The 134615-nt window shown below is 40.0% G+C and overlaps 1 long non-coding RNA gene across 2 annotated transcripts; it reads right to left on the minus strand.

The window, feature by feature from the left end:
- Window positions 1-55734: 55734 nt before the first annotated feature.
- Window positions 55735-116870, minus strand: LOC128589007 (uncharacterized). Of its 2 annotated transcripts, XR_008380830.1 has the most exons (5): window positions 116689-116870; window positions 114757-114889; window positions 63447-63610; window positions 61938-62104; window positions 55735-56176 (listed from the first exon to the last, which is right to left on the minus strand). It is a non-coding gene; the product is annotated as an uncharacterized LOC128589007 (long non-coding RNA). The 2 variants fall into 2 exon arrangements; XR_008380831.1 differs by lacking the exon at window positions 61938-62104 and having other exon boundaries at window positions 63455-63610.
- Between the last annotated feature and the right edge of the window lie 17745 nt (window positions 116871-134615).

The following is a 134615-nucleotide window of genomic DNA, read 5'->3' on the forward strand; positions in this document are numbered from 1 at the left end:
CCCTTGGTAGAGTGAGGTGGCATCATAGCTCACAGCAACCTCCAGCTCTTGGGCTTAAGCAATTCTCTTGCCTCAGCCTCCCGAGTAGCTGGGACTACAGGCGCCCGCCACAACATCCGGCTATTTTTTGTTGCAGTTTGGCTGGGGCTGGGTTTGAACCTGCCACCCTTGGTATATGGGGCCGGCTCCCTATTCACTGAGTCACAGGCACTGCCCTGTATGGACACTATTTACATTGAATTGGCACAGATAAATAACCTAATAGACCTAGATGTATGTGTAACCACCACCATCTATCCAAGGAGAGGTTTCTTGTAGCCTAAGTAGACTTCAAATGCATCGAGTGTCATTGTGTTCATTTTCTAAGCCTGATTTATATTTTTTCTTAATTTTGCTTGAGTTCAAAGTAATAATAAAAGGGGGGAAATGAGCAGTATATGATATGATTACGATGTCCAAAATAGTTAAAAATACAGCAAAAAAATAATTGGCATTAAACAATCCCAGGATCCTGTCTCAACCCTGAGAGCCATTAGAAAGTTTATTCAAATACTCCAAGTCTTGATTTCTTCATGAAACTAATTTTAGTTATTTATTATTCATTAGCAAATAATAAGCTCAAAGTAGGTCATTGGAGATACAGATTCCTTACTATAGATCATTCTGTTGAGCCATCTTATATACCAGAGGTTCTCAATCTGTGGGTAATGACCCCTTTATAACAATGAAAACATATCCTGCATATCAGATATTTACATTAAGATTCATGACAGTAGCAAAATTACAGTTATGAAGTAGCAATGAAAATAATTTTATGGTTGGGGGTCAGCACAACATAAGGAACTGTATTAAAGGGTCATGGCATTAGGAGGCATTAGGAAGGTTGAGAACCACTGCTCTGTACCTTTCCCACCAGATCCTCTTATGTGCTTGTTTATAGCTATTTGAAGGTCCCTGTTGGCTAATTTCCAACACCTCCGCCATCCGTGGGTTAGTTTCTATGGATTGTTTGTTCCCTTTGATTAGGAGTCATTTTCCTGCTTCTTCAGGTGTCTTGTAATGTGTTCTCAGATGCCAGAAATTCTGTACTAAACAACAACAAAAAAAAGGGAGACTGAAGTTGATATATATGTCCTATTCCTTGACAGGCCCCTGCTGGAGGGTGGTGGGGGTGAAAGGTGAGGAGTGACAGTCAACCCAATCTATTGCTAAGATGGTTCTGAACTTTGCTGCAGCTTTTGTTAGACCCACTGACTTCATCTCTCTAGCAGGACTCAGCCCCTGAGCATCCATGAGATGCTGGGACAGCCCAACCTTCAGTTTCTGAATGTCATGAGATTGATCTCCATCCTGCTGCTGTGCCCCTAGCTTTCAGTGGGTAGCGACCATGTACTCAGAAACAGCACTTCAAAATGCTGGCCTCAGAAGCAGATGTTTCTCTCAGACATTCTCCTTCTGCTCTCCGGCCTCTCAGCTCTACCTTCCTATCTCTCAGTTCCATCCTTCCTTGAGGCCAGCCACAGAAACTGGAATCTTTCCTCCCCAAGATAGACCACAGATACCAGAACCCCTTTTCTTTCTTTCTTTCTTTTTTTTTTTTTTGAGAAAGAGTCTTACTATGTCACCCTCGGTAGAGTGCCGTGGTGTCACACCTCACAACAACCTCAAACTCTTGGGCTTAAGTGATTCTCTTGCCCCAGCCTCCCAAATAGCTGGGACTACAGGCACCCACCACAACACTCGGAGAGTGTTGTTGTTGTTGCAGTTGTCATTGTTGTTTAGTAGGCCCGCAGAACCCCTTTTCTTGAAAGCCAAATGTAAAAGCTCAAACTATTCTGTGTAAAAACTTGGCCATAAAAAAATTACTACCTGTATGATCCCATTCTAGAGTGGCCCTGCCCCACACCCAGAAGGAAGGACGCTGCTCAGAAGGCCTACAAGGGTCTAGACAGACCTTGCTGGGCTTCCCCACTTACTTTTTTAGCATTAGACCGTATCCTTATTGTACTTGTACAGGGTTGTTCATCCTCTGCTGACCTGAAGCATAAAAATGGACAATTTCCCCTGGATCTGTTGGTCTTCATTCTGAACAGTCCTGTGTATACAGCCTTTGGCTCAGTAGCTATGGGAGAGAGAGGGCAAGTGGGTGTGTAGACTCTTCTTGGGAGGAGCTTCCCTGGAGTTCTAATCCATCACCCCAGCCCACAGGGGGCTATTAAAAGTTGGTTACAAGTCAGATGAGTTCTGTGTATCTGCTCCTTATTCCTAATTCCCCCAGGGAAGCAGGAGGGAACACTTGGGTTTCTTCTCTTAGGGACTTCTTGGGAGTCTCTAAAATTTGATTCCTTTCAGTTTCTTTGTATCTTAAGCTATCTGGTGGGTTTTGAAATAGTACGATTTTGTAATACATCTGGATTGTTGTTTTTTTCCTTTCCTTTTCTTTTCTTTCCTTTTTTTGAAACAGAGTCTGACTCTGTCTCCTTGGCTAGAGTGCCTCGGCATCATCATAGCTCACAGCAGCTTCCAAACTTTTGGACTCAAGAGATCCTCCTGTTTCAGCCTCCCAAGTAGCTGGGACTACAGGCACCTGCCAGCATGGAGACTAGTTTTTTCTATTTTTAGTAGAGAAAGGGTCTTGCTCTTGTTCAGGCTGGTCAACAAGTCTTGAGCTCCAGGGATCCACCGGCCTTGGCCTCCCATAATGCTGGGATTACAGGTGTAAACCACCACACCCAAATATTTTATTTTTTTATTTTTTAGTAGAAACAGGGTCTTCCTTTTGCTTAGGTTGCTCTCAAACTCCTGAGCTCAAGCAATCCACCTAGATTGTTCTTAATGTCAGCTAGTGACGATTAAAAAGATTGAATGTAACGACTAAAAACTGACTTCCACGGACTTCTCCAGCCATTTCTTTCATTCGTCCCACCCTGAAATCTCTCTGCCCTCACCCACGCCATTTCCTGCCACGGGCCTCATCCTCTGAGAACCCTAGCTGCAAACAGGCACCTCTCAACGCTGATCCCCACTGCCAGGCACCAGGGGATCCCCTTCTGGAGAGGGCAGCACTTCCCAGCATTAAAATAAAAAATATGTGTATCTGAGCTTCCCAACATATGGACCCAAAAAGAAGAGGCTGAGGGACAAAATGTAATTTAAAGAGCTTACTTGAGCCAAAGTGAGGACAGCTGCCTGGGAGACCCAGACACAAGTAACCATTTTAGAGGTAAAAGAGGGGCGGATACAAACTTGTCCATCAAGAATTCTCATTGGTTTACAGAAATAACACTGGTCAGCGATTGGCTAAACACTGGGAGGCTGTGATCTGTGGGTTATGACGTCCAGTGTGGCTTGATCAGGCTAATTTATAACTATTAACTCTGCGGCCAAAGCAAGCGGTTTCAAGAAATCAGTATGCAGCTAACCGAGAGTTGGAGAGTAAGACCTCATCTCTCTCTCTCTCTTTTTAAGACAGAGTCTCACTATGTCGCTCTCAGTAGAGTACCGTAGCATCACAGCTCACAGCAACCTCCAACTCTTGGGCTTAAGCGATTCTCTTGCCTCAGCCTCCCGAGAAGCTGGGACTGCTGTCTCATTTTAATGTGTGTCTGGTCTGGATCATCTAAAAGGACTCGGATGAAAGTGCTTTTCTCAAACAGGATAGAAGTACCTCCCTTATAACATCCAGCAAAATGCCTCCCACAAGTAGATGCCGATTCAGTCCTCAGGGAATCAAAGTCCCCAAATGTCCCTTCCAATGTGACCAAATCCTCTACACCAGTGATTTTCAATTGGTGTGCTGTGAGAGGATTTTCCTGCTGTGGAAGGATCTTAGTTGTGCCTTGGAAATTTTAAAGATCCATTAATTAAATTATTTTCCAAAGAACTTCAAACCACAGTAAGTATGTTCTTGGTTTTTACTTTTTTTTTTTTTTTTGATCAATTTAAGTGGGCCACAGAAGTTTCATTATAGTTTCAAGTGTGCCATGAGATTTCAAAAGGTTGAAAAACACTGCTTTAGATTCTCAGTTTTAAGGCTTATCTATTGTCGTGGAAGATGGCCTACATCCCATGAACCACGGTTTCTACTGCAACTAGTTTATTAGGAAAAGCACACTGTTTTTCTTTACTCACTCTGCTCCCACACAGCCCTTCTGGTTTCCAGATGTGCGAGGGGTCGGGGTGGAGGTTCACAATAATTCAACTCAATTCCATTCTGATTCTATCTATCTAGAACAGTGTTTCTCAGCCTTTTTTTTTTATCTCGTCACACACTTGAACCTATAGTAAAACTTCTGTGGCACACTTAAATTATGTTGATTAAAAAAAAAAAAGAATATACTTACTGTGCTTTGAACTTCGTTTGAAAATAATTTCATTAATGATCTTTAAACATTTTCGCAGAACACCTAAGATCCTCTCGCTGCACGCCAGTGTGCTATGGCACAGCGGTTGAAAATCACTGCTCTAGGGTCAACATCAGAGCCCCCAGATTTAGAGCTCAGTTCCCCAAGACTGCTCCTACTTCAGATGCCACCTGCAAATCCAGGCCGTCACCTGTGCCATGATAAGCAGAAGGTTCCCACCACTCCTTCCTCAGCTTTAATGATCTGCTGGAATAGTTTACTTTCTAAATTACTAGTTTGTTATTTAAACACACACACACACTCACAACTCAAGAGTAGGCAGAAACAGACACACAGAACACTGTGTGTGGGAGGGTAGTGCAGCTCCCAGGCTCTCAGCAGGTGAGCCATCCCCCCACAGTTTGTGTCCAACACCCAGGAAGCTCTCTGAACCCAGCCTTTCGGGTTTTATGCAGGCTGCACTACATAGTCAGGAGTGCTAAAAGCATTGGCCAGTACTGACTAGCCCAGCCTCTGCCCTTACCCGGAGTTCTAATCCCAGTGCTGGTTTCACAGGCAACCAGCCCCATCCCTGGTTATCCAGGGGCTTCCCCCAAATCACCTCATCAACTCGCACTCAGCTTTAGTTGAAAGGGGCTTGTCATGAGCAACAAGAGACACCCCATTCTCTGTTATTGCTCTGAAGCTTTTCCAGGAATCAAGGACAAAATCAATTGTTCAAAGCTCCCTGAACGCCTCTTACAGTTCCTTAAGCTCTGCTCTATCTTTCCTAATTATGCCCAGATACTTGGTGACATTCAAGGACAAAAGCAGTATCTTAACAAAGAGTGCTCCCTTCATGTCTATCACTTAGGAAATTACAAAAGTTTTAGAAGCTCTGCACTAACAATGGGGGTAAAGACCAGATATATATTCCTGATTACAAATCGTGACATCGCACTGGCCTTCAAGCTAACACAGCAAGTGATGATGCCCAACAAGTTGGAACCACCTGCTCTGGAGTGTGGGCCCCAGGGTTCCCCTGCATTCTCTGGCACCATCCATCCACGCCAGTTGAATGGCACTTAATAGCATGCATGTTGATGCACACATCAGAAAAACAGAAGAAAATTCACAACTCATTTCTAAGGCACACATTTACAACTCTTGTAGCTACATAATTATAAGTCTGCTGAGAATCATACCATATCTACTTCTTTGCAGGTAGAATACAGACTACATTAGTAAGTGGACACTTCACCTCTCTTAGAAATAATTTAAAGAGCACAAAGATAGGTCTTCTAAAAATCAAGATAACAAATAAACCAGGTGGTACATAGAAAGCATCCCATAGCTATTACCTTCAGAGGAAAAAAGGGACTGAGAAATGGAGGTGCAAGTAAAATCCTTTATGCATCCTAGGAAAAGATTCCAGCATATTTTAAAAAATCATGTAATCCGGGTGAGGCATGGTGACTTACACCTGTAAACTCAGGGCTTTGGGAGGCAGAGGTGGGAAAATCATTCAAGTTTCCAGAAGTTCAAAAACAGCCTGGGCAGCATAGCAAGTCCCTGTTTAAAAAAAAAAAAAAAGTTTGAAATAAGTTTTAAAAATTAAAAAAAGTCAAACGATCCATAAAAACTAAATTCAAAAATATATAGTTACTATTTGAGGGTGATACCTAAGAAAGGGTTGGGAAAGCAAGTGGCTTTCATTATTTCCAAGAAACTCTGTGCTTTAGGATTAAAGAGTCTGATTCCAATTTATTTAGGTGCCTCTACAAGCATAAATGGGAAGTCATCCTGTTTGTGTTATTACATTTTCTAAATCTGTATTTAACAGTGGGAACTCGTACATCGTGCCTTATCGATTTGTACCAATTCTTTTTTTCTGAAAGAATTTTAGGTATGTTGAAGAATTCTTGATATTTCACAACCAAAAAAAAAAAAAAAAGGCCAGCCACATGGTCATTAAAATTTTCTGTGGCATTTAAACTTAATATGACTAAGACTTGTTATAAAATAAAATAACACTCCATATTGGGAAACCTTTTAAAAAGCTGAATGAACCTTTTTATTCTACATACATCAGACTCTTAATGGCTTTTCAACAGTTTAGGACATTTTGTGAAATTGGCCCAGCTGCTTCGCATTAGCAGAGTGGTTTTGCCATAAAGGACGGGGTACAAGCCGCTAAGTCAAACTCCATCGCCCCAAAGTCAATTTTGTTATTTATTCCTCATGGATCTCTTGGTTTGTTTTGTTTTCTACTTAATGAAGACTTTCCAGGAATTTTCTAAAGTAAAAACAAAAAGAAATCTATATTATGTTCCCCTTGATGAAAGCACCCAAACAATTCAATTCAATTATTTATTGAGTGTCTCATCATAACTGGCAATAGCCCTATTAAAATATCAAAATGCATCCTTAGGACTTCTGAAGCCCCAGCTCGCCATTTGCCTGAAGTTGCAGAAACTAGAAAAATACTCCAGCATCAGTACAATGTTTTGTAGAAAGGAAAAGAATGAATATTGAATATATCTCTTTTTTCATAACCTCAGAATTAAAAAAAAAGCACTGAACAAAACTAGTTTTATTATTTAGTCTTCAGAATATTGCTCTGAAGTGGGCCCAGAGTACCCGTGAGCAGGACCACTTAACAAGTAGAAAAGGCAAAGAACCCCTTGCTACTTTCGTGTAGACCACATAGCTCTGAACATTGAAAGCCAAAGAAAACCTTTACAATGGCTTAATACGGGTTTAATAAGGCCTACAAGGTCTTGTTATTTCTTCATGCAGAAAAAGCTGCCAACTTTTAACCTAGATTACTTTGATTTGCATTAAAATTACTTCAGTAATTGAAAAAAAATGAGTAAGTCTTTCTAAGTAATGTTACTAATCCTGACTGAGAGCTGTCCTTAAATAAGTAAATAAACCTGTGGTTTTCAAATGTTGTAACTCCTGCAAAAGTCAGAAATCTGTTAAAAGTCACACACCCTCAAAATGGGAACAGCACAGGAAATGGCAATCCTGGTACAGTGGCCAAAATGGACTCTTTTTCTTTTAGTCCTGAAGATCCTGCATTGATAATATTATCTAAACTTAATTACTTGACTTTTTTGTTTTTTTAATTGAGACGAAGTCTCACTCTATCACCCTGGGTAGAGTGCCATGGCCTCAGCCTAGCTCAGAGCAATCGCAAATAACTGGGCTCAAGTGATCCTCCTGCCTCAGCCTCCCAAGTAGCTGAGACTACAGCGCCTGCTACCATGCCCTTCTAGGTTTTCTGTATTTAATAGAGATGGGATCTCGCTCTTGCTCAGGCTGGTCTCTAACTCCTGAGCTCAAGGGATCCTCCTGCCTTGGCCTCCCAGAGTGCTGGGATTACAGGCATGAGGTATCGTGCCCAGAATAGATCTCCATTCTCAAAAGGAGCAGATTGAGGTACACAGAGATTATGAGATGTGTTTATGAGCAGGAACGAGAATCAGAACTGATAATTTCATTCCTTTTGAACTTGAAGAGAGAGATTTAATTTCTTTCAGTTATTTTTTCTTTTTTATTTAGAAATGGGGTCTTGCTATATTACCCAGCTGGTCTCAAACTCCTGAGCTCAAGTGTTCTTCCTGCCTCACCCTCCCAAGTAGCTGGAATTACAGGTGCCTGCCACCATGCCTAGCTAGTTTGTCTATTTTTAGGAGTGATGGGGTCTCACTCTTGATCAGGCTGGTCTCTAACTCCTGAGCTCAAGGGATCCTCCAACCTCAGAAATATTTCGAGATTAAATATTTCACACATGGATCTTAAAGACTTTCACTGCCGGGTGGCGCCTATGGCTCAGTGAGTAGGACGCCGGCCCCATATACTGAGGGTGGCAGGTTCAAACCAGCCACCCAGCCAAACTGCAACAACAACAAAAAAATAGCCAGGTATTGTGGTGGGCACCTGTAATCCCAGCTACTCGGGAGGCTGAGGCAAGAGAATTGCCTAAGCCCAAGAGCTGGAGGTTGCTGTGAGCTGTGATGTCACAGTACTCTACTGAGGGCAACAAAGTGAGATGCTGTCTCAAACAAAAAAATAAAAGACTTTCACTGCCACTAACTGATTTTTTTAATGACCCCTGGAGAAAGAAAATGTAGTTGGTATAGAGGCATGGGTAGATCTAATTCCTGCTTTATTCATAGGAAAATGTCTTTGTTTCCATCCAGAGAAGAAAACCAAATTGGAAATAATTAAATGAGTGTTTGGCATGATCTAAACCTATATATTAATCTAGTATATGACCAGACATATCAACAATTACATAAGACAGTGGAGTTGGAGTGCTAGAAGAGAGAAAGAAAAAAGTAAAGGAAATATGAAAGACAGGATAGAAGAAAGAGGGGGAGAAAGGGAAGGAAGGAAGGAGGTTGAGAGAGAGGAAGGAAAGAAAGAGGTTTATTCTCAAATGCTCCCTTTATAAGCTCTCTGTAGACATTGCCCGAGAGAAGCAAAGAAACTTAGAGTTGTTTATCTATGATTAGTTACAATTCCATATATTTGACTGTTCTTTTATTAAATATTAACTATACTGCACTCTATACATGCCATAATGACATCACTACATACACACACACACACACACACACACACACACACACACCTGCATTCAGGACCCCCTTTGCCCCCTTTCATTTATACATGCGGGCAAAGAAAGGTAATATCCAAAATTTCCCAAAATGAAACTCTGGGAGTTTGAAAAGATTGGTGGTGAAATTATAGAGACTGAGAAGTCCCATGAGTTACCCCCTTGCAAAGTGGAGACCCAGTCCAAGCATCACACAGGCCCAAGGCCTGGAGTGACACTGGCCCAGCGCGAGCACAGGCAGCAAATTGACCTCTCCTCTGCCTTTGCATTCAATCACCACGTTAGGTGACACCCACCCACCTTGGGGAGAGCCATCTGCTTCACTCCATCCATGAATTCAAATTCTGACCTCTTCTGGAAACACCTTCACTGCCAGGTTGAAAATGGTGTTTGCCAGCTATCTGGGCATTCTCTAGCCCACGAAAGTTGACACAGGAATGTTAACCGAGTATGGATCAAATCAGCACAGTATGGATCAGCATGTGTAGGATCATAGCGTCACTTAATTTTTTTCTAAGTAGGATAATTACGTTTGTTGTCTACAAGCAAATTATCACAGTTTACCATATCTAGAATCTTACACTTTTAAAAATCATTAAGACTAAAGAGAAATTTTATATATTCTGGGGTTTGGATTTTTATTTTTCCTTTTTGACATGTGTTGGAATTATCCTTGAACAAAATACAGAGCTATAATGGTATTTTGAGTAATGCCAAAAAATTAAAAATAAAAAAATAAAGAAACAAAATAATTCTCTATTATCATGGCTGTTAAAAAGAACATGAGGTTTCTTGGCACATTTCAATCAAAATTAACAAATATTAATAGTCTTGGAGTTGAATCATTGGGAAACTGAAGCCAAAGTTAATTTAAAAGAATGCTTAATGATAAGTAAAATCAAATCAATTACAGAAATTTTGTCTGTATAAACAATTAAGGGCTATTTTAATCCTATAAAGATTACTTATATTTATAGTAATTGGCAAGCCCATTGCTCTTTTATAAATATAATGTTTAATAAGTAACTCTTGTGATAAGCAGAAATAGTTTGTGCTTTCCAGATGTTGTCAAATAGACAGAGACTAACAAATTTCATTATTGATAAAGTGTTTTCTTTGTGCTGATACAAATACGTCTATCTTTCCATTCCTTTAAAAATTAGGCAGTGATATTACCAGTTAGATAATCGTTTTTTGTCAATCATCAAGAGAATTCAGATGTGGAAAGAGAAATTATTTATTTGTATTGTGAACATATAATTATGTGACCCCAATCTGGTAACTTTTACTAGAAATGAAATTAAACATAATGCACACTATTTTCCAGTTGTTAATTACCATAACATCTCTTTGAAATAGACATTTAAACTTTCTTTCCTGGATGGGAAAGTAAGGATATGAGAAGCTAAGTTCCTTGTCCCAACATAATATGGCTCCTGAATATCAATTTCAAGTTTTGAATTTATTGTATGACTCACACACTTCTGTTCTGCCTTTGAACCAGCCTGCTTCCCTAAACATGAAATTGGCTAGATTAAAAAAAAAAAAAAGGGCAGCGCCTGTGGCTCAAAGGAGTAGGGCACTGGCCCCACACGCCGGAGATAGCGGGTTCAAACCCAGCCCTGGCCAAAAACAGCAAAAAAAAACAGATCTCTGGTCAATGAATAAAAGGATTCACATAGAGTTTGAATGACATGATGTCTAGGGATAGATTGTGTATGTATATACGGAAGTCAAACCACACAATTCCAAAATGTTATAATTCTCACTCTTTAGCCCTATGTTAATTATAGGCTACAAATCTAATTTCAAGTGATTAACAAGTCAATATTACTGTACATTATTTTCTGATTTTCTATTCCCAAATAAGTAGAGAATAGAAAGGTTGATAAGCTCAAGCAAGAAACTCTGATAATTATAACAGAAAGGGGACTATGGTCCTTCTATGATATATATATATTTTTTTTTTGCAGTTTTTGGCTGGGGCTGGGTTTGAACCCGCCACCTCTGGTACATGGGGCCCGTCCCCTACTCCTTTGAGCCACAGGCCTTTTTTCTTTTCTTTTTTTTTTTTTAAAGAAAACAGACGCTACCTGGATGAAGCTCCACTGTTTCCAAGGCTACTGCAATGTACGCAGTTAGCAGCAGGGGCCAGTGAGATGATTTTAACGACTCTGGTAAAGGCCTGGCGTGGAGATGTAGACAGTCTCAGAGGCTAGAATGGAACACAGAGAGAAAAGCCCACTTTCTGCCAGGGAATGAGGATGTTGAAGATCTGCCAGGCTTAATTAATGGCACAGTGGTGGCCGGTGGACACTGGGACATAAGCCAGGGCCTGCCTGCCATGCTGCCTGTGCCTTAGACCACACTTACTGGGGCAGACAGTCGACAAACATACTTTGTCTCAGGCTATTTGTTCTAAAAGCCTTCCCTTCCTTCTTCTAAATTCATGACTCAGAGAAGACAAAGTCCCCAAATGTCTCGCCTTTGGACCTCCAGTTGGCCTTCAGTTCTGTCTACATTCGTCCTATTCTGCCTTTATCATACTTAATCCGGTGCCCTAATGCCCTCCAAAGGTTAATTATAATATTTTCACGAGAATTCTCCCTTGAAATCCAAAAGAATATATGTAAATATTTATGATTTTTAAGTGTCAGGAACAATGAACTATCCCCAAAAAACTATTCACAACTGCTCCTCTCAGAAGCCTCTCTCTGCACTTAATCACCCCATGTCTGTAGACATCCAAAAAAATCCCCTATAATAATTTCTCAAGAACTATTATTTCCACATTTACATAAAATAGGAGAACATTTTTCGGGGAAATAATAATTTCTGAAAACATAAAAATGTCTAAACGTTTTGGGTTTTGTTATTTGGAGATTTACAAATAGATGCTGTACTAAATTATTTAGATTATTTTTTTTTCAGAGCTACATGGTCTTTCCAGATTCCAGAAACTTTCTCAAATATGCAGCAGCAGATGAAGATTTTAAAAAACAAGCAGAAATTCATTTTGTTGGTCAATAAGTGCTGTTAGTTTTCCTAAAAAATGGCCAAATAAATCAAGAAATGAATGGCTCTCTAGTTGTTATCCAGCTAAGATGACTCAACAATGTTCTGAAGGAAACAAAACACTAATAAGCATTTTAGCTCCAAGAGGGAAAATGGGTGGTGGGGGTGAGACTTAAATCATACCTGTTAGAAAAGACTTGCTAAACCCTGTGTTATAATTTTGCTGTCTTTTGAGGTTGCTCAATAACTAGTTCTATTAAATGAGCCTATTAGAACTAGAGTTAGGTGAGTGAGGTACTTGATTTGGCCACAAAATTAAAGGGAGTGCTAAAGGACTCGGGAAATAAGACAAGTAATATTTTAATACAATATTTTTGATGCGATAATTCTAAAAAACAAACATGAACACAGAAATCCATGAGGAACACAATACCAGAATTTAACAAAAAAGCAAAACAGGCTCAAATTCTCTGACAATTTATGATCATCCATCAAAACCCAAGTATAGAGCAAAACTGGAACAGCTGGGAGAAAGAGCCACAAATGACAGACTTTCGTCCTCACGATCCAAAGTCGCCTGAAAGAATGTCAGCCTCATCGTGATACTGGGGAAGGGCTGACCTTGACCAATTCCATTTGCAAGAGTGGCATGGTCCAAACACTGATTAACACCAAGGAACCTCAAAGAACACAGTGCCACGAGTTCTTATAATAGAGAGCAATCGCGCTCTCGTCAGAGAGGAGGGGACATTAATTTGCTATTTGACGAATTACACACTGCCTTATCCTTTCAAATCTTGCAATGCCTCCATCCTCGGGCTCATACATCTCTTAAGAAATGATATAATGTCAAGGACAATGGGTAGAAATCAGAGCAAGAGGTGTGGGACATGCCTTTATTACTTGAAGAAAATTATCAGTGAGATGAGACAGGCTTAGTTCTTGGGGATTTTCCAGAACTATTGTTTATCAATCCATTCATCTTAGAAATTGAGCTGGGGAACATCAGGGCCAAGGATTGTCTTGATACCAAGTGTGTTTCCTCACCAGGGAGCATTAGAACTTCCAAAACTTTACAGGCTTCCCCCAAATGACTCAACGGATGGGAATTTCACCACCTCTCAAGGGAGATTATTTTATGGCCTCTTAAATTTCACCCGTTATGAAAGTCTTGCTGGTGAAATCATTTTTTTTTTCTTTTCCTCGGTTCATTCATCACCCTTAGACAATCCCCTGAAGACCACCTTCACAATCCCTCTCCCGCCATGGGGCTTATTCCTTCAATTATCTGCAAATGGCTATCAGGCACCCACCCCACACACAGACACCCACACTCCTTAGCTCTGCAGCCCACCTACACACATGCAATTCTTCTAATCTTTCCTCATACATCAAAAGCTCCAGCTGCTTAATCATTTTAGCTCCTCTAATAAGCAGTGAACTTGAAGGGGGATTATGGCTTCCTTCTCAAGCTTTTCTCATGTCAGCTGTATCCCTTCTCCTCAACCACATGCCAGATTTCTGTACACAAATAGCCATTCATCAATGGGAATGAGGTTTCTCTGGAATGTTCTAATAGTAAAAAAAAAAAAAACCCTTCTACCCATATCTCATTTCTGGGGTGAATCAATAGTTACACAAACCATAGTAAGAAGGGAAAATCTGAAAGCATTCTGAGGCTAAATTTCCAACCCCCTGAGAAACCTTGTCACTATAAGTAAAAACTGAAAAATAATATGTTTCCCTTACCCATGGATTATGAACTAATGAAAGTAATTCAATCATTTTTGGGGGTAAGGGAACCATGGAAGTGTTGAGCACTTGTTTTACTTTTTTAACTGATGAAAAATTACTTTAGATGAGTGCTCCATCTGCAAAGAAACCCTCCTTGTGCTCTTTAACCCATTTCTGAATGGCTGGCAGCTCCATGGTCCCTCAAGCGGACACAGTCCTTCCACTGTGATAGGAATGAGGTGAGCCTTATCCTCCCTCTTTATCCATGGTTGTGCTTCCCTCTGTCTCACTACTCTTAGTCAACCATGGTCCAAAAATACCAAATGGAAAATTACAGAAACCCAGATTTGCATGGAGGACATTCAAAAATAAATCAACACATTTACAGTCAATTTGTTTTTGATAAAAGTACCAAGAATATATATTAGGAAAAGGACAGTGTCTCTGATAATGGGTGCTGGGAAAACTGGATATCCATTCACAGAAGAATGAAACTGGACCCTTCGCTCTCACCATATACAAAACTCAAATCAAACAGATTAAAGACTTGCATGTAAGACCTGAAGATATGAAACTCCTAGAAGAAAACATTGGGGGAACACTCATGGACATTGATCGGGCAATTCTTTTTTTATTAAGACCCCAAAAGTACAGGCAACCAAAGCAAAAATAGACAAATGAGATCACATGTTCTGCACAGCAAAGGAAACAATTAACAAAGTGAAGACACAACTTACGGAGTGGGAGGAAATATTTCCAAACTATTCAACTGGAGAAGGGTTAAAAAGTTAGAATACATAACAAGCCCAAACAGCTCAATAGCAAAAATCCAAATACCTGATATAAAAATGGGTAAAAGATCTAAACAGGCATTTCTCAGAAGAAGACACACACATGGCCAGTAAGTATACGAAGATATGCTCAATATCACTAATCATCAGAGAAATGAAAATCAGAACCACAATGAGATACCACCTCACCTCAGTTAAAATGGTCATTATCAAAAAGACAAAGAGTAACAGATGCCGGTGGGAGGTACATTAGTACACTGTTGGTGGGAGTGTAAATTAGCACAGCCACTGTGGAAAACGGCAACAGTCTCCAGAGCTAAGGCCTGGATGAGTGCACAGCCCCACTGAGCAGTGGGTGCCATCTGGTCTTCAGCATCCTCATGCTCTGATGAGTGTTCCATGAGGTCCCCTGTTGGAAGTGGTCCTCATCCATCAGTTCACTTGCATATGTCCACATGGCCTCCTCAGCCACCAGCCTGGCCTGCCTGGCCCTAGGAATTTCTGCAGCCTGCTCCCTCCAGGGGCTTCGTCAGGCCCCACTGCCCTCCATGCCCACAAATCTGAGGCTTTCCCAAATCCCTACAAGTCTAACCAGATCTAAGGTCCAGGGTTCCTCTCCTCTGGGCCCCACAAGCTCTTCTCTCAAAATTTCATCCCTTTTCCTTCTCCCACTCTCCAGACCAAAGAAATACCTTCTGGCTTGGGAGCAAAATCCCTCATTCCTCAAACCTTTCAACTTTTTGATAGATTGGCCTTTGGGAAACTAAAGTCAAAACAGATTCATGCTCTGTCATGTCCCTGTGACTATGAGCACTGAAGAGCCTAACTACTAGAACTTGGGTTTGAGGTAGTTTTGATGGGAACAGGTAGAGACAGGAAGAATCTTCTAAGCTCCCAGGAGACAGAGTAACACCAACTGGTTTACCTAATAATTTCTAACAATTCTTCCACAGATGTTTCCAACTGCAGGGAAGGGGAAAGAATGACAAGATAATGTAGTTAGACATCTACAACTGATGAGGCCAAGTTCATACGGTGGCAGGGCAGATGGTTTCATTGACAGACTTCCCTCTCAGCTCCAGAGCACCTTCCCAGGTTCCAATCCAGCACATTCCCTGGATTGTGAGATAATAAAACAAGCCCTTACCTCTCTGAACTTTCTTCTATAATAACAAAGCATTTTCTCATGAGATCTGTGGTGGGGGTGCTGCAGAAGAAATTCTTACACAGGCTGGGGAGTGACCTAAATTGAAAATATGTCACTTCAAGACATAAGGAACAGTCCTGCTTTCTCTACTACGAAGGGATATCAGTTTTGATGTTTTCAAAAGTCACCTATTCTAAACTTTTGGCCTTTGAAATACGTGGGTTTTGTCTGCCTTCTCTTGGGGTAAGGCCTGGGAGGACACATGGCATTCAGATCGCACCTGCCATCATGTACCCCAGCCCTGCTTAGCTCTTTCTACGGCCTTTGTCTTTCAGAGGCCTGAGGTGGTGGCCCACCTTCTTGTTCTATTAGTGTCTTCTCAAAACCTATTGTCAACCCCTTCTCCAGGAATTCTTTTACTCATTCATTCAATAATTATCAATCTCCTCCTTATATACCAAGCACTAAGGATATTAGGAAATGAAAGTGACCATCTTCCTCAGGAAGAATTTATAATCTCATGTTGGAAACTTTGTCTATTTATCACCTTTCTTTTTCCTTTACTCCTTCGTATACTATATTTGTATATTTCTTGTAAATATTTTATAAAATTCTTTGTAATTGGATACCCTGAGTACCTGTAAGGTGGAGTGTACTTTTTCACCTGTCTCAGTCAGTGTCCGTCTCAATGAATGTCACCAACTGCATTGTTCACACTTTGGATGACGGATGCTTTAAAATCCAACACAGAATAATAAATGGTTAGTATTCCTATCCAAAAAATGAACTAAAAAAAGCCATCAAGCGGGTGCCGCCTGTGGCTCAAAGGAGTAGGGCACCAGTCCCATATGCTGGAGGTGGTGGGTTCAAACCCAGCCCCGGCCAAAAACTGCAACAACAACAACAAAAAGCCATCAAACAAGAAAAAAATAGCAGCATTATGACTACATTTATGAATGTTGTCCTCTGTGACAGCTTAATAAATGTCTAAACTTTCCAATATCATTCACGATGGTCCTAATGCATATTTTCATTATTTCTTGCTTGTCTATGAAGCATAATATTTATCACTTTAAAATTTGATTCCAGATTTTTTTTTCATAAATTTAATGCAGGTCATTTTAATAAGAACATTCAATGGTGCACATTAGCATCAATTGGGTAATGACATATCTACCAGATGTTTATATTATTAATTCAAATGTTGAAACGATTACATTATCTTCACACATGTACAAAAACATTGCTATTTGTTTTTATTTCATTTCTTAACTAAGAATAAGCCATCCAGATTATTTTTCCACATGTTTCACAGCAAAAATATGGCTCCAAATGTGTCATGCTCCATCTAGAAGCTCTTCTTTAACTACTTCTGATTTCTATACCATGAGAGATGAGATTAGATGATAAAGATTAAACATATACACAAGCAAGAAGTTTTGCTGATCATTTCTACTCTGGGAACGTACCCATGTTCCTTAAATATTTCTAGCAGACTACTGGCACTTGGCTGCATGATAATTTAATTTCTGCTTTGGTTTGAAGACTTTACTCAGCTGATCTTTGGGGAAATGCACATGTCATGGTTTATTCTCTTTGGAAATTATTCCAGAGTAAAGAGTGGCCTCCAAAATGAGCCTTGTTTTAGCTGCACATAATATTTTCCCCAGAAGTGCCTATAAAATCTACTAAAATAAGAAAGTGCTCATTATTTTTGATAAACAGTAAAGACTGGAAATTCATATTTCAAGTTAGTCTTGTAAGTGTGGAGTTGAGATACAGTAGCCTTCTTTCTCTGCACAGCATAACGGCCCTATTATTTTAGGAATTACTATTTACTTTGTGTCTGTAGGTTAACTCTGAGTAAATTCTACCTTTCTGCTCTTGCTAGCTAAGTGGGGGAAAAGAATTACCTCAAACCCTACCAAGTGTCAAAGCTGCCTTAAAATATTGGCATTTAAAGGAGGTATAATACCAATAAGTCTGAAGCGATTAAGAGTTCCAGTGAGGATCTACAGAGTTGAGTTATGTGGTTTCTGACAGAAATCTTAAATTAGGACGGCAACATTGGATGGTGTAACCTCTGCTTTTTCCCGCAGACCAGGGGAAAAAGTGTGTTGTCAAACCCTTAACTCATGGTGATGGCACTCAGTGAATATTGGTCTAATAAAAAAGAGTATAGGAGTGTCTCAGATTCTGAGTTCTTTCCCCCGCCCCTGTCAGAACTTTGAAGTTTTTAAAGCTTTGTTCTCTTCCTCTCTTCCAGGCCAATAAAAAGAATTATTATTACTACCACATTTGCGTCTCTTGCATTTTATTTTTGGTTAATGCAAAAGGCTTTTACAACACAATCTTGGGCAGGAGCAATTAGAATTAAGGAGCCTTCTCTAACAATTACAGCACTTAACTGCAATTATAACAGTGGTGGAGTCAGTTGACCATTTACTAACTTACCCCCAATGCTACATTTTTATTTTGCTTTTAAAGTTATCAAAAGCCCAATGCTGAAGGTTCCTGTAATGACTCTGTGGTAGCCAGATTTGAGGTCTGAAGCCTTGCCTGCCACGCTGTTAACCATCAAAGGGGCCTGTGCCACCACCACGCTCTCTCTTTCACAACAGGATATCTGGTTTCTTTTATGAGGGCACAGCTATGTTAATTTGGTGTAGTGGTTTGTTGGAGGTAAGCAGCCTCTTCACAGCACAAACACCCAAATCCCCTTAAAGCAGTTCCTCGTTAATAGCTGGGGTCTGATTGGCAGATTTGCATTGTAAAGTGTGATTTGGTTGGATAAATATGTTTAGTCTAGTAAGCACTTTAGTGATTGAGTGTCTGTTAATGGATAAAGGTGGATTATGGCAAAACCTCTACAGGCTGTCACCGGGCACTTAGCATCTTGAGACGTCGTGGTCCTGGAGGGAATGGAAAACAAACTGGCACCCGGGACAGCTGAGGGGCTATAAAATGTTTAAAATATTTGGTGCTAATGTTGGGCTTTCAGATTTCAGATATTAATTTCAGTAGAGGAGAGAGACCAGCAAATTAGATGGCGGTCTTTTGTGCCTGGCAGAGACAAGGTAGGGATGTCCTATACCCTGTCTTAAAACCTGCCATCTTTCATAAGGTTTAAAAGTCAGAGAGAATTGACATATAGGAAGATGGGGTAGCTAATTCACACCCCAGAATGACTCCAACTCCTGCTGACGTCTTAGCATTCAATTTCCTGCAAGCAACACCGTGGTATCAGAACATCTGGAAAGGACATCGAAACTTCATATATCACCATAGGAACCTCAAGAGAGAGAATGGAGCTAATTAAGAGGTCAGTAGGAGCTTGATTCTTATTTTCGAGTACATGAACTTTTCCATTAGAGGAAATAATAATTTGGTCTCATGAAGGAACTTTTCGAAGAATTGGTATAGAATCTGTCCCAGGAGTCCTCCTTTCTCTTTATATGTTTTCACTGTGCATATGAAGAGATTGTGTGCCTGCTTGATCTGTATGGCCACAGCAGATTAAGTAAGGAGGGATCTCTATGGCCCATCTGCTATTAGGGTCACTAATATGCCAGGACCTCAGTCAGCTCACAGCCACCTCAGATTCCTGGACTCAAGTAATCCTCCTGCCTCGGCCTCCTGCGGAGCTGGAACTACAGGCACACACCCTCATACCCAGCTAATTTTCCTATTTTTGACAGAAATAGGGTCTTTCTCTTCCTGAGGCTGGTCTGGAACTCCTGAGCTCAGGCGATCCCCCCACCCTCGGCCTTGCAAAGTGCTAGGATTGCAGGCAGAAGCCACCATACCCAGCCAAGCATTTTTTATTATTAAGAAATGAGATATTATTATATTGTCCGAAAGGGTTGGAATTTCATTAAATTGTCTTGTGAGTCAAAATAAATAAATAAAAAGCAAATAGTCTACAGACAGGACAGGAATCTAGGAGATGTGGGAAAGACTCAGAGCTATTATTGCTAACGAATGTTGATTCATCTGTTCAGATGTGCACACGCAAACACACAGGATTTTACACTTACCTGAAAACAATGCACTTTTAGGAGAACCACGGATGCTCATTACCTCCCTCCCTCCCATCTTCAAGCATCTGGAAATCAAGAGCTTTCCACTTCTTTCCCCCTGAAAATAGGTACTGGGACAGGGCCTGAAAGCCACCACAAAATGATGCTTTTTTCTGTTTCTCAGGTGAACATGCAGAGGTATTTTTTACAAGGTGAAAATATCAGCTTACTTTAAGGATCTAAATGGTCTTTTAACCTCCCCAGCCCTGGAAGAGAGGTGCTGGAGCAGATGGTCATGAAATGCCCAATATTTCGAGAACTATTACGTTTTTGCAGATTGGCTTTTTGACTGGAGTTAAACATATTTCCACCATCCTTCCTCAAGATACTTCTGGATATTATGTTCATCGGTTTTTATAAGCGTCAGGGTCTTAGGCACTCATGACAGCACCACCACTCAAGGCTTTGCAATTCCAACTGCTTATCTCTTACTCTTGAGCCACAGTTCTAGACGATCAGGAAAAGCATAGGGAAATACACACACACACACACACACACAAAAAAAAAATTTGCAATAAAATGGATCACATGAACATTTGGGTTTCCCAGTGCAGGGAGTATGGGCGTGGGGCCCAGTCAAGGCTGGTTCCCACCTCACCCCCAAGCTCCCAGAATGAGTTCTGGCAACCTGTGCCCCCCCCCCCACCTAGAATAAGCAGGTAAATATTTACCTCACTTGTTTTGATTAATCTTTCTTAACAGTATGTAGAGCTCACATTTATTTCAATGTTTACAGTTAGGAGAGTTTTGATCTTTATTTAGAGCTCTGATGATGTTTCTGTGACCAAAAATATGACTTTGGAACTTAACACTTATTTCCATCAAGTAGGCTAAGGGAGACTTGGTTTGGGGGTTTTGTCTGGTTTTTGTTTGGGTTTGTTTGTTTGTTTTGTTTTGTACTTGAGACAGAGTCTCACTCTGTTGCCCTAGGTAAAGTGTCATGGCATCATAACTTATAGCAACTTAAAACTCTTGGGCTAGAGCAACTCTTTTGCCTCAGCCTCCTGGGTAGCTGGGACTACAGGTGTCCTCCACAGCACCCAGCTAGCATTTCTATTTTTAGTAGACAGAGTCTCACTCTTGGTCAGGCTGGTCTTGAACTCCTGAGCTCAGGTGATCCTCTCTCCTCAGCCTACTGCAGAGAATTGATTTTATGATACACAGTTTCTCTTAAAACCACAGTTTCCAAGCACCTCTGCTGGATGTTAAATGAGGACTCTGAGTACAGAGTATATAGCTCTCTGAGTACAAACTTTGCACTTTGTCATATGTCAACATTTAGTACTGCACTCCTCGAAAGAAATAACAATCAACCATCCTGTGATTGCACAAAAATACGGTATTTCACTCTTTAAAATTTAAAAGCCATATAAAATTACACAAAACTTGATTGTTAATCAAACATGACCCCCTCAGGTACTACAAGGCCCTAGAAATTAAAAATAAATTCAATTGAAACAATTTGGAAAGAATTTTGCAATCCTTTCTGAGCAGATATATAGAGAAAAAAGAATTTTGACATGTACAGACTGATACGTAAATGAGTAAGTATGAGAACAAATTACTTTAAAATAATGGTGGAACATAAGTCCCACAACTTTCACTCAATAAGCTTCTAACTTTCCTGAAGCAAGTAGTTGCATATTTTAAATTCAGTCAGTATTTCTCCATTGCCCAGATAAAGATTTGCACTAGTAACAGTGAAAAAGAGACCTGCAAACACAGAGAATTATGTTTGTTTCCCCTGTTTCCAATCATATTTTTGCCACTGAAATCACACAAGGTACATGAAACTTGGAAAACAATTTCTTTCTCTTGATTACTCCTCTAAAAAGGAAAAAAAAATGAATTCTTTCATTGCTATAAACATTTTATGAAAGAATTGGCCAAATGGAAAAAGATATGGTTGTAGTCACATCCCTGGGAAGAAAAAAACACATCGGAATTAAATTTTTGTGAAAGAAGAAAATAGGTTGGAGTCAGATAGGTAAAAAGCTTTGTTCATCGCCCAAGCCCCACCTAAAGGAAGCAAAAAACACAAAGCCTTGTCTGCGTATCTGGAGGAAGCAGCTGGGAGGGTGATACAGAGCCTATTCCTATAAACAAAGAGCACCGACAAGTCTGTGAGCACGCATATTAGATTTGCCGGGTTCTGCTGACATCACCGCTGGAGATATAAACACATTACGAGGTGGGGGCAGACTGCTGCTGGAGAGACTGCCAGAAGAGGGGCATGAGCAGCAGGAGGCAGGCCCTGCCCATCTCCATGGACTTGTACGGGACCCAGCCAAGTGTCATCTTCAACACCATGAGCCCAGGACAAGTGGATCAACATGAACTCTGAACCTTGGCTCCCTTAATAGCAAAGGATGAACAGCTGCCTGCATCTGGAAACTGTGTGAAAGCCCCACACAGCTGTTATCATAAACAAACTAAAAATAATAATAATAAATCCCCACCATCTACTGTTCCACTTGCATTCTTGCCCTTTCTCTGGCCTCATTACATTGTAACTTCACATCTAATTATATTTTATCAATGTATTATTTCTGCAACCTGAGAAATAAATTGAAACAACAAATAAATCTCTACATTGTTGTTTTTTTTCTTGCATTAGCAAGTTCTGGATGCTGACCAGGACCCGAGCTTGTCAGGGTAGTGGGCTGATTGGGCAGTGAAGGAGCTGGGGCTGGAGGGAGGTGTGGGGACCAAACACACTGAGCCGTGGAACGTGATTTACCAGCTCTGGAGCTCTGGGGTCTACATTTTCATAAATATAAGTGACAAATTATCAATAAATCACTCCTTGGTTCGCCATAATGCATACTGTTTATTGAAACCCAGTTCCAATAAATACGAGTCGCTCTTTTTAGCCAAAACATAAGAAACAAAGATGACAGGAATTACAAACAGAAATGAAAAATGGGGCATAAGCCCCTGGCCAGCAATGAAGCTTTTTTTTTCCTTTCCAATCTGAGACCACTGGATTCTGGAAGAAATTTTAGACGTGGACACTTGTTTCAAGACACCATTTAGTTTTCATTTTGACCTGAAGGGTTTATGGAGTAAGGGAGTGTAGGCGAGGCTTGACTATTGTACTATTTTTGTCTCACTCCAGATACCCAAAATTCCATGAGGTTCCTCTGAAATGGCAATTGTGTGAATTAAAACTGTCACAGCATTTCTTGGTTTGGAAAGTTGACAATATTATCATGATTTTTCCAAGGAAATAACCTATAGTAAAGCAAATACAAGCATCAACATCATACATAACTGCACAATTTTCTACTGAAAAATGGAAAAGTAATTGGTGAGTTTCCTTTAAAAGTTTACATGCACATTTCAGCCTTTGTTCTACAAATATTTCTGCAACATTCACGTCTCATTTATTAGTTTGTCTTATTATTATTATAACATTGCTATAATGCCCTATAACTTTACAAACTCATTCAGCAGCTGACAGAGAAGTTTGACTTGATCAACAATTTACAAAGTCAACTTGAATCTTAATTGAAATACCCTGTATTTTACATGGGATATTGTCTCAATTCTAATATTTTGTTTCCTCATAGAAAATGAAGGCAGTGAAATATTATGCTGTTTATGAGGTTGCTCATTATATTAAGTGGGAATATTTACTCAAACAAAGGATTTTTTTTTTATTAAATCATAACTGTATACATTGATATGATCGTGGGGCATCATACACTCGCTTCATAGACCATTTGACACATTTTTATCACAGTGGTTAACATAGCCTTTCTGGCGTTATCTCAGTTACTGTGCCAAAACCTTTACATTCTACATCTACCAAGTTTCGCAAATACCCCTGTAAGATGCACCACAGGTGTGATCCCACCGATCCCCCTCCCTCTACCCACCCCCCCTTTCCCACTTCCCCCTATTGTTAAGTTGTAACTGGGTTATAGCTTTCATGTGAGAGCCCCAAATTAGTTTCATAGTAGGGCTGAGTACACTGGGTACTTTTTCTTCCATTCTTGAGATACTTTACTAAGAAGAATATCTAACAAAGGATTTTTAAAAATCTTTTTGTTTCAGAGGTATGTTTCAGAGAGTTGCATTTTTAAAAAGCCTAAATAATGATAATAGTGATGTTTTAATACCCGGATATTGATTTTCCCTGAGAGAAAACAATAAAATGAATTAATTTTTAATGAGCAAAATTTAACCATAACCTGAACAGCATATCAAAATAATGTTTCATTTGTGCCTATGGTGACTCTTTAGTCTTTCTCTTGTATAAGATGGTCATAAATTTTACATTGCACACTATTATTTTATTTTCTTTTTTTTATTGTTAAATCATAGCTGTGTACATTAGTGCAATCGCCTGTACCCATTCTAAGATGCACCATAGATGTGGCCCCACCCATTACCCTCCCTCCACCAAAACGTCCCCCCTCCCTTCCCGTTCCTTGGCCCTTTCCACATAGTCTTGTGCTATAGTTGGGTTATAGTCTTCATATGAAAGCTATAATTTAGCTTCATAGTAGGGCTGAGTACATTGGATATTTTTTCTTCTATTCCTGAGATACTTTGCTAAGAAGAGTATGTTCCAGCTCCATCATTGTAAACATGAAAGAGGTAAAGTCTCCATCTTTCTTTAAGGCTGCATAGTATTCCATGGTATACATGTACCACAATTTTCTAGTCCATTCATGGGTTGATGGGCACTTGGGCTTCTTCCATGACTTAGCAATTATGAATTGGGATGCAATAAACATTCTGGTACAGATGTTTTTGTTATATTGTGATTTTTGGTCTTCTGGGTATAAACCTAGTAAAGGAATTATAGGATCGAATGGCAGGTCTATTTTTAGGTCTCTAAGTATTCTCCAAACATCCTTCCAGAAGGAACGTATTGGTGGTCATTCCCACCAGCAGTGTAGAAGTGTGCCCTTTCCTCCACATCCACACCAACATTTCTGGTTTGGGGATTTTGTTATGTGGGCTACTCTTACTGGGGTTAGGTGATATCTCAGAGTAGTTTTGATTTGCATTTCTCTGATGATTAAGGATGATGAGCTTTTTTTCATGTGTTTGTAGATTTTGCATCAGTCTTCTTTAGAGAAGTTTCTCTTTAAGTCCCTTGCCCACCCTGAAATGGGGTCAGGTGTTCTTTTCTTGCTAATAAATTTGAGTTCTCTGTGGATTCTGGTTATTAGACCTTTATCGGAGGTATAACCTGCAAATATTTTCTCCCATTCTGAGGGCTGTCTGCTTGCTTTACTTACTATGTTCTTGGCTGTGCAGAAGCTTTTTAGTTTAATCAGGTCCCAGTAGTGTATTTTTGATACTGCTTCAATTGCCTGGGGAGTCCTCCTCATAAAATATTCACCAAGGCCAATTCCTTCAAGAGTTTTCCCTGCACTTTCTTCAAGTATTTTTATAGTTTCATGTCTTAAGTTTAAATCTTTTATCCAGTGAGAGTCTATCTTAGTTAATGGTGAAAGGTGTGGGTCCAGTTTCAATCTTCTACAGGTTGCCAGCCAGTTTACCCAGCACCATTTGTTAAATAGGGAATCTTTTCCCCACTGAATGTTTTTAATTGGCTTGTCAAAGATCAAATAACGGTAAGTAGCTGGATCCATCTCTTGGTTCTCTATTCTGTTCCAGACATCTACTTCTCTGCTTTTGCCAGTACCATGATGTTTTGATCACTATGGATTTATAGAACAGTCTCAGGTCTAGTAGCGTGATTCCTCCTGCTTTGTTTTTATTGCTCAGTAATGTTTTGGCTATTCGAGGTTTTTTCTGATTCCATATAAAACGAAGTATTATTTTCTCAAGATCTTTAAAGTATGACAATGGAGCTTTAATAGGAATTGCATTAAAATTATATATTGCTTTGGGCAGTATGGACATTTTAACAATGTTGATTCTTCCCAGCCATGAGCATGGTATGTTTTTCCATCTGTTAACATCTTCGGCTATTTCTTTTCTTAGAGTTTCATAGTTCTCTTTGTAGAGATCTTTCACGTCCTTTGTTAGGTATACTCCCAAATATTTCATCTTCTTTGGCACTACTGTGAAAGGAATAGAGTCCTTGACTGTTTGTTCGGCTTGGTTATTGTTGGTATATATACAGATTTATGGGTGTTGATTTTGTAGACTGAGACATTGCTATATTCCTTGATCACTTCTAAAAGTTTTGTAGTAGAATCCCTAGTGTTTTCCAGATATAAGATCATATCATTTGCAAAGAGTGAAAGTTTGATCTCTTCTGACCCTATGTGGATACCCTTGATCGCCTTTTCTTCCCTAATTGCAATGGCTAAAACTTCCATTACAATGTTAAAGAGCAATGGAGACAATGGGCAACCTTGCCTGGTTCCTGATCTAAGTGGAAATGATTTCAATTTAACTCCATTCAATACGATATTGGCTGTGGGTTTGCTGTAGATGGCCTCTATCAGTTTAAGAAATGTCCCTTCTATACCAGTTTTCTTATGTGCTCTGATCATGAAGGGATGCTGGATATTATCAAAAGCTTTTTCTGCATCAATTGAAAGAATCATATGGTCTTTATTTTTATGTTTGTTTATGTGTTGAATTACATTTATAGATTTACATATATTGAACCAGCCTTGAGACCCTGGGATAAATCCGACTTGGTCATGGTGTATAATTTTTTTGATTTGTTGTTGGATTCTGTTTGTTAGGATCTTATTGAGTATTTTAGCATCTATATTCATTAGTGATATTGGTCTACAATTTTCTTTTCTTGTTGGGTCTTTCCCTGGTTTGGGGATCAAGGTGATGTTTGCTTCGTAGAATGTGCTAGGTAATATTCCTTCTTTTTCTATATTTTAGAAGAGGTTTAGTAGTATAGGTACTAGTTCTTCTTTAAATGTTTGGTAGAATTCTGACGTAAAGCCATCTGGTCCTGGGCTTTTCTTTTTAGGGAGATTTTGTACAGTTGATGCTATTTCAGAACTTGATATAGGCCTGTTCAACATTTCCACTTCGTTCTGGCTAAGTCTTGGTAGGTGGCATGCTTCCAGGTATTGGTCGATTTCTTTCAGATTTTCATATTTGTGAGAGTAGAGTTTCTTGTAGTATTCGTTAAGGATTTTTTGAATTTCTGAGGGGTCTGTTGTTATTTCATCATTACCATTTCTGATTGATGAAATTAGAGATTTTACTCTTTTTTTCCTGGTTAGGTTGGCCAAATGTTTACCTATTTTATTGATCTTTTCAAAAAACCAGCTTTTGGATTTATTGATCTGTTGTATAATTCTTTTGTTTTCAATTTCATTTAATTCTGCTCTGATTTTGGTTATCTCTTTTCTTCTGCTGTGTTTGGGGTTGAAGTGTTCTTCTTTCTCCAGTTGCTTGAGATATTCCATTAAGTTATTGATTTCCTCTCTTTCCGTTTTCTTGAGGAAGGCTTGCAGTGCTATAAATTTCCCTCTTAGGACTGCCTTTGCAGTATCCCAGTGGTTCTGGTAATTCGTGTCTTGATTGTTGTTTTGTTCCAAAAATATGGTGATTTTCTTCTTAATCTCGTCTATAACCGATGTATCCTTCAGCATAAGGTTGTTTAGCTTCCATGTTTTTTTATGGGTATGCAAGTTCCTGTTGTTATTTAGTTCAACTTTTATTCCATGATGGTCTGAGAAGATGCAAGGAATAATTTCTATTTTTTTAAATTTGCTGAGGTTAGATTTGTGGCCTAGGATGTGGTCAATTTTGGAGTATGTTCTGTGGGCTGATGAGAAGAATGTGTATTCAGTTTTTGGGGGCTGGAATGTTCTGTAGATGTCTGTTAAGTCCAGATGTTGAATGGTTGAATTTAAATCTAAAATTTCTTTGCTTAGCTTCTTTTTGGAGGATCTATCCCGGACTGCTAAAGGGGTGTTAAAATCTCCAACTATTATGGAAGTGGAGGAAATCGAGTTGCTCATGTTTGTTAGAGTTTCTCTTATAAATTGAGGTGTGTTGTGGTTGGGTGCATAAATATTAATAATTGAGATCTCATCATATTGAATATTACCTTTAACAAATATGAAGTGTCCATCCTTATCCTTAATTATTTTGGTTGGTTTAAAGCCTATGGCGTCTGAGATCAGGATTGCAATGCCTGCTTTTTTCTGCTTTCCATTTGCCTGGAGTATAGGTGACCATCCCTTCACCTTGAGTCTATATCTGTCTTTTAATGTAAGATGCGATTCTTGGATGCAGCAGATATCTGGCTTGAGTTTTTGTATCCAGTCCACCAACCTATGCCTCTTTAGAGGACAATTTAAACCATTCACATTAATTGAGAGTATTGATAAGCCTTTCGAGAGACCGGTGGACATTTTTAATCCTTTTGCAACTGTGGAAGTTGGAATTTGATCAAAAATTTTTTGGGTGGGTTTACTTTTGTGGTGGAGAATTATGCTGGTCTTTATGGAGGGTAGGTCTAAGAATGTCCTGGAGAGCTGGTTTAGTTGTGGCAAATTTCTTCAACATGTGAATGTCATTGAAGTATTTAATTTCTCCATCATAAATGAAGCTCAGTTTAGCTGGGTACAGGATCCTGGGTTGAAAGTTATTTTGTTTTAGGAGATTAAAAGTTGATGACCATCCTCTTCTAGCTTGAAAGGTTTCAGCAGAGAGATCTGCAGTTATTCTGATATTCTTCCCCTTGTAGGTAATGGTTTTCTTTCGTCTGGCAGCTTTCAGAATTTTCTCCTTCATACTAATTTTAGTGAAATTGATTATGATGTGTCTGGGGGATGTCTTATTCGGGTTGAGTGGTGCTGGAGTTCTGAAACTGTCTGCTATCTGAATTTCGGAATCTCTTGGCATGTCTGGAAAGTTCTTCATAATCTCATGGAGAAGAGACTCTGTGCCTTGTGAAGCCACTTCGTCACTTTCAGGGATCCTTATAAGATGAATATTGGTTTTCTTCAAATTATCCAAGAGCTCTCTGAGAGAGTGGTCTGTTTTTGCTCTCCATTTCTCTTCTTCTTTGAGGGTTTGGGAGCGTTCAAAAGCTTTGTCTTCAATGTCAGAAATCCTTTCTTCTGCTTGCTCCATTCTGTTACTGAGAGATTCTACTGTGTTTCTCAGATCTTTGAGGGATGCAACTTCTTGTCTCAATGTGTTGAAATCTTTGGTCACTTGGTCTTTGAATCTGTTGAATTCTTGAGATAGCTTTTGGAATTCTAATTCGATCTTATTTGCTATCCAGATCCTGAATTCAATTTCTGACATCTCTGATATTTGTTTGTGCGTGGGGTCTTGTGCTGTTTCTGATCCTTGGGGGAGTTGATCTACTCTGATTATTCATATTTCCAGAGTTTTTCTGTTGATTTTGCCTCATGATTGTTTTTCACCGTTGCCTCTGGCTGTCCTCAGAGTTGGGGAGGTGTCTCTCCAAGATTAGACCCCAGCGGGATCACTCTATTGTTGCTGGATCTTTGTAGGGAGTGACCCTGTGTAGTTCCTCTGGGGCTGCTCTAGCTAGGGAGTTCTGGTTGTGGAAGCAGCTCCAGTTTGTGACACACCCAGATCCAGCAACAGGGCTGGGGTTGGTGCGCACGGTTCTGGGAGTGCCAGGCACTCAGTGACTTTGGCACAGAGAGCCCAAGGCTCCAGCAGTCTCTGGCCAGGAGAAGAGCTCTGCGCAGAGACAGGGAGGGCTCCAAAGGGCACACAGCTACCAGAGTCCCTGTCCAGATGAACAGGCTAGTGTGGAAGCTGGGAGGACACAGGAGGGAGGACGCAGGGTTGCGTGGTTCCCGCAGTTCCTGGTCAGGGAATGCAGAGGCCCGGTGGGTGTGGGTCACCAGTCGGGGGTCACTGCACAGCTCTTATGGAGGTCTGGGCGGTGTCAAGCCCAGCAGTTTGAGGTTGCTATGAGCTGTGACGTCACGGCACTCTACCCAGGGCAACAGCCCAAGGCTCCAGTGTGCCAAAACCATCTCACTCTGCCCCTAAGGATTAAGGCTGTAAGGCAGCTCAGTCCCCGCCTTTAGGCTGCTCAGTCAGTAGGTTACATTTGACCCACCCAATCCTTGCTCTGAGACCTCGAGGGCGGAGCTTGCTGGGGCAGTTCTTTCACAATGGCTTCCTGCGCCCAGCTCAGTGGCTCAGTCTGGGGCCCCAGACAATGCCCAAAGTTCTCCACACTCCTGCTCATGCTCTCCCCAAGGCAGTTCAACTGAGTGCCAAGTCCAAAACACCGAAACAATTCACAGGTAAGTCCTTTCCGGTTTGCAATCTCACTGCTGCTTGTACTTACGGTTGCCAGCGTGATTACGTCGATCAAACACACACAACCACTTGCCAGTTTTCCACTGTTTTTGTCCTCCTCTGGACTTTTGTCCAGAAGTCCCTTGCTGGCTCCCTGTATCCTCAAAGGGATGATTATAGGCAGATCCCACCGGCCAGAGATGCCTGGAGTCTTGTCTCCCCAGACTCACTGTTCCCAGTTGCAGGGAAGCTGTTACTCGGCCACCATCTTTAATCTCTCCCTCTTTATTTTCTTGTTTTATTTATTTTTATTTCAAATTAATATGAGGGTACAAACTTTTAGGTTACATTGTCCTCACTTCCAGGGTAAAGTTTCATTTATAAAAGTTCCGTGGGATGTGTGACACACCCTCACAATGTGCACCTTAGGTGACATCCCAGCTAGTGCTCTCCCTCCTTCTGCCAATCATCTTCCCTCCTTCCCCTCCTGCCTCCCCCTGCCCCTGTACTAGACTATATTTGTGTTTTATTGTTCATATGAGCATGTATGGTTTCCTATTAGTATGGAGTACATTGGATATTTATTTTTCCATTCTTGCAATATTTTACTAAGAGGGATGTATTTCAACTCCATCCAGGTAAATAAATATAAAAGATGTAAAATCTCCATCTTTTTAATGGCTGAATAGTATTCTATGGTGTACATATACCACAGCTTATTGCTCCGTTCATGGGTTGATGGGCACTTAGGCTGCTTCCACAACTTGGCAATTATGAATTGAGCCACAATAAACATTCTGTTGCACACTATTTTAAACTGCATACAAACTTTATGGCCTTCCTGTATGCACTTTTTATTTATATAACAACTTCCCACATTTTTTATACTTAACAGTCTTAAATATTTGTTTATATTTTTGTGATGCTACATGCTCTTATTTATTTTTTTCTTTTTTTAAATTTCAGATTATCATATGGGTACAAAAAACTAGGTTATATTGTTCATGTTTGAATTTTAGGTAAAGTCCAGGTTGGAGTTGAGTCCTTCACCCAGAAGGTGTGCCTTTGGTGGGAGCTCACCAATACCCTTCCCTCTTCCTCCTCCCCACTTGAATTTAATTGTGTGTTTTTTTCTTGTGTGGGCGTGTATCAGTTCATCTACTACTTTCATATTACTAAGTACATGGGCTCTTGCTTTTCCATTCTTGCAATACTTTACTAAGGAGAATGTTCTCCAACTCCATCCAGGTAAAGACAAAATGGAAAGTCTCCATCATTTTTTATAGCTGAATAGTACTTCATGGTATACATATACCACAGTTTATTAATCCATTCCTGGGTTGATTCCATGTTTTGGCAGTTGTGAATTGAGCTGTGATAATCTAGTGCAAAGGTCCTTGTGGTAAAATGATTTTTTTCTTCTGAGTAGATACCTCATAATAGTATTGCAGAATAAAATGGAAAGTGTACTTTTAGCTCATTGAAGATTCTCCACACGTCTTTCCAAACTAGTTTGCAATCCTACTAACAGTATGTAAGTGTTCCTTTTTCTCCACACCCTTGCCAGCATCTGCAGCTTTGGGACTTTTTGATGTGACATGTTTTTACTTAAACAAGCTAAAAATAATTAATCTAATTTATTTATTTATTCATTTATTAATAAGTAATAAAGAGTGCAGTGGTGTAATCACAGGTCACTGCAACCTCCAACCATTGGATTTGAGCTATCCTCCTACCTCAGCCTTCTGAGTAGCTGCAACTACAGGAGTGCACCACCATAAGTTGTGTGGGTTTTTTATGGAGACAGGATCTGACTATGTTGCCCAGGCTGGTGTCAAACTCCTAGCCTCAAGCGGTCCTCCTATCTTGGCCTCCCAAAGTGCTGGGGTCCTATATGATAGACTACTTACCAACAGGCACTCACACTTATCCGATCACTCTATTCAAGCTACCTGGGCCCCCTAGATCCAATGTCAGTTCAGGTTAATAAGAATTATAATAATAATTACTAAAATAATTATTGATGATTACTATTATCATCTACATTTTTCAGATAAGGCAAGTGATACACAGAAAGGTTAAGTAACTTGCTCAAGGCATCATGCCCGTGGGTGACAGTGCCAAGCTAAGAGAAAGGCTCTAGCAAACTCCCCTGGCCTCAAGTGCTGTGTGTTCCCGAAGCTTATAATACCAGTCAAATATTTCCAATAGAATTGGACATTAAGTGCAAACTTAAGTTTCCAAATAGGTGAATCATTTTATGGTACTCAAACTCCAAATTTACCTTCACCTAAATTTAAATTTCATTTGGTCTTGCTAAATAATAATTTGCTACTCTTTAGGTTCCAGGACTAGAAAGAAAACTCGGACGCATTTAAGTAAAATAGGGAGTATTCTTGATTCCTGTCCCAGCAAAGCCATGTCAGGCACACTCAGGTGCAGAAGCCCCAGCAGGATCACCTGCAGGCTCTTTCCCTGCAATCCTGCTTTTTTCTTTGCTGGTTTCACTTTCTAGCAAGCTTTGTGCCCATTGGCAAATCTAAATTTAAATTGTTCCTACAGCAGCCATATGTAACAAAAACAAGCTGCTTTCCCAGTAGCTCAAGTAAAATTCCCCAAGATAATCCTTGTCAGCCTTGCTGAGTCACATGCCCGAAGCACCATGGTGGCCAGAAAGAGAAAGTCGTGTGTCATCCAGGCCCGACTGTAGCATCAGCCCTGCCCAGACTGGGGATGGGGTGATTCTCCAAAGGAAAATAAAGATATTGCTACCAAAAGAAGAAAGGAAAAGTAGTGGCCTGGGGCAGGGGTTGGGGTGGGGGGAATCCTCAGAACTCCCAGATGCAAGTTCTCTTAAAATGATTTTTAGCTCATTAAAGAAATCTCCTCAGTATAAATATAACACGTGGTACTGAGTCAGGTAGAGTTCAGTTGCAGAGAAGAAAATCTGCTCTAGTTAGTTTAAGCAGACAGGGATTTATTACAGGGTTTTAAGACACATATTTCTTAAGACAAAGAGACTGAGTTTCTTTTAAGGTCATAGGAAATGTGCTTAGAGAAGGTTAGTCTCTGTAGTGTAAAAGGCTTGAGTTCTGTGTAAATATTCCATGCTGAGTTTGGAATACTGTATTTCCTCTTTCTCCTCCTTCTAAGGGGCCACTGGTCCTTGTTTTCCTGGGTCTTTCTCAATTTTAAAGCTGAGCAATCTCACATCCCCGGAACCCATCAGATCTGGGCACACCAGAACAGTTGGTCACCTACCTCGCTCTGTCCCTTCTAGAATTTATTGGCTTAAACCCAAACCTGCAATCGTTTACATATAAAGCACCTGTATCTATCTTTCTTTATTTCTGTCTTTCTTTCATTTTTATTTTATTTTTTTATTTTGAGTTTTAGAGTAATATAAGGGCAAATACAATTAGGTTACACTGTTCGCATTTGTTATGTAAAGTCCAAGTTGTGGCAGGAAGTGCGCCACATCCCCCTACGCTGGGCCCGGTAGGTGAGAGCTCACCAAGCCCCCTTTCTCCTCCTTCTTCTTCCCTTCCTCTTCCCCACCCCTTCTTGAATCTAAGAGCTTTCGAAATTATGTGTTACAAAATGCTTTTATGTGTATTCATTCATTTATTCATTTCACAAATAGTAACTCAGGGTATTGGACAGGGCACAAGTTATCATACCACATGCAAAGAAACTAAGGTTTGGGGAAGTGAATTTTTTACTCAAAGTTATATAATCACTGGCAGATGATAGTGAATTACATTATCTTTCCATTGAGAGAAGCAAAGTAAAGTTTTTATTTATTTTTTTTTTTAGAGGCAGAGTCTCAAGCTGTCACCCTGGGGAGTGTTGTAGCGTCACAGCTCACAGCAACCTCAAACTCTTAGGCTCACAGCAACCTCAAATTCTTGGGCTTAAGCGATTCTCTTGCCTCAGCCTCCCAAGTAGCTGGGACTAACGGCACCTGCCACAACTCCCGGCTATTTTGTTGTTGTTGTTGCAGTTGTCATTGTTGTTTTTAGCTGGCCTGGGCCAGATTTGAACCTGCCAGCCTGGGTATATGTGGCCAGCGCTCTACGTGCTGAGCTACAGGCACTGTCCAAAGTCTTTAAATGCCTGTAAAACTCATCTTTAGCTCTATGCATTCTGTACGTTTCATGTGCTCATGTCAGAGCAGCTTGTGTTAATCTCTAGGTTACATATTTTCAAGTTATTTGCCATATTTTGTTTAATTTTAGGTCTCATTTTATCTTGAGTGTACCGTATTTAGATCAGAACATTTTAACTGTTTATATTAGCGGCATGTCTTTATCTTGCTGACATTTTCCTCCAGCGTGTTTTTACAGACGACACCCCAGAAAAAAATTTCCAGTTATTGTATGTTCTCTCTCTTACTCAAAGTACCCTTTAGCTTAGAGTTTTACCTAGTTATGTTTTGTTTTTAACAACCTTTTAAAAAACATAATCAAAGCAAAAGTTCCAAAATTATATCACTAAATATTTCCCTAAATAATCTTAAAGACTTCTGACAAGTTATTTGAAACAGTTCCCAACTTTAATATCTGGTGGTGATTTAGAATCCTTAAGAATACTTGATGTTATTTGGCATAAAATATTATACTAAACAAAATCAGAATCTAAATGGAATTTTAAGTCCAGCTCTTTATTTCCTTATTTGATTAAGTACTAACCTCATTCATAAATATCAGTGGAAACCACTTGATGCTAGTTTACAAAATATTCTCATGTTGAATGCCATATTAAAACAATCCTTAAAATAATAATAAACACTGATTCAGTTAAGGCTGGACTCTCATATCTCATCTCAGGAGTATAAGATGGAAAAATAATAATGCAAATGGAATGGAAATGATAGTCTGCTAACCAGTCCCATTCAATACTCTGGCTAATTATCACTTATGGTTTTTGCCAAATTAAAGTGTGCCATTTCTTTCATAAAGCATCAGAATTATTTTGTTATATTGTTAATCTTGTTAAACTCACGAAGTAGTTTTCACATATATGAAAACTATGTAGCTATGTGAGAGATTTTAACAGCTCCTTTAGCATGGCTTAAATTCCAAAATCTTTGTTTCAAATCAACCTGTTCACCAAGAGTGACATCTTGACACAATAACCAAGAAGCATGAAGTGACCTGACTGGCCTTCAGCCATCAGCTTAGGAACTTACGAATATAATTCTATTCTTATCTCTAAGTTCATGACCATGAATAATGAATTTAAAGCAAAACTGTAATTGTATTAGTCGTAATTATCCTTAATGAATGCAAAACACATATTACACTGCAGACACACATTAATATAATCAGTCTTGTGATGATGTAATACAGTAATTCAGTGCTGTTATGTAATCAATGTATAAATATAGACATCACCATAGAAAATTTAATCCACATTATTGCAAGGATCTACAAAACTCTGTAAGTTATTACAGAAAAACTAATGAAAATGTGTGCCTTTTGAAAACCTGCAACTCACCTAACTTCCAAATTAAAATAAAATCAGCTCAATCAGAGAAAGTCATGGTAAATTATTTCTACATTTCTAAAACTGGCACGCATCGTTTCATAATTTAGCTCATGATTATCTTCAGCTTCATAAACTTTCTTTCATTAAATACTTCCATCATGATTAAGAATGAAATTACAAGGCCAGCAATATCACCAATTGCATATATTTGCAGAACACTTTATATAAAATTCTGAAACCGTTTCACCTGCCTTATTATCTCATTTGAAATGATTGTGCCTAATATGCCAACCCACAATTGGTGTCCAGACAACCTTATAATAACCGTGTCATTTGATTCCTAAAGTCTTGGCCCTATTTCCCAACTCTGGGGGTCCTAAGCCACTGGCCCCAGCCCCACACCCTCCCTACCGGGTTTCCTTCTGCCAGCAGGGGGCGCGAGAAGCCTGGAGGGCAGAAGGGAGGCTCCGCCAGCTCTCACCCACCTGCAGACTCTGCCTCTCCATGACCTCAGTAACGAGCCTCCCCCACCCCATCCCGCACGTGATTCTGGTCCCCAAACCTTTCTGCCTCCCAGGATCTTAATCTCTTTTGTCATTCGATTTCATTTTGATTTTCAGTTATGGAAAATATTTGCATAACTCCAGAACCACCTCCCTCCACGGATAACTATGGTTTTTGGCTTTGGGGTTGTATGTGTGTGTTTTTATTATTGCTTCTTTTGAAAATATAAGGAAGTGGTATGTAGTCTTATTACTCTTTGACCCACAAAGCGCAGCGCACTCTACATGCTGTTATGCACCTTACTTTTGTCAATTAAAGCTGAATTCTGAATATCATTCCAAAAGGGACCTCAGAGATCTCTCTGATATCAGTCCGTGCCCCGATTAACATTTTCTGCCTTTTGATTTTTAGTTTCCCAAACTGGAAGTTTTAGTACCCAAACCCTCATCCCTGTACCTCCCCATAACAGCTTTATGATTTTTTTTTTGCCCAGGGATGATATAGGTAAAATACATATCTGTGTCCTCAAACCTCAATACAACATTGTAAACAAAACGGTGTCCAGATAAAGTTTTGAATCCCTTTCCAAATACAATTGTTGTAATGATAAAACCAGCACAGACTTTCAGCGTGGCCTCAAGAAGGCTGATGTTGAAGATAAGAGAAGCCATGTTCCCCCAAAGTCATGGTATCAGGCGACGGTTAACAACTACAGTGATTGTTTTGTTTTTGAAGGTGGATTTTTTAGGCATTTTACATCTCTGCACGACTATTTATTGCATATGTTAAGGAAATTAGTTGGGGGTTTTAGATCGTCAGATAAACATTCCAATTATTCCTATTTAATATAATGGAAATAATAAGAATTTTGGACACTGTTATTAAGCAAGAATGACCCTGTATTCCAAGTGTGAATGTACTCTATTTTATTAAAATAATCTTTTATTAATATATATGCTATTTTATCTTTTGGTGTCAATAAGCAATTCTGTGAGTAGTAATCTTGACCAGATGTCAATTTGCACTTTGGGAACAGATGCCTAGGAGTCGTGTTGCAGGATTGAAGGATATATGCAGTTCGGCTCAATAATTCCACATTCGCCCCATTACAGCTCATTCCATTTTGCATTCTTAGTTCACTGAAACCTCTTTAGCAGAGAATGGGTGCAGACTTGGGGATCTTTGTCAGTCATGTCCATGAAAAATGGTATCTCAGTGTTTTTTGCATTTCTCATATTATGAGCTATGAGTTATCTTCAGCATCTTTTCATATATAAGGGCCGTTTTTCTTTCTTTTTTTGTGAATGATTCATTTGTATGTTTTGCCCATATTCCTATAGGGTTTTTGGCGTTTTTCGTTCTCAATTCTTTGGAATGTTTAATGTGTATGGGATATTAATCTATGTCGATTTATCGTTCTTTTCCTTATTGCTTCTGAAATGTTTTGTGCGTTTCCATCTCCAAACATTTGAATATCCACCATATGTGTGATGGATAGATATCCCCTTTATCTTTTTCCCTTTTGGTCACCCAGGTGTCCCTCTCTTTTGAGGTCCTCCCTTTGTCAGTGCATACTTGGGTCGCTTACTGCACTTTCTCTCTAGTTCCCTTTGTTGGGTCTACCTGTGTGCCCAGGACCTCAGCCTTTCAGTTACACAAACATCATAATGCGTTTTAAGAAGAGAAATGCATTTCTACTCTTCTTGAGGAATTTCTTGATTGTTATTACTTGTTTATTCTTCCCTGTGAACTCTATAACAAACTATGTAGCTCTAAAGGGGGAAAACTCCTGTGATTTTTTTGAACTTGAATAAAATTTAGAAAGAATTGGCATCTTTATGGCGCAGAGTGTCCTTGTCCATGACTCCAAGTCTACGTTTGTGTCTTTTAAGCATGTTTATAGTTATTATCATGTACACATTTACACATTTTTATTAGTTTTATGCCAAAGAATTTTATTTGTTTTCTTTCATCATATTCTATTTGTTATCACGCAGGGAATCTACTCCTTCATTGTATGCTAACAAGGCTGTCGATTTCCAGTGAAAGCTGTTGATTTCTTTATGTTAATTATATATCTTGCTACTTTATTAAATTCTTATTTTCGATAGAATTTTGGGTTATAAGGTAAATAATCATACCATCTACAACAGAGACAGTTTAACCCCTTCATTTCCAGTTCTAAGGCCTCCAGTTTCTCTTGTCCCATGACATAGGCCAATGTTGCCAGCTCAAAGCTAGGTAATAGTTGAGGGACCCTGTGTCCTTTCTTGGTCTTGATCTTGACTTTAGTAAGAATGCCTCTCATTATGCTCCTTACTAGACAAGATGCTCATTATGGTCTAATGGTCACGTGTACTACCATATGAAAATATCTATTCATTCCTAATTTATTGTTTTTAGCATGAATGGCTTTTAAATTTTTCAAATGTCATTTCAGCATCTGTGTAGATGACCATCAATCATATGACTTTGTTCCTTAGTTCTAATAATATGGTAAGTCATGTTAATGTGTCTCCAAATAAGGAGCCATGCTTAGAACTGGCACATCTTAGTGTGGTCAGAATGTCTTGCACAATCAGGGGTAGGTAAGATAAAAAGTTGAAAATTTGTCATGGACCATATTTTTTAAATGTCATCATGTTATGTGTGTAAAAACTTTGTACCTCATTCTAAAAGTACTGACAAGCCATCCCTGAAGTGTCTTACTGAGAGTCTTAAATTGTAGAAAGGTCACTCCAACGGCATAGTGACCCAGAGAGGAAATGGAAGGGCCTGGATGAAATGGGGCAGAACTAGTAGACACTGAGGAAGCAGACTCATTATGCCTGCTGGGGTGAAGGGAGTCGGTGGAAAGGGGGAGCTGAGATAACTTCCTAGGTCTTTGGCTGGGGTGGCTAGACAGATGGCGGAGCATTAATGAAGACAAGAAATATTGGAAGGAAAGGTGGTAGGTTTGTGTCAAGTTTCAGATGCTTGTGGAACTTCCAAAGATCTACTTTTTTTTAGTTGGTTGAGAGAACACAGGTAGTGAACACAGGTTTAAAATTTGAAATTAACAGGGTAGAGATGTAATTGAAACCCATAGGAGTAAATAAAATCTCAAAAGAGTATTCACAGTGAAGACAGATGACGGCCAGGGTCTCAAAGCCCCTAACCTACCTGAGAGATGTGTAGGGAAGATTAAGTAATATATGTATGAAAATACTCCATCTGGTGCTTATTGTTTTCTGGCTGAAATCATTTTTATGTATTTATTTATTAATGGGGGCCCCACTTCAATGCTTCCTGAAGTTTGTCTTCTACCTATAAATGCAAATAATATTTGTCTTTATCATAAGTGAGTTTTTAAAACCCATTGGGGAAAATGCCAATCATATTTAATAAATAAATACATGATATTATAATTAAAATAACAGTAGGTACAAACAAATGTTCTTTAGGGTCGCTATTCCAATTACAACTCTGGTGTTAATTGCAGAATGACAGTGCTTAGTCAATAGTATCTTTAAAAACATACAGGCATCACTTGTGTCTTATTTGCCAAACATTCTTTTAACTTCCATAAATATTTTATAAGCATCTTTCCTCTCTATTCAGTGTCATTTCACCAATTAAAATGAAGGCCTACAGTCCTACATTCATTTTGTTTACAGAACAGATTTATAACTGTAGAAAGGGCTCCACAGCCTCAATGCTTAGCCCTATAACCTGTAAAATGTAAAGCAATTTGGGGGCCTTACAGAGATGCACAGAGAAATAAACAAGTTAAGTTCTTGTGAAGTGCAGCAGAAGAGCTACAGAGACAACAATAGGTGGTGCTGCTGGGACGGAATACGTACATTTCATTTTACAAATGTCATGGAAATTTTTCCTGAATGAAATTACCATGCTTATTAAATTAAAGTCAACTTGAGAACAGGATTAAAACCTGATCAAGAAGAGACTTTGATGGAGAAGAAAAAAACTTCTGACAACTTCTCATACTGAAAAGAAATATTTTTCCATTAGTGGGAGCTAATTTTTGTAAGGGGATTTAAATTTTAAGCAGCCAGATTCCATATTAATGTCTTAAAGCCAGGAGCAGCTTGAATCTCATGTACTTTACCAAATGAATGCTTACACAAAAGGTCTACAACTATTAGGGTTCAAGAAAGATACTCATAAATGTGTTTAAAACATAACTTGATGTACTTACGATTTCGCTTGCTCATGCTGACATTCAAGGGGAAGAAGATATAATATAAATCCAGATTTCCCTCTCGTCTGAGCATGTCTGAGCACTCAAGAGCCTTGACCTTGAGCAGTAGCCATCAGGTAAGACACAGGCTTTTCTGGGAGCCGTAGGATTTGCCCAGATTTTGCAGAGGTTCTCCTCAGCTGCTCTTTGTTATAACTGAGCTTTTGAGGCATGGTAATAAACTGATCACAAATAAATGTTTGAAGGAAAGGAATGAACCTATATAAGCCATTTCTTTTCTTTTTTTTTTTTTTTATTGTTGGGGATTCATTGAGGGTACAATAAGCCAGGTTACACTGATTGCAATTGTTAGGTAAAGTCCCTCTTGCAATCATGTCTTGCCCCCATAAAGTGTGACACACACCAAGGCCCCACCCACCTCCCTCCTTCCCTCTTTCTGTTCCCCCCCCCATAACCATAATTGTCATTAATTGTCCTCATATCAAAATTGAGTACATAGGATTCATGCTTCTCCATTCTTGTGATGCTTTACTAAGAATAATGTCTTCCAAGTCCATCCAGGTTAATACAAAGGATGTAAAGTCTCCATTTTTTTTAATGGCTGAATAGTATTCCATGGTATACATATACCACAGCTTGTTAATCCATTCCTGGGTTGGTGGGCATTTAGGCTGTTTCCACATTTTGGCGATTATAAATTGAGCTGCAATAAACAGTCTAGTACAAGTGTCCTTATGATAAAAGGATTTCTTTCCTTCTGGGTAGATGCCCAGTAATGGGATTGCAAGATCAAATGGGAGGTCTAGCTTGAGTGCTTTGAGGTTTCTCCATACTTCCTTCCAGAAAGGTTGTACTAGTTTGCAGTCCCACCAGCAGTGTAAAAGTGTTCCCTTCTCTCCACATCCACGCCAGCATCTGCAGTTTTGAGATTTTGTGATGTGGGCCATTCTCACTGGGGTTAGATGATATCTCAGGGTTGTTTTGATTTGCATTTCTCTAATATATAGAGATGATGAACATTTTTTCATGGGTTTGTTAGCCATTCGTCTGTCGTCTTTAGAGAAAGTTCTATTCATGTCTCTTGCCCATTGATATAAGGGATTGTTGGCTTTTTTCATGTGGATTAATTTGAGTTCTCTATAGATCCTAGTTATCAAGCTTTTCTCTGATTGAAAATATGCAAATATCCTTTCCCATTGTGTAGGTTGTCTCTTTGCTTTGATTATTGTCTCCTTAGCTGTACAGAAGCTTTTCAGTTTAATGAAGTCCCATTTGTTTATTTTTGTTGTTATTGCAATTGCCATGGCAGTCTTCTTCATGAAGTCTTTCCCCAGGCCAATATCTTCCAGTGTTTTTCCTATGCTTTCTTGGAGGATTTTTGTTGTTTCATGCCTTAAGTTTAAGTCCCTTATCCATCTTGAATCAATTTTTGTGAGTGGGGAAAGGTGTGGATCCAGTTTCAGTCCTTTACATGTAGATATCCAGTTCTCCCAACACCATTTATTGAATAGGGAGTCTTTCCCCCAAGGTATGTTCTTGTTTGGTTTACAAAGATTAGGTGGTTGTAAAATGTTAGTTTCATTTCTTGGTTTTCAATTCGATTCCAAGAGTCTATTCTATGTCTCTGTTTTTGTGCCAGTACCGCGCTGTCTTGAGCACTATGGCTTTGTAGTACAGACTAAAATCTGGTATGCTGATGCCCCCAGCTTTATTTTTGTTACAGAGAACTGCCTTAGCTATACAGGGTTTTTTCCGGTTCCATACAAAAACGCAGAATCATTTTTTCCAAATCTTGAAAGTACAATGTTGGTATTTTGATAGGAATGGCATTGAATAGGTAGATTGCTTTGGGAAGTATAGACATTTTAACAATGTTGATTCTTCCCATCCATGAGCATGGTATGTTCTTCCATTTGTTAATATCCTCTGCTATTTCCTTTCTGAGGATTTCATAGTTTTCTTTGTAGAGGTCCTTCACCTCCTTCGTTAGGTATATTCCTAGGTATTTCATTTTCTTTGAGACTATGGTGAAGGGAGTTGTGTCCTTAATTAGCTTCTCATCTTGACTGTTATTGGTGTACACAAAGGCTACTGACTTGTGGACATTGATTTTATATCCTGAAACATTACTGTATTTTTTGATGACTTCTAGGAGTCTTGTGGTTGAGTCTTTGGGGTTCTCTAAGTATAAGATCATGTCGTCAGCAAAGAGGGAGAGTTTGACCTCCTCTGCTCCCATTTGGATTCCCTTTATTTCCTTGTCTTGCCTAATTGTATTGGCTAGAACTTCCAGCACTACGTTGAATAGTAAAGGTGACAGAGGACAACCTTGTCTGGTTCCAGTTCTAAGAGGAAAAGCTTTCAGTTTTACTCCATTCAGTAAAATATTGGCTGTGGGTTTGTCATAGATAGCTTCAATCAGTTTTAGAAATGTGCCACCTATGCCTATACTCTTCAGTGTTCTAATTAGAAAAGGATGCTGGATTTTATCAAATGCTTTTTCTGCATCTATTGAGAGGATCATGTGATCTTTATTTTTGCCTCTGTTAATATGGTGGATAACGTTTATAGACTTGCGTATGTTAAACCAGCCTTGTATCCCTGGGATGAAGCCTACTTGATCATGATGAATGACTTTTTTGATGATAAGCTGTAATCTATTGGCTAGGATTTTGTTGAGAATTTTTGCGTCTATGTTCATGAGTGAGATTGGTCTGAAATTCTCCTTTTTGTTTGGGTCTTTTCCTGGTTTTGGTATCAGGGTGATGTTTGCTTCATAGAATGTGTTGGGGGAAGATTCCTTCTTCCTCAATTTTTTGGAATAATTTCTGCAGTACAGGAATAAGCTCTTCCTTGAAGGTTTGATAGAATTCTGGAGTGAAGCCATCTGGACCAGGGCATTTTTTGGTTGGAAGATTTTTTATTGTTTCTTTGATCTCAGTGCTTGAAATTGGTCTGTTCAGGAGCTCTATTTCTTCCTGGCTGAGTCTAGGGAGAGGGTGTGATTCTAAATATTGATCCATTTCTTTCACATTGTCATATTTCTGGGCATAGAGTTTCTGATAGTATTCAGAGATGATCTCTTGTATCTCTGTGGGATCAGTTGTTATTTCCCCTTTATCATTTCTGATTGAGGTTAGTAGAGATTTTACTTTTCTATTCCTCGTTAGTCTGGCCAATGGTTTATCTATTTTATTTATTTTTTCAAAAAACCAACTCCTTGTTTCATTAATTTTCTGAATGATTCTTTTGTTTTCAATTTCATTGATCTCTGATTTGATTTTGGAGATTTCTTTTCTTCTACTGAGTTTAGGCTTAGATTGTTCTTCTTTTTCCAATTCCATAAGATCTCTTGTGAGATTGTTGATGCGCTCTCTTTCTGTTTTTCGAATGTAGGCATCTAAAGCGATGAATTTTCCTCTCAAAACTGCTTTTGCAGTATCCCACAGGTTTTGGTAGCTTGTGTCTTCATTGTTGTTATGCTCAAGGAAGTTAATGATTTCCTATTTTATTTCTTCCTTCACCCATCTGTTATTCAACAGAAGATTGTTTAGTTTCCATGCCTTTGGGTGGGGTCGAGCATTTTTATTAGAGTTGAGTTCCACCTTTAGTGCCTTATGGTCTGAGAAGATACAAGGTAAAATTTCAGTTCTTTTGATTCTGTTGATATTTGTTTTGTGTCCCAGGATATGATCAATTTTGGAGAATGTTCCATGGGGTGATGAGAAGAATGTATATTCTTTATCTTTGGGATGGAGTGTTCTATATGCGTCTATCAAGCACAGTTGTTCTAGGGTCTCATTTAAGTCTCTTATATCCTTGTTTAATTTCTGTTTAGAGGATCTGTCCAGCTCTGTAAGAGGAGTGTTAAGGTCCCCTGTTATGATGGTATTATCAGATACCATATTGCTCAGACTGAGTAAGGTCTGTTTCAAGAATCTGGGAGCATTTAAATTGGGTGCATAGATATTTAAATTGAAATGTCTTCTTGTTGTATTTTTCCCTTGACCAATATAAAGTGACCATCTTTGTCTTTTTTGACTTTAGTTGCTTTAAATCCACATGAATCTGAAAATAAGATTGCAACTCCTCTTTTCTTCTGAATTTCATTTGCCTGAAAAATTGTCTTCCAACCCTTGACTCGAAGCTTTAATTTGTCTTTTGAAGCCAGGTGTGTTTCTTGCAGACAGCAAATGGATGGCTTGTGTTTTTTAATCCAGTCAACCAATCTATGTCTCTTCAGTGGGGAATTCAAGCCATTAACATTTATTGAGATAATTGATAAGTGTGGTAGTATTCTATTCGTCTTATTTTGTGAGAGTCCATTGCTTAGTTTTATCTTTTGCATCAGTGTGGAGGTTAGGTTCTGTCCTTTGATTTCTGAGTTCTTATTTCGCTGCTGATCCATGGTGGTGGTCAGTGTGCAGAACAGGTTGAAGTATTTCCTATAGAGCTGGTCTTGTTGTGGCGAATTTCCTCAATGTTTGTATATCCGTAAATGATTTGATTTCTCCGTCAATTTTCAAGCTTAGCTTAGCAGGGTACAGAATTCTGGGCTGGAAATTGTTCTGTTTAAGTAGATTAAAGGTAGATGACCATTGTCTTCTTGCTTGAAAAGTTTCATTAGAGAAGTCTGCGGTCACTCTGATGGATTTGCCCCTGTAGGTCAACTGGCGCTTACTCCTGGCAGCTTGCAGAATCTTTTCTTTTGTCTGGACTTTGGACAGGTTCATCACAATGTGTCTTGGAGAAGCTCAGTTAGAGTTGAGGCGACCTGGGGTCCAATAGCCCTCTGAAAGCAGTGTGTCAGAATCTTTGGTGATATTTGGGAAATTTTCTTTTATAATATTCTCTAGTATGGCTTCCATTCCTCTGGGGCATTCTTCTTCCCCTTCTGGAATTCCTATAACTCGTATGTTGGAACGCTTCATAAAGTCCCATAATTCTGACAGTGAACGTTCTGCTTTCTCTCTCTTCTTTTCTGCCTCTTTTACTATCTGAGTTATCTCAAAAACTTTGTCTTCTACCTCTGAAATTCTTTCTTCTGCATGGTCTAACCTGTTGCTGATACTTTCCATTGCATCTTTAAGTTCCCTGATTGACTGTTTCATTTCCTTCAGCTCTGCTATATCCTTTTTATATTCTTCATATCGTTCATCTCTGATTTGATTCTGTTTTTGGATTTCCTTTTGGTTATTTTCCACTTTATTAGCAGTTTCCTTCATTGTTGCCATCATTTCTTTCATTGTTTTCAACATGTGTATTCTAAATTCCCTTTCTGTCATTCCTAACATTTCTGTATAGGTGGAATCCTCTGCAGTAGCTACCTCATGGTCCCTTGGCGGGGTTGTTCTGGACTGGTTCTTCACGTTGCCTGGAGTTTTCTACTGATTCTTCCTCATGGGTGATTTCTTTTATCTGTTTCCTTGACCTAATTTTCCTTTCACTTCCTTTTGCTGTTTATGTTCTCGTGCCTGTGGACTTTGCAGGTGAAACATTTGAAGTGGAAATGTTTGGTTTCGACCTGAAGCACTTCACCCTTGCAGGGCTCCCCACATTTATGGCAGTGAATGACAGGCTTCTCCGGGGGGTGGTGAGGGTCCTGAGGGTGGGCCACTGCCTGTAGGGCTGGTGATGTTATAGGAATCATGGATCACCTACACAGTGTCAAAGCGTGGTCCCTGCATCAGGAAGATCAACATCACCTGGAAACTCTTAGTATGAGTCACCATCAGACAACACACAATGAAATAGGAAGCGGGTCAGTTTCTGGTTTCTACTGTGTCTATATAAGCCATTTCTAATCTTGCAATCAAATTGGTATATCTTCCCTCTTCTTATGCCTTAAAAAAATAGACAAGTGCCAATCATGATACAAATGTAATATCTACATCTCCATTTGTGGTTGGGTACCACCTGTGGGTTAGGCAACAACTACCTGGGCACATTGTACTTCCTGAGCTTGGCACTTGTCAGGTTCCAGAGTGACAGGTGTGACTAATTGTTTTTCTATTTTCCCTTGAACGTCTGATCCATCTTTGGGTTCCCAGTCCTTACCCCAATGCCTACCACTGAGTAGGTCCTCATAAATATTTGTTAACTTAATGTAAAAACCTTTGCCACTGTTTAAGTGCACGTTTTCAAAAAAAAAACAAAACTTAACTGTTACCTTCTTGATCGTGACTACGACCTATTTGAGAGCTGGTTGCTATACAGTGCGATAATGTGTTTACACGCCTTGTATTTTACTCATTATGACTTCCAGTAGATTATTAGAGGCAGTAAACTCTGAACCTGTGACTTGTGATCTTTGTACTATTTATGGAAAAAGAAGATGAAGAAAAGAGGTCCAGCTCTGTCAGCTCTGGGCACTGTGGGAACTATAGGAATTATCTGTCCAACACCTGACTCTGAAATTAGGTAAGCCCTAATTATACTGCAGAGACACTCCCTTTTTGATGGACTATTTTGAGATAGTAAGTAATTAACCAGGAAATTCTATCCGATGCTTTGAAGGCTTATTTTGTATACAAGTAGCATCTTGTGTTTGGAATAACATAAAGGGTCAAAAGATGCTCACCCAAAGTATCATAATGCTCGTTTACTTTACTTGATAAATTTCAGGAGACAGGCATGCCTGCCATGGGTCTATTTTACAGCGGTGAGTGAGTGATGTGACCAAGTCTCCTGTGAAGGCGAGCTCGCTCTCTCTATGGGCCCCCCGTTTGGCCAGTCTGTTTATGTGGAACAATTGGGATAGATTAGTCAAAAATGCTTTCATCTTTGCTCCTAGCCTACATTGCATTTTAAAATAATTAGAACCCCAGATTGTTTCTGCTTTTCACCTTAGTTTACTGGCACCCAGCAAAGAAGCCTACACTTTGATTTTAATCACCGCCAGACAATACAAGGCCCCCTCTCAGAAGCAAGGAGGGCAGCAAGTGGAAACCCTGCTGGGTAATTTCAAAGCCATGTACTTCATGCTGGTAACCCTATAGTATGGCTTCTGCTCTGCCCAGGGCACCAATGGAAGGCAACTTCCAATTTGCACCTTGCACATAAATTCACATTATGCCAGTAGGTTTCACAAGGAACCACAAGCTGCCCAGCTCTGCTGTGAGAGGTCTGTTAACAGACCCTTAACTGTGATCTACAGTGCAGCCCGAACGAGGCATGCGGGGTCCCACTTCACAGAGCTGCGCCTGCTTGACAACATTTTTCTTGAGATAATTATAAGTGTTTATTTTGGCTTTTAACAACCTTAATCAGATTATTTAGCATGTTGGTGTTTTGTCATTGAGTTAAACGAATGCAGAGTTCTCCCGGGAATTGCCTAGAAACTTAACACAGGATAGGACAGAAGCCAACATATGAGACAGAGGTGCTCAAATATCTCAAAGCTTTGTGGGTGTGAAGATGTTTTCCTCCACAAGCAAGTAAGCAAAGAAATTATACTATGAGATTCCTAAATGAATGAGATGTGATCTGTCTAATTCAAATAGCACCGCTCTGGCCAGAAGCAGTGGCTCACACCTATAACCCCAGCACTCTGGAAGGTCGAGGAGAGTAGATCACTTGAGCTCAGGAGTTCAAGACCAGCCTGAGCAAAAGCAAGACCCTGGTTCCTACTAAAAATAGAAAAACTGACCAGATAGGTTGTGGCAGGAACTTCTAGTCCTAGCTACTCAGGAGACTGAGACAGGAGGATCAGGTAAGCCCAGGAGTTTGAGGTTGTGGTGAGCTATGATGTCACAATGACATTCTACCCAGGGTGACAGAGTGAGACTGGCCTCTAAAAATAAATAAAAATTGGCCAGGTGCAGTGGCTCACATCTGTAATCTCAGCACTCTAGGAGGCTAACGCAGGTTCCCTTGAGCTCAGGAGTTTGAGACCAGCCTAAACAAGAGCCAAACCCTATCTCCACTAAATATAGAAAATCTAGTGGGGTACTGTAGTGGGTACTTATAGTCCCAGACACTCTGGAGGCTGAAGCAGGAAGATCACTTGAGCACAGGAGTTTGACGTTGAGGATGACACCATGGCACTCTACCAAGGCAATAGAGTGAGACTCTTGTCTCAAAAAAAAAAAAATAGCACAGCTTCTCCTTTGAGGTTCTATTTTCACTGGTTCATGATTAAAGGGACTTACATGGAATCACTAGCGTAATGGCAGGCAATGAGTCTTCGATGACGAATGCTGCTGAGATTGCCATGGGTAACACAGAACAGCACTTCTCTGAGTTATCTAGAATTAGGTTTAAAAATAACCTCATCCCATCACAAAGAGCTCTACGGTCACTGTCGACTTTGAGCAATGTTGGAACGTTCATGCTGTGCCAAATTGCATTTGATGGCCCAGTAATTGCAGAACTGTCATATACTTACATAAGCTCTAAAAATATCTTCCTCCTATGGAACAGATGACTTACTCCTAAATCACCCTGTTCAGTGTGAGTGTGAATCAACTGAAAAGAATAGGTCTAGGTTTTACTCACAAATACATTTAGTATGTAGTAAACTTACAAGCCCTTTTTATGTCTTTATAGATCTTTACCTGGTGCTATACATTCTGTTCTTAATTACACTGATGAATCAAAAGAGAACTTTTTTCTCTACAGTTATGTTATTTCTGCCATTTAAGGCAGTCACCTCTACTCCCCTTAAACTAATGAAGGTCGTTCTCCATTTTGTTTACTTGGAATATTCTATCCAATGCTGTCAAGTGGACATAGAAGGTTTTGGATATAACAACTGAAATAAGATGGCAAGAGATATGGTTTTAAAATGGCCAATTTCATCCAACAGGCATTATTTCTTTATATTATCACATTTCTTTTGCACAAAGAACTGAAGAGCACCTGGTAATATGACCTTCAGGTGCACACTTTATTTGGCAAATCCAGGAGCCAATTAATTTATAAATAAAAGTTGTCATATTCTCAATCTCAAATGTAATAAATTCTTAACCAATAGATAACTCCTAAATGGACTGGTAGCATAAATACAGAAAATAAATACACACAAAAATGAGTTTTTAGTGTAAATCAGTAATTTATCCTTAAGAAGTAACATATATAAATATAAAAATTAAAATATTATATAATATACAGAGTGGACATAAAATTTGTGTGCAATTTAAAATATTTTAACATAGTAAATTGCACATGAACTTTTTGTCCACTCTAAGTATGTTCATTATATATTCATATAACATATAAGTATGTATATTACATATGGACACTATTGGGGTATAGGTAAATACAATTTAAAAAGGAGTTTAATATTTTTAATAGCTGAAATTTCCAAGTCTAACAAATTTATAGAACAAGCAAATGCCACTGTGAATTTTATTTACCATGGTTTTGGCCCCTAGAGATTTAGCAACTGCCAATGTTCTTTTATCATTTGAACAAAAGGTACAATTTTTTCTTGGTACAGCAAACCTTTTCCGAGCAAGAATCTCACACATCTTATAATTAAGAGACCTGGATTCTGGTGTTACCTCTGCTATTGACAAAGTATTAATCTGTTTTCCATTCAGTATTAAGAATTTCTTATTTTTAACTTCTATCTGACTTGAGTGATCCTTTATTTGTTTATATTTAATAGAATAAAAAGATGATATTTGTTAATTTTCTCACTTCCCATACCTATACAGTGAACCTATCTCACCAGTAACCTATTACAGTGAAAACTGTGGAACATAAAACATTTTTAAAAGGCACAGTAAAATAAAGCTGGACAAGGTGCCTCAGGCTCTAATCCTAGGACTCTTGGAGGCCAAGGTTGGCAGATTGCCTGAGCCAGATAAGACTAGCCTAAGCCAGAGGGAGACCTCATCTCTAAAAATAGCCAGGCATTTTGGCAGGCACCTGTAGTCCCAGGTACTTTGGGAGGCTTAGGCAAGAGAATTGCTTGAACCCAAGGGTTTGAGGTTGCCTTGAGCTATGACGCCACAACACTCTACCAAGGACAACAAAGTGAGACTCTGTCTCCAAAAAATAAATAAAGTAAATAAAAAATAAATAAAAGGCACAATAAAATAGTTCATATAGAGTCTTAAAAGCTTTTACTCTAATCACATCAAATCATAAGTTTTTCCTCAGAGTTTCTGAGCTAGACTGGCTTATGATTCCTCATCTACAGCAGTGAATACCAGAATACAATGGACCAATGTCTTAAAATTATTCTGAAGCCTGAATTCTATACCCAGCTAAATTATCATTCAAATCTACAGGAAAAATTTATCTGCATTCATAAGTGACTTGGAAACGTTAACTACCACACACACTTTCTGAAAAATTCATGAATAAAATATTAGTGATTCAAACTCAGCAGTGAGTTCTGAGAAGAATACACAGTGAACAAACAGGTTTGTTCTTGGAAGCTAAAGATGGTTTAAATTTAGAAATCTACCCATGGAATTCACTTTCTTAATATATAACAAGAAAAAACCCTGTAGGATTATTTTGAAAGCTGCTGGCAAAGCAATTCTTAAAATTCTTTTTGCTGGTTAAAATTTTAAAAGAAGAGTAAAGATTCCTACAGAATGTCTAATAACTAGAAAATGATATGAAAACCTATTACAAATATCATGATTAAGGGTTACCACGTCAAGTCTGGAGCTGGGCAAGTGTGCTCACTATCACCATTACTATTCAAGCTCGTTCTGCAATAAATTTTGCATTTTAGACAGATCACACTGATAAAATATGAAGGGTTATGTGTCTTTATACCTTTAAAGTTTAGGCTTTTGCTCAATTTCAATATAAATTCCTGTGAAGATGTGGCAATTACAGATGACTCATTGGAAACTAACTTCTGCCTACTAAAGAATTTGGGCTGTAAATGGGCATCACATTGGGATCACACTTTGCTCTGCCAGCCTCTCAAATGAAGTATTAATCAAGTCTTGATTTTTCTGGTTATAATTATTGTTTTCTCTACTTTATACATGAAGAGCCAGGAAAGTATTGAGGGGTTTTGCGCTAAGGCACAATACAGAACAGAGCCTACATTTGGATATCTCTTAATTCTGAATTAGGATATATAATGGTGAGTGATTTTCTTCCCTATTAGAAATTCTCCCTATTACAATACTCATTCAGTAATTACTCAATAAGTAATTATTTTGAAATAGAAAATCTAACCATTTACCTCTAAGTATGAAACCAAATTCAAAGTACAATGGAATAGCTAGGATGAAACAGGATTTTACAAAGGAATTAAAATAACATTTAGTACATATTTTAATTCATCTCCTCAACATTTCTAAGCTGCTTTTCCTTGATATAAATAGTTTATCTGGGTAGTCTGTTAGCTCATCCTGTTTTGTAGTTGCCCTGGCACACTGGACGTCATGATAAATGTAACAATGCAAACATTTCCATGGACTTTCTGCATCATCCTTGACTTCTACATACTGGAAGAGTCTGACCATCCCAAACTCTTAGAAAGTCAAGAGATTTATGGAGAGCAGCTCTAAAGGAATGGGGATCCCATTATCTGACCCTTTCCCAGTGTTGGTACCTCTTTGCATTGCTGGTGTATATGTAAAAGCTTCTGAAAAGAAACAACACCAGGACGTGCTTCCATTCTTTGCTTCTTCTCCCGATAATTGTATAACTCTACCAGCTGCAATTGGCCAGCACGCTTCACATATAGAAATATAGAGTAGTGATATTATCCACCCACTTTAGGGGTTTTTAAAAATATCATCCAATAATTACATTTCCACTCAGTGAAGGAAGCAGAGGAGATGTCCTTTTAACTCTGCTTGTAAAATATTTTGAGAAAGTGTTTATACCTCCCTCCCCCAGACAGAGCCTCTGGGCACTTTGCAGATAGTTTTGCAACTGTCATTATGTTTGTAGTGTCTTACTAATTTGAATCTAATTATAGTTTTGGCGTCTGACCTACAAGCTCCAGTTCAGAATTTCAACTGATTTACATTTTTATGGCACATGCAATAAACATCCAAGTGTTTCAATACAAGACATTATTGAATGTGTTGATAAAATTAGACAAAAGCAAGCTGTCAGAAACTTCTTCAGAGGAAATGCTTCTCACAGTATCTAACTACAAATGTGTACTTCTCAGATCTGCGAATGGCTACAGAGGTTTTCATTTCCCCAGACAGAGGTTAAACAGTTACCTTTGAGTAAAACGTAAACAAAGCTCACTGTACTATCCCAATACCTTTCCTTTCCCTTTTATTCACTCTTGACGCCAAGGAATTCTAAAGGGAGGGCATCAAAACCACACCATGTGTTCTCCCAACATGTGAGAGGTGACTGGACGGCTGCAGCTTTGATTCTGCAAATGTCAGAGGTGAAGCAATTGTCCCGGGATGGGTCAGTCTGTGAGATAAAACCCAGTGAAATAAAAAAGGAGCTATAAGTGATTTCCCAGATATTCCTAACTCTTTGTAAGATTCTAATGTGTTTGGTCAAGTTGGGTTTGTTTTTCTGTTCTGGGGTTTTTATTTTGTTTTGTTTCCTATCTTAGATTCAATACACACTTACTGGTTTTGGCTGAAAGGGCAGGTTCTGAAAGCCCTTTACAAAGCCAGTTCTGGCAGCCACGCCAGCCAAAAGTCTAGACCTAGGGGAGTTTCAGATAAGGGTAATACAACAACTCATTCAAAAGTTTACTAGATTGTAAGCTCCTTGAAAATTAACACCATATTTTTGCCATAAAATTATACATAAAAAGTGTTAAGTACCTTCAACAAGTGCCATAGACTTCACATTAAATAAAGGACAACTAATAATTTGAATATCATTAAATGTCTAGGGGAACATACATTTTTATAAATGTTAGCATTTCGCTTGCAATCATCCCCTCATTTATCATCAAAGCGCTACCTTAAAGGGTACATTCGAAATGTGCTACACACAGTTTTTTTAGCTGAATTAATTGTTGGAGTCTTAATATGTCCATATGGCTGCCAGCCATTTTCTATTGAAGTGGTTTGGCTGTAAAACGGGGGAGAAAAAATACTTCTATCCCTAGGGGGAGAAAAGAGAAACTTTTAAGGAACAAAATGACAAAATTTAAAAAGCATAGAGAAATCCACTCAGCCATCATGGGAGTGTGTCCTGGCGTGAGCCCACATGAGCAGGGAGAGAGGCTTGAAGCCTCCAGCCTGTCCTAGGCTTCTTCCTCCTCATTCATCGTAGATGGCACCGAGGGGAACGACAGTGTTCCTTGTGTTGGAATGTACCAGTGACTCTTCTTTCTAAATTAAGTAAAAGATCAGTAGTAACCCAAATGTATTTATTTGGGAAAAAAAGGATAACCCAGAGTCCAATGTGAAATCTTTGGGGCAGCTAGATTAGCCTTGGGCAACTATGTCCACAGGGCTCCTGGGAGAGGCACCAGGATGGAGGCTGGCCTCCAAGTGGAGCCCGGGAGCAGGACCTGAGGCTCCTCAGAGAGAAGGAAGCCCCTACAGGTGTGCACAATGCACGGAGCACCTACAGCCTCTACCCGTATCTCTGCCCCTTGGATGTCATAGCTTGGGTGGTTTTTGTCTCTGGAACCCAATAGCATAATCCCTGACTTACATTAAATGAATGTCAGTCTGATGAATGAGTGAATGAAAGGGTGGATGATATCAGTAGGCTGACCACTGATGGCTCAAATGAGAAAACAAAAGCCAACAACAAATGAAAAAGCACAGATCTATGAAAATTAAAGCTCCAATCTGTTAGTCATGGTTTCTTATCAGGTGTTATGGGTAATCAAATTCCCATAAAGTATCAGGATGCCTGGGTCCGGTTCTTTTTCTATATGACTGAGACTTCTTTTCCTCCTCCTAGCATAGGAATTAGGACTGAGGTACTAAGTATAGCTTGGCTCTGCTTTGAACACTTCTACGCAAGTCACTATGAAAGTTTTGAGACAGACTGCATCATGGTCCATTATTTCCCTTCCAAGAAACGCAATGGTCCGTGTCCTTTCTGATTCATCCCTGCAAGTTTCAGCTCACTCAACTTATCGGTGTTGCTGGGAGGGCTCCATTTGTTTCTGTCCACACGATTTTACGTCTCTTGATTTTTGTGTATCTCAAAACTTTTGTAATGACCCATGTAAATGTGCTCCATTCGTAGTTGGGGCTGACACAGTGATAATTCTCGGCTATGCTCGACCACACTTAGTTTTGTGAGGATTTTCCTCCTACTCTATTATAAAGAAAGCTAAAATTATGAGCACATAACTATAGGTTATATTTTTTAAGTAGCACCCCAAAATTCTTTGCCACTTTTATTAGCAAATACACCAAATCCCAGACATGTTTAAATGGACCAAAAATTTATATTGTGGTTTAATGATTATTTGTGCATGATGTTATTTTAACGATTGTGTTTTTCCACCACAGTAGAATACAATGTATGAGAATCACGCCAAAAGGGCATTCTGACCCCTTCTAATCTCTAAAGGACCTGCTATTGGCCTAATAAGGCTCTGGCGATTGGTGACAGCAGGATGTAATTTTAGTACTGACTATTTGAAGGTTCATAATTAAAGAGCAAAAGAGAATGGGCAACTACTACTTAATAATGCAAAAAAATAAAAGGCAGGCAAAATGACATAGCACAGCCAAAAGCTCATCAATTTTGCATTCAGATAGGATACCAAGTCTTTGCGTCATAAATTCTCAAGCAAATATCTGTAACTCTATGCTCAGAATTGCTCTCAATGAAAGGAAAATATAATGAGTTAAACAGATCTGATTATATTCATCTTGAAAACTGAGAGAAAACTATAACTTTGTTCTCATCTCTATGCAACACAGTCCTGGGCAGTGCCTATGCCTCAGTGGGTAGGGCACTGGCCCCATATACTGAGGGTGGTGGGTTTAAACCCGGCCCTGGCCAGCTAAAACAGCAGTGGCAACTGCGACAAAATATAGCCAGGCGTTGTGGTGGGCGCCTGTAGTCCCAGCTACTCAGGAGGCTGAGGCAGGATAATTGCTTTACTCCAAGAGTTGGAGGTTGCTGTGAGCTGTGATGCCACAGAATTGAGGGTGACAGAATAAAACTCTATCTCAAAACAACAACGAAAACAGTCCTGATGCTTATTAGCAAAAGAAATAATTCTATTTTCTTTCTTTCTTTTTCTTTTGAGACAGAGTTTCACTATGTCACCCTCATAGGAGTGCCGTGGCGTCACACCTCACAGCAACCTCCAACTCTTGGGCTTAGCAATTCTCTTGCCTCAGCCTCTCGAGTAGTTGGGACTACAGGTGCCTGCCACAATGCCCAGCTATTTTTTTGTTGTTGCAGTTGTCATTGTTGCTTAGCTGGCCCGGGGCCGGATTCGAACCCACCAGCCTTGGTGTATGTGGCTGGTGCCGTAACCACTGTGCTATGGTTGCCGAGCCGAATAATTCTGTTTTCCTTGTCAATAGAACAGAGAAAAAATGCATAAGAGCCTAGGTTATGAGGGTGACATACCGTATGTAACCACAGGTAAAGTATATAAATTACAGTTATTGAACATTGACATCCACAGTTTTACTTTTTTATATTTTTATTTATATTTACATAATTATCATCATATATTTTCCCTGGTAATTAATAATTCTAGAATCCTTATGTTACTATAAGTTGTCAAAAGGAAGGCAGCACGATTTTATTCCCAGAGTATTATTAAATACGTTGTATTTACAATGTAGCAGGGGAGACACACAATCAGAAATGACAATTCCAGAGAATGGAAAGCAGTGAGATTCTCACGAGAGACACTAATCCCTTTAGGAGGAGATAGGGAGACAGCAGAAGGAACAGCGGGGAAGTCCTGACAGAGAGATAACAGCTCAGCCAGGTCTAAAGACTGAGTAGGAACAATTTCAAGAAAATATGGAGAGCAGAGGAGAAGAGGGCCCAGGGGGCCAGGGGTCAGGAGGAACAGTCCAGACAAAGGAGCAGCATGGAGCCAGCAACTTCATCATGTCTGGAACAGCCGACTTTTTGTAGGGTATCTTTGTGAGTAATCTTCATAGAGGATTTAGACAGCATCTTCCCAGGGCATCTTTTCAATGGAGAAATAAAACAAAGACATTGTTACACAGCTGCCAAAGTACTACCTTTGCCCCTTATAAAGTTTTGTTAGAGGAAGCAGACAAGTGACTTTTATAACCCTGACCTCCAAAATTGGGAAGACTTTCTCCATTCCAGAAACAGGCACTGTCCAGGCACCTGCCCACCTGTCAAGGGTAGGACATGGAAATACCCGGGGGAAGAGCTGCTCCAGGAAGCTCATGCCCCGGAGGAAGGGAGAAAGCAAAGTGCTGGGCTTCTCCCTCCCACTTCATCAGCCACATGTCACTTCTCCTCCCCATGGGAGAGCAGTCAAGGGTGTTATGCTAAGAGAGAGCCCTCCAGAGGAAGAAAGCTCAGCACGAGGAACACATATCCCCTCTCAGAAGCCTGTTTCTTCTTCACATTCTTTCTCCAATTTCCTGACCTATCCCAACACACATTCTTCTTATGTTGTTGGGATCTTCTTAGACATCTTAAGATGTCTACTTCTGTATTAATTCTTATAGATTTTCAAACTAAAATTATATGGGAAAATACATCAGGCAAAGTGTTTCTGAAGTTAGGAGAACAGGAAGATAATCTGAATGCTTGTGGTCTTCACTTAAATTCAACAGCCAGCTACGGTCCTTCCACACATGGCTCTAAGACAGTGGTCCACAATCTTTTTAGCACCAAGGACCAGTTTCAGGGGAGATAATTGTTCCACAGATGGGGACAGGGGTTAGGATGAGATGGTTTTGGGATGATTCCAGCTCATTACAGCTCCACCTCAGATCATCAGAGAATCTACTGATTCTCAACAGCATGGACATGTGCACGGTTTACAGCAGGGTTCCTGCTCCTATGAGAATCTAATGCCGCTGCTGATGTGAAAGGAGCAAACAGTGGGGTGCTAGCTGTGGCACTTTGATAATAGTTATGTCCAATAAAGCATAAAAATAACCAAAAATCTGGGTACCATAATTTTAAGGAAGAACTACCTTTGGTCAAATTTGTAAAGCAGCAAGCTGAGAATAGAAGTCTCAATACAACCACTAATTTGTCAATCATAACTGAAAATACTCCCGACTTGATTATTGTTGGCATGTACAAAGGCTACTGATCTGTGGGTATTGACTTTCTATCCCATTGCCAGATTTCAGGTTATACTACAAGGATATAGTGATCAAAACAGCATGGCACTGGCACAAAAATAGAGATGTAGATAGATCTATAGAATAAAATAGAGAATCTAGAATGAACCCAGCCACAAATCATCATGTGATCTTTGGAAAGCTTAATAAAAACATGCACTGAGGAAAAGAATCCTTATTTAACAAATTGTGCTGGGAGATCTGGTTATCCACATGTAGAAAACTGAAACTGGACCCACACCTCTCACCATTGACAAAAATTGATTCTTATTAGATAAAAAATTTAAATTTAAGACACAAAACAATAAAAATTCTAGAAGAGAGTGTGGAAAAAATGTTTGAAGATATTGGCCTGGGAAGAATTTTATGAGGAAGACAGATCCCTATGGCAATTGCTGCAACACCAAAAATAAATAACTAGCTGGGCATGGAGGTGTAGCCTCAGCGATTTGACAAAGCTAAAAAGCTTTTGCACATCTAAGGGTACCACAAACAGAGCAAACAGATAGCCTTCAGAGTGGGAAAATAAGCTAAGATTCATTGGTACTGCAACTCTGCCTTGGATATCACTATTGGAAAGTTAAGACAAACAGGAGGGACAAGATTATTTGATTGTCTGGTTGGTTGGTTTTTGAGATAAAGTCTCACTCTGTCACCCTGGATGGAGTGTTGTGGCATCATCATACCTCACAGCAACCTCAGACTCCTGGGCTCAGGTGATCCTTCTGCCTCAGCCTCCTGAGTAGCTGGGACCATGGGTGCCCAAATGTAGAAAACTGAAAACTGAAACTGGACCCACACCTCTCACCACACACAGCTAGTTTTTTTATTTTTAGTAGAGATGGGATTTTACTCTTGCTAAGGCTGATCTCAAACTCCTGGGCTGAAGGGATCCTCCTGCCTGGCCTTCTCAGAGCACTGGGATTACCAGTGTGAGCCACTGAGCCCTGGCAATTTTTATTTCTCTGGTCTCACTCTGTTGCCCTGAGTAGACTGCCATGGTGTCCTATCTCACAGCAACCTGAAACTTTTGGACTCAAGTGATTCTCCTGCCTCAGCCTGCTGAGTCGCTAAGACTATAGGGGCTCACCTCCATGCCCAGCTAGTTTTTGTTTTTACTAGAAACAGAGTCTTGCCCTTGCTCAAGCTAGTCTTGAACTTCTAAGTTCAAGCAATCCACCCACATTGGTCTCCCAGAGTGTGGGGATTACAGGTACCCGCCACCAGGTATAGCGGACAGGGTTCTTTGACAGGAATATACATATCATCCAGTATAACTCACAGCAAAGGTAACATTTCTATCACCTGTGTAGAAGGCTCTTGCAAGATCCTGTTCATCTTCAGATATCTATTGTAAGTCTTAGCATTCATGCAAATATCAATAGTATGTTCTGCAGACACGGGCTTCCCAAAATCGTTATAATAAAAATGCTAGTGGCAGAAAATAGGAAATGATTTACTGGTGGGGAAAGCAAAAAGAAAATGAGCTTCCAAGTAAAACAAGGCCTACAATGGCTATGGAGCAACATAAATAAAACCACTGGGTACAGAGCCACTTTCTGGAGAAGAAAAAGACCAGGCCCTGGGGCCAGACAAATCAAGGCAGCATGGGACGGGCCCAAGCAGCCTTCATTCAGCTCTGAAGGGGCTGCTGCCAAACAGAAGGTATGTGGGATGTAACCCAGTCTGGCTCCTGCAAGCTTTGGTGCAGAATTATAATTCGTGACAAAGAAGGCCAAGTGTGCAGCTCTGAGATGTCAATGATGCATTAGGGAAATTAGGGGAGCATGGATGGCTACTTGAAACTGTCGCAATTCAGGCATTTAAAGGATGGATTAAGGCATCGCTGCAGCTTTCCTTAGCTGCACAAATTTCCCTTTTCTCCAAGTTGGAACCATCTAAGAAATTCCAACAAGCCGAGATGATGAAGCAGTGAAGCGTCACTCTATGGTTTGGTTTCTGTTTGTCTGCTTATTTCTGGAAGCTGGGGTGGATTGCAAATCACTGCACCCCAAGATGTATCCTCAAGATAGCCCTAATTTAATAAGGGCTTCGGGTAATTATAGGAGTGTTTATTTTCAGCAGGACCTGTATTTTTTTCCTTTCACTAAATTGTCATAGAGGTTCCATTCTTTAGAGACCACGCTGTTTTAAACAAACGTCAGTACCTACATTTGAGAAAACTCAGGAGACTGCCCACCCTCTCCATTTGGAAGCTCCTCATCACACTAAGGGCTCCCGAGCTAACTTTGAAGGGAGATTTATGTGTTTTAAGTACAATTCAGCACAAGCAACCTCAAGGGGAGATTGTAAACACAGAACAGATAGGGGTGATTCAAGTATGTCCCTCTGGCAACAGTCAGAGAATATGCATGTGTGTCCGGGAAGACTCAACATTAGTAATAAACGCTCTGGGTGCCGGCCACCACACCCACCTCTAAGGGCTTGGGCTACCAACGTGCACATTCTGCTGAAAGACTTTATAACTCTGCCTGGGCCTCAGGCACTAAAATATTCTGAATTCATGAACCAGTGGTATGGTTCAAATTCTTTTTTTACATTTAAGAAGCAAACTCTTAAAATTTGCTTGCAACTCTTAAAATTGTGACCCGGCAAAGCAACCTCTAAAAATAAGTAGATATTAAAACTAATTTATGAACTTATACAGGTATTTAATTAAACATAAGGTTTCTTTGGAATATTTTACCCAAAATTGATAGACATCGTTTGGCAATGAATGGGGAAAAACTAAAACCACCGCCAGTGTGTTTCTGATTCTCTATCAGAAGTTAACGTCGTTAGTAAATAAGATATTGCTTTTTCAATTTCATTGGGAAATCCCATAAAGGAAAGGGCTAATGGTTTCTTTGCATCTCTCTCTCTCTCTCTGTCTCTCCCCTTCCTACATAAAAAGTAAAATGTAAAATCAGGTCCCCATAGTCAAAATGAAAAGAAGTATTATAGCAATTATCTGGGTCATTCAAGGAAAACCAATGAATTTGATTTGGGGAAAGTTGTTTTCTTTTTGCTTGAATTGTATATAGGTTGCTCTAATTACCACTTTGACATATGATTTTCTTCTGAGTCATTGTACAGTTATTATAAAGCCAGAAATACCTCATCTTGAAAGCATACTTATGTCCTTTTACATACATGCCATTTATAAACTTAAAAAAAATCTTAGCCAGTTAATTACTTTAAGCACTCATGCACACATACACACACACAGATATGCATATTTATCATTGAACTTTGAGCTTTTCTATTTGGATCTCTACTCCCCCTCATCATTATCCATAATGAATTTTACAATGCTTTTTCACATTACTTCTTCAGATTGTTTCTATTCAGTAATTGAAGGAAAGAATTTTTACTCCATCTAAATTCCTTGCTTCCTTCCTATTATAATTCCCAAATTAGAGAGTTTCTATACTCCTATAGGACAGAAATGTTTGGCCTAAAGAATTTTCTGACATTACAATGTACTGTCAGATTAGAATTTACCAGGTCAGACAGTTCAGTTCATGAACTCATCCTAGGAAAAGTGCTCCCTACCTCGTTGCGAATCTCACTACGGTCATGTTGGAAGTGCTGCCCTTGGGAAGCTGTGCTCTGATGCCAGCACCAAGTGCAGTCTTCAAGCACGTGACACAGTGCCTGAAGGTGTGCAATGCCCCAAGTAGCATCATTCTAGATGCATTAGTTTTACTTGATTGGAGAAATATTTAATATTTTAATTGAAAGCATGCTGAAACATTTCCATATTGAGACAGGATTAATTTTGTGAATAGAGAACAGAATTCATGTGTGTATTTAAGATAAAACACTGGCCTCCAAGACCATCCCAATTTTTGCAAGCTCAAGACCTACAGTCCAACAAAATTTTTCTCTGAGTACATTTTTTTTCTTTTTCCTTCTCCCCACCCATATCATTTTCAGCTTTACTCAAGTACGTAAAACGTATGTCGGATGTCAAGTATGTAGCATGGCCTATGCGCAGCACCAGGAGCGCGAGTGAGACACCACAGGGCTGAAAGCAGAAACAGAGGCATCTTGCTGGCCTCAATTGGCAAGAGTTAAAGTTCTGGGAGAAGAAAAAAACCTGGGGCATAGACAGATATTTGAGGAGAATTGCCATGGCAGGAATTTCAGTTTGAGGGAGTGGTGTTAGAATAGCAATTTATTAATGTTAGAGGACAGTAAAGTTATATTAAAGAATATAAAAGAATATATATAACTTTATATAATTCCCATATAATTAACTTTTAAATATAACTTTAATATATTGAAGTTATATTCCTGCTGCATCCACTGACGAAGACATCAAAATATATCTTAACTCATCAAGGATGGTTATTCTATTAGGACCATGTGACTAATAGCCAGGAATGGTGTGAACAAGGTTCCTGCTCTCACGAAACTAGCACGCACGGAGGCACTTGGCATGTAGATCAAACGTTTCAAATGGACAGGGATTGTCTAGTCCACAGGAGGTTGAGGGGACTGGGAGGCTTCCATATTGAGTAAACTGGGCTTTATCTAGTCATCTCAGATGGCCAGAATTAACAAAGTGTCCTAGAATGGGTAATGGATAAACAACAGAAAGTGACTTCTTACTGCTCTAGAGGCTGGAAAGTCCATGGTCAAGACACCACAAGGTCCAGCCCCTGATGAGGACCCGTTCTCTCTCTGACTTCTCACCCCGTCCTCACCCACGAACTTCCTGGGCCCCTTGGCAAGGCCACTGACCCATCCATCACCTCCCGAGGCCACACCTCTCAATACTCTCACCTGCAGTTAGGTTTCAACACCGGAATTTCAGAGGGACACACATATTCCCAAAAACACTTTTCTAAAAAGATTACATATCAAGAATTGGGGAGTTTCAAACAATTCTCTGGCATAAACTTTTATGTAGATCAGAGTGGAGTTGCTCCAGGTGAAATGAAGGTTCTCTACTTCTCGCTACAATTTTCTGAGGCACCTGGACAGAAGGGCTGGGGTTCCACAGAGGACAGTCGGGCCCAGGACAGATTTTGCCTGTGTGACTCACTTCCTGTATACAGAAAGCAAGATAGAGATGTGTGAAGCAAGGCTGTCAGGTCGCCCTGGCTGCACCGAGCGCTGGCCCTTGGCCAGCTCTAACTAATGTCCAGCCTCTCCCCTCTTGCTTCTCCCATAAAATGATTGTTTTTTTACCCTTTTGAGGCAAAATACCAAAAATCCTGGGTGTTTTGGAAAGAGCAGAAACATAATTCCTAGTCATCCTCAGCTACTTAAATGAAAACAGGATTGGCAGGAATGCGTTCAAATGAAAAATGCCAGAACCCTGACTCCAAATTAAGTCTGAGCTTCCAAGAGCCTCTCAACCTGACTCTTAAAATAATTGCTAGTAAAACCATATCCTACCATCCCCTCTGCCAGGCTCAGGATGGCAGTGGTACAAACAATAAAATTGCCAACGGGTATGCAAAGGAAAGGAGAATTAAACAGCCTGGTCCTGGGTAATTGGGAGTTGACCGTAAACAGCTCAGTTGTCACACAGCAACGCTGGACCTGGATAAAGATATTTTATTGGCAAATTATTTTGTTTTAGGAAAATTATATCTGCTTTCATCAAATGGGGGCTTGTTTCCCAAAATGATTTTCAAGCTAGTAAAAGAATGTGAATAATGATCAGGCCGAGCCCAGGGAACATGGCCTCTGCTTGACACCAGACTTTGTACCCATGGCACTGAGTTTATACTTGTTAAAATTTGTTTTAGTTATTCTGTGAAGAACCTCCTCCTCCATCTCCTGCCCCAAGAATGAAATTCCATAGCACTCTGCTTGTCCTTCATCAAAATAAAACTGCTGCTAAAGGTCAGTCACCTATTTAAAACTGAATTCTCAAAATATTAAATTTGAACCGTGAATGCTTGACATTCTCAGAAACTGTCTTTCCAGCATCTTTACTAATGCTCACATCCCGGGGTATTATTTGATAGTAAAAACAAATTTAGATTTGCCTTACAAGGGTGTTTTAATGGGCGTTCAGAGGACAAATATAAAAAGTGTAGGGGTGGGGAATTTCGTGCAAAAATCTGGATTTCTAAATTCTCTTAAATTGGAAGACATGGCAAAGACATTCCTACCTGGCATCTTCTGTTCCCAAATGGGCACGAGCCTCCCAGTTCGCCTCGTCCTCTACTCAGATCACTCCACTCATTTTCAGTTGCTTCTCTGGACTGGTTAGGAGTTTATGACCCCAGTAGGAGAGTATAATGATTCACTTAAAATATGCAGTAGTCCTGAGTAGCAAACAAAGATGGTTTGAGTCATTAATACCACCTTTAAGTAGATTAGCTCACCAGCTTCTGACTGCAAATCCATACACACTCCTAGCTACCTAATATGAAATTCAAATTCATGTTTTAGTGAAATTAAATATTTTATTGGGGTCACGTTAATATTTTCAAAACTGCACATCTTGAACCTGTGAATGACAAGAATCTTCTGTATACTATAAGAAATTTCTTCAAGACAGAGGGATACAGGTTTTTAAGAGATTGATTTTAGAAATTTACCCCAGGAAAGGGGAGAGAGATTTTAGTGGGAGTTCTCAAAGTTTCCTTCCCACAGGAGGTGTCCACTTCACCTGGACACTTCCCAGAAATGCAAACTCTTGAGCAGAGTCCCACAGAAACAGAAACAGAAACTGGAAGTGGGGACCAACCGTCCAGGTTTCAACTAGCCTTTCAGGCAACTCCGAGCACAGCAGAGTTTGAGAGGCCCTGGTCCAGAGCTTCTGACCACGCCACCCAGGATGAACATGTTGATCTCCTTGACCCTTAGGGGCAGGACAGGGCCTGCAGCACTCAGAGCCCCGAAGACACAGCCCCTGGTGTCAAGCCATCTCCTGAGGGCTGGCAGCTTGTCCCCAGAGGCAGCAAACGAGCTACTGATCCCACCTGAGCTCATGAACTTGACCAAAAAGGGGCTCTAGCACCTGCACTTTTACTTGCAGGCAGAGGCCATCACAGGGGGGGCTTTGGAGTTGACAAAGAAGTCTGCACCCCCTATACCTGAGCAGTACAAAAGGTATCATCAACCTACACTTTTTTATAGGTGACAAAACTCAATTCCACAGCTATCACTCCCTCACATTTTCACCACCTTTTATAAAATCTAAAAGGCCCATCAATACAAAAGACATTTTCTGCACTAGGCCACAAATACTCCGAGCCTCACATTGTTACTATACATTATTTTTAACTAGGCCATGATTTTTTATAATTATTTTATTTGCACATTTTAATCAATTATTCTAATATGTTGGGTCTGATTTGCCTAGACTTACCTACAGTTGTAGGATCTTCACTGTAGTTTTTTCTTAATTGCAACTTGACAACCAGAGTAATAGATGTAACAGGAGAAGAGAATAATAAATTCGGTGGTTCACTGATGTTGCAGAAAATGCAGCATCATGGCACTGATGGGATGAAAAGGAACACCTCTGCACTGCTGGTGGGACCCCAAACTAACACAGCCCTTTCGGAAAGAAGTATGGAGAATCCTCAAAGAACTAAAAGCAGATCTCCCATGTGACCCTGTAATCCCCTTACTAGATATCTACCCAGAAGAACAAAAATCATTTTACCATAAGGGCATTTGCACTACAATATGTTTTACAGCTCAATTCATAATTGCCAAAATATGGAAGCAATTCAAGTGCCCATCAACACAAGAATGGATTAAAAAACTGTGCCATAGAGGCTGGGTGTGGTGGCTCACCCCTATAATCCTAGCACTCTGGGAGGCCAAGGTGGGTGGATTGCTTGAGCTCATGAGTTCAAGACCAGCCTGAGTAAAAAGCGAGACCCCCATCTCTACTAAAAATAGAAAAAAAATGAGGCAGGAGGATCACTTGAGCACAGGAGTTTGAGGTTGCTGTGAGTTATAATGACACCATGGCACTCTACCCAGGGGGACAGAATAAGACTCTGTCTCAAAAAAAATAAAAATAAAAAATAAACCATAGCATATGTACACCATGGAATACTATTCAGCCATAAGAAAATATGGAGACTTTACATCTTTTGTATTAATCTGGATGTAGTTGAAACACATTCTTCTTAGTAAAGTATCACAAGAATGGAAAAGCAAGTATCCAATGTACCCAATACTAATATGAAAACAATATATAAACAACTACATGCCCATGCAAAAGAAAAACACGAGTATAATCTAGTGAAGGGGAAGGGAGAGGAGAGGAGGTAGGGTGATTGGCAGGATGTCACCTGATGTGCACAGTGTGAGGGTGCTCAGCACACCCCCTAGTGGGCGGGATCTCACCTGATGTGCACAGTTGAGGGTGCTCAGCACACCCCCTGGTGGGCAGGATCTCACCTGATGTGCACAGTGTGAGGGTGCTCAGCACACCCCCTAGTGGGCGGGATCTCACCTGATGTGCACGGTGTGAGGGTGGTCAGCACACCCCCTGGTGGGCGGGATCTCACCTGATGTGCACAGTGTGAGGGTGGTCAGCACGCCCCCTGGTGGTCGGGATCTCACCTGATGTGCACCGTGTGAGGGTGGTCAGCATACCCCCTGGTGGGCGGGATCTCACCTGATGTGCACAGTTGAGGGTGCTCAGCACACCCCCTGGTGGGCAGGATCTCACCTGATGTGCACAGTTGAGGGTGCTCAGCACGCCCCCTGGGTGAAGGGCTCAACTTTTACTTGAACTTTACCTTAGAATTGAAAAAAATGTAACCTAATTATTTGTGCCCTCATATTAATCTGAAATTAAAAAAAAAAAAAAGAATATAATCACAACCACCACTATAGCCCAAAGGGACATTTGATTTTTCCAAAGACGTATGATTTATTTTATGATGCTAGTTATACTGTTTCCTTCACATGATCTAATAGTGTTATTCAAACAAATTTTAAAGTAAGTTCTTTTTCTCACATTGTCTGGGACACTGTAGTTTTTTAAAGTATGAATATATTAGTAATGGTTAACAAATGTTTCTAAATAATTTGCTTTGCTTGAAACAAGTAATCAGTCAAAATGATAAAAAAAAAAAAAAGCATTACAATAGAAGAATCCATCAAGTAAAACGTCTATACATGGCTGGTCACAATTTTATGAAAATATGTCATCGGGCTGCCTCATACAAATCAGAGACTGTAAGAAGCAAGTTTTCATGGACACCTTCTCAGAGAAACTTCTCCTGACTGCTCTTTCCCCTCTTGCTCCCATTAACCTTCCCTACTCTGCTCATTAGTACCATGCACTAATCGATTGCGCAACTGGAGCACTTACCTTCCCTACTCTGGAAAATTCTTTAGGATCTAGTGACATGTATTTGCCATTCCTTGAAAGAATTTAAATTTAGCCTCCAAAAGGAATGTTTATATTTTAAAAGAGAATTCTTTAAAATAAAAACTCTTCAACATCCAGATGAAGAATTATTGAACACTGGGATTCGAGACATTCTCAAGCAGTGGGAGAGACCTTTGGAGGAATAGAAATCTCCCATAAGACCATGTGTGTGGTTCCTGCTGCTAAGGTTAACCCAGCATCCCAGACTGCTTGGAAGACACTCTGAGAAGACACAGCATAAAGGACACAATGAAAGGGAAACTGTGGGCTTTTGCAAAGGGACACCCCCCCATCCCGATTCCACTATATACTGGAAATTTGGCAGCCCTGTGGTGCTGTAGAAAAATATTTCCATCATTTTATTGGTAAGTTACACCACAGCAGTACAAATCAGCTGTCACTCTTTAAATGGAGGCTTTACCCAATGTAATACAGTTTTACAACACAATATATAGATAAAATTACCTTCCAGATTGGGAGGGTCACTTTAATTTCAAACAAAAATTTCTCATTCCATTGAGTTGCAGAGAACAGCATAGGTGACACATTTCATTGACAATAAACGGAAGGGCATAGCAGAAGCTTTATCAGAACAAAATACGTGATCAAGGACCTCACTGCAGCTTCCCATGAATTATTAAAAGGCAAACTATAGTTTTTTTCCTATAATATATGAAATGAATCTGTAAAAAACTATGAAAAACCAAGCAGGAGGACAGACAACCCAAAATAAATTTAACAACAAGCACAGATCTATAAGGAAAATCCTTCGTAATGTTTTCCAGGACACTGCAATTTTTGAACATTACATATAGGAAAATATTATATGAAAGAAAGTCACTTTATAAGCTTTTAGATGAGGGCTTTTCTGTTTTAATGAACGTCATATATAAGAAAATGTTTGCTATAACAAAGTTTCGCTGACTGTACTGTTGGAATAAACTATAGTTACTTTGGACTTTCAGCTTTAATCTTGAGAGAAATACATTTCTAAATATCTTTGGCAGGACTTTGAAGGTTTATTTCTTTCCCAATATGGATATTAACTCGAAAGGCCCAGCCAAGCCCACATTTGTGGTATGCTTCAGATTAATTAAAAGTAAACAAATTGACAAAATAGCAAATGAGCGGTAAAGACATTTCCATTCAATTATTCTTAAGCCCTGGAAAATAGGTGGCACAAATTTTGCTCAGTTTTAAATTGCCCTCAGCATTTAAAACGCTCCTGGATGGGTTCAAGAAGTAATGTGAGGCTGAGAAAAATATGAATTAATGAAGAACACATTTTGGAGATAGGCCTATAAATAAAAATCTTTTCTATTCGTATAGTTGGCACCCGCAGATTGAATAGTGCAAGTGTAAGCAGACACAGATTTCTAAAGTCTTTTTACATAAAATGTGGGTTTGTTCCTGCTTTCTTTGCTATGCTAATGAATGCCAGCTAGACGGTATAAGCTGTATTTTAACTTTTTGCTTACATAGTTGCACATATAGTGAGAAAGTTCCCAGGGAATATCGCTCACCACAAGTTCTTAAAAGATCCAAGCTCATACAAATAATCACACTTTAAAAAATAATTTGGTTTCCCACATTCAAGATAATAGGCCTTTGTTATTTTTAACAACTTTGGCATATGAGATATGTAATAACTGCTTATACAATAGCATAGCCTTTGCTATAATAAATCGTTCAATTTAATCAGGCTAAGTTAAAATACATGGCCAATTCTCCTAGATGGTAAGATATTTCTTCTCCCTGGAACCATGTAGAAAAAAAATGAGCAAATTTTTCTGGATTTTCACCAAGGAAAACCTACTTAAGTAAGTTCATTCAAACCAAAGCATCCTGGCCTTAAATTAGAAATAAAATACCAAACAATTAAACTATTTTACAATTTTTTGTGATAATAATTTATCACCAGTATACCGTTTGAACGTGATCTGTTAACTTCATATTTCATTTCCAAATCTAAAGATTGCTTTAAACTATTATTGGCAATTTTACATTTTTCTACAGCCTCAGCAAAGTTTTTAAAAGAAAACTTTAAAAAGAAAAGATTTTATTTCCTTTAAAAAATTCAAAGCAATACTCTCACCTTCTAAAACCAGCAACCAAAGACCTATTTGAAATGTGGCAATAGTAGTCCACAGAGGCTAAAGAGGAATCCCCTCTCACCACACACCAGTGTGCTGCCTCACCCGGGGGAAATCATGGCCTTAACCCTGTGGAGTGTGACGCTACCTCTCAGTAGTTAGTTAATGCCAGAATGGAATTGCAGTCCACCCAGTGCAGCCTGAAAACAGAACAGATTCTGACTAGTCAAGCCTAATCAATGAGACCAGATGCAAGCAATACGACGGCCCCGTTTGAATCGTCCCACCCTGAACGGATCAACGTCACATCTATAAACATAGTGGAACTTATGACAACCATGTGAATTTAGAAGAGAGAGGCAGTTCTTAGGAAGAGCTGGGGCTCCGGTCCCACTGTTCAGATCAGGGATGACTGATCAATGATATTCCATCTTTCACTCCTAAATCCACTCAGATCTACAGATGGCTCCCCTGTACTGTAAATCTATTGAATTGTTCCATGGCTAGAAAGTCCATGTCATGCTGAACTTCTAAAAATTAAAACATTTAAAACAACATATCGAACATGTTTTCAGTAGCTAAAATGTCTTTTATTAAAATCGAGAGTTTATAAATAGCAACTTGGTCTCACAAACAACTAGCCATGGAGTCCATGTTATCTAGAAAATTATTCAGTGTTTTTCTCAAGTGTGTATTTTCTTTGGCACCATACATAAACATATCCCTGAAAATAAACGTCTGATCTATCCCGGCATTGTACATGCTGATGAGAGTAGTCTCCAAGCTCGAATGTGCTTACAAAGAAGCAAAGCCTTGTGAAGCAGAGAGAGTGGAAGGGAGTCTCTCTTCACGAGGCAGGTGCACAACCAGCAGAGAACTCTGTCCACCTGCTCTGTCCCTGCTGGGAGTCTGAATCTGCATCTCGCCGCAGACTGAGGCAGCACTCCATGCATCCGCTCTTAGCCTCTCTGTGGTTATTGCTGGCAATTTCCTTGAGGAGACTGGCCAGCAGAGAGCCTAGAACACAGCATGGGTAAAGCAAGGGTCTGCTGTGTTGACATCGCCTGACAGTCTTTTCCAAGTGGCCTAAACTGTCTGAGTGTTGGTTTGCTTGTGGATAAAAAAGAAGGTAATTTGCCATCCTGACTGGGTTGTGATGAAAGTTAAATGCTGTCGATAACTGGGGCCCAGTCAACAGTCATTGCTGCTGATGAGAAGCCATCACGCCCACAGCAAGTTACTTCTAGGTGCAGAAATCACAGAATATTTCACAAAAGGCCCAGGTCACTGCTCTCAAAATAAGCAGCAAATGGAGTCCCACTATTCAGCTGTCCCCCACCTATCTTCTTTCTCCGTAGATGTTACATCCTGGATGTTTGGGGTTTTTTAAATACACATCAGCTCCTGAATTCATTTATTTTTGCTACTTGCTATTCATTTGTCCTTATCAAGTCATCAACATAATTTATAAGGAGTCAAATAATGTAGCTTTAGTTGATACTACATGTTCAGCAACATTATCACACTTTGTAATATCGCAGTAAAGAGAGAAGCCTGGTGCCTTTTCTATTTATTTTATTAACCCACTTTGCTGCAGGGCCCTTGGCATGAGTCACAAGCCCTTCCAATAAGCCAACTATACTATGCTCCTTACCACTTTCATCTCCTCTGTCCGGAGACATCAGTCACTAAAACAAACCTATCCTTAGAAGCAAACCGGAGCCCATCTAAACCAAGGTTAATTGTTCAGAAATTGTTCTTGTGCTTAGGTGACTTGTGGAAATCAGGAATCATAATATCCCTTCATACGGTAATTCTTTTATTTGTTTTATTTTGGTTGTTTTTGCTTTTTTGCTTTATATACCATAATATTTTTAAAGGAATAGGGTATATATTAAAACACACACACACATATTTTCGGAAGAACGAGTATATGTGAAGTTCCAGCAGGCAAAGAAAATCTCTTTTTTAAAACAAAAATAAATCACAGAGGTGCTAGCAGAAGCCTTCTGGAAAATTGTGCTACTAACGATGATGGCAGATTCGTCGTGTAAGCTGAGAATTAACCCTGAATAAAGGAAATAGTACAAAGAAAAAAGTCACATTCATCAGATTTAGTTTTTGATTATTAAAGGCAATACCATTGTTTAATATTTTGGGGTTGTGTTTTTAAGCAACGGGATGGAGTTTATTAATGGAAAGATTGATAGAAAGATTAATAAGCAAAGGAGGAGCACAGAACGTCTAGCAGCAGACGGGCTTCTGCATATTTTTGGTGGAAGGTAAAAGAGGAGCTCACCAGCCAGAGCTTACATGTATCCTGTTGAATAAAGGATACTTGGCGCTTGCCAACTACCAGATTAATTTGACATAAAGATTGAAGTGATTTAAACTATAACCTACATAGTTAGAATTTGCATTGGTTTGAGGCCATTCTTGTACGTTTATGAACTCAAGATGCTATTTTTTAAATCCCCCATTGAAAATACCATTCCTAATTAATTGCCTGGAGTGTATTCACGGTACCCATTAAATGTGCAGTGAATTCTCTGCTCCCGGGAAGGCACCAAGACCAGGCCCATCAGGACCGCGTTGGGAAGGTCCCCGCCCTTTCACTAATTCAGAGCTGAGTTCCGTCCCTCCATCACAACATTCCATCCTTAGCTGAGATTATAATCCTAGCTCTTTGCTCCAAACAGGTTCTTAGGAACGTGTAAATGAGGGTCTATTTACTTATGACGCAAAGAGAAATGTCGCCATTGACAGCTGGGGACCGCAACGCCAGGTGTCCCCAGGTATGCTAAGCGTGTCGCCTCCTGAGTCACGGCCAGCGGATGTTCATTTTGTGGCCCATGAAGGTCGCTGGGGAAATTCAGGACCCGTCAGCACGTGGATAGCGCGTGGTTCTCACTCCCGGGTGGTTTATCCAGCGCTGCCCCATGTTTTACTTCGACGTTTCACTCCACAGATTTTCACTGCGGCTTCCCGCCTGGGTCCACGTTCTTCAACTCGCGCTTAACATGCGTGTGAAATCAGATTCCCTTCTTGGACGCATTAGCAAAATTCTATCTGTCTGTTCTTTTTGAAACTGTTAAGTTTTCCACATTGAAAACAGAATTGGGTTACAACTACCCACTACGGCTTCTCATCAAAATAACATTTTAAGTTGTATATATTGTTGTTTCATATTACCCCTTCCCCGAGGAGTTTCAAATACTTCATTTTAAGGATGAAAGGAATTTTTATAGTTTTTTTCTAGTTGAATTCCTTTGTTTTCTCAGATAAGAACATAGTAAAGCATTTTAATGATGAAAGGAATTTTTGGAGACTTTTTTCTAGTCAAATTCCTTCCTTTTCTCAGATAAGAGAGCTCAGATCAAAAAGATTGGGGAAGCAGAGGACAGAGGGGGTGAGGACATGTATTTGGGGGCCGGACTCCCCAGGTTCACAGGCCATTCCCCACATCCTTGCTGGGGGACTTGGCAAGTTGTTCCTGAAGCTTCTCAGCGCCTTTGCTTCTGTATCTGTGAAATCATGTAAAACCTGCTTTATAGGGTCACGGGGAGAATTAAAAGAGTGAAGACATCCTTACCAAGAACAGAATTCTTCCCCGTTCTTGTGGTTTGGAGAAGGAGGGACTTCCCTTAGTCTCCCTGGCTGGTTAGGGACTCCGCCAGCCTCATGCCCACCCTCCTCCCAGGAGCAGCTGCCCACAGAATGTTCTGCCTCCACCCTTTTCTGCTTCTCTCAGATGGTGCCACAGCCACACAGCCTGGGACTGCATGCAGAAATCCTGTAAAGCCAGGCTTCAGCATGTGCATGCCCATGGTTGCCACGTTATCCCTGTGAGCATCCAAGTCATGCCACTGATATTCCAGTCCCCATTGGACTGATTTTGTTTTCCTTCTCATCTGGCTCAGAACTGTGGTGAGGACAACTTACAGAATCCACCCGAATGTCTATCATTGGGTAAACGGATAAAGAACATGTGGAAACTAGTTGGCCTCAGCTAGGTAGAGAATCCTGTTTAATTTTAGCATGTCCTATTTATGACATATGTCTTTGTTTTAATAAGTACAGCCTGAGCATCCCTTATCTGAAAATTGGAAATCTAAAATGCTCCAAAAGCATTTGGAGCTGTGATCCCAGCACTCTGAAAGGGCAAGGTGGGGGCATTGCTTTGAGCTCAAGAGTTTGAGATTAGCCTGAGCAAGAGTGACACCCCAGCTCTACTAAAAATAGAAAAACTACCCTACGGTGGTGGTGGGCACTTGTAGTTTCAGCTACTTGGGAGGCTAAGGCTAACTCCTAGAGCCCAGGAGTTTGAGATTGCTGGGCTATGATGTCAACTGCACTCTAGCCTGGGCAACAGAGTGAGACCGTGTCTCAAAAAAATGCTCCAAAATTCTAAACTATTCACAGGATGCCACAAGTGGAAAATTCCATACCTGATCTCATGTGATGGGTCAAAGTCAAAACTTACTTTTAAACCCCAAATTACTAAAAACATTATATAAAAGCACCTTCAGCCTTTGTGTGTTAAAGCAGAAGTGAATTTCAGGTTTAGACTTGGATCCCAACTCCAAGATACCTCGTTATATACATACAAATATTCCACAATCTAGAAGAAAACCTGAACTCTGAACACTTCTGATCCCCAGCAACTCCAAGTCTTGGTTTAAAGGCCGCTGTTCAGACCTGTGTTTTCTGGCTGCCAGCCTTCCTCCCAGCATCTTGCTTTTCTGTCTTTGCTGCCACTTGCTGCTATGTGAAGTGTTGGTTTCATGCCTGATGCCTCCTGCGTCATGAAGACTTTAAGCTTCATGAAGGCAGCAGAGTTCAGTCTTCAGCACCACGTCCCCGTCAAGGCACCCGACACAGAGTCGGCCCCAATAAGCACAAGTTGATTAAGTGGCTGAGTTACAGCCGCAGGTGAGAGCAAGAGGGACCATCTAACTCCCCGGCCAGCTCCTATCCAGCCTGCCCACCCCCAGCAAAGCCTGGGCTCATTGTCTCTAAGCTGCTATCTCTTTTATGAGTGCTGCATCCCAAAAATAAAACAGAAGTTTCTGGAGTGTCAAGTCTATGGCCTAGATTTCTTTTGTATTCCCCACAATATACTTTGAGTAAGAAAATCTAGGGCTGAGTCGGCCCTCAGCCAAGGGCTTTCTGAAATGCATGGGATAGAGCTGACAAGGGGCTCAAAATACCATATCAGAAATAAGCTGTAACTCACACCTCATTTCAGTTATGAGTCCTTGATAGCACCCGGCCAAAGGCCTTTCAAGCCCTGAATCTCATTCCAGACCCGTCAGGCACATTTGTGCTAAGACAGAAATGCCCCTTGCCCACAAAATGTTTATATCCCAAAGCAGCAAAAACATACAACTTTTTTTTCATTCTTGTCTTAATTTCAGATTACTCTGAGGGTAAAAACCATTAGGTTAATATGATTTACACATGACAGGTAAAAATCAGAGTTGTAGCTGTGTCCTGTGCCCACTGCGTGGGAAGCTCCAAAGTCCCTCCCTTCTTTCCCCCTTCTCGAATTTCACTGAGATTTTCTCTCGTGTGGGGCTGTGATCATTAATCTCCTAGTTTCAAATTGGTATTGAGTACATGAGATGCTTGTTTTTAAATCTTCTGATACTCTACGTAGGAGTTAACAGTGTTTTAAGTTGACTCCAGTATTCTGGAGTGCTTGCTGTAGACATGAGTGTCGCTTGGGAATTCCACGGCCAAGGTGACTTTTCTCTTCATCTCTAAGTTTTGCCATTTCTCTTTCCCTATCCTTCAGTAAAGTTTTCAGATAAGCCCAGCCTCCAGAAAGACAGACCACAGAAACAGTGGAGAACTCTGACAGCCCCTGTATTCTCAGCAAAAACTTTGGGTCTGGCATAATTTAAATCATGTGTTTAATTATCTAAGTATTCCAATGTAACTATGGGACTTTTTGACTTTTTGGAAACCTTTCATTTGCATATCCTCCTATCCTCACTGAAAAAAAAAACTTAAGCAATTTATAATATTTTAATAGTCAAGCTAATTTGGGAGTCAATGACAATGTGTGAAATAAAATAACCATGTAAATATGAAAATACCCTTCTAAAATAGAAAATCGAAACTTTGAGAAAAAATACATGGAGGTTATTGCATTCCTCTGTGTTTTATCTTCTTTCTGCTTCCCACACAAAAGTGCTCTTTGGAAGAGAAATTGATTCTGTTTAATCTGCCCTTGATATGATCTGACTTCTTTGGGAGGCTTCTAGACCTGAACGACCTGGTTTAATCACACCTGCAGCTTTGTCCAGCTTGATTTGCAATATCCACTGACAGGGTTTAACGTCTTGTATATTTATCAAAGTTAGACGCTGCTTAAATATTCCTTGGCACAAATTCTTTCTTACCCCAAATCAGATAGTATTAGTCACATGCTCAAAAAACAAAAGGTAAAACTGTCCAGCCTAAGAAAAAATAAATCCTAAAAGTCTTTCATGCTTCTAAAAAGAAACTGCAGAATGTGTTCAAACATCACGACAAAGAGTATGGAGTGCTGTCCCATGGTGAGACTGCTTAAAATGTGACACGTTTGAACTCCCAACACACTCGGTGAACTTCCGGAAAGCTCTACTAGTCATAATTAACCACTAATGAAATTTTCCTGGGGAAAAAAAAATTACAAGCTATATTCAAAATCTCTTTAAGTCTGAGGGAGCAAATTCCATGAGAATGATTGCCTTCCTCTATGAGAGACTGCCACAGAAAGGCTCAGAAACAAATCTGTCCCCAACAGCTAATAATTCATCTATTATCAAACCCTCCAGATTCATAATACCTCGGTCCCAACTGTGAGCCTGCAAATATGTGACAAAACAATTGATGAACTGCCGTGACCAGCCGAATTGGTAATGTGCCTTGGGATTCGGGAACTCTACCCACTCTATGTGTGAGAAGAATTTATGAAGATAACATGACATGCTAATATATTTTTACAGCTTAAACAAGATATTCCATGCCATTTTTGAGCAGCACACATAGTTTATCAATATAACTCCCAAGACCTTTATTCCCCTTTTGTTTCTTTGCTGTTGCACATAATATAATTATCAAAAAAAGGTTAAGACCAACTGACCACTGGAAGCGTTTGAACCCTAGACAGAAACTCTTTTTCTCCTCTTTCTTCCTCTATTTTTTGTTCCATTCACTGTTTCATTTAGATTTTTGTTGTTTTTGTTGCAATTGCCTTAACACCATCTCCAGCCACAGCAAAAACGTAAGAACTTTGAATGGCTTAGGTGTGACTTGAGGGAAAATTTTATTCTCCTGTCTCACTTTAGCTGGGTCAGGTGGTAGGTCAGACCCTAAAGCAGCCTGGGCCAGAATTCAGATAACTTTCGGAGAGAAGTCAAGGTCACCACCTTAGAAGGATAAAGCTATTAATCCAAGAGCAGAAAACACATCAGTGCTGTCCTCTCCCCTAGCTGTCGCTAAATGTCAGATCTACTTCTGAAAACCGTTCTCATTCCCTCATACAGTTTGTACAGTTAATTCTAGAAAAGCACTTCAGGCTTCTCTGCTTAATTATATTTAATATATAAAAATCTATTCTGGAGCTAAGGAAATTCCTGTCAATTAAAAGAGTTAATATATACCAGGCCTGTCACTACTTAACGATAAAAAAGAACAAGGAGCTGGCGTTTGGTGAGTCACTGGTATCTGCCTCACATGGGGTGCTTGTCCTGAATTAGCTCACTTAGTCCTTATACAACCCTAAGAGATAGGGACTATTATGGTGTCCATTTTCTAAATGAGGAAACAGGCTTCTGGAATTTAAAAATGTTTTCCCAAGGTCAAAAAACTAGTAAGTGGAAGAGCTAGAACTTGAACTTGAGTTCATCCTCCTCCAAAACTCTTGCTCTTGAGAGTTAGCCTGAAGTTCCTGCAAAGTTCCCATGTACTTGATAGTGTTCACATGTGATTAAAAGATTTCAGATATCAAGAATGCACTGGAATAAGATTTAACCTGGTCACAACATCCTTTAAAATTAGGCAAATATGAATGAAAGGCTTCACCAATTGTAAATAGTGTGATCTTAAGAAATGTACTCAAGGGCGGCGCCTGTGGCTCAGTCGGTAGGGTGCCGGCTCCATATACCGAGGGTGGTGGGTTCAAACCCGGCCCCGGCCAAACTGCAACCAAAAAATAGCCGGGCGTTGTGGCGGGCGCCTGTGGTCCCAGCTGCTCGGGAGCCTGAGGCAGGAGAATCGCTCAAGCCCAGGAGTTGGAGGTTGCTGTGAGCTGTGTGAGGCCACGGCACTCTGCCGAGGGCCATAAAGTGAGACTCTGTCTCTACAAAAAAAAAAAAAAAAGAAATGTACTCAAAACACAGTTTTCTTATTTGTATAAAGCTCACAGAATTTTAAACAATAAATGAGGTTATGCACATTGAGTACATAATAAGAACTCAACAATGGTGGCATTGTCCTTTTTAATCAGTTTAGACATTTTCAATATTTAAGATAATCAAGTTCAAAAATAAACTGCCTTACACATATTTTTCCTCCTAACACCTTGTGATGTGGCAGGCAATTTCATAACATCGACTGCCACATTAGGAAAAAAAAAATGTTTTCTTTGGGGGCACAGTGTTTTTCTGTGAAAATAGAAAAATTTATTTTTTATTGTTTTCTGTATGTGAGTTATCTGCAACTCATGCAGCACCAGAATCAATTTTTACACTGCACATGAGTTGTATGTGACTCACAACATAGATCAGCCTCCATCAAGCAGTTTTCTAAGCTTCTTGGATAGAGCTCTCCATTATCCTCTCACTCCCAAAATCCATCAATGCAGAATACATATTGACAGCCCTCTAACACTGCCAACATAAGCTTTTTTTTTTTTTTTTAAGATAGTCTCACTCTGTTGCCCTAGGTACAGGGCCATGGCATCACAGCTCACAGCAACCTCAAACTCCTGGGTTCAGTGATCCCCTGCCTCAGCCTCCCGAGTAGCGGGGATTAGAGGTGCCCTGCCACCACCATACCTGACTATTTTTTTAGAGGGAAGGTCTTGCTCTTGTTCAGGCTGGTCTCAAACTCCTGAGCTCAAGGAATTCACCTGCCTCAGCCTGCTAGAGTGCTGTGATTACAGGTGAAATCCACCACACCTGGCACCAACAGAAAACTCTAGTTTCTTTTTGGCAAAGTGTGTGCTAAGGAACAAGACTTTTCCATGTAGTGATGAAAATGGAAGAATCCTTAAGATTTAGAATTTCTGTTCTCCAATGCAAAACGGAACACTTTACAAACACCTGCTCTGGGGTGGACTATTCCCAGACATAAATTCATGCTGGAAACTACCATTCAAACTCTTGAAAAGGAGCTAATTCTGAGAAAGAAGATCAAAAGATACCACACCAAGTGATAGCACTAGTGGGAAGAAAAGAGAAGTGTGTGGCAACAGGTGGGCAAGGACTTAATTAAAGGCATTTCATCATCAGATGTCAAGCTGATAAATTATTGAAGTAGTAAAGATTTATATAAACTCTTGGACAGAGAGGTCGAGAATGAGAACTGGTAACTTTAATCAGATCCTGGAGGAGTCCACTGTGCCAAATTTAATCCAGCTCCTAAGCATGTGGTTGCCTGTTCAGCCCTTGAAAGGGGGACGAGATATGGAGACCAGGTCTTTTCCAAAGAATGCTGCAGTGATCCATGGGTGTGATTATGAACCACTATCTCATTCCTCAGGGTACCAACATCCATTCCCAAGACCTGTTTACAGGAGAACATCAGTATTCTCTGGGCTCACACATCAGTTTGAAGGGAACTTTAAATAGCCCAAGCCAAAAGTGTTCTTGGTAGTAACACGGCCTATGATAAACTTTGAAGTACAAATGAGAAGTGGAAATGAACATTAAACGTATGCCTTGACCGAAAACTCCATGAAAAATGAAATGTACAAGAAAAGTTGGATTCCTGCCATGACACCCATTACAGTGTAGACCAAGGCTCTGACCTCTCGTGTTATACTTACTGTGTTTTTGACACATTTAGTCAATTAAAATGGGTGAAGTGTAATTTGTTTTTCTTAAGTTTAATACAGCATGTCAATAGAAGTTAACCAAAATTTATAGTTGGAACACTAAAGTTGCCACATGCACTTAAACAAATGAACACAATTCATCATGGTTGAAATAAAGAGAACATCACGGGCATTTGACTTTATACTTCACAGAAGCGTGTTGCCAAATATAGGAAAGCAAGCTCCTTCTCACACTTCCAATGGAAAAGACATTTTAGTTCACGTTAAATATTGGTGAGAAAAACCTGGCAGGTATCCAGTCCTAAGCAGTGTTAATGTTGGCACTTCCACTGTGTACATTTTCTATAAATTGTTGTAGCGTTTATTTGACACGGAATACCCAAAGGATTGATGAGCAAAGAAAGGAAGATTTTTTTTTTTATTGTGCCATATTACCTTTTTCAGACATCTATACTAAGCTTTTCCATCTTCAAAGTCTAAACAAGTAGCCACCTGTATTCAATCGGTGCAAGATATTTTTCATGAAACTATAGCTTACCTTTTTATAAACCTATAAAAGCACACATTTTCCATTTTATTGGTCAGCAAAGCAGTGGTGGATTTAATAATAAAACTTATAAAATGCAGTTTCTTTATAGAAAGTTTAACTTTTTTGCTTGTTGAAAATGCCACGAGGACATCCAAGTTTATATAAGTGTCTGTCCCTATCACACAAAAACAAGTGGCTACCATCTTGTATATCTTTACATAAAAAATTATCTAGCACCCCTCAGACAATTTATATAGCAGCCTACAGGCCCCTAAACATTTAAAAGAAACAAGATACCACTAGGGGTAAAATTATCTGCTAAATCAAATACATGTATTTGAATTTGGCATCCATAATATATATGTCAATTATATCCAGCTACAGTAACCACACACTTTCCAAGAGCAGTTTAAAAATGTTTGTGCCCCTTTTTTATGAAAATATTTCCAGTTGTGACCACAAAATTAACATATACTGTCTATGTAAAAATAGACTGGGACCCAGCTACTCGGGAGGCTGAGGCAAGAGAATCTCCTAAGCCCAGGAATTAGAGGTTGCTGTGAGCTGCGTGATGCCACAGCAGTCTACTGAGGGTGATAAAGTGAGACTCTGTCTCTACAAAAAAAAAAATATATATATATATATATATATATACACACATATATATATATATACACATATATATATATATGACTGGGATATTTGAATAGACTTTAAAGTTAGGACTGACACAAGTGATTGACGCTATAATATTTTAAAATTAATGTGATAACATAAGGGAATAATCTCGTTAGATTTTATATTTTAAATAGGAGAAATTGATAGTATATAGTTAATCATTCTATTTGAAAATTACCTGGTCTGACCCTACTGTCCTCTCTAAGCACCTTACCCAAGACTTTTGTACTTGGGTAGACAGGTTTAAATGTTCAACAGAATCAATTATATCAACATAATAAACGGTTTCAGTATTGAACCTAATCAGAGAGGATGTTTCTATACTAACTTATGACACAATTATTTCTCTTAGTCTTTAGGTCAATTCATCCATTTCAAACTAATAGGACCAGAACCATAGTCTCCTGAAATTTACCCTGTATAGGCTCAGCGCCCATAGCACAGTGATTATGGCGCCAGCCACATACACTGAGGCTGGCAGGTTCAAACCTGGCCCAGACCTGCTAAACAACAAGGATGACAACCTCAACAAAAAATAGCTAGGCATTGTGGCAGGCGCCTGTAATCCCAGCTACTTGGGAGGCTGAGGCAAGAGAATCTCTTAAGCCCAAGAGTTTGAGGTTGCTGTGAGCTGTGATGCCATGACACTCTACCAAGGGTGACAAAGTGAAAATCTGTCTCAAAAAAAAAAAAAAAAAAATTTACCCTGTTTAGACCTGTATCAATCTGGAAGAGTTTGTAATCAACTGTTTTCTAACCTGACTACCAAAAAATTAAGATTAAAAGTAACCCAAGTATTTTTAACATTACAAAAATAGACATATGTTTACTTTTAAAGTAATGAGACTCATAGGAAGCTGCTCCCTGGCAGTAGACGCCTACTATTTAATCACCTACTAGGTTAAACAAAAATAAAACATCCAGTTAATCAGGGTATTTAAGTTTTGAAATGGCTTCTGAAGATAAAGACAGAAGTTATCTGGTTATATTACACCACAAAAATATTATACATCGGATTTTTTATTTTTCAAACAGTTGAGGTGGCCTTTGGCAAACAAATTTATAGTGTAATATTTATGACTGAAATACTAAAAATGTCATGGATTTTTAAAGCTATTTTTAAATAGCCTGAAACTGCCAAATATAGGCGTGCACATGCGCACACACACACGTATATTATGGTTCATGAAGGTATTAAGCCAGACCTTCAGTCACTGAGATCGTGTGTGTGTGTATACATATATATACACAATATCTATACATATATACGTATATTCACACATAATCTCAGTGACTCTAAAACGAAAGATTAAAGTAGCAAGGAGACTCTTGCTAGACATAGGGTGTTAGTAGATATTAAAAGAGCGATACCACCTATTGTTGATAGAAGTGTGGAAAGTTATACTCACACATTGCTAAAAAAACTAGGAATTTGTGCAACTTTTTGAAAAAACAATCTGACAATATCTATTAAAATTTAAAATACATACACCCTTCAAATCAGCATCCCCATTGCTGGAAATTGATCACACAGAAATAAAACCCTAGTATACAAGGATAGTTAGTTTTTTAGGGCAGGGGGATAAAATGGAGGTGGTGATAATGATTATTAATAGGTAAAAAATTGAGTATTGTGGTAAAAACCATGATGTCACATAACACACAGAAATTACAAAGAATAATTCCAACCTATAATGTTATATTAGAAATTTCTGAAATATTCTGTTAAATATAAAAGGTAAGAAGAAGGGGAATATATATGATTTTATTTCTCTAAAGCAAATGTTACTGAAATATTTGAGTATTTCTACAAATTAAAATGTTAGAGGCACTAAGTGATTCTATGTTACAAGCAGCTGAGAGATGAAGGGAAAACAAATAAAATAGGCTGAATTTGGGACAACTAAGAATTGAGAGTGGGAAAAATGAATCAGGGAACAGCTGCTCTGTGAACACATTGTTAACTGGCAATTTGATGCAGAAACTATCCCGGTTCCTGGGTAACTCCTGGGTAACCATCAGCAATGTGTTAAAATGTGTGTGATATACAGCTGCATCTACGAATGTGTTAAATGTATACATATATAAATATAATCACATAACCGTGAACCAAGGGAAGCCAAGATACATACCAAATCGGTAACACCGATACCTAGGTTAGTCAGCTGGCAGGAGGAAAAGAGATGTATTATATTTATAGAGTTTACGTATGTTAAACCAACCTTGTAACCCTGGGATAAAACCAACTTCATCATGGTGTATAATTTTTTGATGTGTTGTTGAATTCTGTTGCTAGGATCTTATTGAATATTTGTACATCTTTTATGTTTACCTGAATGGAGCTGGAACATATTCTTAGTAAAGTATCTCAAGAATAGAAGAAAAAGTATTCAATGTACTCAATACCATTATGAAACCAATATATAATCACCTATACATTCATACAAAGGATAAAACACAACTATAGTCCAGAAAGAAAGAGGGAAGAAGAGAGAGAGGGGCGGGAAGTGAGCAGGCCGGGAGGAGGAGGAGTATTTGGTGGGGTCTCACCTAATGTGCACAATGCAATGGTACATTTCAAAACTATTAAGAATAGGCTTGGCGCCTGTAGCACAGTGGTTATGGTGCTAGCCACATACACCAAGGCTGGCAGGTTCAAGCCCAGCCCAAGCCAGCTAAACGATAACAACAACTGCAACAAAACATAGCCGGGCGTGGTAGCGGGCGCCTATAGTCTGAGCTACTTGGAAGGCTGAGGCAAGAGAATTACTTAAGCCCAAGAGTTTGAGGTCGCTGTGAGTTGTAATGCCACGGCACTCTACCCGGGGTGACATAGTGAGACTCTGTCTCAAAAAAACAAACAAACGAACAAGCAAAACTATTAAAAGTAGAGTAATAAGTAAGAGAAGTGAAGGCTATGTTAACCAGTTTGATGTAAGGATTCCACATTGTATATCAAATCAACACATTGTACCCCATAAATGCACTAATGTATACAGTTATGATTTAAATAAATAAAGTTAAGCAGTCTCCATCTCCAAAACAAAACAAAAACAAAGGTCTCTGAGGGCTAAATGAGCCTTACAAAATGTGCTGAGAATGGCACAGACGATTAACTCCTTGATAGAAAAGACAACCTCTTGGGGTTAGAGGGAAAAAATAAAAAACATTTTCTTTCTCCCCCACAATATGGGTCTGGCTCAGCCTATCTTCCCCACAGGGTCCCAGAGACTTAATCGCCTCCTGTGGAAACTATATACATGGTCAAAACGTGCTATTCGCTCTCACAGCCTACTTCTAAACATTATTCTTTGTTTCATTAACCATATCCCAATTTTTTTTTATTTATTTTTTATTTATTTATTTATTTTTTTTTTTTTTTTTGCAGTTTTTGGCCGGGGCTGGGTTAGAACCCACCACCTCCAGCATATGGGGTTGGTGCCCTACTCCTTTGAACCACAGGTGCCGCCCTACATTCCAATTTTTTAGTTTAGAAATAACATAGAGTAAAATAAAAGTTGTTAAAAAACAACTTGACTAAAAATGTTAAAGTGTAGCCAAGTTAAAATGATATAAAATGACATATAATACAGTTTTTTCCTTTCCCCCATAATTATTCATTAGTTGACTTAAATACAACATATGTAATAAATACTGAATTAACCCAGAACACACGGCCTTCACTGTTCCTCTTATTAGTGACATTGGCCCCCGAGGCCCACTCTTTTTAAATCCTACTTTCTCTCTTTATTTTCTTCCATTCTCATTCTCCACCAAACTCTAGGCACAGCCACCGGTTGTATAAGAACTGGTCCCCTATAGAGGAGGCCACAGCACTTTACCCAGGGCAATGGAATGAGACTCTGTCTCAAAAAGAAAAAAAACATTTTAACACTAAAAACAGCATAATAATATGACCATCTTTAGATAAAATCTTTGGGGAAAGGAGTTTATGTGTATGTTACTTAAAAAATGCATGAAAGTCATCAAAATATTAATGATATTTCTCAATGTGCAGAAATTTCAGGTAATTATTTCCTTTCTCTTTTATAGGATAAGTTTTTAAAAACATTATTTTGTATAAAATATACAATGAAAAGGCTATTCTAGGATAAGGGACCTACAACCTATAGAATCACAATTTTAATGTAGTTTTTTTTCATCTGTATGCATTTTCAGGCACCCTCTGTATATAAAATGACAAAGGGGAAATAACCAATTCAAGAGATAGTACTTTGAAAGTCACGGGTCTACGTTTCTATGAAAATGGGAAAACCTAGCAAAAGGAGCCAGTTCCCTAGGAGAATGTATTTGGCAGGGTTGGTCCCTGTCTGTCCTGGTAACAATTTCTATCTGTGGCTGCCATTAGCGTTTACAATCAGTATGTTCAAATAACACAAACACATTATTCTTCAGTTCTGCATGTTAGAAATCCAGCATAGATCTCAGTGAGCTAAAATCAAGGAGTCAAGAGTCCTCCTTTCCAGAGCCGAAAATCAGCAGAGGGTCCCACCAGCTTCTAGAGCCCATTCCTATTCTGCTGTCCCTTTCTCCATCTGCAAAGCCAGTAAGTGCTGCAGTTGCAGGTCAAACCCCTCTCATGTTGTACCCCTCTGACCAGAAGGAAAACACCATCTACTTTTAAGTACTTCCATGACAAGGTGTCCAAGATAACCTCCCCTCTTCTGGGTCTTTACCCTTTTAATCACATCTGCATAGTCCATTTTATTATGTAACTTAAGGGATTCACAAGTTCTGAGCACTAGGCCATGGACATCTTTGGGGGCCATTATTTGCCTACTACTGACCCCAGTATGGATTTCTTTTAAAAAAAATTGTATCAATTTTCATAGAGAAATGGAGAATTTACCACAACCATTTGGTTTCATGGGGGTATTGAGCCAAAGACTTGATAATCCAATACTACTTAAATTTTTGCAAGCACAGAAAAAGAAGACATTCTCAAAAAATCTTATTACATAGAAAATGTATTTTTTTTTATTAGTCAATTGAAGCAGTGGGAAGAAAATATATTATTGATGGCATAAACCTAATAAAATGACACAGTAAAGAAAAACATAGACCAATCTTACTTCAGAATATTGAGACCAAAAAATGTACATCAAGTTTTAGGGGATAGAATCCAACAGCATATTAAAAAATGAAATATCATGACCAAGAAGAATCAAGCATGAGCAGTTTGGTGTTAGAAAACCCAAACTATGAGCACCATCGAAAATAAAGAATTATCTGACTGTCATTGGAAATAATGAAAAAACATACTTTAACAAACCTCAAAATTAATTTCTGATAAAATACTTTATAAAATGGAAAAACAGGAAATTTTTCTTTAAGTTGATGAAATATATTTACTGCAACTCTAAAGCTAGCCTATTACTTACTAAGTAGCATGAACAGTAAAAAGGCACAACAAAGCAAAGATGTGTGCTATTCTCCCTTTCCTAGCTAGCACAAAATTGAACCAGGGAAGATAACTAGAGAGAAAAGGATAACAATAATAGTAATTTCTATGAGTTATACATATGGTATAATACTTTACTTGGTATATCCAAATCGGTGATATTATATCCAAATATAATTATACATGAGTTACATAAATAATAAACTGTCAGAAGGTATAGTGGGTATACAGCTATGATTTAATAATAATAAAAAAAAAGAAGGTATAGTGGCAAAAAAAAGTTTAAAATATCAACAAAAGATAAAAGTAAATAAAGGTTAACTTAATAGGCCAGGCATGGAAGCTCATGCCTCTAAGCACTCTGGGAGGATCCCTTGAACTCAAGAGTTCAAGACCAGACTGAGCAAGAGCAATGCCCCATCTCTAGTCAAAAATAGAAAAACTAGCTGGCCGTGGTGGCAGCTGCCCATATAGTCCCAGCTACTTGGGAGGCAGGAAGATCGCTTGAACCCAAGAGACTGAGGTTGCTATGAGCTATAATGATGCCACAGCACTCTACCCAGGGTGATAGAGTGAGACTCTTATCTCCCCCAAAAAGTTAGAAAATCCCCTTGAAGGCTTTTCCAACTCAGTAGTAGCCCCTTTGGAAGCTGAGGGTAACTGCTATACTAATTTCCTGCACATGTTTTTCATTTTACTATTCGCCTTCTTGAAAATCCTGGAATGCAAAATAACCCACGAAAAGGACTATAAAAATCTTTTGATATGTTCTGATAAGAAAAAATATCCTTGTTCATCATAATATTTATTTGAAATGTTTTAAAATGTAGTACTTGAGATATTTTTATTAGACTACAGGGTCCTCGCTTTAAAAGTAAATTTCAGTACTAGCTTTTGTTTGCAGTCATTAAAGTAGTCAATTATGTGTTTGTTTAAACCTGGTTGTAATTGGAAGTATCTGACATGACAGTAATTGCACTGTGGTCAATCTGTGCCTCTACATACTTCACTCAATCTAAGAATTCTGAGCTTACTGTCTTCCATTATTTCTTACTCAAACATACAAAGTTTAGGTTTATTTAATGTTTTGTTTAATCATTTTTGTTTAAGTAAGACTATTTCTTTTCATTGGGGCAAAATTGTTGTGTTTTCCCCCTAATGTGTTATTCTCATTGTCATAAAAGTGGTCCAGGAGTGAACAAGGGCAATGTATGTTTCCCATCTGACAAAAGAACTATACCCACTTTTGTATTATTTACACAATAATGATCAAGACCTAGGGAATTTCCTGGGGATTAACGGCTGACTGGGAGATTGACTGAAGGCCATTAACCTCAGGCAGTCATTAATTTTCTTAGAAAACCTGGTTGAAGTCATTACTTCTATTCTAAGATCAATAACATACATCCCTTGCCATTGCTACCAAAAAAAAAAAAAATCAAAAATAACTTTTTTTATAAACAGGACCTGATGAACTTAAAAAGGAGAAGCTAAGATGCACATCTAAGGACACAACCAACAAAGCAAATAGATAACCATCAGAATGGGAGAAGATAGTCACATGTTATGCCTCTAAGAAAGGGCTAATAAACAGAATCTACAAAGAACTCAAGCAAATTAACAAGACCAAACATTCCCATCAATTACTGAGCAAGAAACATGAACAGAATATTTTCCCAGGAGGACAAATGGCCAACAAACATGTGAAAAAGTGTTCATCATTCCTAATCATAAGAGAAATGCAAATTAAAACCACCTGAGATGTCACCTAACCCCAGTGAGAATAGCTTACACCACCAATTCCCAAAGATGCAGATGCTGGCTCAGATGGGGAGAGAAGGGAACACTTGTACGCTGCTGGTGGGATTGTAAGCTAATACAGCCCTTTTGGAAAGAAGTATGGAGAATCTTCGAAGAGCTAACAATCAACCTTCCATATGATCCTGAAATCCCCTTACTGGTATCTACCCAGAAGAATAAAAATCATTTTACCACAAGACGATTTGCACCAGAATGTTTATAGAAATTCAATTCACAATCACAAAGATGTGGAAACAACCCAAGTGCCCATCAACCCATGAATGGATTAATAAACTGTTGTATGTACACCATGGAACACTACTCAGCCATATAAAAGATGGTGACTTTGGATCTTCCATATTTACCTGGATGGATATGGAGAACATTCTCCTAAGTAAAGTATCTCAAGAATGAAAAAACAACTATCTATGTGCTCAATACTATGTTGAAATTAGTAAATCATCAACTACAAGCTCACATGAGAGAAAAAACAAATTCAGGAAGGGGTAAAAATAATAACAATGAAATATTTTCTAGCATTTGTGTTAAATACATTCAATCTATGGGTTATATTTTAACAAAAATATTACTGAATTTCTGAACAAGTTTTAGTAACATCATCACTTGGCCATCAATGTCATGAACATTTGTGAGGGTTTCCTCTCTGCCCTGAATTAGAAGTTAAGATAAAAATAACCTCTCTGTCTCTCTCTCTCTCCCTCCCTTTCTTTCTCCCCTCCTCTCTCCCTCCTTCTTTCCTGAGGGTTTCACTGTGCAATTTTCCACCCAAGGTGTAAATCAGCAAAAGTAGCATGTGGTCAGTCACACCACACACAAGTTGTTGGGGAGCACGTAGACCTAGGGGTATACAGTCTTTTCATTCGGGGAATTTTCTCAGAAATCAATGTCAGAAAGAACCACTTCTTCTGAGCATCTTAATCGAAATGAATCTAAGAAATCTAGAACTCACAGGACAAAACAGGGAGTCACACAAAACAGGCTTTCACACACCCAACTTTGAGGCTATAAAGAGGAGAAGAGGGACTCAAATAATTTCCCAAGAAAAAGGAAGAGCTCCAAGAAAAGCAGCAACATAGGGACCCCTGAAAAAAGGGAGACAACACACAAAGTACCCTTCAGAGAACCCCGGGAGATGTGTTTCAGTCTGATGTATCTCAAGTGTGTGGTTAAGACAGCCCGGCACCAAACGGAGGAGAGTTGCCATGGTAGATTTGAATCCCCAGTCAAACACATTTGTCAAGACAGTGTTCATCTTTAAAATGGGGATGATGTGAACTTGTTTGTAATCTTGATTCCAAGAGCAAGATATCATATGATGTAGTTTCAATGAGTGACAACTTAGGACACAGCAGAAATCAGGAGCCACGTAAAACTGGAATGCCAGTCTCCTATCGTAGTCACTTCTTACCCTTGAAATAAGAATCAGTGAGACTGGCATATTCTCACCCATCCATGTGCTTATGTTGTTTTCTGGTAGACACACGCCTTGGGAACGATTTGGGAATTTCCTTTCCTCCCTTCGCTCATCTCTGCCCATCTGTCCTCAGCATAGTCCATGCACAGATAAAGGAAAACGAGAGGAGTGGCTCCTGTACTCAGTGAGTAGGGCGCTGGCCTGATACACTGAGGCTGGTGAGTTTGAACCCGGCCCAGGCCTGCTAAACAACAACGGCAACTGTGATAAAAAACATCACCGTGCATTGTGGCAGGCACCCGTAGTCCCAGCTGCTCGGGAGGCTGAGGCAAGGGAGTTGCTTGAGCCCAAGTGTTTGAGGTTGCTGTGAGCTGTGACACCACGGCACTCTACCTAGGGTCACATGATAAAACTGTCTCAGAAAAAATAAAAAATTATGTATTAAAAAAAAAGAAAGAAAGAAAATAGTGAGTCATGAAAGCAAAAGAAGAAAAGCGTTGAGAAGGAAGGACAAAAGAGATTGTTGCCAAAGAACACCTATGGTTAATGGACATCCACCCTTCCCACAAATCAGGGCAAACAAAGTAAACAACTATGACAATAAGAAATACAAAAAAAATTTGAAATGGGGCGGCGCCTGTGGCTCAGTGAGTAGGGCGCCGGCCCCATATGCCGAGAGTGGTGGGTTCAAACCCAGCCCCTGCCAAACTGCAACAAAAAAAAAAAAAAATAGCCGGGCGTTGTGGTGGGCACCTGTAGTCCCAGCTGCTCGGGAGGCTGAGGCAGGAGAATAGCGGAAGCCCAAGAGTTAGAGGTTGCTGTGAGCCGTGTGACAACACGGCACTCTACCCGAGGGCGGTACAGTGAGACTCTGTCTCTACAAAAAAAAAAAATTTGAAATGATGTCTATCCCCAGAAGCTTTACTACGAGCTATTAAGGGGAAATAAAACAAGAACACAAACGATTGGGGTGTGAGTGGGAAGCGTCATTATCAGGGACATACACTAAATGTGAGTGATTTGTCTGCGTCAGTGTTTACTGGGGAGAATCAAGACAAAATTTATGAAGGACACGGCCTGCGTGGTCATGGACCACTCTCTGCTGGTAAGTGCTCCTTTCCAAGCTCAGTCTGAGTTTAAGGCTGACTTGGAAAGGAGCACTTACCAGCAGAGAGGATGGCTTGAGGTGGTAAGGACAAAAATTGGATGAGAGATACAGTGAGCTATAATTTGGAAGTTGGTTGGGGCCAAATCAGAGGTCTCTAAAGTCCAGCTGAGAAATGCCAGAAGAAGAGTAAGAGATTTTGAACATGGTAACAAGGTGAAGAGAACTGGACTTTAACAGTATCAATCAATGTTTCCAATGAATTGAGAAAAGAACAGTGGCTATAAGCCAGTCATGAGGCATTTTCTGGAGATTTTTCTGGTCCATTTTATACAAAATTCTGCAAACCACCTGAAAGAGACGTAAGGGTAGGGCAGAGATATGAAGCTGACTCCACACTTAGGGAAAGTATTAGTGTTCAGTGAATACAGCACCCCAGAAGGTTGGAATAGCCCTGGAGAAGTGCGGATCATTCCAGAAGCCAGCACACAAAGCCAGCACCTAAATACAACAGCACATACATAGCTTCGCCTGTGATGGTTCATGGGAGAAAATTCCCTGAAGCAATAAGCTACCTGCAGTGTGCCTCCATCAGCTGAAACTGCCTGGGTGAACGCCCCATGTGGAGCTATCTGGAGTAGAGTGGTGTAAGAACAAGCCACACGGTAGATACAGCAAAAGTTAATTGCTACATACACACAAAACATTGCTTCTAACCAGATTACTCACGTACCCTCAATACACTTAAACACTAGTAAAGTCAGTAAGCTGAAGGCAGCCATCCTCACCACGCCACCACCGCCACGGGTGATTCTCATAAAGCTGAGATCACGGCCATTCGGCTTTACCCAGTTCTCCTTTTCTCCAAGGATCATCCAGTAGTTGTGAAACCAATCGATTTCTCCTTCAAATTTTAAGGCAGGAATCTCTGGAGACAGCACTACATTGATTTTCCCCACTGCACCTACAAAACCAACAGGCCGGAGCACGACTTACTCTACCAAGGTGGATTATAGGCCAGTGAGAGGGGAAGTGACCAAGGGAGACTGCTGGAGTAGCAGGTCCACCCAGCCTGCCCTGCACAGGTAGACACCGGGGGCCAGAGGTGGCCACTGTGAAACCAGAGCTCGCCCTCAGCCTGGGCGCCATTCACAAAACCAACTGCTGGTGATTAATTCATGATTAGTTCACTACAGCTAATACAAGAGCCTGAGCTTTTGCTAAGCTATGTCACATTTCAAAAGCAGGACTGCGCCAGAGGAATTTATTGGACTTCCCAAAATCACCCATGTAATTGTTTTTGCTGTTCACATATTAGGCTCAGTCTCAGGAGGAAACGCTGATCCTTCTCACGTTAAACTCTTTCCCCAAAGTCTGAGAGTCTGTCATCTTTCTCAATATACTCACTTCGTTAAAAGAGTTTACAGCTTGCAAGAGGGTCACAAAATCTGAGTCACAAAACGGCTGTCCTGACAGATTTGGACAATAAAACAGCAGATCGTTACATAAATGTTTTTCTCAGAGTCTGTTTCTGAAACACCTACTAAATGCAAATATTGAAACACCTGCATGCCAAGCCCAACGCTTTTAACAGATGTTAATCCTTTGCATATAACCAATGGATTTAGATCACGGTGAATGTAAATTACCCACTTCAGGCTGTCCTGAAAAACTACCAATTACCTTATTTCAGTTTGGCAAATAGTCACTCCCTACTTTTCTAATTTATACTTGATGATGGGAAAATCTAAAATATGAAACACACACACAAAAATATGAAAAGCCAGCCTGGAGGGTGTTTAGCATGCCCCTACCTTGTGAAGGGCTCAACTACAACTTCAACTTTACCTTAGAATTGAAAACAATGCAACCTAAACATTTGTACCCTCAAATTAATTTGAAATTAAAAAAAAAAAAGAAATAACAAATGAAGTATTTGTTCATCTTCCCTAAAAAAAAAGGAAAGAAAAAGAAAAGCCAGCCTTAAACTCAGGCAAACATTTTATCAAACATCATACAGTGTCAGAAAGATGTCAACTTTGAGCATGGGAAATTATTGACAAAGATCCATAAAGTTACAAAATTCTTTTTCTGTGTGACCCTGAGAATGGAAAGGTTTGATTTAACCCATCACTAGCCAGGCCAACCCACTACGGCCCATTCCTGAGGCTTGATGGGTCCCCAGGCTCAGAATTAAATCCTGCCCCGAGACCTTGGGCCATTTCTTACCTGGGATGCCTCTAAGAGATGTTTCTAATTCATTAAACTTCCCATAATGAATCATCTTTAGGAGTCAATTATTTAATAATATTTACAAGTTATCATTTTGATACCAGACCCTGTGCTGGTTGCTTGATATAAGATGGGGTTGGACAATTAAGTTCTTGAACTCATCCTAGAAAAAGTACTACACTCATCAGCTTTCAAGTACGCCCATTGGCTATCTGGTGACTGTGGTGATATTCAGCCATGAGGTATTCATTCAGCACTTTTTCTAGGATGAGTTCAAGAACTTAATTGTCCTACCTTGTATCATATCACTTCATTTTCAAATTATCTCAAGAAGCAGGCTTATTTATTTACTAGTAACTCAGAAAGGCTGAGTAATTTAGCCTGACTCATGTAGTGCAGTCCACACTTTAACACAGCTCCAAATCCTACACTTCATTTACCCCATAACGCTTCTTACATAAAACACTGTTCCAGAGAGCAGCCTTCTATTTTCATTTTAAAACATACTTTGTCATTGCTGTGATTGCCTTTGGGGTCTTCTTCATAAACTCTTTCCCTAGGCCAATATCTATAGAGTTTCTCCAACATTTTCTTCTGGGAATTTTACAGTTTACTGCCTTGTGTCAGTCTTTTATCCATCAAGAATTAATTTTTATGAGTGGTGAGAGGTTCAGATCCTGTATCAGTCTTTTCCATGTGGCTATCCAATTTTTCCAGTCCCCAGTATATGTTTTTATCTGTTTTGTCAAAAATAAGGGGAGAATATGAGGATGATTTCATCCCTCAGTTCTCTGTTCTGATCCACAGGTCTGTGCCTCTGGTTCTGTGCCAGTACCATGCTGTTTTGGTTACTGTCACCTGGTAGTATAGCTTGAAATCTGGTAAAGCGATGCCTTCCATTTTGTTCTTATCATATAAGCTTTTATTGGCTATTCAGCATCTTTTCTGGTTCTATACAAAGGATAGAACTATATTTTCTAGATCTGCAACAGATGGCATTGGTATTTTAATGGGAATTGAACTGAATCTGTAAATCACTTTAAAGAAATAAAAACATATTTCATTTTATTTTCTTTTTAAGAGATATGGGAAAAAGCAGAAAAACATTTCTTAGAAAAATATTTTATAGAAAAATATTTCGGGCTCAGCACCTGTGGCTTAAGCAGCTAAGCTGCCAGCCACATACACCTGAGCTGGTGGGTTCGAATCCAGCCTGGGCCCACCTAACAATGATGGCTGCAACCAAAAAATAGCCAGGTGTTGTGGTGGGTGCCTGTAGACCAAGCTACTTGGGAGGTGGAGGCAAGAGAATCACTTGAGCCTAGGAGTTGGAGGTTGCTGTGAGCTGTAATGCCATGGAACTCTACCCAGGGCGACAGCTTGAGGCTCTGTCTCAAAAAAAAAAAAAAAACAATTTTCATATACTCATACTGATCTCATTCTCTGCTTCTGTATCAAGGGCCAGAGTGATGTGACTTGGCTGTGCAGACGCCCAGTCCGAGTCCACTAAGTGTGCACCTGCTGCTTGATGATTCACATCTACGTGGGCAACGCCCTTAGGATTCTGCTTCCACCCTGCTGTCAACTGTCACGTTGTATGGCCCCACTTGTCCAAAAGGCTCCTGGATAATAACGGAGCTGGCCTTGCCTCATGAGAGTCCCTTTCATCCCCTGTATTTAATCAGAAATAAATCAACACAAGTCACTAACACAACAAGATTAAACTCCAAAGTCAAGCCAGGAGTTAGCTGTGGAATCCTGGCATGCTACACCCATGAAGTCATAAAAAATTTCAGATTCTTCGTCTAGGAATTCTATTTCCTTGGTCACTGTAGCACAACAGATGGGAAATTAAAGCCAGTTATTCATTTTGTGGTCTGTGCTCATATATATTCTTTACATACCATCTACAGTACCGAGCGTTGTAGAGGGTACAAAATAAGCCCTCCAAGATCTTAGATCCTCCTGGGAAAGAAAATACTGATTCAGATGAAACCATTAGAAATGAGGAGGTATATTTTAGAATAATAATAAAACCTTGACAGAAGCTGTAATTAAAATGAAATGTCAGAGTTTTCTCTAAAATGTAGGCACCAAGAAGGCTGAAAAGAGGTAATCAATCAAAATGTTGGTTTTCAGGAATGAATAGTATTTAAAATAGGTACAAAAGGGGTGAGGGTATCATTAGGAGACAATTCTCCAGGACCTGGGATAGGGAGAAAGAGTGGAACAATTTAGAGTCTTCCCAAAGAGTGGCAAAGTTTCGTGTCAAGATACTATGATAAAAGTGTACAGAGAATGTTCTTATAGACACCTTCACGTATCCAGGCTGGTGTCATCGTATCAATAATGTGAGCTCCTGCTAAACTGGACTTTTCACCTTCAGTTCTACTTACAAGTATTATCCAAAACTGTTGACACAAAGCACCACATTGCATTAATTAAATTAAAATAATTCCAGACAGGGAATGGTGCCTGGCCAAGTGGACAATTGGAAGACGTTTTCCAAATGTCATCCTTCCAATGGAAGTATGTGAAATCCATAAAATAACAGTAATTATTTCAGTACCATAAATCAAGCTAAAAATATTTGTTTCCAGAAATGTCCAGTAGAGTGAACACCTTCCAGACCTAAGTCATCTCAACATAATACAGCTGTTTGAAATGACACTGGAATTTCTGTGTTTTTCTTTCTTTTATATCTTTAATGAGAAAGCATATTTCAAGTCATAGACAATAGATGAGTTTACATCATATTTAAAAATCATACTCCAAGTGGGTAGGAGGGGAGTAGCAAAAGCCTACCTAATGGGTCTGATGAACACGATTCAGACGGTGGGCACGTTTATAATCCTGCCTTGGGCATCACAAAAGCCACCCATGTAACAAAAATACCGTACACTCTTAATATTCTGAAACTTTTTTAAAAAAATCAAGGAAAAGGATAAATAAGAAAAGGATGACAGAACTGCTTTGGGGAAAAATGGCTTTTGTCTATTTATAAGGGACCTTCAGTAAAATTCAATCAAGTGTGCAGGTACAAAAGGTATGGCGTTGTCCCTGTGGTACAACAGAGAACAGAAAAGAACACCGTTTTCAACCAGATTGCACAAGACACAAAAATGGCTGAGATGAGAAGGTTCCCTGAAGCGCTGCCCCCATTTTGATAGCTAAGGTTACATCCATAAGAGTTGGAGTAAATACAAGGGATGAAAGGGACTCTCATGAGGCAAGGCCAGCTCCGTTATTATCCAGGAGCCTTTTGGACTCTTATGGATGTAATCTGATCCAGAGTGTTTGGATCAGTTGAAGCCTGGGTCTGTAATTTCCTCCCTCTGTGTGCTAGAGAAGGTTCTCAGCCTCTCCAAACCTGGATCTCTTCATCAGCAAAGGAGGATCAAAGAGGTTGTTGTGAAGGATAAAGGAGACGGTGCCCAGAAAGTACCCAGAACCATGCCTGGTACTCCTGAGATCCTAGACCTGGTGGGTATTTTTATTATTACATTTTGATTTTGTGATGGAGTCTAATGCAACAACACAGGACCAGATGTCTCTGCTGTTGGTAATTTAATGGTTTTGTATTTAAATCCATTTTATGGACAGAAGTCTACTTCGCTTTCCAAAGTGCCTGAGGAAATCTGATTGTAATATCTTTATAGGGATGTGTAACTTTTTCAGACCTCTAGAGTCACGTTCAATACTAAAAGCGTCACACATTGCTGTATTTACCAATAAATATCAGGAGGCTTCATTTGACACTGGGTTATAGTAGCCTTCTTAGAGATCCTCAAATGCAAATAACATTCTGGAAAGTGTCTCAAATGTTAAACACAGCACTTAGTTTTGATTAGTGTCCACACACCTCCAAGGGCATTTTAATCTATCTTGATGTTCCAGAAATACAGCAGAATGTTAAACATATAGGCACTGTCTCTGTTTTGAGAAAATGCAAGAAGTTGTTTTTATAAAACCCAATGTCCTGACCCAAGGATATATATAATATTAATGCTACCTAGTTTTCCACTGTGAAATAGTTATATGTTTTCTATATATTTATAGAGATATTTTTACTTATTTAAAGAGATATGATTGTATCTAATCTAAGCCACTGCAACAGGGCTTACTTGCAATGAATTTCAACGCCAGTAATGTACAGTAAGACACACATATAAAAAAGGTAAATTGGTGTGTGATTTGTGCTATAAAATGCAGAGCTGTTTACAGTCTTAAAGAACTGCAAATTAGTGGGCAGAATTCACCCAATGTCACTCGAAAACTAATCCCAAACTAAAATGAAACAGTTCTGAATTATAGTTTGTCAATGAGGATAAATGGTTTTACTTAATAAATTTTTGTTTACAGATGTAACAGGTCTGAGCAATTGCACAAACAGAAAATATGTAATTACTTATTAAGGATCCAGTAGCCATTCTGTGGATTATCAAACACCTTTGTTTTATCCTCCTTCACAGAACTATCTGCCTTTGGCCTGGCCTCCAACTTGAATTGATTATAATAAAATGACAGGTATCCACAAATTTTATCCATGCAGGCCAGACAGTACATAATTTAAGCTTTGAAAGCCATATGGTCTCCATTGTAATTACTCAATTCTGCAGTTTTAGCATGGAAGCAGGCAAAGATCATAGCCATAGACAAGAAGGAACCAAATGGGTATTGCCGGGTTCTGATGAAACTTTATTTATAAAAGCAGAAGACACGGAGCTTTGCATGAAATACCCTCTCTGCCCTCTGCAGTTGTCTGGGAGCTATTACTGTCCACGTGTGCTGTAATGCAGACAGCAGGGAGTGGAGAATTTCCCAGCCCTCTTCCCATCCCAACATCCACACATGGCTGCAGGAAGGGCTTCGTCCCACACCACCAAAGTGGTGGTTCTGCGACTTGAACTTATCACACCTGCCCCGCCCCTCCCAGGCAGCACACTGTATCCTTTGCATGTTGACTCACTCTATCTCCCCAAATGTGGAAGAAATTTTTCTATTATTTTCCTTAAGTGGCTGTCGGTGTCACACACAGTCACAGCAGACTTCTCTCACTTGTAAGCTAAATACTCCTCTACAATGGAATAAATGTGCCAAAAATGATATTCGTCATTTTCAACATAGAAAAAAGCAACTGAATTACTTTAGAGCCTGTGAAAAATGGAAACTGTGGGCATGGACTTCTCACCTGTGACATCTATCTTGTATATATAAGACATCACAGGTACAACATTCGAATTCTGTTCTCTTAATAACAGAACGGTTTCCGGGTATGACCCTGAAAGACGTGTCAGCCATGGCACCGCTTAGGAATCCTAATTGCCTGTTACTACTATGTTAGCAAACTCTTGTTTTAAACTGACGTGTCCTCCGGAGTCAATTGTTCCCTGAAACAAACCGCTTGTGAACCAGAGCCTCAGTAAGTATTTCCTATGAACGTGAATTTTTCAATACGGCAAGCCACAAGTGGTAAGCATACACTTCACACTCAGGGCTTTCTATAAATGTTTGCATTTGAAATAATAAATGCTTTCAAAAATACCTCCACTTTGATAGGAAAACCCCATCCACCTCACAGCTCATTCCCACTTTTTAGTAATTTTTCTCTCATCAAGTCAACTCAAATTGAAAACATCTCAGAATTGGGGGCAGGGGCCAGAGAGGGAGACCTGAGAACTTGTGGAGAAAGGGATTTTTTTCTTATCAAAACATGATCATGAGTTTGGGGAACCTGCTCAGAAAAATAATTGTGGCTGAAGCAATTCCTCGCAGTTCCGACTGTCCCCCAAACTGCACCTTCATCAGTCTGAAAGACTGTTGTGACTTCACACCTACAATCCAAGTCTCTCATTTCCTCCTAAACAAACCAAATTGAATTTGTGTAGCTGTAGCCATTTAGAAGGATTTTCCCTTTTAGCGGTAGAATTTGATTCTTTTTTTTTTTTTTTTTTTTTTTTTTGGCCGGGGCTAGGTTTGAACCTACCACCACTGGCATATGGGACCGGCGCCCTACTCCTTGAGCCACAGGCGCCGCCCTAGGATTTTCCCTTTTAAAGTGAGTGCAATGTGCACCAATATTCTCAACTCATTAAACGTGTCACTCACAAGGAAGGAGACCTTCGGAATAGCAGTGACATGCCACACTTTACAAGATTGGAGGCTAATGCTGTGATCAGGCTGAATAAGGACACCTCGCTACAATCAAGACAAGTCTGGGGAGGGATTAGAAATGGAATAAATTCACATCTGAGTGCAGGAGAGGATTGTAACATTTAGATGACCCTCCTGGCTGTGTGCGGGGGCTGGCAAGAGGCACTGCCCTCAATGAACTAATTTGTTCAATAATACATCATCTGGGAAAACACAAGAGGGCTCATAGACTCCATGCAAAATAGTTGCCGTGCTCAGATAAGACAGATAGTTGTGGGTGGACACACGGCAAGTGAAGTACTGAGTAAAACAGAAGGCAAATAAGTCTTACTGAGGAGTACGACACAGCCCCCCACTCGGTGTCAATTTCCATCTGTGTTCATGCGTGTGTTGAGGTTTTGTAGATGCTGCCTGTGATAAGTACAGACTAACACCATGTCTACATGTCTGCTGTGTCTTAAATATCTGCCTTCTACTGCATGATTTCACGGGATCCATATCATAAGAAGTGAACATTAATAATGGGTCTTCATCCCTGCACTCTGGGAGGCCACGATGGGAGGATTCCTTGAGCTCAGGTGTTCGAGACTAGATTAAACAAGAGTGAGACCCCATCTCTACTAAAAATAGAAAAACTAGCTGGGCATGGTAGTTCCTGTAGTCCCAGCTACTCAGGAGGCTGAAGCAGGAGGATTGCTGGAGCCCAGAGTTTGAGGTTGCTGTGGGTGGGGCTGACAGCAGGGCACTCTACTCTCAATACAATAAATAAAATAAAAATAACAATGGGTATTCAGACCAAAGGTAAAGATTGCATGTATATTGGAACAAGACACACTTGAATTTCCAAGGCCTTGAAGGTTCCCACTCTGGTGGTTAACATTGTTGTATGAAGCACCAGTTTGAGAGGGATATCAACAAATCATGATAGAATTTTAATACAGTTTTTTTCCCTTTCTTAAAATGTGTGTACTTCTGTAGACACATAGTAGTTGTCTGGCATGGAGTACTACTATGCCATGAAAAGGAATAACTAATGTCTTTCCTAGCAACTTGAGTGGAACTGGAGACGGTTATCCTAAGTGAAGCACCTCAGGCAGAGACACATGCACAGCACACGCTCTCACTGCTGAATGGGAGCTAAACGAAGGGACATCGGAAACTAAGAAAGGAGGGGATGAGGGATAAAATTCCCTGCCACCTACTGGGCACAATTAACACTGTCCTGGCCCGGGCACAAAGAAAGGCCAATCCTCCATGGGACAAAACATCTGTGCCTCCTTCATAATTTGAGATTAAAATAAATAAATAACCACTGCACCTTTCTGTAACCTCACTTTTGATTGTATCGGCTGGGTCGCTGCATAATAGTTCGCCTCTCACCGGAAGGAAGCATTAGTGATCATATTTTTCTGCAATGGGCAATACATTTCATCTTCCAGGAAGAACAGGCTTCATGCCCAGGAGTATCATTATCCAATTTTAGTGTATTCTCTCTGTTATTTACACTACAACCAAAACAAGTCAGTGGAGACGCAGGGTGTTTGCACACACTGTGCCCGGGGCAGGGCCACTCATGACATCCAACATGCATCACAGAGCAAGCCCCCACTACAGTGAAGGCCAGGGCCCCCCCACACACACTTACCAGTAGCCATGGCCCTCCTGGGAGAGCTGTAACTTGGGCAAACTGAAACAGGATGACTAATTTCAATGTGGAAAGTTGCTATGCTAAAATTGAAAAGGTTTCAAGACATGCTGGTGTTTTTTAAATAGCTCTCTTTCAATTCTTATAACATTTACAGTTAAAGAGCCAGATTTGCAAGTCACACCATTCAATCAGATTTTCCCAAAAAAGAACTCTTTGCAACAACCAGGAGGCGGCATGGTCCCACCTTGTCAAGGGCTTTGATTGGATCTGCGCCAGCTGATCAGTACTGGGTGTTTCAGCTTGAAGGTGGCATATTTATTTCACTGTATCGCAGTGATGCCTTCCATATTTCTTCATCAGCTCTATTGTTTTTTTAAATCACCACTTTAAGACAAGTCTAATGTCAGGAGGTGACTTCTGCCTCGAGATATGGTATCTCCATTCCACAGCCGATCAGAATCTCCCGCACCTCCTCAGACGTACCTGCCTGGGGACCCCATTTGTTCTCACATTCCTGCTCGCACTTTCTCCTTATTTGCAGTTACGCTCATGCCTGGGATCTGTGCAATCACTGCCTCTCCCACCCACAAATAGAATCCATTAAGGGAAAATTCATTCCAAACTCATCTTACGGTAGTGAGGAAGGCTGGGTAAACCTTCAGAGGTCCAAAGGTTGACTTTCATTTGGAAAAGTACCCAGAAGTTCAACTGCTTATCCGGCCCTTATCCAAACTAGGAGAGTGGACGAGGCAGGTGCTGACAGGGAGGAATTAAGGTTCCACCAGGCACCAGGGAAGCCCAGTTGTGCAGCTGCTGCAAGTGGCTTCTGAGAAGGAGGGAGGGGTGGGGGAAAGGAGATGAGGAGGGAGGGATGGGTCAAGACACCCCACTCCTAGCCTCTCCCGAGCCGCAGAGAAGAGTGATTCATGCTGCTTCAAACCACCAGGACGTCCCACATGCTACAAAGATGGGCCCTGACGAAAGGAGCGATTGTTTATAAAAGATGTTGAGATGCCACACCTAAAAATAACTTATTTTCTGAATTCAAGTTCAAAAGTGAAGTAGTGAGGCACCATTATTTCATTGGATTTTTAGAAGGTAATGTTCAAAAATGAAGCAAATTATGTTTGGAAAAAGGAATAGGCAAAGAGGAGGGCTTTAGTGCAAAATCTCAAGGATGCCTCCCAGGGAATTAGGCGGAAATAACTCAGCAATCTGACCATGCAGCAGGAAAGTGATTATTTTTTAATCAGTGTGTCTGGCATCTTGATCTGAAGGTTAGCAAACAAATAAAACATATTTCTCAAAGCATTGCTTAATTGAACTAGCTTAATGTAGGGAGCTGAAATATTAAGCCTTCAAATAAAGCATTGAAATAGAAACTTCTTTTGAGAAATCTGCCAGCCACATTTTTCTCCCCAGAGCTTCATTTAAATCATTTAAGAGAAAAGATAGCTATTCTACTTTTAAGCACAGCCACAGGGAAAACAAAGTTAGATCCCAACTCACTGTTAATAATCCTCATCAATGCTGGCAAATTATTTCTTACATCTGACCCAAGGAAAAAAAAATTAAAGAATGCTCTACTATCCCTCACAGTGACTGACATTCTGTCTCTGAGGCCTGATTCCATTCGCTGGCCTTTCTGGACTCCAGAATGGGTGTATCAGGCACTAAAGATAAGCTAAGACCTTCCATATGTGTCCAGCTCTTCACTGGAAGTCATTCTCTCCTAGAAGAAAGAAAAAGGGCTCTATTTCAACAGGGGCCTATCTTCTTAAATCTCCCCCAAATTTGGATAATAAGATTCCCTTTGAACAAAAAAGAAAGAAAAAGAAGTATTCCCTTTGGCCATTTTATTGATGAACAGCACTAAAAAAGAGAGAGAGAGAAGAGGTTTGATCATGAGAAAAAGAAACTTACATTTTTATACATGTGCTTTTCTAGAATTTAAGTAAAGACATTCGTGAAACCCAGATTCCTCAGGAAAAAAGAGAAAACATTCCAACCCAAGAAAATTTCTAAACTCACTTTGACTGTAAAGTACCAAATAATATAATGCCTGTTTACATTACATAACTGTCCACAGAAAGTTTGCTAGGAGAAAAAAAAAAAAAAGTCTTATACTTCTGGGGTTTGCTCAGCGTGTGTAGAGTAAATAGGATCTTATGTATCTCTCTGAGATAATACTTCTGAAGTATTCAATCTAATTCTGATTTTTAAAAAATAGGTATTTGGTTGGGCTCAGTAGCTTGCACCTGTAATCCCTGCACTCTAGGAGACCAAGGTGGGAGGATCCCTTGAGCTCAGGAGTTAGAGACCAGCCTGTGCAACAGCAAGATGCCATCTCTACTGACAATAGAAAAACTAGCCCGGTGTGATGGCAGCGCCTGGAGTCCCAGCTACTCAGGAGGTTGAGGCAGGAGAATCACTTTAACCCAGGAATTGAAAGTTGCTGTGAGCTAAGCAGACACCACAGCACTCTACCCAGGGTGACAGAGTGAGACTCTGTCTGAAGAAAGAAAAAAGAATTTAAAAAGAGCTAAATTATTGAGAAGATTAATATTCATAAAGCATATAAAATGTGTGTCACAGTGCATGGAAGATTGTAAGCTCCAATAGGTATAGGCTGGTATTGCATTTCTATTCATCTCTGCTACAGCCCTATGGAGTCATCATCATCACCTTTGCTCACAGGAGAAGAGGCAGAGTTAAGGAGCGATGTCACCTGCCCAGTCTCAGGCCATCATTCAGCATTCCACACAGTACTTGTATCCCAAGAATATCTGGCTCCAAGCACTGTGCCGGGACACAATATATGAAAAATGCTGACTTAATGTAATGCAAATGATCAATCAATGGTATCTAAAGACATGTGTCTTTAAAGTTTGTGTTTGAACCTGCTAAAGTAGTAAGTAGTTATCAGATCAAAGGAAAGGACAATTGGGGGGGGAGGGCAGAGGGAAACAGGTATATATAAAACACCAAATATGTATATAATTTCAGTTGGTTCTGAGACTTAGAATTCCATGAAATCCAGGTGAAAAATCTTTGTTCTCAGGAGCCTGAAATTTGGAAAGCTGTTCCATTTCCAAGGGAGCTTTTCTCTACCTTTGTTCTGCTTTGTTCCTCTTTGATCTCTTTCTCTTCTTTCCTCTCTCTCTTCCCTATCTTTTCCCCCTCGCTTTCTCAATTCCCAACCCCCTCCTACCTTGGCGATCAGACTGGGCCACTATCAGAGTCCCCTCTCCTCTCCCCCTCCCCTCTGCATCCTTCCTGAGCAGCTGATTCCGGAGAGAAATCCGATAACTTATCCATAGGCACTCCATAGAAATACATCCAGGCTGGGAAACAGCCCTTCTTTGAAGGATAGCAGATCAGAACTTCTGACTCCACTGGGAAGTCTTTTCTCCTAATTCTCTGGTAAATTTGAGGCCACTTTCCATTAAATAGATGCAGATTCACTATATCCTGTTTTCAAGGAAACAGATTCACTAACAAGTTAACAATGCTGGCATAGATATCTGTGTACTCATTTGTTCCTTTATATCTGTGGCTTTTTATGGTACCCATCAAGTTAGTGGTTTAACACTCAAATAAGATACATGGGAAATAGAAATAGTCCCCGTGTAAGCGACCCATGCACTAAAAATGTTTGTGTCTCCAATACATTTCGTGTTTCCCTTCAATGTACAAATAAATTCTGTCTATGTTAGTCTTATAAGGAAAAATTAAGCCTTTAAAACCCCATAACACAATTCTGTGGGATCCTAGGCCAACTTTTATAATCATATCTGCAGGGTTTTATATACATTCTATCTGGAATTGCCTAATATTTCTGGTTCAGTGCTTATAAGAATGAAAAGCTTCCGATTGGAATGAAATATAAAATCAGGGACTACAAAACTGAAATGAAATCTTATTCAAAATATTTGTCTGAGTTTGCCTTTTAATGCACCTTTTACCTCTCTAATACTCTGTCATCAAACAATCTGAAAAGGGAGCATTTCCATTCCTAAGCAAATCAAAATGCATTGTCTGTACTCAAGAATTTTCTTACGGATGCTTTTCAAAAGAATAAACCATATGAATGTTTCCAGAAAAGCCAACTAAGATATGTGACTATGATTTTAATGTCACATTTACCACCATAAGTGTGACTAAGATTATAAATGGGACATTTTGGGAACTGCCAGGCATGAAAAATTTAAGCAGAGAAATAAAGCTTTCTATGTATATATGAGCAGCACATATTTAGTTCAGAGTTTTCTGAATACTTCCTAGCAACTTCATTAGCAATTTTACTTACTATAATGATAATTTAAGGTTCTGACAGCATGCAGTCATTCGCTGAATGGAAACATTTTCTTTTCAATTTTGAAAGGGAAAAAAAGAAACTGTATCAAATGAATAGCCTTGGCAAATGTTTCTAATCATTTCTTAAAATACCAAACCAACAAACAATCTTTTTATTTACTACATTTTGCTTAAGTTCATAAATCAAAGAACAATAACAAGACTAGTGTCAAGGAAACTTTTTGACACTTCATACCTTTGAACAAGCTTAGCCGATAAACAGTTTAGATGAAGCTGTGGTTTGAAACATGTTCCCCCAGAGGACTGTGGTTCATAAATTGCTATGAGGCGACCTCTGTCATTATTGATCTGAGAGGTGCTCAAGGCACCCACAGCTAAAACTAACCTGGCCTCCCTTTTTCACAGAATGGTATTTGGTTATTTGAAGACAACCAACTGTCCATCCTGTAAGAAACAGTTTGCTTTGTTATCGCATATATAAAATATTGCATTCTACCTAAAATTCTGACCAACTATTAAAAGAAGAAGGTATGTAATCTTTTCCCCAGGATTAAACGGACTTCCAGCCATTTTCATAATCATAATTTTGTACTAACAATTGTACCAGAAGATCTTAGAAGGATGAGAGAACTTTTTTTAAACTATCTCAAACAATAGAAATTTACATCTCAGCAGTTTGTGATTCTTTATTACATCTGTGCTCACAACTGCTCTTTGCTTATGAGTGTCTTCGATAAGCTTATTCAACATAAACCCACAGGCACATCAAACACTAGTTGCATAATGTATGTGTCTTTATTCCTTTCCCTGCCTGCAAAGACCAACTTGTCAGGTGAGTATGGAACAGTTTACGCCCCAGCCCTGGACCATGCCCTCTGCCACGTCGATTTGGGAAGTGTCAGAAAAGATCAGAGCAAGGTTTCTGCTACTTTTTTATTCAGATCCTCTAGTCTTAACCCTCAAGGAAACATTTACAGGTTAGTTATGACTCAGTCACCCTCCATCAGGGTTGTCATCAGTGACCTGGCTCTGCAAAAACACAGAACCAAAGAGTCTCAGAAAAGGACTTGATGAGTGTCATCCACTACTACAGATGTGATAAATTTATGAATTTTATCAGCCTTGCTTTTAAAAGTCCTGGTAAATTAAACAGTCAGAGGTGGAGTTTTCCTGAGAGCCCTCTAAATCATCCCAGTGGCTGTGTGGGGAGAGCTATGCAAATAAAAGCTTGACCAACTCATTTTCACACAAAGAAACCTGACAAACATAAAGGAAAACATTTGCTTTACTAATTTAAAAGCAAACAAACAACAAAAAAAAAAAGGCTGGACACTGAGGCTTTTACCTGTAATCCTAGCACTTTGGGAGGCTAAGGCAGGTAGATCCCTTGAGTTCAGGAGTTTGAGACCAGCCTGAGCAAGAGTGAGACCCCATCTCTACTAAAAACTAGCCGGGTGTGGTGGCAGATGCCTGTGGCCCCAGCTATTCAGGAGACTGAGGCAGGAGGATCACTTGAGCCCAGGAGTTTGAAGTTGCTGTGAGCTATGATGCCACAGCACTCTACCCAGGGTGACAGAGTGAGACTCTGTCTCAAAAAAAAAAAAAATAATAAGTAAATAAACATAATTTTAAAAAGAAAAGAAAAAACTAACCAACAAACAAACAAAAGACCAAACTATCTCCCTGGAACTTACCAATTTCTGACTGAAGCACTTTGGATAACTCATCCAAGGAAATACCACTGAAGCTAACATCTCCTACACTTTGGGTAAACTTTCCTAATGTTTCCAGAGTCACATTTGCACATTTTTTTACACAGTTGCACACTCAGCTCTCTGAGTAAGAAAATAGGTTTTGCCAAAGCAAACTTAAATTTACCTCCACTATGACCTTCATTAGAGTCGCTTAGGGAGAGAAGGCCTCAGAAGAGCAGAGATGGTTCTCACTCATGCTTTGCAGAGCTCTAAGGCAGCACACTTGCAGAGACAGCGCAGGTGCTGGGGAGCAGTTTAAGGGCTCCCAGATCCCTGTCCACCAACCCCACACCTGTCCCTCGCACCCTAAGGTAGAAATAAAACCAGTTTGCTTTCAATAATCTTAAATCTGAAACACCAGATCTATTTCCTAGCTTTCTGTTCTTGCTAATTTTAAAAGATCCTCTACTTGCAGAACATCTTTGTTTTTCTTTTTCTTTCTTTTTTTCTTTTAAGGTCATAAACCATAGAACTCTTCTGTCATGAAGATCTTGGGAAACTGTCACAGAATTGGTTTACTCCTCCACAAAGTATCTAAAAATGCATAGGGCATTTTACTTGTATAAAATGCTTCTGACACGTAACTATTAACCTCTGAACAAAGGGTCTCCATCTACTCTCTCTCCTGACCACTCATCCCACCATCCACCGAGGCTGTCCTGGCCTCACTTCAAAGACCTGCCCCAGCTCACTTCCTTCTTCCTCCCCCACATCTTCCCCTGTGCTGCTCTATTTTTCTTTTTTTCCCTCCCTCTCTCTCTCTCACTTTCCTCTTGCAACTTTCTTCCCTTTGGTGGAGAAATATCTAACCTTTCTATCTCCCCACAACCATGCAGCTGGGCTGCCTATGTGCCCAGCTCTTTTGATTTTTTTATTTTTATTTTTCGTCCTTGGAGGAAATGTCCAAAACTCATCTGTAGTAGTTTAAAACAGCAAACTTAGTCTCAACGTTGGCAGCTATCTCTACTTTACAACTTGAGACAATCACAGTTTAGGCAAAGTAAGAAAGTGACACCTCAAGTTGATAGACCATTGGGTCATTATACCCCAAACATGGCCTCTTCGAATTGAAGAATATGAGAGTGGAAAGAATTGTGAAAGTCGGGTGGCCTCCTCTTCTGAAGCTCACAGAAGGTTGGGTAATTTGTCCAAAGCCACCTCTTTAATCCAGCACTTTCCATGTGGACAGCAGGATTCCCCTGGGTCATCTTTGTCCTGGGTGATGACCAGTGGCCTGAGATGGACAATGCCTCCCACTTACCTTTTTTGGGCTGGAAGAGTTCAAAGTAGGGGCTTGTGCATTCCCAAATTCACTCAGAGGCCAGGCCCTTTGCATTACACCATGTGCTTTGGCGTCAAATTTCTTTCTCTTCCATTTCTCCATCATCCCAAGAGGAGAAAAACACAATTGAACAACTGCACATGAGATTAAACATTTTACTAGATTATAGTTTGGATGGTGTAATCCCAGAGCTGACAGGAAGCTTGAACTCTTGAAGCACGTGTTTTCACTTCTCAGTGGGGGGGCCTGGACTCGGGGTAGGGACTTGGTGTTGGTGAGAAGCTGGGAACAGAAGGCCGAGTGCCGGCTTTCTTTCTGATCACATATAATGGAGAATCAGGGGAGTACTCTGCATTACTATACAGTAATGCATTTAATTCACTGTGTGTGAATCTGACCTAATTGCTTTTGTACTTCAAGAATCTATGATATGTAATAATCAGGACATCTCGTAAATTTGCTTCCAATCATTTAATTGCTCCTAATGTCTTTTATAAATACTTCTTTTGCAATGCCTCCAATGGTCTCACGTATCAATTATCAAATTTATAACTCTTCTGGGCAAAAGCCTAAACACACAAAATCTCTTTCTGTGCTGTGTTTTTAGGAAAATATCCACTTTGGCTTTTTAACTTGTTCCTTTCCTGTGCTGACTGCAAAGGCAATATTGATTGTTTTATTTTAAGAAATTGTCTGATAAGCGGTTTTGACTAAAGCTTGAAGAATTTTTAAGGAAAACAACTTGTCTTCGTGTTTGTTTTCACCTCAGAGAACAAAGTCCCACGAGGCAAAGTTTATAGTCAATCAAAAAAGGGCACATTACTTTCCTATTTTAATGGTAGAACAGGGACCTTTAACTTGCCTGAGGCTTTGCTTTCGGGTTTATACAGAGCAGAACTTCCTTAATGCTAGTAATCAGACCCATAGGATCTGTGCTAATTGTTCCTGACATGTAAAACCATCTACAATCTCAACTAATAACACCACTGCAGATATTTGACTTTTGAAAAGCACAGTATTGAAACAAATTACATGGCTGTTCAATTACTTTTCCTCACCTCTCAAGACAATAGAATCACTCCTTCCAATAGTGTCGAAATCCTAATCCCCAAACAGAAGCGACCATTCAGAAAACCCAGAACTGAGTTGCAACGTACGTACCCCTGCCCAGTGAGAGATGGCCACCAGACCAGAAGACGTTTGGGCAAACGTTGTTCGTGATATCCTATAGAAGCAGGATACAGTTTCACTATAGCTGTTATAAATGGCTTCTAGTAAAACACTACTCCAAGGCAAGTCACCTGAAGACTAGCTCTCATCGGCTGCACTGATAATTCAGTGTAAAATATTGACTTCAAAAAATATATATCAGGTTAAAAATAAATGTTTTTTAAGTTGGCTTTTGTTTATACACCCATGCTTTGAAAGTTGTTGCATCAATGCAAGTTCTTTTTGGCAAGACATAGAAACCTACTCTGATTATCATGAGGAAAAATAAATGTGGGGAGAGAACTGGATGGAAGTGTGTGGAGGGAGGGTGGTCAGGAGACCAGGGGACCAGGCTGGGGTCCGACAGAGCTGGCCAGCCAGGTGGACTCAGCAGGCCCCCAACTCCACAGCTGCTGCTGCTGGGAACGTATCCCCGTCCATCGTTTCCCTCCCTACCACTTGCTTGAGCTTCAAAGCCCCTGAAAACAGTGGCTGATCGCCCAAATCTAAATCACACAGCCGTCTCAGGGAAGCTCTGACCCCCTCCATCAGCTGTGCACCCCCAGGACTCCAAACAGATGAAGCGTCACCAAAACAGGTTCAGAGACTAATATAAAGAGAACAGGATGATAGAATATCACACACACACGACAGAAGCTTATCATAAACCATAAATGTGCCTGTTTCTCTTTCTTTCTTTCCTTCCTTTTTTTTTTTTTCTTTGAAACAGAGTTTCACTTTGTCACCCTCTGTAAAATGCCATGGCATCATAGCTTGTAGCATCACAGCAACCTCAAACTCTTGGGCTCAAGTGATCCTCCTGCCTCAGCCTCCCCAGCATCTGGGACTATAGGTGCCCACCACCAGGCTCAGCTAGTTTTTCTATTTTTATTTTATTTTTATCTTTCTGAGACAGAGTCTCACTTTATTGCCCTGGGCAGAGTTCTGTGCCATTATATGCTTTTTGGAGAGTTAGAATATGATTAAAAATGTGCTCAAGTCTGGAAAAATTCTTAGTGTGAACACTTCCTTTTTTCATTTAAAGCAGGACCTGGGGCCCAGTGAGGTGGCTCATGCCTGTAACCCCAGCACTCTGGGAGGCAGAGGAAGGAGGATTGCTGGAGCTCACGAGTTGGAGAACAGCTTGAGCCAGAGCTAGCCCTCGTCTCTAAAAACTAGCTGGGCATTGTGGTGGACTCCTGTAGTCCCAGCTACTTGGGAGGCTGAGGCAAAAGAATAGCTTAAGCCAAAGAGCATGAGGTTACTGTGAGCTGTGACACCAGGGCACTTGATCAAGGGCAAGAAAGTGAGACTCTGTCTCAAAAAAAATAAAACAGGATCTGGACTTTAGTAAGCGCATATTCAATGGACTGTTATTTTGACCTTTTTGTGGGGTGGTGGTGGTGAATATTTATGGGAATAGAAATATTTCAAAATGTATTATTGTGTTCAGAAATAGATTATAAAACAGCAGGTGCAGAATCGTTCCATTTGTTAGTAAAGTAATGCCTATGAGTGCGTAAATAATTGATATTTTGACCTTTTAAAAGTCCATTTTATTTTATTCAAATGGTAAAAATATCATGAGGAGCAAAGTTCCATGTTGAGTTGCATTTTCTGCCAACATCTAGTGAAATGTTTATGTGCAAATAATGCTTTTACATTTCCTGTCTTATACAAAGACTATTAATTCAACCATCAACTGCTAGCAATCACCGAAACTGAAAAATGAAAAAAAATCTGAGTTAAGTTCACCAAATGCTGGAATCCAACGTTAGAACAATGTCTTCTTTTCAGCTGAGAAATGGCAGGGTATTCAATTTCTCAAACTCAAAGTGGACTTTGTCAGAAATAGAAAATTATTTCCCAAATTCAAAGGCTTTTTAGGAACCAGTGGACTGGGCACAGTGGCTCATGCCTGTAATCCCAGCAGTCTGGAGGCTGAGGCATGTGGATTACTTGAGCTCAGGAGTTCGAGACTGGCCTGAGCAAGAGCAAGACCCTGTCTTTACTAAAAATAGAAAAACTAGCTGGGCATTGTGGCAGACACCTATAGTTCAAGTTACCTGAGAGGCTGAGGCAGGGGATCACTTGAGCCCAGGAGTTTGAGGTTGCTGTGAGCTATGATGACACCATGGCTCTCTACCCAAGGCAAGATTCTGTCTTTTAAAAAAAATATTATTTATATCCTATTAAAAAAACCTCATACATTCTTTTTTTTTTTTTTTTTTTTTTTTTTGCAGTTTCTGGCTGGGGCTGGGTTTGAACCCACCACCTCCGGCATATGGGGCTGGCGCCCTACCCCTTTGAGCCACAGGCGCCACCACCTCATACATTCTTTATTTTATATCCAAGTCTGTAGGTTTCCTCCAGGATAATGGTTGTCAAGATACAGCCCTATGAAGGTTTTGTAGAGGTTGTTCCTTACCACCCAAGGTCAAAACTACATAAATAGGTAATTGGATGTTGCGGAGTACCAGAGGCACTCCTGCTGGCCTGTAAGAATAAAGCAATCTAGAGAGAGAGCTAATTTACAGCCATAGAGTTGTACAATGAGTGAAGGAGTTACATCTCCAAGGTGTGTTGAACTGTGCATTAAAGTGCCAACTCTTTATGACACCAAAGGGTGTGTTTGGAGAAGTGGGCTGAACAGCCTTGAGGAGCATTGAGATTCCACAAAGCTTTTCCAGACACGCTGGAGTTATTGGGTCCCGTTACAAACTCTAACTTCTACCATCAGTTACTATGTTCATCATGCCCCTGAACCCTCCATAGCAGCAACAGGAACAAAAATGAAGTTTACATTTTACCAGTGTTTTATTTTCAATTAATCACCCCAGCCTCTATTTACATAGTTGAATGGCACGGAATTTACACTATGTGATTGGATGTTAATTCTTTGTAAATATTTCTCCAATGCGAGACCTAAGTTCAAATCAGTTGTGAAAATGTCACTAAAAATAAAATAAACTTTAATTTTGTCTTGATCACAAACTATTGTTGAACTAAAGCTAAAAACCTATAAAAATTTAAAATGGAAGACCCCGAGGAATGAACACAGATGCAGACGTATGCTGGGAAGTGACTTACTTTTATGCTGCAGGAGACTTTGAAGACTTAGGTCAAGCTGACTCTGTGAAGGGTGAAGTTGAGACAGTGGGGAGGGGAAGCTGCAGAAGACACACCCTCCCAGAGCCCTCCTGAAATAGGTTACAAGTGGAATGTTCCATGTACTCCCCTTCCTAGTGGTTGTTCCCCCAACAAGCTGATCATTCCTCATAGCTAGAAGTTTGTGATCTGCATCTGAAACTCTCTCAGGGCCAGGCTGCCTGGCATCTAGTTTAGAAAGGACATAGAAATGGGGAGGGAGGGGGAGAGAATCCTCCTGGCTCCCTAGGCTTTCAGCCCCCCAAAATATCCTCCTCCCTTGTGTGACTTCTTGTGTGTTTTAATAAAAAGAGAAAATTTTTATGGTTTCAAGTCTTAGATTTAAATCCAGGAATGGATTAATAAACTGTGGTATATCTACATCATGGAATACTATTCAGTCATGAAAAAGATGGAGATTTTACATCTTTTGTATTAACCTGGATGGAGTTGAAATACACAAGAATGGAAAAGCAGGTATATAATATACTCAATACTAATATGATGCCAATGGATGAACTGATACACGCCCACGCAAATGAAAAACTCAATTCAATTCAAGTTGAGGGGAGAGGGAAGAAAAGAGGGCAGAGAGGGGAGAAGGGGGGATTGGTGAGCTCCCACCTAATGGGCACAATGTAAGGGTACACGGCACACCTCCTGGGGGCAGGACACACTACAACAGGGACTCTACCTAATATATGCAAATATTGTCACCTAGTTGTTTGTATCCTCACATTATCCTAAAGTTTTAAAAAAAAAAGAGAGAAGCCTAAGTAAAAAAAAAAAGAAAGAAAGAAAGAATGTTTTAGATTTATCTTTTAACACTTAACATGTTGATTTCCTCCAGTTTTATGATATAGAAATCTGAAAATTTAAGAGAAACAGTCCTGGAATGGTGGTTCACACCTATAATCGCAGCACTCCGAGAGGCTGAGGTGGGAGGATTGCCTGAGCTCAGGAGTTGGAGACCAGCCTGAGCAAGAGCATAGACCTTGTCTCTAGCCGGGAGTGGCAGCAGGTGTCTGTAGTCCCAGCTACATGGGAAGCTGAGGCAGAAGGATTGCTTGAGCCCTGGAGTTTGAGGTTGCTGTGAATTGTGATAACACCACAGCACTCTACCCAGTGCTACAAACGGAGATACTGTCTCAATTAAAAAAAAAAATTTTAAGAGAACCTAGAAAGAACCTAACTCAGGGACAACCACTAGCAAGATTTTTCCCAATTTTTGCACATTTTTCTGACAATGTGCAAAATTAATTTGGTTACTTGAAGCCTCTCATTATGTGGAGTGAATCAGCAGCAGGGAAGGGGGCTGTGGGTGGAAAGGCACGACAAAGTGACATTCGGGAGTTCAATACCAGAAAGGCCAGTGTCTGTCATCAGCATTCAAGTAAACACAGCCTGAAATGTTTTCTTTTGCTTCCATGTCTCAGGAAAGAGCCTAGCACCCCCCGTGCACACCTGGGAGTGGTATTATGAATATTAATCATGGTGGAGCCTCATAGGTACTTTGAAGATGAAAAGAACTCATTAGGGTCCAGCCAGGACGTGGCCGCCAGGTCTGTAACAGGAAGGAGGCACCACGGAGCAACTTGGAAGCAGGACAGCCGAGGATTTGTTTCTGGGCAAACCTTTTAATAACGAAAGCCTGTGAACTCCTCTTTAGATGAAAAGAGTCTCAACTGTGCCTTTAATTAGCTCATCCCATCGGAGCACAATGTAGTGATAAGGAAGATTTAATAACGCATTTCGTCTTTTATTACTTTGATTCAATGCAACATCTCTGCTCATCCAAGCAAGATGTTTAACTTCAAAAGCAGTTCTGCCCACCCTCCCCACTGGCCAATAAATAACTCCAAGGCAGAAAAAGAAAACAATATATTTGGAGCATCCATCCCTATGCTGCCGAGTGATGAAAAGATTCATCATTTTTTTTCTACTGTGGACATAGGTCGTTAATGAGCCCGGTACTTTTCTCCCATAACTGGTAGGATTTGTAATCATTTAAATGTTGTAAGTTATTGATTAAAACATACATAAAGTAATTTGGGTGGAAAAAATCTAATTACTCAGCAACCATGTTCAGACGTCCCTATTTGATGGAATTCTGGATAGGCAGTTAGACTGGGAATTTCAAGGATAAACAAAATCAAGTCATAAAACTGTTGGCATAGAATTCTCTGCATCATGACAAACCTACTCTAAACATCTTTTGTACGTAGATCTGTGATTAGATTCAGTGCTTGAATTTAAGATTATAGCCAGGCCACACCTAGAAATACATACATAGGATATTTAAGAGCTCAAGAATTGATTTTTGGAATTTCTCTTCTTCCTCTTAACAATAATGTGCCATAGATGATTCTATTAGGCAGACAACAATCCTCAGTCCATATGTGAGAAAACCCCAGACAAATCCACCCAAATAAACTGGTGGACATTGAGAGAGTAGCCTGGATAAAGATGAGAACAAAAAGATGGTACAAACCACAGGGGGGAAAGGGAAAGATTGTCAGCAAGAACAGAAAGGAGAGGGAGCCCTGCAGGCAGTTTGTTATCTTTTTTGTTTGTTTTTTTGAGACAGAGTCTCACTCTGTAACCCTTGGTAGAGTACTGTGGTGTCACAGCTCACAGCAACCTCAAACTCCTGGGCTCAAGAGATTCTCCTGCCTCAGCCTCTTTAGTAGCTGGGACTACAGGTGCCCACCACCCCCAGATACTTTACCTATTTTTATTAGAGACGGGAGTCTCACTCTGGCTCAGCCTGGTCTCCCACTCCTGAGCTCAAGGGATCCTCCTGCCTCGGCCTCCCAGAGTGCTGGATTACAGGCGTGAGCCACACCACCCAGCCTCATTATCTTAACTATACCAGATCTAAAAGACTTTTGGCCTTTTTTGTCCTTAACAAAAATTTGACTATGTTAATGAATCCACAGGCTCTCATGGAAATTGACTTAAACTCTCAGGTGAGCAAGCAAAGATAAAAAATAAAAGACAACCCCATAGGCCTTAATCATTAAGTAACATGGAGAATTTCTACATGATTTCCTAAAACCTGTCTTCTTGCACAACACAAACATATTAAAACATAAGAGTCATTCCCCAAATTTCTCTTGTGGAAGAAGCCACTGATCTCTGCGTTTCCCTGGCTTGAGTCCTTTACTACTATTCTCATATCTTTAGCGTCAACGTGTCCTGAATTCGAACTCACCTTTACCACAAACATGAGCTTCAGTTTTCTCATCTGTAAAACTGGAAGTGAAAACACAGCTCGGCCTAAGTCCTCTGAGCTTGGCCCTGGAGCAGCATCTTCACAGCCACTGTGCATTTTCCTCCCGGTGTCTCTGCAGCAACAGATCGAGATTACATGCTCCCAACTGCACATGCATCCAAATTAAATTGCTTCTGCATTTTTTGTCCGTAAATTTTCCAAATGCAATTTATTGGGGGAGTTTTAACTGGATATTTTGGAAGGACATAGCCACAGCTGTCAAGTGAATTTCTAAAGAATAAAACATTGCGATAAAGAATGTGGCCCAGAGTTTCTTGCAACTAGGAGGGAGCAAGGTCCAGAACCAAACCTAACCTCCATGTGGGACAGCTTCTGGGCCAAGCACCTACTGCCGGGTCAGGAGGGGTCCTGCGGCCAAGCAAAGCATGTCCTCTGGTCTAGGGGTCTCCACGCACTGGTGAGAACAAGCCCACCCCCAACCCGAGGTAGCACCCAGAGTCAAGGCAAGTTACTGGAAGAGGAACCTAGAAGGTGGGCTCTTTGTCAAAGTCCTATGGCTACAGGTAACAGAAACCAACTCAACCCAGCTGAAGCAAACAGGAGAGTGTTTTGGAATGAACAGGTGCATCAAATCAAATGCAGAGATCTTTCTGGAGCCTGAAAAACCATCAAGAACCCAGGTAGGTATATCTCTAGGTATTCCATTTTCTTTGAAGTTACTGTGAAGGGAATTATGTCCTTAATTTGCTTCTCAGCCTGGCTATTTTACTGGCTTATACAAAAGCAAGTGATATGTGGAGATTCTGAGATTTTATACCCAGAGATGTTACTGTATTTCTTTTTTTTTTTAATTAAATCATAGCTGTGTACATTAATACAATCATGGGGCACAACGTGCTGGTTTTATATACAATTTGAAATATTTTCATTGGGGTACAGGTGAAACTTACTAAATGCAGAATCTAAATACTGTATTTCTTGATTACTTCCAGGAGTCTTGCAGTTGAGTCTCTGGGGTTCTCTAAGACCAAATCATTGGCAAAGAGTGAAAGTTTGACCTCCTCTGCCCTCATTTGGATGCCCTTTATATCCTATCTTTCCTGACTGCATTGGCTAGAACCTTCAGAAATATGATGAACAGTAGTGGCATAGTGGACACTGGTTTCAGTTCTAAGTGGGAAGCTTAGGGACGGGTGTGCTCCCACTTAGTGGGCACAATGTAAGGGTATATGGCACACCTCTTGGGTGTGGGGCACAGCTACCTAACAAATGCAAATATTGCAAACTAGTTGTTTGTACTCTCACATTAATCTGAAATTTAAAGAAAAAAATTTTTTTTGATTTTTTGAGACAGAGTCTATGTCGCCCTCCATAGAGTGCTGTAGCGTCACAGCTCACAGCAACCTCAAACTCTTGGGCTTAAGCAATTCTTTTGCCTCAGCCTCCCAAGTAGCTGGGACTACAGGCTCCTGCCATAATGCCCAGCTATTTTATTGTTGTTGTTGTCATTGTTGTTTAGCAGGCCCAGGCCAGGTTCAAACCCGCCAGCCCAGCACCCTAACCACTGAGCTGTGGTTGCCAAGCCTAAAGAAAAAATTTTAAGAAAAAAGCATCTTTGAATTCTCTCACTCACCTCAACCCTATAGACCAAACAGTTTAATACCAATGAAATGCATAATAGACATATAGCAAAAAACTAGAAAAGTTTTATTTAAATAAAGAACCTAGAACTCTCTTTCTCCTTCTCTCTTCTCCTTTCTCTCCTCACCACCTCTCTTTCTGGAGAAAGACTGGCAGTGCTGGTGTTTATGGGTCTCAGCTATAGCCACTCACAGACCAAGTCTGCACATGGGTTCCAGATTCCCTGGAAAGGACCCCGAAGGCCCCCACTTTGGGTCAGGTCAGACTCACCGTCCACAGGGGCTGCAGCCTAAGCTGAAGCTGTAGTCCTCGGGAAAAGAAGTCTGGTGTGGGCAGCGCCTGTGGCTCAAAGGAGTAGGGTGCCAGCCCCATATGCTGGAGGTGGCGAGTTCAAACCCAGCCCCAGCCAAAACTGCAAAAAAAAAAAAAGAAGTCTGCTGTTTGGAGCAGTGCAGTTCACATTAAACAAAGCTAAGTAACTGTGTGGCGTCCCAAAGCTGAAACGCATTAGTAAGTACATTTGTGTGCACCGGGCCAAGGGTACAGTGCACAAGGGCAGAGGTCAAACAGTTGGAGGCTCTGGCTTAATACCAGTCCTGAATTGTTGTTTAAATGTCACGAATGTCAGCGTTCGTCCTCAAATGGCATTACAGAAGGATTAGTGCCCTAAGCCTTGTTCCAATTTATGGAGAATCAGGGAGAACAATTCTCATCAACTGAGTCCGAAGCAGGAGAAGATTGATTTTCCTTCCCCACTGGGTCTGGCTGTATGAGTTTTCCAGACCCTGCTTCTCCCGGCCCGTATCGTGGATGGAACTGCCAGACCTGCTGGGAGGCCATGTGTGAGCACAGCTTCTGAGAGACTTGTGATTCACTGAGGAACCAACGAGAACAGTCCCGCCCCTCTCAGCCACCTCCCCGGCCAGTGTTCCCTACAGCTGTCAGACCAGCAGTGGCTTAAGCAACAGAACAGGTGCAGGGGCCACCAGCCCAGTTCTCCCAGGACCAGGGCAGGGGGCTCAGAGCATCTCCAGCAACATCCTGGCTCTTCTCTCAACTAGTACAAGGCCCAGGATTCTGCAGCTCTTCCGATCCTTACTAAGGTTTGTTTTTATTAGTTACCTTTAGTAGTGAAGTGTGTCTATTTGAGCTCCTCCCACATACCAAGTGCATTAGACACAGCATCTCATCTCTCTTTAAGGCTCACAGAGCTATAGGAAGTAGTATTGGTAATACTTATTTTATGGCTCACATCTGTAATCCCAGCCCTCTGGGAGGCTGAGTCAGGAGGTTCACTCAGAAGTTCAAGACCAACCTGAGCAAGAGTGGGACCCCATCTCTACTAAAAATAGAAAAATTAGTCAGGCTTAGTGGCAGGTGTCTGGAGTTCCAGCTACTCTGGAGGCTGAGGCAGGAGGATCACTTGAGCCCAGGAGTTTGAGGTTGCTGTGAGCAAGGCTGACAGCATGGTACTCTAGCCTGGGCAACAGAGTGAGACACTGTCTCAAAGAAAAAGTTGTCCTCTCCAGAAGTTTTAAAAGAAGCATCCTGTCCATTATTCTTCTCCTCATTTCCGTCTGATCAGATAACACAAATGAACAATCATATAAATTCCTGTTGTTGGGCCACATTGATGAAGAATAATGCAAAAAACACAGTAAGATTGATGCAGCCTTCCAAATTACAGTGGAGTGTTTAATTCATAATAACTCCCATCATGTTCTGTCACCATAAAGCAAGCCAGTCCCTGCCAGGTGCCAGCAGGATGATGCACCTTCCCGCCCTGAATTACTTGTCTGATCAGCAGTCCTATGAAATGGCCGGTATTGCTCACCCCTTTACAGCAAAAACAATTGTGTCTCCAGGAAGCTAAGTGAGTTTTCCAGAGTCACACACACAGCTGTACAATTCTAAATGGAGGTTCCTGAGTCTAGAACTCTTGCTCTTTTCATAGCATTATCTGGCAGTTCAGCAAAGTAAGTCGTTCATGTGGGAAGGTGCCAAGAAGATCTTTATGGAAAGATGGTCCTCCTGACTGATTTCATCCTGATGACTTGCCCACAAATATGATTTGTCATCATATTTTTAGATTATTATTGAAAGAATTGGAATTTGGTACTAAAATCAACCATCTTGTCATTCCTTATAATTCAGATTTACCATGGTCATTTCCACTATTGATTTCAATAGTTCACACACACACAAACCCTACATGCACACCCCCAAAACAAAAAGCAACTCTCATTTTGTGTTTTTAAGGTTGGATTTAGCTTGTATTTATTTTTTGAGATTTTTTTTTATTAGTTTCCAAGTCTAAGCAAACATCCTCTGCTAAAACTTTTATACAAAGAGAAGTAAAAAACAATGATAATGACAATACACACCCCCCAGACATGACTGGGAAAAGCACAAGTTTGTTTTAAAAGCTTTTGTTCTGAATTTGTGTGCCAAATATGAACATTAGCAAAGAACCTACTACATAGTATCATCTTCTCTGATTTCTCAGGGGAAAAAAGAGAAAATATATTTTTAAGTTAGAGTTCAAATGTATGATGTAAGTGATCAGACTTTTATTCTGATGTCTATGCCAGAAAATTTTGTGTTCCGTTTCTTTTCTCCTTGCTTTCCTATTAAACGTGTGCACCCCTATAAAATGTTTAGGATTCAGTCGGTCCTACAGAGCGAGTGTGTACCATCGCACAGAGTTGCCACTCCACTGACAAGAAATAGAAATAAAGACTGGGAAAGTCTCGAGTGAGGGCAGTGAGGTCCAGAGGCAGTGGTGGCAACAGAGTCCTGGGAAACAAGTGTTCTTGGGCTACAAAAAGGCTTTTCAGTTTGTAACAAAAATCCAATTCACATTACAAATTAACCTATTTTAATAATCTGAAAATGATGTCTACATTAAGCTAGGAAGTAAAACCATTCAATTAAGACATTAAAAATATCAACGTGAACTAAGAACCTTCTGACGGTAAATGTATAATAGCTCTTTTGTTACTTTATTTAAGTCCAGGAAATATTTTGATAGATTAATACCCCAATGAGTAGCAAGTGACATTTTTCTGCACAGTAATACAGCTGGCTTTATTGAGCACCAAACAGAAAATTGCAAAACACCCACTGGATAACAATCTCTACACTGTTACATTGTAGCAGGTGGAATTTCAGCTTGCCAAAGACTCGAAATTAGGAAACTGCTCTTCCAGCTATCTCTAGTCTGCTAACTCTTTATTTGGTGATCTGAAAACTGTAGGAGATTGTCCTTAAGTATGTGATTAGCTCTTGAACCCATCTTTTGTTTTCTATGACATTCCAAAGAAGTCTTTCTTCTGGACAAATAACTCAACAGCACATTGTGAGACGGATAAAGGAGAAGTGATGGAAGATCAGTAAATACAGATCATGAAATTTCTGAAGCTGAATATTGCTTCTGTAAAATTCACCCAAAGGGCAAGAAAGAGAGTTAGTAGATACAGCAAAGAAAGGAGGCCCCTTTACTGGAGAGAATATAATAAAATAGCTAATCTGCACAGGGAGATTGACTTCACTATAGTTATTTTCTTGTACTAAGCTGTCTTGAAATGTTTTAATTTAAATATCACATACCATTAAACAACACAAAGAGTTTTTATCCCTCCAGGACACAAAAATAGCCATGAGTGTTATATTAGTAACTCTGCGGGCCATGAAAGCATGGGCTGTAAAACATTTAATACAGGACCACGGTGGTTCACAACTGAATAATGAGCTGCATGTCATACGAGACATGATGGTTATCTGTGTTGATGAAGTTATAGCTGAGGAATTATTGGCCTCCCTTATCTGAAAGACCAAATGCAGTGTGAGGTCACAGGAGGCAATAATCGTGCAGGAAACTACGCCAAGACAGGAAAAAAATAATACATTCCTCTGAGGATGAGAAACTGATTTATAAAATTCACAATTAGAAAGTACTGCGTATCTGGGTGGTGCCTGTGGCTCAAGGAGTAGGGTGCCAGTCCCATATGCCGGAGGTGGTGGGTTCAAACCCAGCCCTGGCCAAAGACCACAAAAAAAAAAAAAAAAAAAAAAGAAAGTACTGCATATCATTTTAGGTTACCTGAACGGAATTAATCATTTTTAACAACACATTGTATAGGATATTGTTTGCAACAGAAATGAACATTAAAAAATTACCAAACTGCCAAAGTAAGGATCCCTTCAGGGGAATAAGCAAAATAACACGTGAGGTCATTCTCCGCCACTTACATAGCATGGAAAAGTTCAGATCATATATACAACATGATCAATATCAATTAGTTTCATTGCAAAAAGGAATTGACATTTCTTTTTTAGAGACAGAGAGTCTCGCTCTGTCACTCTGGGTAGAGTGCTATGGCATCATAGCTCACAGCAGCCTCAAACTCCTGGGCTCCAGTGATCCTCTTGCCTCAGCCTCCTGACTAGCTGGGACTACAGGTGCGTAGACTCGTTTTTCTATTTTCAGTAGAGATGGGGTCTCACTGTTGCTCAGGCTGATCTTGAACTCCAGAGCTATAGGGATCCTCCTTCCCTGGCCTCCCAGAGAAGGAGGATATGATTACAGGTATGAGCCACGGTGCCAAGCCAGGAGAGGACTCTTGAAGCTACTCCTGAAACCCCTCAGATCAAATGGAATCACCCCAGGCAAAGGGGACAGCAGGGGATTCCTGACCCTGCCAACTGATGGTACCCAGGATTTCCTGAATTCCCAGCCTCTAGTGACTCAAGTGTGGGCTCAAAAAGACTTTGAAGCAGATTGACAGACAGTTCGTATCAACAGCCAGTCCTAGAATGAGATTCCAAGCTAGAATAATAATAAATAATAAAATGTAAAAAATAATAAAGCTAGAATAAAGCCCCTTGCCAAAGTACACCAGCAAAGAAAACGTTTGGAATTCACTAACAACTGATTATAAGGCATAATTTACTACTGTCCTTAAAAACTTAGCAGAGGCGGAAAACACAGCCTGGCTTTCCCAACTTACAAAGGCCTCCCTAGAAAAAGTCCTTTCTTCAAAAAATTCTCCATTCAAAACTCAATTATTAAGTTTAAATGAAAAATTTTTCATGCAAAGCTCTGTACAACATTATCTAAACATTTACAACTGAGGGTTTACAGAGAAGGAAAAGAAAGACTAACAATGGTTATCTCTGAGTAAGATTAAAGGGTGATTTTGATGCATTTTTATTTTTTATTTATGTCCCTAGATGAATATAAGTTCATATTCCCTTTATAATACTAGAGAAATAAAAAAAAAATAGGAAACATTCACAATGGGGATTTCAAGTGCAAATAATAGATGACTTTTCTTTTCTCTCTCTCTCTCTCTCTTTTTTATTGTTGGGGATTCATTGAGGGTAGATGACTTTTCATCCCTGTTTTACTTTTATTTCTGTCTCCTTTTCCAAACACAATTATGTTTCTAACAATTTCCACTTTTCTCTGTGCACTCTTTGGAATGTTCCATTGAGTTCTTAGGTCTCATTTGTTTTTCCTACCACTAGGGGGAAAAAAAGCCTCTGGAGGTTGAGTGTAGTGGCTCATGCCTGTGATCCCAGCACTCTGAGAGGCTGACGCAGGTGGATTCTTTGAGCTCAGGAGTTCAAGACCAGCCTGAGCAAGAGCAAGACCCTGTCTCTACTAAAAATAGAAAAACTAGACAGGAGTGTTGTCGGGTGCCCCTAATCCCAGCTACTTGGGAGGCTGAGCCAAGAGGATCGCCAAGAGGAATCCAAGAGGATTCCTCTGCTTGAGGAATTTGAGGTTGCAGTGAGCTATGATGCCATGGCACTCTACCCAGAGTGACAGAGTGAGATTCTGTCTCAGAATAAATAAATTAAATTAAATTAAACCCTAGATATATATGTGTAGCTGGTGGTGGTGAATAAATCAATGGATATAATTTATACAAAAACTAAGAATACAAAGCAAACTGTGGGTGCAAGATATACCGTATGTCAACCACTATTAAGTTGGGATGACATCAATGTCATCTTTTACCTTCTGTGTGAGATTTAATGGAGATTGTGTCTTACCTTCAGCTGACTACTCACCAATAGTGGTCTCCCTATAAATCTGTGCCCTGTCTGGGTTTGCTTGCCTGGTTCATTTGGATGACCTTGAACCAGTGACAGCTGTATATATCTGTGTGCCCGTGTGCATATGTGTACCTCTCTCCAGAAGCCCCTCAGACCAAATGTACATATTTGAGAAAACAAGACCAAGACACAGAGATACATATGATCTGTCTCCATCCTGTTTTCCCCAATGTGTTGGGTTTCTATGCCATTTTGCACCACCACCACCCCATGCCCTCCCAATCTCCAAGGCTGGACCCTTGTCCACCAAATATCCCTTGGTTGGGTTGATTTACAGGATTCACTTGACCTTACTCTCTCGGTCACTCACCAACCATCTTAAAGATGGTTAAAGTACTATGCTAAATAATTTAAGGAACATGTTTGCCTTAAAAACAAAATGTAGGGTGGATAAGCTGGGTGAGACGCCAAAATTTGAATATGACAGAATTCAAAGTGTCTACTTTTGGCTGACATCTAATGGTCTAATTATCTATAGGTTTAGTAAAAAGTATTTTTCATTTGTGAGTGAAGGCAAAAATGATCAACCACTCTCTGACAAATAAATTACTATTTAGGTCCCTATCCAAAACAGATTTTAACAAAAACAACAACAACAAAAAAGTGAAAGTAACTAGCCAGGTGGCACCGGCCACATACACCGAGGCTGGCAGGTTTGAACCCTGCCCAGACCTGCTAACAAAACAATGACAACTGCAAGAACAACAACAAAAATATCCAGGCATTGTGGTGGGCACCTGTGGTCCCAGCTACTTGAGAGGCTGAGGCAAGAGAATCATTTAAACCCAAGAGTTGGAGATTGCTGTGAGATGTGACCACAGCACTCTCCCAGGAGACTCTGGAGACTCTGCCTCAAAAAAAAAAAAAAACCTAACTAGCCATAGTGAATTTTCTTTTTTAATATCGCACCAAGATTTTAACTATTTAAGTCATCACTCTATACTTGAAAACCTGTAATTATCTAAGGTCTTCCACTGCCTTCTGTTTATTAGAAATAAATACACACACACACACACACAACATTTAAATTTGGTATTCAAAAGATCCTCTCAGCAAGAGGTAATAAAATGTCAACCTCATTTAAATGGGACATTACTGACCCCCATTAGCAGGACACATGCTTGGCTTGACTTTTTTGAATGGTAGTGATGGATTTGCTCTAGTCCGTCCACACAGTTCTGGCCTGTCCTCTTGTAACCTGGGGCAGCCATGTGCTAGACAGCTGGCTGGACCAGGCTGGTGGCCACCAAACAAAGCAAACCTTGCTGGCCCACACAGAGATTGAACCTGTGACCTCGTTCTCATTAGCTCGATGCTCGGACCACCTGAGCCAAACAGACACGAAAAAGTATAGAATGTGAACTTGGTGTAGATGGATGTCTGTGCATGGAGGTCAAAGCCAAGTACAAAATAATATATAACAAAAAAAGCAAAACTGGTGCTTATGTATCAAAGAAGGTGTTATATCCGCCTATAAATTATGTATCTTGTACCCCATATTCTGGTGGCATTTTCCAGCATGAGAACCAAAATACAAAGGAATTTTATTTCTGTTCTGAAACGGAATTTGGTATGGTACCAAGTCTGAGATTAAAAAGTCAATCATTGAAATCAATAGTTAGCCAACATGTGTGAGGCAATCCCTGGAAGAAACAGATCCCACATCCAGATAGGGTCTGTGCTGTGTTCTACTGAACCTTGGACTGAGCTGGGGAAGAGGAGACAAGGATGTGGCTGACAGAGCTGGAGGTAAGAACAAGAGCTGAGAATGTGTGACCAGAAGACACAGGCTGTTTATTCGACGAAGCTTCATGAAAAAATAATAATCTATGCTCACTCAGTGAACGTAGACCGTTTGGTGAGTGTCTGGTGTGTTTCTGCGTCTCAGCACCTCTGAATTTAGAGACCTGCTAAGTAGTGGCCCTCCTCTCCCAGATCACATGGCCTAGAGAGAGTCAGGGAAATCCACATCCCCAGGTTTCTACTTTGCCCAGAATGGGCTGTTACTCTGATATCACCAAGACTGCAGACTCAATGCAATACGCATCAAATACAGAAAATAGACTAGATGAGCTACTTAACTTCAAGTGCAATATAAGCACTTCCCATGCCAACGTTTCAGTCAAGGGATGCGATGAAGGTCAGCGTGTGAGCCCTTCCCTCTCACTCATTTGAGTGAACTCTGCAGGGTGTGGTCTATGCACCATCCCAGGCACCGCTCTGGGCACAACACTGATGCCCTACCTCTAGGAGACAGCAACTGAGCTCATATCTTGGATCACAAGAATTACATTTCATGTCAACTATCCAAAAATATTACTTTCAAACTCCTCCTCTCCCCCAAAAATGTAGTTCTTGTCAGCATGATGTTCCAATTCCTTACCCTGACATCCAACAGAAATTTAAGGCAAAGTTAAAGGGGTTATGAAAAAAAATTGGAGCTTCCCCCATAAAGGAGCTCAGTACACGATTAAAAGGGGAAGCAAGTGAAGGACTGACCCAGGCCTGACTTATCTTTCCGTGTGGTCACAGTCCACTTCTCTTCCTGGACCGTGCCCTCCATTCAGAATAGTCTTCTCACTGTCCCACACTTATTTTAAACAATGGAGGAGGATGGCATTTTTTTTTTTTTAAACAGAATCTCACTGTGTCAGGGTAGAGTGCTGTGGCATCATCATAGTTCACAGCAACCTCAAACCCCTGGGCTCAAGCCACCCTCCTGCCTCAGCCTCCCAAGTACCTGGGATTACAAGTGCCCGCCACCACACTATGCTAGTTTTTCTAATTTTAATAGAGATGGGGGTCTTGCTCTTGCTCAGGCTGGTCTTAAACTTCTGACCTCAAAGGATCCTCCCACCTCAGCCTCCCAAAATGGGGATTATCATTTATTGAGTGCTTGTAACATACCACTTCACGCAAGTTCTCTCAAGTAACACTGACAAAGTAGTCAACTTCCAAGATTGCATGACTAGAGAGCAATGAAACCAAGATTTGAATCCAAATGTGTCTGACTCCAAAACTCTTCTCCCTTGGCTGGGCAGGATGGCTAATGCCTGTAGTCCTGCACTCCGGGAGGCTGAAGCAGGTGGATTGCTTGAGTCCAGGAGTTTGAGATTGCTGTGAGTTATGATGATGCCATAGCGCTTCTACCCTGACAAAGTGAGACTCTGTCTCAAAAAAAAAAAAAAAAACCCACCTCTTTTCCCTGCATGCCTCTGAATTCTGTCCTTCCCAAAATTGCTGTCTCTCCAGATATAGCACAAAGCCTCAGTGAGAGGAACACTCCTGCCCACTGCATCCCACAGCAGCCTCGCAGTCTTCTGACGTGGCATTATTAACCAGCCTCTCAGGTGACAATCACGGACAGCCTCATCATTCCACCTATTGCTCCTTTCTGTTTTTCCTTGTAACTTGTCATTAATCTGCTCCTGCTGGGCCCAACTAAATGGCAAGCCCCTGAGGGGAGATTATTCGACCTGTGGTCCATTGCTGCACCCCTTCACAAGCATGCAAGAGACTTCCACACATGCTGATCAACTCAGCAAACACTCACTAACTAATTAGGATTGACACCGTCTTCTTTTTTTGTTGTTGTACTTTGGCTGAGGCCGGCTTCAAACCTGCCACCCTTGGTATATGGGGCCAGCACCCTACTCAGCCACAGGTGCTGCCCTCGGCACCTTCTTCTTCCTACCAGAAATCTTTGTGCCAATTCCTGTCATTGTAAAAGAACACTCCTTCAAATATTTACCTCCTAAGGTTATCGTAATAAAGGGAGAAAATCGAAACGCTTTTAAAGATAGCTAGTTTCTTTTAAATATTGTAAAGCCTTTACTTATTAAGCCTTTAATTAACTTCTAGCATCTGTGTTTCAGACACGTCTACCACACCAGCGTCAGCGAGATCATCTCATTAAGATGTTCCTAGTTTCCTTCAAGCACTCTCATTTTCAAAGGTTAATCACCTGGTTGTAAAAGTGCACTCCAGAATGAAATTCAACCTATGAGTTCTCCACGGTGAGATGAATATCTTCCCAGGTTGTTCTTCCCCCCAAGTTAAAAAGCCATCTGTTTAACCAATTTAGAGACATACTTACAAAAGAATACAAAAGTTCGTGGATTTTTAAGAACTTGTATTTGTAAAACACATTTTGACTTTGATGCTTGGAAAAAATATGAAGTGGTGCTTTCAGCTATAAATCAGCCCCAGCAAATAAAGCCAAGCTGAAAGGGGGGAAATCTTCAGAACCAAAATTTTTTTGATCATTAAAAATGTTGATTAGTTGTGAGCCACAGAAAAGGAAGATTTGTTATTTTTTAATTGTTTGATTTCTTAAGAAGATAAAAAACATAATTTTGGAGAACATCAGACAGAAAGTGGCTCTTCTTAATATCATATAGGAAACTACAAAAACTTTCCCTCCTGCAGCCCAGCTCCCATTAGAACCAAACTAAACATGTTGACAGGTCCAAGTTAGGGAGATGTTAGGCCAATAGTCTACCCTTCTGAGAAGCTGCACCCTTCATTCAAACTTTACTAGTTTTCTTCCTGTCCCAAATATATGAGGACAGACTCTATTTTACAAGGTTTAATCACACAAAAGTGACAAAAACCACAGAACACGGCTCCTAATCACCTGGACCTTCAACCACAGACTCACACCAGGCACACACATCATTTCCATCATCATTAGTGCGAATAAAACCCCAACATTTTACACATTCCGAAGAGGCTGCAACCCAATGTTTGTCATCCGATATATTCTCATAAAAATTATATTGTCTCATTCCCAAATGCTATATATTTATATTTATATGTATGTTTTTGAATCAAATATTCCCCCTCTAGAGTAGAATAATTTTTTTCCTTAACAATCTTTATCTAAAAATTTTCTTTTTTAGAATCTTTAATAAAATCAATGAACTAACTCTAAGACCAAAAGTTGATTTTATCCAAGAGCCCATCACTCCACGAATGGATTAATAAATTGTGGTATGTGCACACCATGGAATATTATGCAGCTTTAAAGAAAGATGGAGACTTTACCTCTTTCATGTTTACATGGATGGAGCTGGAACATATTCTTCTTAGTAAAGTATCTCAAGAATGAAAGAAAACATATCCAATGTACTCAGCCCTACTATGAAACTAATTGGTGTTCATATGAAAGCTATAACCCAGTTATAACCTAAGAATATGGGGAAGAGGGAGAGGGAGGGGAAGAGAGGGGAGTGAATGGGCAGAGGGAGGATGACTGGTGGGATCACACCTATGATGCATCTTACAAGAGTACATGTGAAACTTACTAAATGTAGAATATAAATGTCTTAACATGGTTGGGCGCCTGTAGCTCAGGCGGCTAAGGCGCCAGCCACATAGACCTGAGCTGGCGGGTTTGAATTTAGTCCGGACTGCCAAACAACAACGACGGCTGCAACCAAAAAATAGCCTGGCATTGTGGCGGGTGCCTGTGGTCCCAGCTACTTGGGAGGCAGAGGCAGGAGAATCGCTTGAGCCCAGGAGTTGGAGGTTGCTGTGAGCTTTGATGCCACGGCACTCTACCCAGGGTGATGGCTTGAGGTTATGTCTCAAAAATAAATAAATAAAATAAATAAAACATAAAAAGTTGATTTAAAAAAATTTTTTTTAAATGTCTTAACACAATAACTAAGAAAATGCCAGGAAGGCTATGTTAACCAGTGTGATGAAAATGTGTCAAATGGTCTATAAAAAAACCTTTAAGCCTCCCACATCCAGGTGGGGACCTGCTCACATAGCCTGTAACCTGAGACATCCAGTGTACGGTGCCTCATGATTGCATTAATGTACACAGCTATGATTTAATAATAAAAAAAAGTTGACTTTATTTTAGATCTCATTTATTTAGATTCATTTATTGAAGAAGGAATAAATAGATCTCAGCACCTAAACTTGAATCCCAACTCATATGCATAAAGTGATGTTTCCTAGAGGGTATCCCTAGGTAACATTTAAGACAAAATTCTCTGTCCATGTGCAGTGGCTCATGTCTATAATCCCAGCACTCCGGGAGGTCAAGGCAAGTGTATCCCTTGAACTCAGGAGTTCGAGACTGGCCAGAGCAAAAGTGAGACCTCCATCTCTACTAAAAATAGAAAAACTAGCCTGGCATGGAGGTGGGCACCACAGAGTGAGAGTCTGTCTCAAAAAAAAAGAAGAAGAAAAGAAAAGAAAAAGTTCTTAAAAAACTAAGCTCAGATCTACCTCATACAGTCAATTCTTCTTAATTATGAGTTTGAATCCCAGGAAGAAATAGTCTTAAAATGTTCAAAAGATCCAGACAGAATTGGTTAGGCAGAGGTCAGAGATAACAGACATGAATTTATCTTTGGAAATAGCTTGAACCGCCCCTTTTCCCCTCCATTCCTTCCTCTCCTGGTGCATGGAACTATCTCCTGAGTGCGGCAAGTTGTAACGGGCACCGCTGAGCTTGTTTCCCTTTGGGGAAGTTCTTATCAAAAAGCTGAGTTTAGTTTCTTCCAAACTGGGCCACTTCGCTTCCCAACCCTGTTCAGAGTAAGGAAATAGCCTCCAAGCATCAGCCCAACCCCGATGAGCCGGGGCTGCGGAGCCACTTAGCAGTCTCTCGGGACCCAGCTCCGGAGGAGCTGCAAGCATGCACCATGGGTTGTGGCTGCTGTTGGTTACGTTGTGCCTGACCGAGGAACTGGCAGGAGCGTCCACAGGCATGAGAACTTAAAGAGCAAGAGGAAGTGAAAGGAAAATTAGGGCAAGGAAACAGATAAAAGAAATCACCCATGAGGAAGAATCAGCAGAAAACTCCAGGCAACATGAAGAACCAGTCCAGAACAACCCCGCCAAGGGACCATGAGGTAGCTACTGCAGAGGATTCCACCTATACAGAAATGTTAGGAATGACAGAAAGGGAATTTAGAATACACATGTTGAAAACAATGAAAGAAATGATGGCAACAATGAAGGAAACTGCTAATAAAGTGGAAAATAACCAAAAGGAAATCCAAAAACAGAATCAAATCAGAGATGAACGATATGAAGAATATAAAAAGGATATAGCAGACCAGAAGGAACTGAAACAGTCAATTAGGGAACTTAAAGATGCAATGGAAAGTATCAGCAACAGGTTAGACCATGCAGAAGAAAGAATTTCAGAGGTAGAAGACAAAGTTCTTGAGATAACTCAGATAGTAAAAGAGGCAGAAAAGAAGAGAGAGAAAGCAGAACGTTCACTGTCAGAGTTATGGGACTTTATGAAGCGTTCCAACATACGAGTTATAGGAATTCCAGAAGGGGAAGAAGAATGCCCCAGAGGAATGGAAGCCATACTAGAGAATATTATAAAAGAAAATTTCCCAAATATCACCAAAGATTCTGACACACTGCTTTCAGAGGGCTATTGGACCCCAGGTCGCCTCAACTCTAACTGAGCTTCTCCAAGACACATTGTGATGAACCTGTCCAAAGTCCAGACAAAAGAAAAGATTCTGCAAGCTGCCAGGAGTAACCGCCAGTTGACCTACAGGGCAAATCCATCAGAATGACCGCAGACTTCTCTAATGAAACTTTTCAAGCAAGAAGACAATGGTCATCTACCTTTAATCTACTTAAACAGAACAATTTCCAGCCCAAAATTCTGTACCCTGCTAAGCTAAGCTTCAAAATTGATGGAGAAATCAAATCATTTACGGATATACAAACATTGAGGAAATTCACCACAACAAGACCAGCTCTACAGGAGATACTTAAACCTGTTCTGCACACTGACCACCACAATGGATCAGCAGCAAAGTAAGAACTCAGAAATTAAAGGACAGAACCAAACCTCCACACTGATGCAAAAGATAAAACTAAGCAATGGACTCTCACAAAATAAGACGAATAGAATACTACCACACTTACCAATTATCTCAATAAATGTTAATGGCTTGAATTCCCCACTGAAGAGACATAGATTGGTTGACTGGATTAAAAAACACAAGCCATCCATTTGCTGTCTGCAAGAAACACACCTGGCTTCAAAAGACAAATTAAAGCTCCGAGTCAAGGGTTGGAAGACAATTTTTCAGGCAAATGGAATTCAGAAGAAAAGAGGAGTTGCAATCTTATTTTCAGATACATGTGGATTTAAAGCAACTAAAGTCAAAAAAGACAAAGATGGTCACTTTATATTGGTCAAGGGAAAAATACAACAAGAAGACATTTCAATTCTAAATATCTATGCACCCAATTTAAATGCTCCCAGATTCTTGAAACAGACCTTACTCAGTCTGAGCAATATGATATCTGATAATAACATCACAACAGGGGACCTTAACACTCCTCTTACAGAGCTGGACAGATCCTCTAAACAGAAATTAAACAAGGATATAAGAGACTTAAATGAGACCCTAGAACAACTGTGCTTGATAGACGCATATAGAACACTCCATCCCAAAGATAAAGAATATACCTTCTTCTCATCACCGCATGGAACATTCTCCAAAATTGATCATATCCTGGGACACAAAACAAATATCAACAGAATCAAAAGAATTGAAATTTTACCTTGTATCTTCTCAGACCATAAGGCACTAAAGGTGGAACTCAACTCTAACAAAAATGCTCGACCCCACCCAAAGGCATGGAAACTAAACAATCTTCTGTTGAATAACAGATGGGTGAAGGAAGAAATAAAATAGGAAATCATTAACTTCCTTGAGCATAACAACAATGAAGACACAAACTACCAAAACCTGTGGGATACTGCAAAAGCAGTTTTGAGAGGAAAATTCATCACTTTAGATGCCTACATTCGAAAAACAGAAAGAGAGCACATCAACAATCTCACAAGAGATCTTATGGAATTGGAAAAAGAAGAACAATCTAAGCCTAAACTCAGTAGAAGAAAAGAAATATCCAAAATCAAATCAGAGATCAATAAAATTGAAAACAAAAGAATCATTCAGAAAATTAATGAAACAAGGAGTTGGTTTTTTGAAAAAATAAATAAAATAGATAAACCATTGGCCAGACTAACGAGGAATAGAAAAGTAAAATCTCTAGTAACCTCAATCAGAAATGATAAAGGGGAAATAACAACTGATCCCACAGAGATACAAGAGATCATCTCTGAATACTACCAGAAACTCTATGCCCAGAAATTTGACAATGTGAAAGAAATGGATCAATATTTGGAGTCACACCCTCTCCCTAGACTCAGCCAGGAAGAAATAGAGCTCCTGAACAGACCAATTTCAAGCACTGAGATCAAAGAAACAATAAAAAAGCTTCCCACCAAAAAATGCCCTGGTCCAGATGGCTTCACTCCAGAATTCTATCAAACCTTCAAGGAAGAGCTTATTCCTGTACTGCAGAAATTATTCCAAAAAATTGAGGAAGAAGGAATCTTCCCCAACACATTCTATGAAGCAAACATCACCCTGATACCAAAACCAGGAAAAGACCCAAACAAAAAGGAGAATTTCAGACCAATCTCACTCATGAACATAGACACAAAAATTCTCAACAAAATCCTAGCCAATAGATTACAGCTTATCATCAAAAAAGTCATTCATCATGATCAAGTAGGCTTCATCCCAGGGATGCAAGGCTGGTTTAACATACGCAAATCTATAAACGTTATCCACCATATTAACAGAGGCAAAAATAAAGATCACATGATGCTCTCAATAGATGCAGAAAAAGCATTTGATAAAATCCAGCATCCTTTTCTAATTAGAACACTGAAGAGTATAGGCATAGGTGGCACATTTCTAAAACTGATTGAAGCTATCTATGACAAACCCACAGCCAATATTTTACTGAATAGAGTACAACTGAAAGCTTTTCCTCTTAGAACTGGAACCAGACAAGGTTGTCCTCTGTCACCTTTACTATTCAACGTAGTGCTGGAAGTTCTAGCCAATACAATTAGGCAAGACAAGGAAATAAAGGGAATCCAAATGGGAGCAGAGGAGGTCAAACTCTCCCTCTTTGTTGACGACATGATCTTATACTTAAAGAACCCCAAAGACTCAACCACAAGACTCCTAGAAGTCATCAAAAAATACAGTAATGTTTCAGGATATAAAATCAATGTCCACAAGTCAGTAGCCTTTGTGTACACCAATAACAGTCAAGATGAGAAGCTAATTAAGGACACAACTCCCTTCACCATAGTCTCAAAGAAAATGAAATACCTAGGAATATACCTAACGAAGGAGGTGAAGGACCTCTATAAAGAAAACTATGAAATCCTCAGAAAGGAAATAGCAGAGGATATTAACAAGTGGAAGAACATACTATGCTCATGGATGGGAAGAATCAACATTGTTAAAATGTCTATACTTCCCAAAGCAATCTACCTATTCAATGCCATTCCTATCAAAATACCAACATCGTACTTTCAAGATTTGGAAAAAATGATGCTGCGTTTTGTATGGAACCGGAAAAAACCCCGTATAGCTAAGGCAGTTCTCTGCAACAAAAATAAAGCTGGGGGCATCAGCATACCAGATTTTAGTCTGTACTACAAAGCCATAGTGCTCAAGACAGCATGGTACTGGCACAAAAACAGAGACATAGACACTTGGAATCAAATTGAAAACCAAGAAATGAAACTAACATTTTACAACCACCTAATCTTTGATAAACCAAACAAGAACATACCTTGGGGGAAAGACTCCCTATTCAATAAATGGTGTTGGGAGAACTGGATGTCTACATGTAAAAGACTGAAAGTGGACCCACAGGGCGGCGCCTGTGGCTGAAGGAGTAGGGCGCCGGTCCCATATCCCAGAGGTGGCGGGTGCAAACCTAGCCCCGGCCGAAAGAAAAAAAAAAAAAAAAGAAAGAAACTGGACCCACACCTTTCCCCACTCACAACAATTGATTCAAGATGGATAAAGGACATAAACTTAAGGCATGAAACAACAAAAATCCTCCAAGAAAGCATAGGAAAAACACTGGAAGATATTGGCCTGGGGAAAGACTTCATGAAGAAGACTGCCATGGCAATTGCAACAACAAAAATAAACAAGTGGGACTTCATTAAACTGAAAAGCTTCTGTACAGCTAAGGAGACAATAACCAAAGCAAAGAGACAACCTACACAATGGGAAAGGATATTTGCATATTTTCAATCAGACAAAAGCTTGATAACTAGGATCTATAGAGAACTCAAATTAATCCACATGAAAAAAGCCAACAATCCCTTGTATCAATGGGCAAGAGACATGAATAGAACTTTCTCTAAAGACGACAGACGAATGGCTAACAAACACATGAAAAAATGTTCATCATCTCTATATATTAGAGAAATGCAAATCAAAACAACCCTGAGGAATCATCTAACCCCAGTGAGAATGGCCCACATCACAAAATCTCAAAACTGCAGATGCTGGCGTGGATGTGGAGAGAAGGGAACACTTTTACACTGCTGGTGGGACTGCAAACTAGGACAACCTTTCTGGAAGGAAGTATGGAGAAACCTCAAAGCACTCAAGCTAGACCTCCCATTTGATCCTGCAATCCCATTACTGGGCATCTACCCAGAAGGAAAGAAATCCTTTTATCATAAGGACACTTGTACTAGACTGTTTATTGCAGCTCAATTTACAATCGCCAAAATGTGGAAACAGGCTAAATGCCCACCAACCCAGGAATGGATTAACAAGCTGTGGTATATGTATACCATGGAATACTATTCAGCCATTGAAAAAAATGGAGACTTTACATCCTTCGTATTAACCTGGATGGACGTGGAAGACATTATTCTTAGTAAAGCATCACAAGAATGGAGAAGCATGAATCCTATGTACTCAATTTTGATATGAGGACAATTAATGACAATTATGGTTATGGGGGGGGAACAGAAAGAGGGAAGGAGGGAGGTGGGCGGGGCCTTGGTGTGTGTCACACTTTATGGGGGCAAGACATGATTGCAAGAGGGACTTTACCTAACAATTGCAATCAGTGTAACCTGGCTTATTGTACCCTCAATGAATCCCCAACAATAAAAAAAAAAAAAAAAAGAAATAGCTTGAACCTTCCTTAGTATAAAAGAAGAGAGACGTTGG

The sequence above is a fragment of the Nycticebus coucang genome, chromosome 1 (genome assembly GCF_027406575.1).
Source record: "Nycticebus coucang isolate mNycCou1 chromosome 1, mNycCou1.pri, whole genome shotgun sequence".
Taxonomy (NCBI): Eukaryota; Metazoa; Chordata; class Mammalia; order Primates; family Lorisidae; genus Nycticebus; species Nycticebus coucang.